Genomic DNA, 144,179 nt, shown 5'->3' with positions numbered 1-144,179 from the left:
AAAATATGACGTTCTGCAATTCACTCAAAAATGTTGGCAAACTGTTGCAAGTGATCCCCTGAAATATTTTTCGGTGGAAACAGATGGGTTTTTATCATCGGAAACAGAATTAGCCCTCGACGTCTGAACAACTTTTTTTGAAAAAATCCCTAAGCCGCGCATTCACAATTTCAGCAGAAATCTGACGTTCTGCAATTCACTCAAAAATGTTGGCAAACTGTTGCAAGTGATCCCCTGAAATGTTTTTTGGTGAAAACAGATGGGTTTTAACACCGGAAACAGAATTTGCCCTCGACGTCTGAACAACTTTTTTGAAAAAAATCCCTAAGCCGCGCGGTCACAATTTCAGCAAAAAATATGACGTTCTGCAATTCACTCAAAAATGGTTCCAAACTGTTGCAAGTGTTCCCCTGAAATGTTTTTCGGTGGAAACAGATGGGTTTTTATCATCGGAAACAGAATTAGCCCTCGACGTCTGAACAACTTTTTTTGAAAAAAAAATCCCTAAGCCGCGCGGTCACAATTTCAGCAAAAATATGACGTTCTGCAATTCACTCAAAAATGGTTCCAAACTGTTGCAAATGCTCCCCTGAAAGGTTTTTCGGTGGAAACAGATGGGTTTTTATCATCGGAAACAGAATTAGCCCTCGACATCTGAACAACTTTTTTTGAAAAAATCCCTAAGCCGCGCGGTCACAATTTCAGCAAAAATATGACGTTCTGCATTTCACTCAAAAATGTTGGCAAACTGTTGCAAGTGATCCCCTGAAATGTTTTTCGGTGGAAACAGATGGGTTTTTATCATCGGAAACAGAATTTGCCCTCGACGTCTGAAAAACTTTTTTTGAAAAAATCCCTAAGCCGCGCGGTCAAAATTTCAGCAAAAATATGAAGTTCTGCAATTCACTCAAAAATGGTTCCAAACTGTTGCACATGCTCCCCTGAAAGGTTTTACGATGGAAACAGATGGGTTTTTATCATCGGAAACAGAATTAGCCCTCGACGTCTGAACAACTTTTTTTGAAAAAATCCCTAAGCCGCGCGGTCACAATTTCAGCAAAAAATATGACGTTCTGCAATTCACTCAGAAATGTTGGCAAACTGTTGCAAGTGATCCCCTGAAATGTTTTTCGGTGGAAACAGATGGGTTTTTATCATCGGAAACAGAATTTGCCCTCAACGTCTGAACAACTTTTTTTGAAAAAATCCCTAAGCCGCGCGGTCACAATTTCAGCAGAAATCTGACGTTCTGCAATTCACTCAAAAATGTTGGCAAACTGTTGCAAGTGATCCCCTAAAATGTTTTTCGGTGGAAACAGATGGGTTTTTATCATCGGAAACAGAATTAGCCCTCGACGTCTGAACAACTTTTTTTGAAAAAAAAATCCCTAAGCCGCGCGGTCACAATTTCAGCAAAAATATGACGTTCTGCAATTCACTCAGAAATGTTGGCAAACTGTTGCAAATGCTCCCCTGAAAGGTTTTCCGGTGTAAACAGATGGGTTTTAACACCGGAAACAGAATTAGCCCTCGACGTCTGAACAAATTTTTTTGAAAAAATCCCTAAGCCGCGGGGTCACAATTTCAGCAAAAATATGAAGTTCTGCAATTCACTCAAAAATGGTTCCAAACTGTTGCACATGCTCCCCTGAAAGGTTTTACGATGGAAACAGATGGGTTTTTATCATCGGAAACAGAATTTGCCCTCGCCGTCTGATCAACTTTTTTTGAAATAATCCGTAAGCCGCGCGGTCACAATTTCAGCAAAAAATATGACGTTCTGAAATTCACTCAAAAATTGTTCCAAACTGTTGCAAGTCTTCCCCTGAAATATTTTTCGGTGGAAACAGATGGGTTTTTATCATCGGAAACAGAATTAGCCCTCGACGTCTGAACAACTTTTTTTGAAAAAATCCCTAAGCCGCGCGGTCACAATTTCAGCAAAAAATATGACGTTCTGCAATTCACTCAAAAATCTTGGCAAACAATTGCAAGTGATCCCCTGAAATGTTTTTCGGTGGAAACAGATGGGTTTTTATCATCGGAAACAGAATTTGCCCTCGACGTCTGAACAACTTTTTTGAAAAAAATCCCTAAGCCGCGCGGTCACAATTTCAGCAAAAATATGACATTCTGCAATTCACTCAAAAATGTTGGCAAACTGTTGCAAGTGATCCCCTGAAATGTTTTTCGGTGAAAACAGATGGGTTTTAACACCGGAAACAGAATTTGCCCTCGACATCTGAACAACTTTTTTTGAAAAAATCCCTAAGCCGCGCGGTCACAATTTCAGCAAAAAATATGACGTTCTGCAATTCACTCAAAAATGTTGGCAAACTGTTGCAAGTGATCCCCTGAAATGTTTTTCGGTGAAAAAAGATGGGTTTTTATCATCGGAAACAGAATTAGCCCTCGACGTCTGAACAACTTTTTTTGAAATAATCCGTAAGCCGCGCGGTCACAATTTCAGCAAAAAATATGACGTTCTGCAATTCACTCAAAAATGGTTCCAAACTGTTGCAAGTGTTCCCCTGAAATATTTTTCGGTGGAAACAAATGGGTTTTTATCATCGGAAACAGAATTAGCCCTCGACGTCTGAACAACTTTTTTTTAAAAAATCCCTAAGCCGCGCGGTCACAATTTCAGCAAAAAATATGACGTTCTGCAATTCACTCAAAAATGTTGGCAAACTGTTGCAAGTGATCCCCTGAAATATTTTTCGGTGGAAACAGATGGGTTTTTATCATCGGAAACAGAATTAGCCCTCGACGTCTGAACAACTTTTTTTGAAAAAATCCCTAAGCCGCGCATTCACAATTTCAGCAGAAATCTGACGTTCTGCAATTCACTCAAAAATGTTGGCAAACTGTTGCAAGTGATCCCCTGAAATGTTTTTCGGTGGAAACAGATGGGTTTTTATCATCGGAAACAGAATTAGCCCTCGACATCTGAACAACTTTTTTTGAAAAAATCCCTAAGCCGCGCGGTCACAATTTCAGCAAAAAATATGACGTTCTGCAATTCACTCAAAAATGTTGGCAAACAATTGCAAGTGATCCCCTGAAATGTTTTTCGGTGGAAACAGATGGGTTTTTATCATCGGAAACAGAATTAGCCCTCGACGTCTGAACAACTTTTTTGAAAAAAATCCCTAAGCCGCGCGGTCACAATTTCAGCAAAAATATGACGTTCTGCAATTCACTCAAAAATGTTGGCAAACTGTTGCAAGTGATCCCCTGAAATGTTTTTTGGTGAAAACAGATGGGTTTTAACACCGGAAACAGAATTTGCCCTCGACATCTGAACAACTTTTTTTGAAAAAATCCCTAAGCCGCGCGGTCACAATTTCAGCAAAAAATATGACGTTCTGCAATTCACTCAAAAATGTTGGCAAACTGTTGCAAGTGATCCCCTGAAATGTTTTTCGGTGAAAAAAGATGGGTTTTTATCATCGGAAACAGAATTAGCCCTCGACGTCTGAACAACTTTTTTTGAAATAATCCGTAAGCCGCGCGGTCACAATTTCAGCAAAAAATATGACGTTCTGCAATTCACTCAAAAATGGTTCCAAACTGTTGCAAGTGTTCCCCTGAAATATTTTTCGGTGGAAACAGATGGGTTTTTATCATCGGAAACAGAATTAGCCCTCGATGTCTGAACAACTTTTTTTAAAAAAATCCCTAAGCCGCGCGGTCACAATTTCAGCAAAAAATATGACATTCTGCAATTCACTCAAAAATGTTGGCAAACTGTTGCAAGTGATCCCCTGAAATATTTTTCGGTGGAAACAGATGGGTTTTTATCATCGGAAACAGAATTAGCCCTCGACGTCTGAACAACTTTTTTTGAAAAAATCCCTAAGCCGCGCATTCACAATTTCAGCAGAAATCTGACGTTCTGCAATTCACTCAAAAATGTTGGCAAACTGTTGCAAGTGATCCCCTGAAATGTTTTTCGGTGGAAACAGATGGGTTTTTATCATCGGAAACAGAATTAGCCCTCGACATCTGAACAACTTTTTTTGAAAAAATCCCTAAGCCGCGCGGTCACAATTTCAGCAAAAATATGACGTTCTGCAATTCACTCAAAAATGGTTCCAAACTGTTGCAAATGCTCCCCTGAAAGGTTTTCCGGTGGAAACAGATGGGTTTTTATCATCGGAAACAGAATTAGCCCTCGACGTCTGAACAACTTTTTTTGAAAAAATCCCTAAGCCGCGCGGTCACAATTTCAGCCAAAATCTGACGTTCTGCAATTCACTCAGAAATGTTGGCAAACTGTTGCAAATGCTCCCCTGAAAGGTTTTTTGGTGAAAACAGATGGGTTTTTATCATCTGAAACATAATTAGCCCTCGACGTCTGAATAACTTTTTCTGAAAAAATCCCTAAGCCGCGCGGTCACAATTTCGGCAAAAATCTGACGATCTGAAATTCACTCAAAAATGTTGGCAAACTGTTGCAAGTGATCCCCTGAAATGTTTTTCGGTGGAAACAGATGGGTTTTTATCATCGGAAACAGAATTAGCCCTCGACGTCTGAACAACTTTTTTTGAAAAAATCCCTAAGCCGCGCGGTCACAATTTCAGCAAAAATATGACGTTCTGCAATTCACTCAAAAATGTTGGCAAACTGTTGCAAATGCTCCCCTGAAAGGTTTTACGATGGAAACAGATGGGTTTTTATCATCGGAAACAGAATTAGCCCTCGACGTCTGAACAACTATTTTTGAAAAAATCCCTAAGCCGCGCGGTCACAATTTCAGCAAAAATATGACGTTCTGCAATTCACTCAAAAATGTTGGCAAACTGTTGCAAGTGATCCCCTGAAATGTTTTTCGGTGGAAACAGATGGGTTTTTATCATCGGAAACAGAATTTGCCCTCAACGTCTGAACAACTTTTTTTGAAAAAATCCCTAAGCCGCGCGGTCACAATTTCAGCAAAAATATGACGTTCTGCAATTCACTCAAAAATGGTTCCAAACTGTTGCAAATGCTCCCCTGAAAGGTTTTTCGGTGGAAACAGATGGGATTTTATCATCGGAAACAGAATTAGCCCTCAACGTCTGAATAACTTTTTCTGAAAAAATCCCTAAACCGTGCGGTCACAATTTCAGCAAAAATCTGACGATCTGCAATTCACTCAAAAATGTTGGCAAACTGTTGCAAATGCTGCCCTGAAAGGTTTTTCGGTGGAAACAGATGGGTTTTTATCATCGGAAACAGAATTAGCCCTCGACATCTGAACAACTTTTTTTGAAAAAATCCCTAAGCCGCGCGGTCACAATTTCAGCAAAAATATGACGTTCTGCAATTCACTCAAAAATGGTTCCAAACTGTTGCAAATGCTCCCCTGAAAGGTTTTCCGGTGGAAACAGATGGGTTTTTATCATCGGAAACAGAATTAGCCCTCGACGTCTGAACAACTTTTTTTGAAAAAATCCCTAAGCCGCGCGGTCACAATTTCAGCCAAAATCTGACGTTCTGCAATTCACTCAGAAATGTTGGCAAACTGTTGCAAATGCTCCCCTGAAAGGTTTTTTGGTGAAAACAGATGGGTTTTTATCATCTGAAACAGAATTAGCCCTCGACGTCTGAATAACTTTTTCTGAAAAAATCCCTAAGCCGCGCGGTCACAATTTCGGCAAAAATCTGACGATCTGCAATTCACTCAAAAATGTTGGCAAACTGTTGCAAATGCTCCCCTGAAAGGTTTTACGATGGAAACAGATGGGTTTTTATCATCGGAAACAGAATTAGCCCTCGACGTCTGAACAACTATTTTTGAAAAAATCCCTAAGCCGCGCGGTCACAATTTCAGCAAAAATATGACGTTCTGCAATTCACTCAAAAATGTTGGCAAACTGTTGCAAGTGATCCCCTGAAATGTTTTTCGGTGGAAACAGATGGGTTTTTATCATCGGAAACAGAATTTGCCCTCAACGTCTGAACAACTTTTTTTGAAAAAATCCCTAAGCCGCGCGGTCACAATTTCAGCAAAAATATGACGTTCTGCAATTCACTCAAAAATGGTTCCAAACTGTTGCAAATGCTCCCCTGAAAGGTTTTTCGGTGGAAACAGATGGGATTTTATCATCGGAAACAGAATTAGCCCTCAACGTCTGAATAACTTTTTCTGAAAAAATCCCTAAACCGTGCGGTCACAATTTCAGCAAAAATCTGACGATCTGCAATTCACTCAAAAATGTTGGCAAACTGTTGCAAATGCTGCCCTGAAAGGTTTTTCGGTGGAAACAGATGGGTTTTTATCATCGGAAACAGAATTAGCCCTCGACATCTGAACAACTTTTTTTGAAAAAATCCCTAAGCCGCGCATTCACAATTTCAGCAGAAATCTGACGTTCTGCAATTCACTCAAAAATGTTGGCAAACTGTTGCAAGTGATCCCCTGAAATGTTTTTCGGTGGAAACAGATGGGTTTTTATCATCGGAAACAGAATTAGCCCTCGACATCTGAACAACTTTTTTTGAAAAAATCCCTAAGCCGCGCGGTCACAATTTCAGCAAAAATATGACGTTCTGCAATTCACTCAAAAATGGTTCCAAACTGTTGCAAATGCTCCCCTGAAAGGTTTTCCGGTGGAAACAGATGGGTTTTTATCATCGGAAACAGAATTAGCCCTCGACGTCTGAACAACTTTTTTTGAAAAAATCCCTAAGCCGCGCGGTCACAATTTCAGCCAAAATCTGACGTTCTGCAATTCACTCAGAAATGTTGGCAAACTGTTGCAAATGCTCCCCTGAAAGGTTTTTTGGTGAAAACAGATGGGTTTTTATCATCTGAAACAGAATTAGCCCTCGACGTCTGAATAACTTTTTCTGAAAAAATCCCTAAGCAGCGCGGTCACAATTTCGGCAAAAATCTGACGATCTGCAATTCACTCAAAAATGTTGGCAAACTGTTGCAAGTGATCCCCTGAAATGTTTTTCGGTGGAAACAGATGGGTTTTTATCATCGGAAACAGAATTAGCCCTCGACGTCTGAACAACTTTTTTTGAAAAAATCCCTAAGCCGCGCGGTCACAATTTCAGCAAAAATATGACGTTCTGCAATTCACTCAAAAATGTTGGCAAACTGTTGCAAATGCTCCCCTGAAAGGTTTTACGATGGAAACAGATGGGTTTTTATCATCGGAAACAGAATTAGCCCTCGACGTCTGAACAACTATTTTTGAAAAAATCCCGAAGCCGCGCGGTCACAATTTCAGCAAAAATATGACGTTCTGCAATTCACTCAAAAATGTTGGCAAACTGTTGCAAGTGATCCCCTGAAATGTTTTTCGGTGGAAACAGATGGGTTTTTATCATCGGAAACAGAATTTGCCCTCAACGTCTGAACAACTTTTTTTGAAAAAATCCCTAAGCCGCGCGGTCACAATTTCAGCAAAAATATGACGTTCTGCAATTCACTCAAAAATGGTTCCAAACTGTTGCAAATGCTCCCCTGAAAGGTTTTTCGGTGGAAACAGATGGGATTTTATCATCGGAAACAGAATTAGCCCTCAACGTCTGAATAACTTTTTCTGAAAAAAATCCCTAAACCGTGCGGTCACAATTTCAGCAAAAATCTGACGATCTGCAATTCACTCAAAAATGTTGGCAAACTGTTGCAAATGCTGCCCTGAAAGGTTTTTCGGTGGAAACAGATGGGTTTTTATCATCGGAAACAGAATTAGCCCTCGACATCTGAACAACTTTTTTTGAAAAAATCCCTAAGCCGCGCGGTCACAATTTCCGCAAAAAATATGACGTTCTGCAGTTCACTCAAAAATGGTTCCAAACTGTTGCAAATGCTCCCCTGAATGGTTTTTCGGTGGAAACAGATGGGTTTTTATCATCGGAATCAGAATTTTTCCTCGACGTCTGAAAAACTTTTTTTGAAAAAATCCCTAAACCGCGCGGTCACAATTTCAGCAAAAATATTAAGTTCTGCAATTCACTCAAAAATGGTTCCAAACTGTTGCACATGCTCCCCTGAAAGGTTTTACGATGGAAACAGATGGGTTTTTATCATCGGAAACAGAATTTGCCCTCGCCGTCTGAACAACTTTTTATGAAATAATCCCTAAGCCGCGCGGTCACAATTTCAGCAAAAAATATGACGTTCTGCAATTCACTCAGAAATGTTGGCAAACTGTTGCAAGTGATCCCCTGAAATGTTTTTCGGTGGAAACAGATGGGTTTTTATCATCGGAAACAGAATTTGCCCTCAACGTCTGAACAACTTTTTTTGAAAAAATCCCTAAGCCGCGCGGTCACAATTTCAGCAGAAATCTGACGTTCTGCAATTCAATCAAAAATGTTGGCAAACTGTTGCAAGTGATCCCCTAAAATGTTTTTCGGTGGAAACAGATGGGTTTTTATCATCGGAAACAGAATTAGCCCTCGACGTCTGAACAACTTTTTTTGAAAAAAAAATCCCGAAGCCGCGCGGTCACAATTTCAGCAAAAATATGACGTTCTGCAATTCACTCAAAAATGGTTCCAAACTGTTGCACATGCTCCCCTGAAAGGTTTTTCGGTGGAAACAGATGGGTTTTTAACATCGGAAACAGAATTAGCCCTCGACATCTGAACAATTTTTTTTGTAAAAATCCCTAAGCCGCGCGGTCACAATTTCAGCAAAAATATGACGTTCTGCAATTCACTCAAAAATGGTTCCAAACTGTTGCAAATGCTCCCCTGAAATGTTTTTCGGTGGAAACAGATGGGTTTTTATCATCGGAAACAGAATTTGCCCTCGACGTCTGAACAACTTTTTTTGAAAAAATCCCTAAGCCGCGGGGTCACAATTTCAGCAAAAATATGAAGTTCTGCAATTCACTCAAAAATGGTTCCAAACTGTTGCACATGCTCCCCTGAAAGGTTTTACGATGGAAACAGATGGGTTTTTATCATCGGAAACAGAATTTGCCCTCGCCGTCTGATCAACTTTTTTTGAAATAATCCGTAAGCCGCGCGGTCACAATTTCAGCAAAAAATATGACGTTCTGCAATTCACTCAAAAATGGTTCCAAACTGTTGCAAGTCTTCCCCTGAAATATTTTTCGGTGGAAACAGATGGGTTTTTTTCATCGGAAACAGAATTAGCCCTCGACGTCTGAACAACTTTTTTTGAAAAAATCCCTAAGCCGCGCATTCACAATTTCAGCAGAAATCTGACGTTCTGCAATTCACTCAAAAATGTTGGCAAACTGTTGCAAGTGATCCCCTGAAATGTTTTTCGGTGGAAACAGATGGGTTTTTATCATCGGAAACAGAATTAGCCCTCGACATCTGAACAACTTTTTTTGAAAAAATCCCTAAGCCGCGCGGTCACAATTTCAGCAAAAATATGACGTTCTGCAATTCACTCAAAAATGGTTCCAAACTGTTGCAAATGCTCCCCTGAAAGGTTTTCCGGTGGAAACAGATGGGTTTTTATCATCGGAAACAGAATTAGCCCTCGACGTCTGAACAACTTTTTTTGAAAAAATCCCTAAGCCGCGCGGTCACAATTTCAGCCAAAATCTGACGTTCTGCAATTCACTCAGAAATGTTGGCAAACTGTTGCAAATGCTCCCCTGAAAGGTTTTTTGGTGAAAACAGATGGGTTTTTATCATCTGAAACAGAATTAGCCCTCGACGTCTGAATAACTTTTTCTGAAAAAATCCCTAAGCCGCGCGGTCACAATTTCGGCAAAAATCTGACGATCTGCAATTCACTCAAAAATGTTGCAAACTGTTGCAAGTGATCCCCTGAAATGTTTTTCGGTGGAAACAGATGGGTTTTTATCATCGGACACAGAATTAGCCCTCGACGTCTGAACAACTTTTTTTGAAAAAATCCCTAAGCCGCGCGGTCACAATTTCAGCAAAAATATGACGTTCTGCAATTCACTCAAAAATGTTGGCAAACTGTTGCAAATGCTCCCCTGAAAGGTTTTACGATGGAAACAGATGGGTTTTTATCATCGGAAACAGAATTAGCCCTCGACGTCTGAACAACTATTTTTGAAAAAATCCCTAAGCCGCGCGGTCACAATTTCAGCAAAAATATAACGTTCTGCAATTCACTCAAAAATGTTGGCAAACTGTTGCAAGTGATCCCCTGAAATGTTTTTCGGTGGAAACAGATGGGTTTTTATCATCGGAAACAGAATTTGCCCTCAACGTCTGAACAACTTTTTTTGAAAAAATCCCTAAGCCGCGCGGTCACAATTTCTGCTAAAAATCTGACGTTCTGCAATCCATTCAAAAATGGTCCCAAACTGTTGCAAAGGATCCCCTGAAAGGTTTTTAGGTGGAAACAAATGGGTTTTTATCATCGGAAACAGAATTAGCCCTCGACGTCTGAACAACGTTTTTTGAAAAAATCCCTAACCCGCGCGGTCACAATTTCTGCTAAAAATCTGACGTTCTGCAATTCACTCAAAAATGTTGGCAAACTGTTGCAAATGCTGCCCTGAAAGGTTTTTCGGTGGAAACAGATGGGTTTTTATCATCGGAAACAGAATTAGCCCTCGACATCTGAACAACTTTTTTTGAAAAAATCCCTAAGCCGCGCGGTCACAATTTCAGCAAAAATATGACATTCTGCAATTCACTCAAAAATGTTGGCAAACTGTTGCAAGTGATCCCCTGAAATGTTTTTCGGTGGAAACAGATGGGTTTTTATCATCGGAAACAGAATTTTTCCTCGACGTCTGAAAAACTTTTTTTGAAAAAATCCCTAAACCGCGCGGTCACAATTTCAGCAAAAATATGAAGTTCTGCAATTCACTCAAAAATGGTTCCAAACTGTTGCAATCGCTCCCCTGAAAGGTTTTACGATGGAAACAGATGGGTTTTTATCATCGGAAACAGAATTTGCCCTCGCCGTCTGAACAACTTTTTTTGAAATAATCCGTAGGCCGCTCGGTCACAATTTCAGCAAAAAATATGACGTTCTGCAATTCACTCAAAAATGGTTCCAAACTGTTGCAAGTGATCCCCTGAAATGTTTTTCGGTGGAAACAGATGGGTTTTTATCATCGGAAACAGAATTAGCCCTCGACGTCTGAACAACTTTTTTTGAAAAAATCCCTAAGCCGCGCGGTCACAATTTCAGCAAAAATATGACGTTCTGCAATTCACTCAAAAATGGTTCCAAACTGTTGCAAATGCTCCCCTGAAAGGTTTTCTGGTGGAAACAGATGGGTTTTTATCATCGGAAACAGAATTAGCCCTCGACGTCTGAACAACTTTTTTTGAAAAAATCCCTAAGCCGCGCGGTCACAATTTCAGCCAAAATCTGACGTTCTGCAATTCACTCAGAAATGTTGGCAAACTGTTGCAAATGCTCCCCTGAAAGGTTTTTTGGTGGAAACAGATGGGTTTTTATCATCTGAAACAGAATTAGCCCTCGACCTCTGAATAACTTTTTCTGAAAAAATCCCTAAGCCGCGCGGTCACAATTTCAGCAAAAATCTGACGATCTGCAATTCACTCAAAAATGTTGGCAAACTGTTGCAAGTGATCCCCTGAAATGTTTTTCGGTGGAAACAGATGGGTTTTTATCATCGGAAACAGAATTAGCCCTCGACGTCTGAACAACTTTTTTTGAAAAAATCCGTAAGCCGCGCGGTCACAATTTCAGCAAAAAATATGACGTTCTGCAATTCACTCAAAAATGTTGGCAAACTGTTGCAAGTGTTCCCCTGAAATATTTTTCGGTGGAAACAGATGGGTTTTTATCATCGGAAACAGAATTAGCCCTCGACGTCTGAACAACTATTTTTGAAAAAATCCCTAACCCGCACGGTCACAATTTCAGCAAAAATATGACGTTCTGCAATTCCCTCAAAAATGTTGGCAAACTGTTGCAAGTGATCCCCTGAAATGTTTTTCGGTGGAAACAGATGGATTTTTATCATCGGAAACAGAATTTGCCCTCAACGTCTGAACAACTTTTTTTGAAAAAATCCCTAAGCCGCGCGGTCACAATTTCAGCAAAAATATGACGTTCTGCAATTCACTCAAAAATGGTTCCAAACTGTTGCAAATGCTCCCCTGAAAGGTTTTTTGGTGGAAACAGATGGGATTTTATCATCGGAAACAGAATTAGCCCTCAACGTCTGCATAACTTTTTCTGAAAAAATCCCTAAGCCGTGCGGTCACAATTTCAGCAAAAATCTGACGATCTGCAATTCACTCAAAAATGTTGGCAAACTGTTGCAAATGCTGCCCTGAAAGGTTTTTCGGTGGAAACAGATGGGTTTTTATCATCGGAAACAGAATTTGCCCTCGACATCTGAACAACTTTTTTTGAAAAAATCCCTAAGCCGCGCGGTCACAATTTCAGCAAAAATATGACGTTCTGCAATTCACTCAAAAATGGTTCCAAACTGTTGCAAATGCTCCCCTGAAAGGTTTTTCGGTGGAAACAGATGGGTTTTTATCATCGGAAACAGAATTAGCCCTCGACATCTAAACAACTTTTTTTGAAAAAATCCCTAAGCCGCGCGGTCACAATTTCAGCAAAAATCTGGCGTTCTGCAATTCACTCAAAAATGTTGGCAAACTGTTGCAAATGCTGCCCTGAAAGGTTTTTCGGTGGAAACAGATGGGTTTTTATCATCGGAAACAGAATTTGCCCTCGACATCTGAACAACTTTTTTTGAAAAAATCCCTAAGCCGCGCGGTCACAATTTCAGCAAAAATATGACATTCTGCAATTCACTCAAAAATGTTGGCAAACTGTTGCAAGTGATCCCCTGAAATGTTTTTCGGTGGAAACAGATGGGTTTTTATCATCGGAAACAGAATTTTTCCTCGACGTCTGAAAAACTTTTTTTGAAAAAATCCCTAAACCGCGCGGTCACAATTTCAGCAAAAATATGACGTTCTGCAATTCACTCAAAAATGGTTCCAAACTGTTGCACATGCTCCCCTGAAAGGTTTTACGATGGAAACAGATGGGTTTTTATCATCGGAAACAGAATTTGCCCTCGCCGTCTGAACAACTTTTTTTGAAATAATCCGTAAGCCGCTCGGTCACAATTTCAGCAAAAAATATGACGTTCTGCAATTCACTCAAAAATGGTTCCAAACTGTTGCAAATGCTCCCCTGAAAGGTTTTCCGGTGGAAACAGATGGGTTTTTATCATTGGAAACAGAATTAGCCCTCGGCGTCTGAACAACTTTTTGTGAAAAAATCCCTAAGCCGCGCGGTCACACTTTCAGCAAAAAATATGACGTTCTGCAATTCACTCAAAAATGTTGGCAAACTGTTGCAAGTGATCCCCTGAAATGTTTTTCGGTGGAAACAGATGGGTTTTTATCATCGGAAACAGAATTAGCCCTCGACGTCTGAACAACTTTTTTTGAAAAAATCCCTAAGCCGCGCATTCACAATTTCAGCAGAAATCTGACGTTCTGCAATTCACTCAAAAATGTTGGCAAACTGTTGCAAGTGATCCCCTGAAATGTTTTTCGGTGGAAACAGATGGGTTTTTATCATCGGAAACAGAATTAGCCCTCGACGTCTGAACAACTTTTTTTGAAAAAATCCCTAAGCCGCGCGGTCACAATTTCAGCAAAAATATGACGTTCTGCAATTCACTCAAAAATGGTTCCAAACTGTTGCAAATGCTCCCCTGAAAGGTTTTCTGGTGGAAACAGATGGGTTTTTATCATCGGAAACAGAATTAGCCCTCGACATCTGAACAACTTTTTTTGAAAAAATCCCTAAGTCGCGCGGTCACAATTTCAGCAAAAAATATGACGTTCTGCAATTCAGTCAAAAATGTTGGTAAACGGTTGCAAGTGATCCCCTGAAATGTTTTTCGGTGGAAACAGATGGGTTTTTATCATCGGAAACAGAATTAGCCCTCGACGTCTGAACAACTTTTTTTGAAAAAATCCCTAAGCCGCGCGGTCACAATTTCAGCCAAAATCTCACGTTCTGCAATTCACTCAGAAATGTTGGCAAACTGTTGCAAATGCTCCCCTGAAAGGTTTTTTGGTGAAAACAGATGGGTTTTTATCATCTGAAACAGAATTAGCCCTCGACCTCTGAATAACTTTTTCTGAAAAAATCCCTAAGCCGCGCGGTCACAATTTCAGCAAAAATCTGACGATCTGCAATTCACTCAAAAATGTTGGCAAACTGTTGCAAGTGATCCCCTGAAATGTTTTTCGGTGGAAACAGATGGGTTTTTATCATCGGAAACAGAATTAGCCCTCGACGTCTGAACAACTTTTTTTGAAAAAATCCGTAAGCCGCGCGGTCACAATTTCAGCAAAAAATATGACGTTCTGCAATTCACTCAAAAATGTTGGCAAACTGTTGCAAGTGTTCCCCTGAAATATTTTTCGGTGGAAACAGATGGGTTTTTATCATCGGAAATAGAATTAGCCCTCGACGTCTGAACAACTGTTTTTGAAAAAATCCCTAAGCCGCACGGTCACAATTTCAGCAAAAATATGACGTTCTGCAATTCACTCAAAAATGGTTCCAAACTGTTGCAAATGCTCCCCTGAAAGGTTTTTTGGTGGAAACAGATGGGATTTTATCATCGGAAACAGAATTAGCCCTCAACGTCTGCATAACTTTTTCGGAAAAAATCCCTAAGCCGTGCGGTCACAATTTCAGCAAAAATCTGACGATCTGCAATTCACTCAAAAATGTTGGCAAACTGTTGCAAATGCTGCCCTGAAAGGTTTTTCGGTGGAAACAGATGGGTTTTTATCATCGGAAACAGAATTTGCCCTCGACATCTGAACAACTTTTTTTGAAAAAATCCCTAAGCCGCGCGGTCACAATTTCAGCAAAAATATGACGTTCTGCAATTCACTCAAAAATGGTTCCAAACTGTTGCAAATGCTCCCCTGAAAGGTTTTTCGGTGGAAACAGATGGGTTTTTATCATCGGAAACAGAATTAGCCCTCGACATCTAAACAACTTTTTTTGAAAAAATCCCTAAGCCGCGCGGTCACAATTTCAGCAAAAATCTGGCGTTCTGCAATTCACTCAAAAATGTTGGCAAACTGTTGCAAATGCTGCCCTGAAAGGTTTTTCGGTGGAAACAGATGGGTTTTTATCATCGGAAACAGAATTAGCCCTCGACATCTGAACAACTTTTTTTGAAAAAATCCCTAAGCCGCGCGGTCACAATTTCAGCAAAAATATGACGTTCTGCAATTCACTCAAAAATGTTGGCAAACTGTTGCAAGTGATCCCCTGAAATGTTTTTCGGTGGAAACAGATGGGTTTTTATCATCGGAAACAGAATTTGCCCTCGACGTCTGAACAACTTTTTTTGAAAAAAATCCCTAAGCCGCGCGTTCACAATTTCAGCCAAAATCTGACATTCTGCAATTCACTCAGAAATGTTGGCAAACTGTTGCAAATGCTCCCCTGAAAGGTTTTTTGGTGAAAACAGATGGGTTTTTATCATCTGAAACAGAATTAGCCCTCGACGTCTGAATAACTTTTTCTGAAAAAATCCCTAAGCCGCGCGGTCACAATTTCAGCAAAAATCTGACGATCTGCAATTCACTCAAAAATGGTTCCAAACTGTTGCAAATGCTCCCCTGAAATGTTTTTCGGTGGAAACAGATGGGTTTTTATCATCGGAAACAGAATTAGCCCTCGACGTCTGAATAACTTTTTCTGAAAAAATCCCTAAGCCGCGCGGTCACAATTTCAGCAAAAATCTGACGATCTGCAATTCACTCAAAAATGGTTCCAAACTGTTGCAAATGCTCCCCTGAAAGGTTTTCCGGTGGAAACAGATGGGTTTTTATCATTGGAAACAGAATTAGCCCTCGACGTCTGAACAACTTTTTTTGAAAAAATCCCTAAGCCGCGCGGTCACACTTTCAGCAAAAAATATGACGTTCTGCAATTCACTCAAAAATGTTGGCAAACTGTTGCAAGTGATCCCCTGAAATGTTTTTCGGTGGAAACAGATGGGTTTTTATCATCGGAAACAGAATTAGCCCTCGACGTCTGAACAACTTTTTTTGAAAAAATCCCTAAGCCGCGCATTCACAATTTCAGCAGAAATCTGACGTTCTGCAATTCACTCAAAAATGTTGGCAAACTGTTGCAAGTGATCCCCTGAAATGTTTTTCGGTGGAAACAGATGGGTTTTTATCATCGGAAACAGAATTAGCCCTCGACGTCTGAACAACTTTTTTTGAAAAAATCCCTAAGCCGCGCGGTCACAATTTCAGCAAAAATATGACGTTCTGCAATTCACTCAAAAATGGTTCCAAACTGTTGCAAATGCTCCCCTGAAAGGTTTTCCGGTGGAAACAGATGGGTTTTTATCATCGGAAACAGAATTAGCCCTCGACATCTGAACAACTTTTTTTGAAAAAATCCCTAAGCCGCGCGGTCACAATTTCAGCAAAAAATATGACGTTCTGCAATTCACTCAAAAATGTTGGTAAACGGTTGCAAGTGATCCCCTGAAATGTTTTTCGGTGGAAACAGATGGGTTTTTATCATCGGAAACAGAATTAGCCCTCGACGTCTGAACAACTTTTTTTGAAAAAATCCCTAAGCCGCGCGGTCACAATTTCAGCCAAAATCTGACGTTCTGCAATTCACTCAGAAATGTTGGCAAACTGTTGCAAATCCTCCCCTGAAAGGTTTTTTGGTGAAAACAGATGGGTTTTTATCATCTGAAACAGAATTAGCACTCGACCTCTGAATAACTTTTTCTGAAAAAATCCCTAAGCCGCGCGGTCACAATTTCAGCAAAAATCTGACGATCTGCAATTCACTCAAAAATGTTGGCAAACTGTTGCAAGTGATCCCCTGAAATGTTTTTCGGTGGAAACAGATGGGTTTTTATCATCGGAAACAGAATTAGCCCTCAACGTCTGCATAACTTTTTCTGAAAAAATCCCTAAGCCGTGCGGTCACAATTTCAGCAAAAATCTGACGATCTGCAATTCACTCAAAAATGTTGGCAAACTGTTGCAAATGCTGCCCTGAAAGGTTTTTCGGTGGAAACAGATGGGTTTTTATCATCGGAAACAGAATTTGCCCTCGACATCTGAACAACTTTTTTTGAAAAAATCCCTAAGCCGCGCGGTCACAATTTCAGCAAAAATATGACGTTCTGCAATTCACTCAAAAATGGTTCCAAACTGTTGCAAATGCTCCCCTGAAAGGTTTTTCGGTGGAAACAGATGGGTTTTTATCATCGGAAACAGAATTAGCCCTCGACATCTAAACAACTTTTTTTGAAAAAATCCCTAAGCCGCGCGGTCACAATTTCAGCAAAAATCTGGCGTTCTGCAATTCACTCAAAAATGTTGGCAAACTGTTGCAAATGCTGCCCTGAAAGGTTTTTCGGTGGAAACAGATGGGTTTTTATCATCGGAAACAGAATTAGCCCTCGACATCTGAACAACTTTTTTTGAAAAAATCCCTAAGCCGCGCGGTCACAATTTCAGCAAAAATATGACGTTCTGCAATTCACTCAAAAATGTTGGCAAACTGTTGCAAGTGATCCCCTGAAATGTTTTTCGGTGGAAACAGATGGGTTTTTATCATCGGAAACAGAATTTGCCCTCGACGTCTGAACAACTTTTTTTGAAAAAAATCCCTAAGCCGCGCGGTCACAATTTCAGCCAAAATCTGACATTCTGCAATTCACTCAGAAATGTTGGCAAACTGTTGCAAATGCTCCCCTGAAAGGTTTTTTGGTGAAAACAGATGGGTTTTTATCATCTGAAACAGAATTAGCCCTCGACGTCTGAATAACTTTTTCTGAAAAAATCCCTAAGCCGCGCGGTCACAATTTCAGCAAAAATCTGACGATCTGCAATTCACTCAAAAATGGTTCCAAACTGTTGCAAATGCTCCCCTGAAATGTTTTTCGGTGGAAACAGATGGGTTTTTATCATCGGAAACAGAATTAGCCCTCGACGTCTGAATAACTTTTTCTGAAAAAATCCCTAAGCCGCGCGGTCACAATTTCAGCAAAAATCTGACGATCTGCAATTCACTCAAAAATGGTTCCAAACTGTTGCAAATGCTCCCCTGAAAGGTTTTCCGGTGGAAACAGATGGGTTTTTATGATTGGAAACAGAATTAGCCCTCGACGTCTGAACAACTTTTTTTGAAAAAATCCCTAAGCCGCGCGGTCACACTTTCAGCAAAAAATATGACGTTCTGCAATTCACTCAAAAATGTTGGCAAACTGTTGCAAGTGATCCCCTGAAATGTTTTTCGGTGGAAACAGATGGGTTTTTATCATCGGAAACAGAATTAGCCCTCGACGTCTGAACAACTTTTTTTGAAAAAATCCCTAAGCCGCGCATTCACAATTTCAGCAGAAATCTGACGTTCTGCAATTCACTCAAAAATGTTGGCAAACTGTTGCAAGTGATCCCCTGAAATGTTTTTCGGTGGAAACAGATGGGTTTTTATCATCGGAAACAGAATTAGCCCTCGACGTCTGAACAACTTTTTTTGAAAAAATCCCTAAGCCGCGCGGTCACAATTTCAGCAAAAATATGACGTTCTGCAATTCACTCAAAAATGGTTCCAAACTGTTGCAAATGCTCCCCTGAAAGGTTTTCCGGTGGAAACAGATGGGATTTTATCATCGGAAACAGAATTAGCCCTCAACGTCTGCATAACTTTTTTTGAAAAAATCCCTAAGCCGCGCGGTCACAATTTCAGCAAAAATATGACGTTCTGCAATTCACTCAAAAATGGTTCCAAACTGTTGCAAATGCTCCCCTAAAAGGTTTTTTGGTGGAAACAGATGGGATTTTATCATCGGAAACAGAATTAGCCCTCAACGTCTGCATAACTTTTTCTGAAAAAATCCCTAAGCCGTGCGGTCACAATTTCAGCAAAAATCTGACGATCTGCAATTCACTCAAAAATGTTGGCAAACTGTTGCAAATGCTGCCCTGAAAGGTTTTTCGGTGGAAACAGATGGGTTTTTATCATCGGAAACAGAATTTGCCCTCGACATCTGAACAACTTTTTTTGAAAAAATCCCTAAGCCGCGCGGTCACAATTTCAGCAAAAATATGACGTTCTGCAATTCACTCAAAAATGGTTCCAAACTGTTGCAAATGCTCCCCTGAAAGGTTTTTCGGTGGAAACAGATGGGTTTTTATCATCGGAAACAGAATTAGCCCTCGACATCTAAACAACTTTTTTTGAAAAAATCCCTAAGCCGCGCGGTCACAATTTCAGCAAAAATCTGGCGTTCTGCAATTCACTCAAAAATGTTGGCAAACTGTTGCAAATGCTGCCCTGAAAGGTTTTTCGGTGGAAACAGATGGGTTTTTATCATCGGAAACAGAATTAGCCCTCGACATCTGAACAACTTTTTTTGAAAAAATCCCTAAGCCGCGCGGTCACAATTTCAGCAAAAATATGACGTTCTGCAATTCACTCAAAAATGTTGGCAAACTGTTGCAAGTGATCCCCTGAAATGTTTTTCGGTGGAAACAGATGGGTTTTTATCATCGGAAACAGAATTTGCCCTCGACGTCTGAACAACTTTTTTTGAAAAAAATCCCTAAGCCGCGCGGTCACAATTTCAGCCAAAATCTGACATTCTGCAATTCACTCAGAAATGTTGGCAAACTGTTGCAAATGCTCCCCTGAAAGGTTTTTTGGTGAAAACAGATGGGTTTTTATCATCTGAAACAGAATTAGCCCTCGACGTCTGAATAACTTTTTCTGAAAAAATCCCTAAGCCGCGCGGTCACAATTTCAGCAAAAATCTGACGATCTGCAATTCACTCAAAAATGGTTCCAAACTGTTGCAAATGCTCCCCTGAAATGTTTTTCGGTGGAAACAGATGGGTTTTTATCATCGGAAACAGAATTAGCCCTCGACGTCTGAATAACTTTTTCTGAAAAAATCCCTAAGCCGCGCGGTCACAATTTCAGCAAAAATCTGACGATCTGCAATTCACTCAAAAATGGTTCCAAACTGTTGCAAATGCTCCCCTGAAAGGTTTTCCGGTGGAAACAGATGGGTTTTTATGATTGGAAACAGAATTAGCCCTCGACGTCTGAACAACTTTTTTTGAAAACATCCCTAAGCCGCGCGGTCACACTTTCAGCAAAAAATATGACGTTCTGCAATTCACTCAAAAATGTTGGCAAACTGTTGCAAGTGATCCCCTGAAATGTTTTTCGGTGGAAACAGATGGGTTTTTATCATCGGAAACAGAATTAGCCCTCGACGTCTGAACAACTTTTTTTGAAAAAATCCCTAAGCCGCGCATTCACAATTTCAGCAGAAATCTGACGTTCTGCAATTCACTCAAAAATGTTGGCAAACTGTTGCAAGTGATCCCCTGAAATGTTTTTCGGTGGAAACAGATGGGTTTTTATCATCGGAAACAGAATTAGCCCTCGACGTCTGAACAACTTTTTTTGAAAAAATCCCTAAGCCGCGCGGTCACAATTTCAGCAAAAATATGACGTTCTGCAATTCACTCAAAAATGGTTCCAAACTGTTGCAAATGCTCCCCTGAAAGGTTTTCCGGTGGAAACAGATGGGTTTTTATCATCGGAAACAGAATTAGCCCTCGACATCTGAACAACTTTTTTTGAAAAAATCCCTAAGCCGCGCGGTCACAATTTCAGCAAAAAATATGACGTTCTGCAATTCACTCAAAAATGTTGGTAAACGGTTGCAAGTGATCCCCTGAAATGTTTTTCGGTGGAAACAGATGGGTTTTTATCATCGGAAACAGAATTAGCCCTCGACGTCTGAACAACTTTTTTTGAAAAAATCCCTAAGCCGCGCGGTCACAATTTCAGCCAAAATCTGACGTTCTGCAATTCACTCAGAAATGTTGGCAAACTGTTGCAAATCCTCCCCTGAAAGGTTTTTTGGTGAAAACAGATGGGTTTTTATCATCTGAAACAGAATTAGCACTCGACCTCTGAATAACTTTTTCTGAAAAAATCCCTAAGCCGCGCGGTCACAATTTCAGCAAAAATCTGACGATCTGCAATTCACTCAAAAATGTTGGCAAACTGTTGCAAGTGATCCCCTGAAATGTTTTTCGGTGGAAACAGATGGGTTTTTATCATCGGAAACAGAATTAGCCCTCGACGTCTGAACAACTTTTTTTGAAAAAATCCGTAAGCCGCGCGGTCACAATTTCAGCAAAAAATATGACGTTCTGCAATTCACTCAAAAATGTTGGCAAACTGTTGCAAGTGTTCCCCTGAAATATTTTTCGGTGGAAACAGATGGGTTTTTATCATCGGAAACAGAATTAGCCCTCGACGTCTGAACAACTATTTTTGAAAAAATCCCTAAGCCGCACGGTCACAATTTCAGCAAAAATATGACGTTCTGCAATTCCCTCAAAAATGTTGGCAAACTGTTGCAAGTGATCCCCTGAAATGTTTTTCGGTGGAAACAGATGGATTTTTATCATCGGAAACAGAATTTGCCCTCAACGTCTGAACAACTTTTTTTGAAAAAATCCATAAGCCGCGCGGTCACAATTTCAGCAAAAATATGACGTTCTGCAATTCACTCAAAAATGGTTCCAAACTGTTGCAAATGCTCCCCTGAAAGGTTTTTTGGTGGAAACAGATGGGATTTTATCATCGGAAACAGAATTAGCCCTCAACGTCTGCATAACTTTTTCTGAAAAAATCCCTAAGCCGTGCGGTCACAATTTCAGCAAAAATATGACGTTCTGCAATTCACTCAAAAATGGTTCCAAACTGTTGCAAATGCTCCCCTGAACGGTTTTTCGGTGGAAACAGATGGGATTTTATCATCGGAAACAGAATTAGCCCTCAACGTCTGCATAACTTTTTATGAAAAAATCCCTAAGCCGTGCGGTCACAATTTCAGCAAAAATCTGACGATCTGCAATTCACTCAAAAATGTTGGCAAACTGTTGCAAATGCTGCCCTGAAACGTTTTTCGGTGGAAACAGATGGGTTTTTATCATCGGAAACAGAATTAGCCCTTCGACGTCTGAACAACTTTTTTTGAAAAAATCCCTAAGCCGCGCGGTCACAATTTCAGCAAAAATATGACGTTCTGCATTTCACTCAAAAATGTTGGCAAACTGTTGCAAGTGATCCCCTGAAATGTTTTTCGGTGGAAACAGATGGGTTTTTATCATCTGAAACAGAATTAGCCCTCGACGTCTGAACAACTTTTTTTGAAAAAATCCCTAAGCCGCGCGGTCACAATTTCAGCCAAAATCTGACGTTCTGCAATTCACTCAGAAATGTTGGCAAACTGTTGCAAATGCTCCCCTGAAAGGTTTTTTGGTGAAAACAGATGGGTTTTTATCATCTGAAACAGAATTAGCCCTCGACGTCTGAATAACTTTTTCTGAAAAAATCCCTAAGCCGCGCGGTCACAATTTCAGCAAAAATCTGACGATCTGCAATTCACTCAAAAATGTTGGCAAACTGTTGCAAGTGATCCCCTGAAATGTTTTTCGGTGGAAACAGATGGGTTTTTATCATCGGAAACAGAATTAGCCCTCGACGTCTGAACAACTTTTTTTGAAAAAATCCGTAAGCCGCGCGGTCACAATTTCAGCAAAAAATATGACGTTCTGCAATTCACTCAAAAATGTTGGCAAACTGTTGCAAGTGTTCCCCTGAAATATTTTTCGGTGGAAACAGATGGGTTTTTATCATCGGAAACAGAATTAGCCCTCAACGTCTGAACAACTATTTTTGAAAAAATCCCTAAGCCGCACGGTCACAATTTCAGCAAAAATATGACGTTATGCAATTCCCTCAAAAATGTTGGCAAACTGTTGCAAGTGATCCCCTGAAATGTTTTTCGGTGGAAACAGATTGATTTTTATCATCGGAAACAGAATTTGCCCTCAACGTCTGAACAACTTTTTTTGAAAAAATCCCTAAGCCGCGCGGTCACAATTTCAGCAAAAATATGACGTTCTGCAATTCACTCAAAAATGGTTCCAAACTGTTGCAAATGCTCCCCTGAAAGGTTTTTTGGTGGAAACAGATGGGATTTTATCATCGGAAACAGAATTAGCCCTCAACGTCTGCATAACTTTTTCTGAAAAAATCCCTAAGCCGTGCGGTCACAATTTCAGCAAAAATCTGACGATCTGCAATTCACTCAAAAATGTTGGCAAACTGTTGCAAATGCTGCCCTGAAAGGTTTTTCGGTGGAAACAGATGGGTTTTTATCATCTGAAACAGAATTAGCCCTCGACGTCTGAATAACTTTTTCTGAAAAAATCCCTAAGCCGCGCGGTCACAATTTCAGCAAAAATCTGACGATCTGCAATTCACTCAAAAATGGTTCCAAACTGTTGCAAATGCTCCCCTGAAATGTTTTTCGGTGGAAACAGATGGGTTTTTATCATCGGAAACAGAATTAGCCCTCGACGTCTGAATAACTTTTTCTGAAAAAATCCCTAAGCCGCGCGGTCACAATTTCAGCAAAAATCTGACGATCTGCAATTCACTCAAAAATGTTGGCAAACTGTTGCAAGTGATCCCCTGAAATGCTTTTCGGTGGAAACAGATGGGTTTTTATCATCGGAAACAGAATTTGCCCTCAACGTCTGAACAACTTTTTTTGAAAAAAATCCCTAAGCCGCGCGGTCACAATTTCAGCAGAAATCTGACGTTCTGCAATTCACTCAAAAATGTTGGCAAACTGTTGCAAGTGATCCCCTAAAATGTTTTTCGGTGGAAACAGATGGGTTTTTATCATCGGAAACAGAATTAGCCCTCGACGTCTGAACAACTTTTTTTGAAAAAAATCCCTAAGCCGCGCGGTCACAATTTCAGCAAAAATATGACGTTCTGCAATTCACTCAAAAATGTTGGCAAACTGTTGCAAATGCTGCCCTGAAAGGTTTTTCGGTGGAAACAGATGGGTTTTTATCATCGGAAACAGAATTAGCCCTCGACGTCTGAACAACTTTTTTTGAAAAAAATCCCTAAGCCGCGCGGTCACAATTTCAGCAAAAATATGACGTTCTGCAATTCACTCAAAAATTTTGGCAAACTGTTGCAAATGCTCCCCTGAAAGGTTTTTCGGTGGAAACAGATGGATTTTTATCATCGGAAACAGAATTTGCCCTCAACGTCTGAACAACTTTTTTTGAAAAAATCCCTAAGCCGCGCGGTCACAATTTCAGCAAAAATATGACGTTCTGCAATTCCCTCAAAAATGTTGGCAAACTGTTGCAAGTGATCCCCTGAAATGTTTTTCGGTGGAAACAGATTGATTTTTATCATCGGAAACAGAATTTGCCCTCAACGTCTGAACAACTTTTTTTGAAAAAATCCCTAAGCCGCGCGGTCACAATTTCAGCAAAAATATGACGTTCTGCAATTCACTCAAAAATGGTTCCAAACTGTTGCAAATGCTCCCCTGAAAGGTTTTTTGGTGGAAACAGATGGGATTTTATCATCGGAAACAGAATTAGCCCTCAACGTCTGCATAACTTTTTCTGAAAAAATCCCTAAGCCGTGCGGTCACAATTTCAGCAAAAATCTGACGATCTGCAATTCACTCAAAAATGTTGGCAAACTGTTGCAAATGCTGCCCTGAAAGGTTTTTCGGTGGAAACAGATGGGTTTTTATCATCTGAAACAGAATTAGCCCTCGACGTCTGAATAACTTTTTCTGAAAAAATCCCTAAGCCGCGCGGTCACAATTTCAGCAAAAATCTGACGATCTGCAATTCACTCAAAAATGGTTCCAAACTGTTGCAAATGCTCCCCTGAAATGTTTTTCGGTGGAAACAGATGGGTTTTTATCATCGGAAACAGAATTAGCCCTCGACGTCTGAATAACTTTTTCTGAAAAAATCCCTAAGCCGCGCGGTCACAATTTCAGCAAAAATCTGACGATCTGCAATTCACTCAAAAATGTTGGCAAACTGTTGCAAGTGATCCCCTGAAATGCTTTTCGGTGGAAACAGATGGGTTTTTATCATCGGAAACAGAATTTGCCCTCAACGTCTGAACAACTTTTTTTGAAAAAAATCCCTAAGCCGCGCGGTCACAATTTCAGCAGAAATCTGACGTTCTGCAATTCACTCAAAAATGTTGGCAAACTGTTGCAAGTGATCCCCTAAAATGTTTTTCGGTGGAAACAGATGGGTTTTTATCATCGGAAACAGAATTAGCCCTCGACGTCTGAACAACTTTTTTTGAAAAAAATCCCTAAGCCGCGCGGTCACAATTTCAGCAAAAATATGACGTTCTGCAATTCACTCAAAAATTTTGGCAAACTGTTGCAAATGCTCCCCTGAAAGGTTTTTCGGTGGAAACAGATGGGATTTTATCATCGGAAACAGAATTAGCCCTCAACGTCTGAACAACTTTTTTTGAAAAAATCCCTAAGCCGCGCGGTCACAATTTCAGCAAAAATATGACGTTCTGCAATTCACTCAAAAATGGTTCCAAACTGTTGCAAATGCTCCCCTGAAAGGTTTTTTGGTGGAAACAGATGGGATTTTATCATCGGAAACAGAATTAGCCCTCAACGTCTGCATAACTTTTTCTGAAAAAATCCCTAAGCCGTGCGGTCACAATTTCAGCAAAAATCTGACGATCTGCAATTCACTCAAAAATGTTGGCAAACTGTTGCAAATGCTGCCCTGAAAGGTTTTTCGGTGGAAACAGATGGGTTTTTATCATCGGAAACAGAATTAGCCCTCGACGTCTGAACAACTTTTTTTGAAAAAAATCCCTAAGCCGCGCGGTCACAATTTCAGCAAAAATATGACGTTCTGCAATTCACTCAAAAATTTTGGCAAACTGTTGCAAATGCTCCCCTGAAAGGTTTTTCGGTGGAAACAGATGGATTTTTATCATCGGAAACAGAATTTGCCCTCAACGTCTGAACAACTTTTTTTGAAAAAATCCCTAAGCCGCGCGGTCACAATTTCAGCAAAAATATGACGTTCTGCAATTCACTCAAAAATGGTTCCAAACTGTTGCAAATGCTCCCCTGAAAGGTTTTTTGGTGGAAACAGATGGGATTTTATCATCGGAAACAGAATTAGCCCTCAACGTCTGCATAACTTTTTCTGAAAAAATCCCTAAGCCGTGCGGTCACAATTTCAGCAAAAATCTGACGATCTGCAATTCACTCAAAAATGTTGGCAAACTGTTGCAAATGCTGCCCTGAAAGGTTTTTCGGTGGAAACAGATGGGTTTTTATCATCTGAAACAGAATTAGCCCTCGACGTCTGAATAACTTTTTCTGAAAAAATCCCTAAGCCGCGCGGTCACAATTTCAGCAAAAATCTGACGATCTGCAATTCACTCAAAAATGGTTCCAAACTGTTGCAAATGCTCCCCTGAAATGTTTTTCGGTGGAAACAGATGGGTTTTTATCATCGGAAACAGAATTAGCCCTCGACGTCTGAATAACTTTTTCTGAAAAAATCCCTAAGCCGCGCGGTCACAATTTCAGCAAAAATCTGACGATCTGCAATTCACTCAAAAATGTTGGCAAACTATTGCAAGTGATCCCCTGAAATGCTTTTCGGTGGAAACAGATGGGTTTTTATCATCGGAAACAGAATTTGCCCTCAACGTCTGAACAACTTTTTTTGAAAAAAATCCCTAAGCCGCGCGGTCACAATTTCAGCAGAAATCTGACGTTCTGCAATTCACTCAAAAATGTTGGCAAACTGTTGCAAGTGATCCCCTAAAATGTTTTTCGGTGGAAACAGATGGGTTTTTATCATCGGAAACAGAATTAGCCCTCGACGTCTGAACAACTTTTTTTGAAAAAAATCCCTAAGCCGCGCGGTCACAATTTCAGCAAAAATATGACGTTCTGCAATTCACTCAAAAATTTTGGCAAACTGTTGCAAATGCTCCCCTGAAAGGTTTTTCGGTGGAAACAGATGGGTTTTTATGATCAGAAACAGAATTTGCCCTCAACGTCTGAACAACTTTTTTTGAAAAAATCCCTAAGCCGCGCGGTCACAATTTCAGCAAAAATCTGACGTTCTGCAATTCACTCAGAAATGTTGGCAAACTGTTGCAAATGCTCCCCTGAAAGGTTTTCCGGTGGAAACAGATGGGTTTTTATCATCGGAAACAGAATTAGCCCTCGACATCTGAACAACTTTTTTTGAAAAAATCCCTAAGCCGCGCGGTCACAATTTCAGCAAAAAATATGACGTTCTGCAATTCACTCAAAAATGTTGGTAAACGGTTGCAAGTGATCCCCTGAAATGTTTTTCGGTGGAAACAGATGGGTTTTTATCATCGGAAACAGAATTAGCCCTCGACGTCTGAACAACTTTTTTTGAAAAAATCCCTAAGCCGCGCGGTCACAATTTCAGCCAAAATCTGACGTTCTGCAATTCACTCAGAAATGTTGGCAAACTGTTGCAAATGCTCCCCTGAAAGGTTTTTTGGTGGAAACAGATGGGTTTTTATCATCGGAAACAGAATTAGCCCTCGACGTCTGAACAACTTTTTTTGAAAAAATCCCTAAGCCGCGCGGTCACAATTTCAGCAAAAATATGACATTCTGCAATTCACTCAAAAATGTTGGCAAACTGTTGCAAATGCTCCCCTGAAAGGTTTTACGATGGAAACAGATGGGTTTTTATCATCGGAAACAGAATTTGCCCTCGACGTCTGAACAACTTTTTTTGAAATAATCCGTAAGCCGCGCGGTCACAATTTCAGCAAAAAATATGACGTTCTGCAATTCACTCAAAAATGTTGGCAAACTGTTGCAAGTGTTCCCCTGAAATATTTTTCGGTGGAAACAGATGGGTTTTTATCATCGGAAACAGAATTAGCCCTCGACGTCTGAACAACTTTTTTTGAAAAAATCCCTAAGCCGCGCGGTCACAATTTCAGCAAAAAATATGACGTTCTGCAATTCACTCAGAAATGTTGGCAAACTGTTGCAAGTGATCCCCTGAAATGTTTTTCGGTGGAAACAGATGGGTTTTTATCATCGGAAACAGAATTTGCCCTCAACGTCTGAACAACATTTTTTGAAAAAATCCCTAAGCCGCGTGGTCACAATTTCAGCAAAAATATGACGTTCTGCAATTCACTCAAAAATGGTTCCAAACTGTTGCAAATGCTCCCCTGAACGGTTTTTCGGTGGAAACAGATGGGATTTTATCATCGGAAACAGAATTAGCCCTCAACGTCTGCATAACTTTTTCTGAAAAAATCCCTAAGCCGTGCGGTCACAATTTCAGCAAAAATCTGACGATCTGCAATTCACTCAAAAATGTTGGCAAACTGTTGCAAATGCTGCCCTGAAACGTTTTTCGGTGGAAACAGATGGGTTTTTATCATCGGAAACAGAATTTGCCCTCGACGTCTGAACAACTTTTTTTGAAATAATCCGTAAGCCGCGCGGTCACAATTTCAGCAAAAAATATGACGTTCTGCAATTCACTCAAAAATGTTGGCAAACTGTTGCAAGTGATCCCCTGAAATGTTTTTCGGTGGAAACAGATGGGTTTTTATCATCGGAAACAGAATTTGCCCTCGACGTCTGAAAAACTTTTTTTGAAAAAATCCCTAAGCCGCGCGGTCAAAATTTCAGCAAAAATATGAAGTTCTGCAATTCACTCAAAAATGGTTCCAAACTGTTGCACATGCTCCCCTGAAAGGTTTTACGATGGAAACAGATGGGTTTTTATCATCGGAAACAGAATTTGCCCTCGCCGTCTGAACAACTTTTTTTGAAATAATCCGTAAGACGCTCGGTCACAATTTCAGCAAAAAATATGACGTTCTGCAATTCACTCAAAAATGGTTCCAAACTGTTGCAAATGCTCCCCTGAAAGGTTTTCCGGTGGAAACAGATGGGTTTTTATCATGGGAAACAGAATTAGCCCTCGACGTCTGAACAACTTTTTTTGAAAAAATCCCTAAGCCGCGCGGTCACAATTTCAGCAAAAAATATGACGTTCTGCAATTCACTCAAAAATGTTGGCAAACTGTTGCAAGTGATCCCCTAAAATGTTTTTCGGTGGAAACAGATGGGTTTTTATCATCAGAAACAGAATTAGCCCTCGACGTCTGAACAACTTTTTTTGAAAAAAAATCCCTAAACCGCGCGGTCACAATTTCAGCAAAAATCTGACGTTCTGCAATTCACTCAGAAATGTTGGCAAACTGTTGCAAATGCTCCCCTGAAAGGTTTTTTGGTGAAAACAGATGGGTTTTTATCATCTGAAACAGAATTAGCCCTCGACGTCTGAACAACTTTTTTTGAAAAAAAATCCCTAAGCCGTGCGGTCACAATTTCAGCAAAAATCTGACGATCTGCAATTCACTCAAAAATGTTGGCAAACTGTTGCAAGTGATCCCCTGAAATGTTTTTCGGTGGAAACAGATGGGTTTTTATCATCGGAAACAGAATTTGCCCTCGACGTCTGAACAACTTTTTTTGAAAAAATCCCTAAGCCGCGCGGTCACAATTTCAGCAGAAATCTAATGTTCTGCAATTCACTCAAAAATGTTGGCAAACTGTTGCAAGTGATCCCCTGAAAGGTTTTTCGGTGGAAACAGATGGGTTTTTATCATCGGAAACAGAATTAGCCCTCGACATCTAAACAACTTTTTTTGAAAAAATCCCTAAGCCGCGCGGTCACAATTTCAGCAAAAATCTGGCGTTCTGCAATTCACTCAAAAATGTTGGCAAACTGTTGCAAATGCTGCCCTGAAAGGTTTTTCGGTGGAAACAGATGGGTTTTTATCATCGGAAACAGAATTAGCCCTCGACATCTGAACAACTTTTTTTGAAAAAATCCCTAAGCCGCGCGGTCACAATTTCAGCAAAAATATGACGTTCTGCAATTCACTCAAAAATGTTGGCAAACTGTTGCAAGTGATCCCCTGAAATGTTTTTCGGTGGAAACAGATGGGTTTTTATCATCGGAAACAGAATTTGCCCTCGACGTCTGAACAACTTTTTTTGGAAAAAATCCCTAAGCCGCGCGGTCACAATTTCAGCAAAAATATGACGTTCTGCAATTCACTCAAAAATTTTGGCAAACTGTTGCAAATGCTCCCCTGAAAGGTTTTTCGGTGGAAACAGATGGGTTTTTATGATCAGAAACAGAATTTGCCCTCAACGTCTGAACAACTTTTTTTGAAAAAATCCCTAAGCCGCGCGGTCACAATTTCAGCAAAAATCTGACGTTCTGCAATTCACTCAGAAATGTTGGCAAACTGTTGCAAATGCTCCCCTGAAAGGTTTTCCGGTGGAAAGAGATGGGTTTTTATCATCGGAAACAGAATTAGCCCTCGACATCTGAACAACTTTTTTTGAAAAAATCCCTAAGCCGCGCGGTCACAATTTCAGCAAAAAATATGACGTTCTGCAATTCACTCAAAAATGTTGGTAAACGGTTGCAAGTGATCCCCTGAAATGTTTTTCGGTGGAAACAGATGGGTTTTTATCATCGGAAACAGAATTAGCCCTCGACGTCTGAACAACTTTTTTTGAAAAAATCCCTAAGCCGCGCGGTCACAATTTCAGCCAAAATCTGACGTTCTGCAATTCACTCAGAAATGTTGGCAAACTGTTGCAAATGCTCCCCTGAAAGGTTTTTTGGTGGAAACAGATGGGTTTTTATCATCGGAAACAGAATTAGCCCTCGACGTCTGAACAACTTTTTTTGAAAAAATCCCTAAGCCGCGCGGTCACAATTTCAGCAAAAATATGACATTCTGCAATTCACTCAAAAATGTTGGCAAACTGTTGCAAATGCTCCCCTGAAAGGTTTTACGATGGAAACAGATGGGTTTTTATCATCGGAAACAGAATTTGCCCTCGACGTCTGAACAACTTTTTTTGAAATAATCCGTAAGCCGCGCGGTCACAATTTCAGCAAAAAATATGACGTTCTGCAATTCACTCAAAAATGTTGGCAAACTGTTGCAAGTGTTCCCCTGAAATATTTTTCGGTGGAAACAGATGGGTTTTTATCATCGGAAACAGAATTAGCCCTCGACGTCTGAACAACTTTTTTTGAAAAAATCCCTAAGCCGCGCGGTCACAATTTCAGCAAAAAATATGACGTTCTGCAATTCACTCAGAAATGTTGGCAAACTGTTGCAAGTGATCCCCTGAAATGTTTTTCGGTGGAAACAGATGGGTTTTTATCATCGGAAACAGAATTTGCCCTCAACGTCTGAACAACATTTTTTGAAAAAATCCCTAAGCCGCGTGGTCACAATTTCAGCAAAAATATGACGTTCTGCAATTCACTCAAAAATGGTTCCAAACTGTTGCAAATGCTCCCCTGAACGGTTTTTCGGTGGAAACAGATGGGATTTTATCATCGGAAACAGAATTAGCCCTCAACGTCTGCATAACTTTTTCTGAAAAAATCCCTAAGCCGTGCGGTCACAATTTCAGCAAAAATCTGACGATCTGCAATTCACTCAAAAATGTTGGCAAACTGTTGCAAATGCTGCCCTGAAACGTTTTTCGGTGGAAACAGATGGGTTTTTATCATCGGAAACAGAATTTGCCCTCGACGTCTGAACAACTTTTTTTGAAATAATCCGTAAGCCGCGCGGTCACAATTTCAGCAAAAAATATGACGTTCTGCAATTCACTCAAAAATGTTGGCAAACTGTTGCAAGTGATCCCCTGAAATGTTTTTCGGTGGAAACAGATGGGTTTTTATCATCGGAAACAGAATTTGCCCTCGACGTCTGAAAAACTTTTTTTGAAAAAATCCCTAAGCCGCGCGGTCAAAATTTCAGCAAAAATATGAAGTTCTGCAATTCACTCAAAAATGGTTCCAAACTGTTGCACATGCTCCCCTGAAAGGTTTTACGATGGAAACAGATGGGTTTTTATCATCGGAAACAGAATTTGCCCTCGCCGTCTGAACAACTTTTTTTGAAATAATCCGTAAGACGCTCGGTCACAATTTCAGCAAAAAATATGACGTTCTGCAATTCACTCAAAAATGGTTCCAAACTGTTGCAAATGCTCCCCTGAAAGGTTTTCCGGTGGAAACAGATGGGTTTTTATCATGGGAAACAGAATTAGCCCTCGACGTCTGAACAACTTTTTTTGAAAAAATCCCTAAGCCGCGCGGTCACAATTTCAGCAAAAAATATGACGTTCTGCAATTCACTCAAAAATGTTGGCAAACTGTTGCAAGTGATCCCCTAAAATGTTTTTCGGTGGAAACAGATGGGTTTTTATCATCGGAAACAGAATTTGCCCTCGACGTCTGAACAACTTTTTTTGAAAAAAAATCCCTAAACCGCGCGGTCACAATTTCAGCAAAAATCTGACGTTCTGCAATTCACTCAGAAATGTTGGCAAACTGTTGCAAATGCTCCCCTGAAAGGTTTTTTGGTGAAAACAGATGGGTTTTTATCATCTGAAACAGAATTAGCCCTCGACGTCTGAACAACTTTTTTTGAAAAAAAATCCCTAAGCCGTGCGGTCACAATTTCAGCAAAAATCTGACGATCTGCAATTCACTCAAAAATGTTGGCAAACTGTTGCAAGTGATCCCCTGAAATGTTTTTCGGTGGAAACAGATGGGTTTTTATCATCGGAAACAGAATTTGCCCTCGACGTCTGAACAACTTTTTTTGAAAAAATCCCTAAGCCGCGCGGTCACAATTTCAGCAGAAATCTAATGTTCTGCAATTCACTCAAAAATGTTGGCAAACTGTTGCAAGTGATCCCCTAAAATGTTTTTCGGTGGAAACAGATGGGTTTTTATCATCGGAAACAGAATTTGCCCTCGACGTCTGAACAACTTTTTTTGAAAAAATCCCTAAGCCGCGCGGTCACAATTTCAGCAAAAATATGACGTTCTGCAATTCACTCAAAAATGGTTCCAAACTGTTGCAAATGCTCCCCTGAAAGGTTTTTCGGTGGAAACAGATGGGTTTTTATCATCGGAAACAGAATTAGCCCTCGACATCTAAACAACTTTTTTTGAAAAAATCCCTAAGCCGCGCGGTCACAATTTCAGCAAAAATCTGGCGTTCTGCAATTCACTCAAAAATGTTGGCAAACTGTTGCAAATGCTGCCCTGAAAGGTTTTTCGGTGGAAACAGATGGGTTTTTATCATCGGAAACAGAATTAGCCCTCGACATCTGAACAACTTTTTTTGAAAAAATCCCTAAGCCGCGCGGTCACAATTTCAGCAAAAATATGACGTTCTGCAATTCACTCAAAAATGTTGGCAAACTGTTGCAAGTGATCCCCTGAAATGTTTTTCGGTGGAAACAGATGGGTTTTTATCATCGGAAACAGAATTTGCCCTCGACGTCTGAACAACTTTTTTTGGAAAAAATCCCTAAGCCGCGCGGTCACAATTTCAGCAAAAATATGAAGTTCTGCAATTCACTCAAAAATGGTTCCAAACTGTTGCACATGCTCCCCTGAAAGGTTTTACGATGGAAACAGATGGGTTTTTATCATCGGAAACAGAATTTGCCCTCGCCGTCTCAACAACTTTTTTTGAAATAATCCGTAAGCCGCTCGGTCACAATTTCAGCAAAAAATATGACGTTCTGCAATTCACTCAAAAATGGTTCCAAACTGTTGCAAATGCTCCCCTGAAAGGTTTTCCGGTGGAAACAGATGGGTTTTTATCATCGGAAACAGAATTAGCCCTCGACGTCTGAACAACTTTTTTTGAAAAAATCCCTAAGCCGCGCGGTCACAATTTCAGCAAAAAATATGACGTTCTGCAATTCACTCAAAAATGTTGGCAAACTGTTGCAAGTGATCCCCTGAAATGCTTTTCGGTGGAAACAGATGGGTTTTTATCATCGGAAACAGAATTTGCCCTCAACGTCTGAACAACTTTTTTTGAAAAAAATCCCTAAGCCGCGCGGTCACAATTTCAGCAGAAATCTGACGTTCTGCAATTCACTCAAAAATGTTGGCAAACTGTTGCAAATGCTCCCCTGAAAGGTTTTTCGGTGGAAACAGATGGGTTTTTATGATCAGAAACAGAATTTGCCCTCAACGTCTGAACAACTTTTTTTGAAAAAATCCCTAAGCCGCGCGGTCACAATTTCAGCAAAAATCTGACGTTCTGCAATTCACTCAGAAATGTTGGCAAACTGTTGCAAATGCTCCCCTGAAAGGTTTTTTGGTGAAAACAGATGGGTTTTTATCATCTGAAACAGAATTAGCCCTCGACGTCTGAACAACTTTTTCTGAAAAAATCCCTAAGCCGCGCGGTCACAATTTCAGCAAAAATATGACATTCTGCAATTCACTCAAAAATGTTGGCAAACTGTTGCAAATGCTCCCCTGAAAGGTTTTACGATGGAAACAGATGGGTTTTTAACATCGGAAACAGAATTTGCCCTCGACGTCTGAATAACTTTTTTTGAAAAAATCCCTAAGCCGCGCGGTCACAATTTCAGCAAAAATATGACGTTCTGCAATTCACTCAAAAATGTTGGCAAACTGTTGCAAATGCTCCCCTGAAAGGTTTTACAATGGAAACAGATGGGTTTTTATCATCGGAAACAGAATTTGCCCTCGACGTCTGAACAACTTTTTTTGAAATAATCCGTAAGCCGCGCGGTCACAATTTCAGCAAAAAATATGACGTTCTGCAATTCACTCAAAAATGGTTCCAAACTGTTGCAAATGCTCCCCTGAAATGTTTTTCGGTGGAAACAGATGGGTTTTTATCATCGGAAACAGAATTAGCCCTCGACGTCTGAACAACTTTTTTTGAAAAAATCCCTAAGCCGCGCGGTCACAATTTCAGCAAAAATATGACGTTCTGCAATATACTCAAAAATGTTGGCAAACTGTTGCAAATGCTCCCCTGAAAGGCTTTACGATGGAAACAGATGGGTTTTTATCATCGGAAACAGAATTTGCCCCCGACGTCTGAAAAACTTTTTTTGAAATAATCCGTAAGCCGCGCGGTCACAATTTCAGCAAAAAATATGACGTTCTGCAATTCACTCAAAAATGTTGGCAAACTGTTGCAAGTGCTCCCCTGAAATATTTTTCGGTGGAAACAGATGGGTTTTTATCATCGGAAACAGAATTAGCCCTCGACGTCTGAACACCTATTTTTGAAAAAATCCCTAAGCCGCGCGGTCAAAATTTCAGCAAAAATATGACGTTCTGCAATTCACTCAAAAATGGTTCCAAACTGTTGCAAATGCTCCCCTGAAAGGCTTTACGATGGAAACAGATGGGTTTTTATCATCAGAAACAGACTTAGCCCTCGACATCTGAACAACTTTTTTTGAAAAAAATCCCTAAGCCGCGCGGTCAAAATTTCAGCAAAAATATGACGATCTGCAATTCACTCAAAAATGTTGGCAAACTGTTGCAAATGCTGCCCTGAAAGGTTTTTCGGTGGAAACAGATGGGTTTTTATCATCGGAAACAGAATTAGCCCTCGACATCTGAACAACTTTTTTTGAAAAAATCCCTAAGCCGCGCGGTCACAATTTCAGCAAAAATATGACGTTCTGCAATTCACTCAAAAATGGTTCCAAACTGTTGCAAATGCTCCCCTGAAAGGTTTTTCGGTGGAAACAGATGGGTTTTTATCATCGGAAACAGAAGTAGCCCTCGACATCTGAACAACTTTTTTTGAAAAAATCCCTAAGCCGCGCGGTCACAATTTCAGCAAAAATATGACGTTCTGCAATTCACTCAAAAATGGTTCCAAACTATTGCAAATGCTCCCCTGAAATGTTTTTCGGTGAAAAAAAATGGGTTTTTATCATCGGAAACAGAATTAGCCCTCGACATCTGAACAACTTTTTTTGAAAAAAACCCTAAGCCGCGCGGTCACAATTTCAGCAAAAATATGACGTTCTGCAATTCACTCAAAAATGGTTCCAAACTGTTGCAAATGCTCCCCTGAATGGTTTTTCGGTGGAAACAGATGAGTTTTTATCATCTGAAGCAGAATTAGCCCTCGACGTCTGAATAACTTTTTCTGAAAAAATCCCTAAGCCGTGCGGTCACAATTTCAGCAAAAAATATGACGTTCTGCAATTCACTCAAAAATGTTGGCAAACTGTTGCAAGTGATTCCCTGAAATGTTTTTCGGTGGAAACAGATGGGTTTTTATCATCGGAAACAGAATTAGCCCTCGACGTCTGAACGTTTTTTGAAAAAACCCCTAAGCCGCGCGGTCACAATTTCAGCAAAAATATGACGTCCTGCAATTCACTCAAAAATGTAGGCAAACTGTTGCAAATGCTCCCCTGAAAGGCTTTTCAGTGGAAACAGATGGGTTTTTATCATCGGAAACAGAATTAGCCCTCGACGTCTGAACAACTTTTTTTGAAAAAATCCCTAAGCCGCGCGGTCACAATTTCAGCAAAAATATGACGTTCTGCAATTCACTCAAAAATGTTGGCAAACTGTTGCAAATGCTCCCCTGAAAGGCTTTACGATGGAAACAGATGGGTTTTTATCATCGGAAACAGAATTTGCCCCCGACGTCTGAACAACTTTTTTTGAAATAATCCGTAAGCCGCTCGGTCACAATTTCAGCAAAAAATATGACGTTCTGCAATTCACTCAAAAATGGTTCCAAACTGTTGCAAATGATCCCCTGAAAGGTTTTCCGGTGGAAACAGATGGGTTTTTATCATCGGAAACAGAATTAGCCCTCGACGTCTGAACAACTTTTTTTGAAAAAATCCCTAAGCCGCGCGGTCACAATTTCAGCAAAAATATGACGTTCTGCAATTCACTCAAAAATGTTGGCAAACTGTTGCAAATGCTCCCCTGAAAGGTTTTACGATGGAAACAGATGGGTTTTTATCATCGGAAACAGAATTTGCCCTCGACGTCTGAACAACTTTTTTTGAAATAATCCGTAAGCCGCGCGGTCACAATTTCAGCAAAAAATATGACGTTCTGCAATTCACTCAAAAATGGTTCCAAACTGTTGCAAATGCTCCCCTGAAATGTTTTTCGGTGGAAACAGATGGGTTTTTATCATCGGAAACAGAATTAGCCCTCGACGTCTGAACAACTTTTTTTGAAAAAATCCCTAAGCCGCGCGGTCACAATTTCAGCAAAAATATGACGTTCTGCAATATACTCAAAAATGTTGGCAAACTGTTGCAAATGCTCCCCTGAAAGGCTTTACGATGGAAACAGATGGGTTTTTATCATCAGAAACAGACTTAGCCCTCGACATCTGAACAACTTTTTTTGAAAAAAATCCCTAAGCCGCGCGGTCAAAATTTCAGCAAAAATATGACGATCTGCAATTCACTCAAAAATGTTGGCAAACTGTTGCAAATGCTGCCCTGAAAGGTTTTTCGGTGGAAACAGATGGGTTTTTATCATCGGAAACAGAATTAGCCCTCGACATCTGAACAACTTTTTTTGAAAAAAATCCCTAAGCCGCGCGGTCAAAATTTCAGCAAAAAATATGACGTTCTGCAATTCACTCTAAAATGGTTCCAAACTGTTGCAAATGCTCCCCTGAAAGGTTTTTCGGTGGAAACAGATGGGTTTTTATCATCGGAAACAGAAGTAGCCCTCGACATCTGAACAACTTTTTTTGAAAAAATCCCTAAGCCGCGCGGTCACAATTTCAGCAAAAATATGACGTTCTGCAATTCACTCAAAAATGGTTCCAAACTGTTGCAAATGCTCCCCTGAATGGTTTTTCGGTGGAAACAGATGAGTTTTTATCATCTGAAACAGAATTAGCCCTCGACGTCTGAATAACTTTTTCTGAAAAAATCCCTAAGCCGTGCGGTCACAATTTCAGCAAAAAATATGACGTTCTGCAATTCACTCAAAAATGTTGGCAAACTGTTGCAAGTGATTCCCTGAAATGTTTTTCGGTGGAAACAGATGGGTTTTTATCATCGGAAACAGAATTAGCCCTCGACGTCTGAACGTTTTTTGAAAAAATCCCTAAGCCGCGCGGTCACAATTTCAGCAAAAATATGACGTTCTGCAATTCACTCAAAAATGTAGGCAAACTGTTGCAAATGCTCCCCTGAAAGGCTTTTCGGTGGAAACAGATGGGTTTTTATCATCGGAAACAGAATTAGCCCTCGACGTCTGAACAACTTTTTTTGAAAAAAATCCCTAAGCCGCGCGGTCAAAATTTCAGCAAAAAATATGACGTTCTGCAATTCACTCAAAAATGGTTCCAAACTGTTGCAAATGCTCCCCTGAAAGGTTTTTCGGTGGAAACAGATGGGTTTTTATCATCGGAAACAGAAGTAGCCCTCGACATCTGAACAACTTTTTTTGAAAAAATCCCTAAGCCGCGCGGTCACAATTTCAGCAAAAATATGACGTTCTGCAATTCACTCAAAAATGGTTCCAAACTATTGCAAATGCTCCCCTGAAATGTTTTTCGGTGAAAAAAAATGGGTTTTTATCATCGGAAACAGAATTAGCCCTCGACATCTGAACAACTTTTTTTGAAAAAAACCCTAAGCCGCGCGGTCACAATTTCAGCAAAAATATGACGTTCTGCAATTCACTCAAAAATGGTTCCAAACTGTTGCAAATGCTCCCCTGAATGGTTTTTCGGTGGAAACAGATGAGTTTTTATCATCTGAAACAGAATTAGCCCTCGACGTCTGAATAACTTTTTCTGAAAAAATCCCTAAGCCGTGCGGTCACAATTTCAGCAAAAAATATGACGTTCTGCAATTCACTCAAAAATGTTGGCAAACTGTTGCAAGTGATTCCCTGAAATGTTTTTCGGTGGAAACAGATGGGTTTTTATCATCGGAAACAGAATTAGCCCTCGACGTCTGAACGTTTTTTGAAAAAATCCCTAAGCCGCGCGGTCACAATTTCAGCAAAAATATGACGTTCTGCAATTCACTCAAAAATGTAGGCAAACTGTTGCAAATGCTCCCCTGAAAGGCTTTTCGGTGGAAACAGATGGGTTTTTATCATCGGAAACAGAATTAGCCCTCGACGTCTGAACAACTTTTTTTGAAAAAATCCCTAAGCCGCGCGGTCACAATTTCAGCAAAAATATGACGTTCTGCAATTCACTCAAAAATGTTGGCAAACTGTTGCAAATGCTCCCCTGAAAGGCTTTACGATGGAAACAGATGGGTTTTTATCATCGGAAACAGAATTTGCCCCCGACGTCTGAACAACTTTTTTTGAAATAATCCGTAAGCCGCTCGGTCACAATTTCAGCAAAAAATATGACGTTCTGCAATTCACTCAAAAATGGTTCCAAACTGTTGCAAATGCTCCCCTGAAAGGTTTTCCGGTGGAAACAGATGGGTTTTTATCATCGGAAACAGAATTAGCCCTCGACGTCTGAACAACTTTTTTTGAAAAAATCCCTAAGCCGCGCGGTCACAATTTCAGCAAAAAATATGACGTTCTGCAATTCACTCAAAAATGTTGGCAAACTGTTGCAAGTGATCCCCTGAAATGTTTTTCGGTGGAAACAGATGGGTTTTTATCATCGGAAACAGAATTAGCCCTCGACGTCTGAACAACTTTTTTTGAAAAAAATCCCTAAGCCGCGCGGTCACAATTTCAGCAAAAATATGACGTTCTGCAATTCACTCAAAAATTTTGGCAAACTGTTGCAAATGCTCCCCTGAAAGGTTTTTCGGTGGAAACAGATGGGTTTTTATGATCAGAAACAGAATTTGCCCTCAACGTCTGAACAACTTTTTTTGAAAAAATCCCTAAGCCGCGCGGTCACAATTTCAGCAAAAATCTGACGTTCTGCAATTCACTCAGAAATGTTGGCAAACTGTTGCAAATGCTCCCCTGAAAGGTTTTTTGGTGAAAACAGATGGGTTTTTATCATCTGAAACAGAATTAGCCCTCGACGTCTGAATAACTTTTTCTGAAAAAATCGCTAAGCCGCGCGGTCACAATTTCAGCAAAAATATGACATTCTGCAATTCACTCAAAAATGTTGGCAAACTGTTGCAAATGGCTCCCCTGAAAGGTTTTACGATGGAAACAGATGGGTTTTTATCATCGGAAACAGAATTTGCCCTCGACGTCTGAACAACTTTTTTTGAAAAAATCCCTAAGCCGCGCGGTCACAATTTCAGCAAAAATCTGACGTTCTGCAATTCACTCAAAAATGTTGGCAAACTGTTGCAAGTGATCCCCTAAAATGTTTTTCGGTGGAAACAGATGGGTTTTTATCATCGGAAACAGAATTTGCCCTCGACGTCTGAACAACTTTTTTTGAAAAAATCCCTAAGCCGCGCGGTCACAATTTCAGCAAAAATATGACGTTCTGCAATTCACTCAAAAATGGTTCCAAACTGTTGCAAATGCTCCCCTGAAAGGTTTTTCGGTGGAAACAGATGGGTTTTTATCATCGGAAACAGAATTAGCCCTCGACATCTAAGCAACTGTTTTTGAAAAAATCCCTAAGCCGCGCGGTCACAATTTCAGCAAAAATATGACGTTCTGCAATTCACTCAAAAATGTTGGCAAACTGTTGCAAATGCTCCCCTGAAAGGTTTTTTGGTGAAAACAGATGGGTTTTTATCATCTGAAACAGAATTAGCCCTCGACGTCTGAATAACTTTTTTTGAAAAAATCCCTAAGCCGCGCGGTCACAATTTCAGCAAAAATATGACGTTCTGCAATTCACTCAAAAATGTTGGCAAACTGTTGCAAATGCTCCCCTGAAAGGTTTTACGATGGAAACAGATGGGTTTTTATCATCGGAAACAGAATTTGCCCTCGACGTCTGAACAACTTTTTTTGAAATAATCCGTAAGCCGCGCGGTCACAATTTCAGCAAAAAATATGACGTTCTGCAATTCACTCAAAAATGTTGGCAAACTGTTGCAAGTGCTCCCCTGAAATATTTTTCGGTGGAAACAGATGGGTTTTTATCATCGGAAACAGAATTAGCCCTCGACGTCTGAACACCTATTTTTGAAAAAATCCCTAAGCCGCGCGGTCAAAATTTCAGCAAAAATATGACGTTCTGCAATTCTCTCAAAAATGGTTCCAAACTGTTGCAAATGCTCCCCTGAAAGGCTTTACAATGGAAACAGATGGGTTTTTATCATCAGAAACAGACTTAGCCCTCGACATCTGAACAACTTTTTTTGAAAAAAATCCCTAAGCCGCGCGGTCAAAATTTCAGCAAAAATATGACGTTCTGCAATTCACTCAAAAATGTGTCCAAACTGTTGCAAATGCTCCCCTGAAAGGTTTTTCGGTGGAAACAGATGGGTTTTTATCATCGGAAACAGAATTAGCCCTCGACATCTGAACAACTTTTTTTGAAAAAATCCCTAAGCCGCGCGGTCACAATTTCAGCAAAAATATGACGTTCTGCAATTCACTCAAAAATGGTTCCAAACTGTTGCAAATGCTCCCCTGAAAGGTTTTTCGGTGGAAACAGATAGGTTTTTATCATCGGAAACAGAAGTAGCCCTCGACATCTGAACAACTTTTTTTGAAAAAATCCCTAAGCCGCGCGGTCACAATTTCAGCAAAAATATGACGTTCTGCAATTCACTCAAAAATGGTTCCAAACTGTTGCAAATGCTCCCCTGAAAGGTTTTTCGGTGGAAACAGATAGGTTTTTATCATCGGAAACAGAAGTAGCCCTCGACATCTGAACAACTTTTTTTGAAAAAATCCCTAAGCCGCGCGGTCACAATTTCAGCAAAAATATGACGTTCTGCAATTCACTCAAAAATGGTTCCAAACTATTGCAAATGCTCCCCTGAAAGGTTTTTCGGTGGAAACAGATGGGTTTTTATCATCGGAAACAGAATTAGCCCTCGACATCTGAACAACTTTTTTTGAAAAAATCCCTAAGCCGCGCGGTCACAATTTCAGCAAAAATATGACGTTCTGCAATTCACTCAAAAATGGTTCCAAACTGTTGCAAATGCTCCCCTGAAAGGTTTTTCGGTGGAAACAGATAGGTTTTTATCATCGGAAACAGAAGTAGCCCTCGACATCTGAACAACTTTTTTTGAAAAAATCCCTAAGCCGCGCGGTCACAATTTCAGCAAAAATATGACGTTCTGCAATTCACTCAAAAATGGTTCCAAACTATTGCAAATGCTCCCCTGAATGGTTTTTCGGTGGAAACAGATGAGTTTTTATCATCTGAAACAGAATTAGCCCTCGACGTCTGAATAACTTTTTCTGAAAAAATCCCTAAGCCGTGCGGTCACAATTTCAGCAAAAAATATGACGTTCTGCAATTCACTCAAAAATGTTGGCAAACTGTTGCAAGTGATTCCCTGAAATGTTTTTCGGTGGAAACAGATGGGTTTTTATCATCGGAAACAGAATTAGCCCTCGACGTCTGAACAACTTTTTTTGAAAAAATCCCTAAGCCGCGCGGTCACAATTTCAGCAAAAATATGACGTTCTGCAATTCACTCAAAAATGTAGGCAAACTGTTGCAAATGCTCCCCTGAAAGGCTTTTCGGTGGAAACAGATGGGTTTTTATCATCGGAAACAGAATTAGCCCTCGACGTCTGAACACCTATTTTTGAAAAAATCCCTAAGCCGCGCGGTCAAAATTTCAGCAAAAATATGACGTTCTGCAATTCACTCAAAAATGGTTCCAAACTGTTGCAAATGCTCCCCTGAAAGGTTTTTCGGTGGAAACAGATGGGTTTTTATCATCGGAAACAGAATTAGCCCTCGACGTCTGAACAACTTTTTTTGAAAAAATCCCTAAGCCGCGCGGTCACAATTTCAGCAAAAATATGACGTTCTGCAATTCACTCAAAAATGTTGGCAAACTGTTGCAAGTGTTCCCCTGAAATATTTTTCGGTGGAAACAGATGGGTTTTTATCATCGGAAACAGAATTAGCCCTCGACGTCTGAAAACCTATTTTTGAAAAAATCCCTAAGCCGCGCGGTCACAATTTCAGCAAAAATATGACGTTCTGCAATTCACTCAAAAATGTTGGCAAACTGTTGCAAATGCTCCCCTGAAAGGTTTTACGATGGAAACAGATGGGTTTTTATCATCGGAAACAGAATTTGCCCTCGACGTCTGAACAACTTTTTTTTAAATAATCCCTAAGCCGCGCGGTCACAATTTAAGCAGAAATCTGACGTTCTGCAATTCACTCAAAAATGTTGGCAAACTGTTGCAAATGATCCCCTAAAATGTTTTTTGATGGAAACAGATGGGTTTTTATCATCGGAAACAGAATTTGCCCTCGACGTCTGAACAACTTTTTTTGAAAAAATCCCTAAGCCGCGCGGTCACAATTTCAGCAAAAATATGACGTTCTGCAATTCACTCAAAAATGGTTCCAAACTGTTGCAAATGCTCCCCTGAAAGGTTTTTCGGTGGAAACAGATGGGTTTTTATCATCGGAAACAGAATTAGCCGTCGACATCTGAACAACTTTTTTTGAAAAAATCCCTAAGCCGCGCGGTCACAATTTTCAGCAAAAATATGACGTTCTGCAATTCACTCAAAAATGTTGGCAAACTGTTGCAAGTGATCCCCTGAAATGTTTTTCGGTGGAAACAGATGGGTTTTAACACCGGAAACAGAATTTGCCCTCGACGTCTGAACAACTTTTTTTGAAAAATTCCGTAAGCCGCGCGGTCACAATTTCAGCAAAAATATGACGTTCTGCAATTCATTCAAAAATAGTTCCAAACTGTTGCAAATGCTCCCCTGAAAGGTTTTTCGGTGGAAACAGATGGGTTTTTATCATCGGAAACAGAATTAGCCCTCGACGTCTGAATAACTTTTTCTGACAAAATCCCTAAGCCGCGCGGTCACAATTTTCAGCAAAAATATGACGTTCTGCAATTCACTCAAAAATGTTGGCAAACTGTTGCAAGTGATCCCCTGAAAGGTTTTTCGGTGGAAACAGATGGGTTTTTATCATCGGAAACAGAATTAGCCCTCAACGTCTGAACAACGTTTTTTGAAAAAATCACTAAGCCACGCGGTCACAATTTCAGCAGAAATCTGACGTTCTGCAATTCACTCAAAAATGGTGCCAAACTGTTGCAAACTATCCCCTGAAATGTTTTTCGGTGAAAACAGATGGGTTTTTATCATCGGAAACAGAATTCGCCCTCGACATCTGAACAACGTTTTCTGAAAAAATCCCTAAGCCGCGCGGTCACAATTTCAGCAAAGACTCTCCTCCCTGGAAGAGAGGGGAGTGGTTGTGGGCGGGAGACCGAGCTCCGCCCCTGGTAGGGGGCATTAGCCCCCTCCCCTCCTACCTGGCTGGTGCCCACGCCCACCGGAGGTGGCCAACCAGGTGCCTCCGGGGGGCGTGTGTAGCAGCTTAATGCTGTGGTGCTAGCTCCGCCGCCTCCTCATTCATCGTCGTCCCTCAGCGAGTCATCAGCTAGGAGTCATCTCAGTTATCACAGGGAAGAGCCACGAGGTTTGGAGTCGGGGGAGGGGTCTGTGTGTGTGGAGGCTTCCTGGTTCCTGGCTTGCCTTTTAACTTTAAAAACCCAGGCAGCCAGTTTTGCCTTCCGGGTAAAAACCTACATTTAACCTTCTATTCCCCCCCACACACACCTGGTGCTTGATTTGTTTGTGCAGCCTGAGTGCAAATTAACCTTTCTTAAGCTGCAGCTTGTTCCCCTGCCCAGCACGTGCCCCCAGCGAGGTCTGAGTGTGAGTGCGGCTCCGTCTTTCTTTCTTCCTCGTATCCTCGCTTTCCTTACCCTGCCTCTGCCTTGGTGGCAGTGCCTTTTTATTTAATTTCTGGCCAGGGTGCTTGTACGTTTTCCCCTCTATTGCCCTTACCTGTCCAATTGCATGGCTGGTCTGGGTGACTGAGTGGGTTTGCCTTACATTTTAATTTGTTGGCCAGGGTGCTGGTGCATTTCCCCCCTCCATTGTCCTTGAGAGCTCAGTTGGTTAGAGCATGGCACTGATAATGCCTAGGTTGCAAGTTCAACCCCTGTTTGGGACAGCTGAATATTTCTGCATTGCTTGGGTTGGACTAGATGATCCTCAGGGTTCCCTTTCCTGTTCCTCTCTAATTTTAAGTCGTGTGTGTGTGTGTGTGTGCTTGCAGCATGTGTTTGTGCCTGCTGTTTATTATGCCTGCCGTTTATTTATTTATTACTCTTCTAGTGTGGGTTTAATTTACCCAGCCATCCCTTCCATTGGTAGCACTTGAAGTGGGAGCCCCCTGAAAAATTTTAAAGGCTGCCGGGGCTTGGAATAGACTGCGCTTAAACCTCACCCCTCTTGGTTTCTCTAAGCCACACCCCCCCCCTTCGCTTGATGTTTGGGGGAAGAAATAAGGCAGGGCTTGGGGTGGACAACTCAGGGTTTCTGATCAGGGAACCATTCCTCAGCACTCCATGTCTATACGTTTAAAACCTTTGAAGGTGTGCCTTTGCCTGGTTCTTGTCATTGGCTTCACTTGCCAGTACAGGCTCCCTAAAGAAAACCACTTTTACACAACAACAACAACAAAAGTTTTCGGCTTATTGTACCTTACTGAAAAGTCCAGGTTAACCCACGGTTTATATTTCCATTTCTTTTCGGCTCACTGTAAAGATAGATCGATAGATAGATAGATAGATAGATATAGATAGATAGATAGATAGATAGATAGATAGATAGATAGATTCTTTATTGTCATTACACTAGTGCAACATTGCACAAGTGCAACGAAATTGGATGCCATCCCTTAAAAACAACAAAAGCAAAACAACAGCAACAACCAAACAAACCACCTTCCAACCACACCCACACCCACACCCATCAAACTCCCAGGTCTCACTATCGAGTTACAGCTATTTTCCTTTTCTTCAAAAACTTCCTTGCCCAGCATGTTCATTTTACTCCCCCCACCCCTCCTCCCTCCCAACTCCCCCCCACGCTTTCCTTCTCCTCCCCCCACCGGTCCTCCCTCCCTCCCCCCACCCTTTCAGGAGATACATGGGGGTCTTTGGAGTTCCCTTTGCTTCCGTCCCTCCCCCCCCCCCATTTCAGGAGATACATCGGGGTCTTTGGAGTTCCCTTTGCTTCTTGCCAGTCATCACAGTTGCCAGACAGGTTTTTCAACTCTCTGCCAGTTCAGCAGCTCTAGTTGCATTGTCAGTTTAACTATCCAGCAGTTTGACCAATTGCAGTCTTTTGTCTGTTTAAGTACCCTTATTTCAATCAACTGGTATTGAGCCGACCTTGTGGGCAAAGATTTATTTTTATTTGTTTGGCAAAGTTTCCTTTGTTTCAAAGAAGTTTCCCCAGCAGTGGGATATTAAGAGCAACCCCACCCCTCCTTTTCCGAGGGCCGCTGGTGTGGGCCTGGAATCTTATTGATTTCCTTTTCTCTTAATTTGGCTGCAGCTTCTGAGCATCTCCTTGTAAGCAGTTATTTTCAATTCTGTTTGATTACTTGGCAATGCTTTGTGCCTAGATTTGCCTATCATTTAAAAGGGGCAACTCTTATTATAGGCAATTATCTTCTAATTCTGTCTGACTGCAGTTGGGGTTGCTCTGTGTATGGTATTGTTCCTTGGAGCCAGGTGCTAATATGTAGTTGAGCGCTGCTGCTTGAACTCTTGCTGGGTGGTGATTTAATAAATATAAATAAATAAATACAAGCAGTGCAGTTAAGTGACGTATAGCTTGTTCATTTTGTCAGCAGTTATGCAGAGCAACTGATAATAGTAATTCCTACTCATAGCTATAAATCCATTGGCTATTAATTGAGATACTATCGATTAATAATTAATCCCTCAGCAGTGCTCTGAACTTTATTGATGCACAATAATTGTATACTAGCATTTAATTACAGTTAAGTTATTAATCAAGTGGTGATATTAATACTAATTAAAAAATAACAACAATAATAAAATAAAGTAATAAAATAAAATAAATTTGAAATATAAATAAATAATAATTAATAATAACAATAAATAATTATAATTATAAAAAATAAAATATAAAATAATAATTAATATTAAAAATATAAATAACTAAATAAAAATTAAATAAAATAATATTAATAATAATAATAAGTGACAAAATAAATAGTAGGCGCTTTTTACTAGTGCACAGAGCAACTCATGGCACCCAAGTGGAAGCGCACGGGTGCAGTGCCAGCACACACTGCAGCTGTCAACCGTCATAATAATAAACCCAAACCCATTTCGCAGTTCCTTAATGCCTTCAGATCATTCATTGTTGACTATGAACAGCGCTTTCTCTTAGCTATTCTTTAGTTCTATTTGCCTTGCGTTTCTTACTTCCTTGTTTCGCAAACCAGTGGCCAGCCTTTAAACTACCCAGGTGCAGGCCCAAGCCCTCAGACAGGAACGGCGGCTGTGCAAACTAGGTCTCAGGCTTGCTCGCCAACTTTGAGAACTGCACCAGGGCGCCTGCATGGAGACTGCCGGCCCGTATCAATAACCCGGTTGCTTCCAGTTCTTCTAGTTCTTTGCAGAATAAGCAGCCCAGGGTCCAGCTTCCAGAATCAGGCACCTCATCAGCCAGTGATGATGAGTCAGAATGGCTTACGCCCTTTCTGGGGAGGCCGCCGCTATTAGCATCTGGCAGTTAGCCCGTATGTCGAGAAGAAGCCATCAAAGGTGTATCGCACTGGAAAGTTGGGCCTTAGAAAGGATTTAAAACGTAAGGTGTGCTGGTAATTCAATAAAGGGCAATGCCAAAGGCAGTCTTGTAAGTACCCGCACGAGTGTGAGAGATGTGCGGGGGCTCACCCAGCCACAGCGTGTTACAAAGGGAAGCGGCCCTTTTGGGGAGGTCAGGGCTTCCACCACTCTAGTTCCAGACGAGCCCCCACAGCAGGGAACCATCGATAAAGTCCTTCTGGGTCTAGCATTTTCTCCAATTCAGCTTTCTCCTCTCCTCAACCTCTTGTCTATCCATCCGGACGGAAGTGCAGCATCCTATCTTTGGAAGGGTTTCTCAGAGGGTTGCAGAATCCCAGTAGTGGCTCCTTAACCGCGAAGGACTCTCCTAATCAGAAGTCAGTAAGGGGAAGGACGCTCGCCTCACCCAACGGGTAGCTACAAAATGTATCATTCCATAACACCTCATACAGGAATTATTTATTTATTTATTTATTTATTTATTTTTCCTGGGTAACCTGCCTTTTTCTCCCAGATCAACTACAAGAGCAAGACCACAGCTTTAACAAAATGACAGCCCAAACAGGAAGACACATGGGAGCAATGGTACTGCTTTGAAGTGTTCCAGATCCATTTCCTGTTCTCCCAATTAGTAGGGCAGCTGTGGGCAAAATTGCAAAGAAGTACAATAATGATTTAGTCCTTAGTCCTATAATCTAGTAAGCCTTTAAGCCCAACAGTCGAAATCGCATAATTTCAATGCTTTAACTATATTAGGGAACATGTATAGTTAGTAAACAAATTGCTAGTTTGGCGAGAAATAACACTTCACTGAAGTGGATAACGCTTTGGCCAAGAGCTCACCTTTGGCAATCTTCTAGAACATGTTGCATATGTAGCAGTTCTTTCTAGCTTGAGTGAAACTCAAACCTGACATTTACAGTACCAGATAGAAGTGTTCTGGAATGTCCTGGCTGTGTCTGGAATGTCCTGGCTGTGTCTGTAGTACAACAGTTTTGGGAAATCTGTAGGAGAGCATCCCACCAATCTCTTGTCATACTAACAACCGTGTTATCAGCTAACAATCAAAAGTGCTAAAATTTTAGCTACATTGGCAACAGGATGTTGGCTAGAAGCAACTGGTTTTCTGAAGCTAAAACTTACAATTTTGTTCTAGGAGTTAAAGATAAAGGTAAAGGTACCCCTGCCCGAACGGGCCAGTCTTGACAGACTCTGGGGTTTGTGCGCCCATCTCACATCTATAGGCCGGGGGCCAGCGCTGTCCGGAGACACTTCCGGGTCACGTGGCCAGCGTGACAAAAGCTGCATCTGGCGAGCCAGCGCAGCACACGGAACGCCGTTTACCTTCCCGCTGGTAAGCGGTACCTATTTATCTACTTGCACCCGGGGGTGCTTTCGAACTGCTAGGTTGGCAGGCGCTGGGACCGAGCAGCGGGAGCGCACCCCGCCGCGGGGATTCGAACCGCCGACCTTTCGATCGGCAAGCCCTAGGCGCTGAGGCTTTTACCCACAGCGCCACCCGCGTCCCTGTTCTAGGAGTTACTTGATCACAATATAGAACTATTTGTTTATTCATTATGAGTTTTACACATGATGAAAACGTATACTCAAGCAGATATTTTATAATCACTATACTATACTATGATACAGTGCATAATGAACATCCACATTCAACTAGTCTATGTGCCAGCCCCCTTCAGATTCAGCACAGAGAGACCAAGTGACTCAGAAACAAATCAGAAGTTTAAAAGTCAGGATACAAAATGAGGCTTGGGGCCTATGTGCATATCTAACCTTAAAAATAAAATAAAATAACAAAAACAAACAAACAAACAAACCGCACCACAGGGTAAGACTCCCAAAATCAGTTAAGACAGACCTTGAGATCTGGATCACGTTTCTGCAACGCTTCAATGTAGTCTCCTTATGGCAGGAAATCCTCAACCTGTCCTCAAATTGCCAGGTTCACTGATGCCGCTGGGTCCTTGGGCTTCAGTTTATTCTTTAGGGGACGCTGGGGTGCTCAACAATGGCCAGCAGAGGAGCAAGGCGAAGCTATCATGTGGGATCTCACTTTTCTGGAGTTTTTTCCCCCTTAGTTGTGGCTGTTCACATTTGGACTGAGGAGTTCCAGAATCGCCAGGTGTGCTTCAGATCTGAAAACCAGGCAGTGGTCAACATACTGGCTAAACAGTCATCGCGTTCCAAGAGGGTGTTGTGCCTACTCCAATCATTCGTCCTCCAGTGCCTCGCTTCTGAGCATTAGCTCCCAGGGCTCAGCCACTGCCAGAACCCGTTACGGAGCACCTGTGGAACCTTGGAGACGTGAAGTGATTAAGGGAGTATTAGCATCTGTTGCACCCTCTACGCTTAGATCATATAAGAAGGTCTGGTGTGATTTCATGGGGTTCAGGTACCTGGAGCACAGCTGTTGCCCGAACCCTTTCCGGAGCACCTGTGGAACGTTGGAGACGCAAAGTGATTAAGGGAGTATTAGCGTCTGTCGCACCCTCCACCCTCAGGTCTTACGAGAAGGCCTGGTGCGATTTCTTGGGCTTCAGGTTTGGATCTCCGGGGCTTTCTGCTAGCGCGCCTCCCACCACCGATGACGTTTTTGCAATACCTTTCACACCATGATCACCTAGGGCGCGCACCTAAAACATTAAAAATACATGGAGCCGCCATTAGCTTCTTTGCTAAGGCCACGTTCTCCTCCGATCCATGCAGTGACTTCCTGGTCCGTAGAGCTATCGAAGGCTGGGGCAGGTTACAACCCCCTAGGGTTCAGGGCAGTAAGCCAATTTCTTATGGGTTGCTCTCTCAAATACGCAAAAAACTCCGGTCAATTTGTTGGTCCCGGTTTGAGGCCCGCCTCTTTTCTGCGGCATATGCCATCGCCTTTTTTGCCACCCTAAGAGTGGGCGAGGTCGTAGTCGAAGGTAGTGCGAATGGTGTGATGCGGGGCCTCCTTATGGAAGATGTACAGCTGTCTGAGGCGAGCATGTTGGTACGGATACGACAATCCAAAACTGATCAGGTCAGTAGGGGTGTCCTTCTAAAACTCACAGCGTCCGGGGGGCAGGGCCCTTGTCCGGTAAAGGACACCAGGCAGTATCTTTGCCTCAGACCACCTGGTCAGGGTCCGCTTCTGATACACGAAGACGGGTCCCCCTTACTGAGAGACCAATTCACCAGGGTACTCCGCAAAGCTATTGATGCTTGCGGTTTAGCTTCCCGGGCTTATGCCGCCCACTCCTTTAGGATCGGTGCTGCCTCAACTGCCGCGCGCCTGGGCTTGCCTGCGGGCAAGATTAAAGAAATGGGCCGATGGAAATCCAATGCTTATAAGGGTTATATACTCTAGTTTGCGCTCCGCTACACTGAATCTACTTACCCGCTTTCTCCTTTCTTTCGTTCTCAGCTGTTTCCGGGGGCACCGTGTGGATTTGCGGCCACAGTATTGTTCATTGGGCCCACGTTCGGGCTGTCAGCAGCGGCCTTACCCATCATCTTGGTTTGCCTCCTGGGATACGAGTTGCCTGGTTGTCGCGACGCGGCATGCGGTGGGAAGAGCTTATGCCATTGCTGATTGACAGAGTTGCCATGTTTGGCCCTCCTGACATCCTTATCATTCACTTGGGAGAGAATGACCTGGCCAATAGGAGAAGCGGGGATTTGTTGTGGTGCATAAAAAGAGACTTGGAGTCGATTGCGGCCTTGTGCCCTGGAACAATGGTGTTCTGGTCCTCCTTCTTGAAAAGAATTGCCTGGCGCGGTGCGCAGAACTGTATGGCCATTGAAAAAAACTGGAAACTCCTGAACCGGGCGGTAGCCCATTGTGTGCGCTTTATTTATGGCCGAGTCATTTATCATGACCGTATCTGGATCGGCGACCAAGCCATGTACCAGAATGACGGAATTCATCTAAGGGACATTGGGAATGATATTTGGTTGGACAGTGTCATTAGCAGCATTAGGGATTGGTTGCAGCTGTGAGGGTATTGGCGGTGAGCCCCTTTGCAGCTCGGGTGGCGGTTAGGCATTGGATTCATGTGTTGTGCTGTGTCAAGGGCTAGGTGTGGCCATCGCCTATGCTATCTACCGTGGGTTATTCCGTTAAAGGAATCTGGCGGTCGTGTATTCCGTCCGAAGCCTGCTTGGCGGGAGGCCATGGCACAACCCTCGGTAACATCAGGGGGTGAGCCTATAGTTGGATGAGCATCAACAGGCTCCACCTACTGTTGAATAAACCCACCACCTATAGTCATCCAATGCCTAAGCCAATACCTTTTCACTGCTGTAATCAATAAAGTTGTGGCCTTTTCTTGCCCATTAACCTTATATCACGTGTCCTTGTGTATTTATTTCACATAGCGGGGTCGGGCCCTCGATCCACAATAGATTTTCTAACGGTAAAACCTCTGTTTTATGCGCATGTGACAACAAATCAATAGAATCCCTTCGTCATATCTTGTTTAATTGTCCTTTATATATTGTTCCCCGATCAAGGATTCTGAGTTCAATCATTTTGGAAACTGTTGCTAAACCGCCTGAATTACATCTAGCCTATCTACTCCAGGACATTGACTCTTATAGAACATTAGAGGTTGCAAGATTCCTGAATTCTGTTCTTTCATATAAAAGACTTCACGGAATGCTGCATGACTATTAAAATCTAGTAAACTCTATCCACCATCTTTATATTCAAGGCCACAATATGGTACATCCAGAGACTGTATGTAATGTGAAGGAGATTATGCGTTGAAATATTTTAGTTGATATTTTAGAATGTAAAATGCTATTTTATTTACTGATTGGTTTTACCTAGTGGGCTTATAGCCAAATAAAGTATTATGTAATACAGCCTTCTCCATGGCTTCTGGAGAACCAACTGCCTCTCCAGTCCAATGGTGTAGGGAACACACCAGATAGGAGGATATCAAGAGAAGGCAGGGCCACTATCTGGGGAGGAACCTTCAGCATTTCACAGTTTGATGAGGGCACTCCCTCTTCTGAGATCCTGGAAGCTCATGTGACGGCGAGCGAAAAGGAGCATTTTGAGGCTCATTGACCAGACAACTTGAAATTGTGGCCTTGGGAAAGGCTTGAACCCTGCAATCCAATTTTGATCTGGGTATCTGTGGATGATGTGTTTGCAGATCAGTGCCGTGTAGGACCACTTAGGTACTTCCTTGAAAACAACCTACTATATTAATGTAACTTTCTTTTTTCAAACAATTGGTAGGTACTGACAGAATTTTGTAGGGCTGTGAATTGGGCAGCGCATTCTAGATTGTAATCTCACAATTCTAGACACACCACTCCCTAGAAATCAAAGCAATTGTATTGATAAGAGGAGTGTTGGGGGGTTGCTATTTTGACTTATAAAATATGAGCAGTAGGGGATTTCTTGAGATGCAGGATTTCTTGAGATATGTTTAGCCTGGAGAAGAGGAGGTTAACGGGTGATATGATAGCCATGTTCAAATATATAAAAGGATGTCACATAGAGGAGGGAGAAAGGTTGTTTTCTGCTGCTCCAGAGAAGCGGACACGGAGCAATGGATCCAAACTACAAGAAAGAAGATTCCACCTAAACATTAGGAAGAACTTCCTGACAGTAAGAGCTGTTCGACAGTGGAATTTGCTGTCAAGGAGTGTGGTGGAGTCTCCTTCTTTGGAGGTCTTTAACCAGAGGCTTGACAACCATTTGTCAGGAGTGCTCTGATGGTGTTTCCTGCTTGGCAGGGGGTTGGACTCGATGGCCCTTGTGGTCTCTTCCAACTCTATGATTCTATGTTGAATTCATTGGGTATTTGCTGTACTTCTAAGGGCAATTCCAATGTCCCCTGTTACACTTTCCCTGCTGCATGACGTGGGACAAGCATGTTTCACCATTGCCCTCCATGTGATGGGACTGAATGGTTTGAAGGGGAGCATACTTGACTTATGGAGGCTCCCCACACAGTTTAGAATGCTGTGTGATCAAGGTCCTAAATTGTGCAAGCAGCCTCCTTGCTGTAGGTGTTCAGCCCCACAACATGAGAAGCATGACTGCGAAGGGACAGAGGGGATGGGAGGAAGCAAAGTTCTGGCCTCCTCCTTCCCTGTCCCATGTGACGGGAAGACTATGAATAGGGCTCTAAATTCTGTAGTGATCCTGACTGTGAGAGAGAGAGAGAGAGAGAGAGAGAGGAATTCTCTCTCATCAACACAGTTATACCAACTCATTATAGTGAAGATCCTTAAAAACTTTAACCAAATCATGCCTTTCTAAGGTTTCGGAGACACTTGATTCTGAAAAAAAAAAAACCCTATTGTTTAAATCTACCATATGCAAAAACAGAGTCAGCATCTTGGATTACTGGACAGAATAGCTTGAAGTTTGCAAAAATAGCCATCCATCCAGTTCAGTGCTATGGAGACTTGCAAATAATGATGTAAGAACCAAATTAAATTAAGAAGGAACACACACACACCCCATTTGCATTTATTTATTGCTCTCTACAGTGCATTTATCTTTCAGTTTGGTACTCTCGGCTCCCTTGTGAGCACTTTGAAATACTGTTCAAATTAAAATACGGGCTTGCTTTCAACACATGGGAGATGGCTCTCATTCTAAAAGCAACAGCTAGAAATTTCTCTAGCATGGTAGTGAGGGCAAGGTTCAGCAGTTCAGGAGACAACAGCATCCAATTGTATTTCACTGTTCATGTTGTGAATGCTAAGGATCTGTTCTCTGAAGCACACAAACCTTTTATTTCTGTAGGGTGCAGGCTAAACGTGGAGCTTGGGATTCAACACTAATAAATGGAGTCAAAACTGTCGTGACAGCAACTTCTGGTGCACTGGAAAAATCCATTCCGCATTACAATGGGAGTAGACAGTAGGGTTTGCATTTGCCCTACACGCTTGCTCTTGTGTAAGACTAAGTAACAAGTTAAAGCAGTTGAAATGGAAATTAAACTAGCTCACATTAAACAAAATCAATTTAATTCTGTTTTGTTTCTAACACACACGTAACCTGCAAATTAAGTGAGGGCCCTTGTTCTTGCAGACACCAATCTTCCCCATTTCACAAAATCCTGTTTTCTGCTATTGAGATGTGGAGCAGGCTTAGGGAAGCTGTGGTCACCCCACAGGTTGCTGGACTCTATCTGCCATCATCCCTGATCATTGTCTACGCTAGCCGGGGCTGATGGGAGCAACACATCCCCTACCATGGATGTACAACCATCCTGGTCAATTATCTCAACATTCTGATCACAGTTAGCCGGCTTCCAGTTTCTGTTTTGGTCACTTTTCATGTCTAAAATTGGTCCATGTAAAATATTCTTGTGTCACATTTAGGACTTAGATACAGTGTGTAAAAAGCCTGGATGTTCCGCCCTAAATCTTTCTGTTCACACTTTGGTTACGCCATGCCATGGCTGAGAGATCCAAGAGGTAACTCAGCCACCAGGATCCGATCAAGGCAGTCTACTCCATGCCCAGCACAAACTGCAGGCATTCTGGAAGCAGACTGGAAGGATCCCAAGTCTTCCTGTGAAAGAGTCACAAGGTAAAGTAGTCCTGCCCCCGAACATTGTGGCTCAGCTGCAGAATGCGGCACTCTTAGATGTAGTGGTCTTCATCTTGATGGTTCGTGAGCAAGGACCACTGGTCTGCTTCATTCTCTAGGAAATTCCCCAAGTGTCTTGGCCGTATGTCTGATGTCAAGGAACAAAGAGATACTTGACTGATATCATCCCGAGCAGCTGGTCGGGGAAGGTCTCGTCTCCTATCGTCCATTCCGATGTGGACACTGACTTGGGAAGGAGTCAGTGGCTTCATGCAGCCTTGAGCCTGTGCTTCGTATCTTTCCATGTCGGTTTTTTTGTAGCTAAGGAAAGACAAAACACAGAATTCCAAATGTCAGAGGCTCACGCAGAGAAATGGCAGTTGTGCTTGTCAATGGCTATGCCTTTTTTTAAAAAGGGGACATCTATATTGAAATGGAACAAGGATTAGCTTTGCTTTCTTTCTTTACAGAGTACAAAAAAGCTCTCCCCCGTAAGAATATGATAAACCACGCTGGGGTTACATTGGAAGGATGCAGACTGATGCACCACTCGCAAGTGGTGAGCTAGGATATAGAATCATAGAATCATAGAATCATAGAGTTGGAAGAGACCACAAGGGCCATCGAGTCCAACCCCCTGCCAAGCAGGAAACACCATCAGAGCACTCCTGACATATGGTTGTCAAGCCTCTGCTTAAAGACCTCCAAAGAAGGAGACTCCACCACACTCCTTGGCAGCAAATTCCACTGTCGAACAGCTCTTACTGTTAGGAAGTTCTTCCTAATGTTTAGGTGGAATCTTCTTTCTTGTAGTTTGGATCCATTGCTCCGTGTCCGCTTCTCTGGAGCAGCAGAAAACAACCTTTCTCCCTCCTCTATGTGACATCCTTTTATATATTTGAACATGGCTATCATATCACCCCTTAACCTCCTCTTCTCCAGGCTAAACATGCCCAGCTCCCTTAGCCGTTCCTCATAAGGCATCGTTTCCAGGCCTTTGACCATTTTGGTTGCCCTCCTCTGGACACGTTCCAGTTTGTCAGTGTCCTTCTTGAAATGTGGTGCCCAGAACTGGACACAGTACTCCAGGTGTGGTCTGACCAGAGCAGAATACAGTGGCACTATTACTTCCCTTGATCTAGATGCTATACTCCTATTGATGCAGCCCAGAATTGCATTGGCTTTTTTAGCTGCCGCGTCACACTGTTGGCTCATGTCAAGTTTGTGGTCAACCAAGACTCCTAGATCCTTTTCACATGTACTGCTCTCAAGCCAGGTGTCACCCATCTTGTATTTGTGCCTCTCATTTTTTTTTGCCCAAGTGCAATACTTTACATTTCTCCCTGTTAAAATTCATCTTGTTTATTTTTGCCCAGTTCTCTAATCTGTCAAGGTCGTTTTGAAGTGTGATCCTGTCCTCTGGGGTGTTAGCCACCCCTCCCAGTTTGGTGTCATCTGCAAATTTGATCAGGATGCCCTTGAGTCCATCATCCAAGTCGTTGATAAAGATGTTGAATATGATGCTTGACTTTGGCTGATAAACTTACATGATGAGTGGGGGGGGGATTTTAATGCTATTGGTTTAAATTTATTTCTTTTATTATTTATCACCTAGGGAACCTAAACACCCTGCAAAACCATTTCCCGTTCCCAGGGAGATGACGTTGCAGGCTAGGAGCAAGCCCTCCCTGCGCCACTGGATGCTTCTTGGCCGCATCACCTTTAGGTCGCCCAATTCGGACGGTCCGGGGGCATGGCGTGGGCTATTTAAACTGCCCGCGGCTGAGGACTCGCCCCTGTTTTTTCTCCCTACTCGGCCAGTTCTCCCTCCCTCCCTTAGGTTAGGCTCTTTATTTCTTGTCCTTGCTATGGACCTTGGTTGCCCAGGGGGCCTGGTAGGAATTTTTCCACTTGGCAAATTGGCACCGGCCATTTGGTTTTTTCACCTACCTCGTAGCAAATCGTCACAACTTTGTGAGGTTTGGCGGTTAGGCATTGGAGTATTCGGTTGGAGGTGAGGGGAGGTAGTGGCCATCACCTACCCCTCCTAATTCAAGGGTATTCCATTAAAGGAATCGGGGGGCGTGGTCTCTATCTGAAGCCCCAGACAGGGGGCTAGGGCCATGGCACGACCCCTAGCGGTGACCCTGGGAGAGTCCCTAGTTGATATGCACCAGCAGGGCTCCCCCTACTGGTGGTTAACCCTTCCAAGACTCCCTGTGGAAGGGCAGGAGTCAGATATAGTTGTTTGGTTTACAATGCCTACGCTATTACTGCTCACATTCTGTAACCAACAAAGCTGTGGCCTTTTTCACCCATTAACCAAAAATACTGTTTCATGTGTCTTTATTCCACTTCCTAGGGGGGTTTAGGGACGCCGGTGGCACTGTGGGTTAAACCACAGAGCCTAGGGCTTGCCAATCAGAAGGTCAGCGGTTCGAATCCCTGCGACGGGGTGAGCTCCCGTTGCTCGGTCCCTGCTCCTGCCAACCTAACAGTTCGAAAGCACATCAAAGTGCAAGTAGATAAATAGGTACCGCTCCAGCGGGAAGGTAAACGGCGTTTCCGTGCGCTGCTCTGGTTCGCCAGAAGCGGCTTCGTCATGCTGGCCACATGACCGACTGGACCTAATGGTCAGGGGTCCCTTGACCTTTACCTAGGAGGGTTTGGGACCTTGCCACATATCTTTTTGGCTTGGTTATTTAGCTTAACATGCTATTATTTTCTGCTTTATACACGCCGCGACTATTATTTTGCTTTGGACCCAGTGATCGATATTCATTATGCATTGTTTGCATTGCTCCATGTTATTGTTAATAAAAATTATCTTATATAAAAAGGGACCGTAATTTATTTTACAGGGGGCTGTATAATAATCAATATAGTCAATAGAAATGTAAACTAAAGCATTAGTATGTATTGTTTTTGCAGTGATGAAGTGCCTGGCCAGGTGGATTGAAGTTCCTGCCATACGGATTTACAATGCTGCTCAACTCTGCCCAAAGTGGTCTGCTAGGCCAGGATCCAGGGATGTTCTGGAGAGATAATGATGGTAGCAACTGCAGTGCTCTTCTCAGGACGGGAACGAGTGCTGTTGCCTGTCCCCAACCCATCTGTCCCTACTGCCTGCCCCTCTTTCCCTGGTAAACTACTGTATTTTTTGCTCTATAAGACGCACCAGACCACAACACTCATCTAGTTTTTGGAGGAGGAAAACAGGAAAAAAGTATTCTGAAACTCAGAAGCCAGAACAGCAAGAGGGATCGCTGCGCAGTGAAAGCAGCGATCCCTCTTGCTGTTCTGGCTTCTGGGATAGCTCCGCAGCCTGCATTCGCTCCATAAGATGCACACACATTTCCCCTTACTTTTTAGGAGGGAAAAAGTGAGTCTTATAGAGCAAAAAATACGGTAATTTTGTAGAGTTCGGCAGGGTGCTTTGCGCCATTTCGTTCAGGACCTCCTCAAACCTGGTGCCAGCCCCACCCATCACCAATGGCTTAGAACTCTTCACCTTTAGAGAAGCTACATATAAAGTTCTGTTTAGGTACACTTAGAACACACAAGTTGGCTGTAGCTCTCAACGCCATGAGAAAATCAATGGGAAGACCTACCATTTTAGCTGCAGGGAAGAGAGCAGAACAGACACAGAAGATGCCGCCATTGCCGCTGATCCCATCCATGGTTGTAGCACAATCCCAAGAGGCAGAAATACTCCTAATACAAACACACATATGTGACGTTAACATATGAGAGTGCTGGAGGTGAAATAGTTAAACAGGTTACCCAATCAGAACCCGGGGGGGTGGAGTCAGAGGGACTATAAAACCAGCTTTGGGAGGGGTGGAAGGGAGGAGTTGTTGGGAGTTGGGTGGTTGGTTGGAATGCGAGTGAATTGGGATAGAGTCTGTGGGAAGGTTGAGTTAGTGTAGCGAAATAAGCTGGGTCAGGAACAGTTAGGGGCTAGGAAGACAAGTAAATATCTGAGAGCTGGTTTAGTGAGTGAGAGCAGGTAGCGGAAGTTATAGGTCTGGATAGGCACCCCATGATTGTAATGGATCGATACTGTTTATGAAACCACATGCTTGTTAAACTGCAATAAATAAACAGAAATTTATGTTCCAATTTAACCCTGACTGGACTCAGTATTGTCCCAGGCAGGGCCTGGGTGGTGGCAGTGAGAAATAAAGTGGTGGCACAGGGATCAATAGACAGTGAAACGTCCGGGAACCTTGTGTGATCGCCACAACGTATGCTCACATAGAACCTCTTTGTTCACACATATATAACTATAAATAATTCATAGAATCATAGAATCATAGAATCATAGAGTTGGAAGAGACCACAAGGGCCATCGAGTCCAACCCCCTGCCAAGCAGGAAACACCATCAGAGCACTCCTGACATATGGTTGTCAAGCCTCTGCTTAAAGACCTCCAAAGTAGGAGACTCCACCACACTCCTTGGCAGCAAATTCCACTGTCGAACAGCTCTTACTGTCAGGAAGTTCTTCCTAATGTTTAGGTGGAATCTTCTTTCTTGTAGTTTGGATCCATTGCTCCGTGTCCGCTTCTCTGGAGCAGCAGAAAACAACCTTTCTCCCTCCTCTATGTGACATCCTTTTATATATTTGAACATGGCTATCATATCACCCCTTAACCTCCTCTTCTGCAGGCTAAACATGCCCAGCTCCCTTAGCCGTTCCTCATAAGGCATCGTTTCCAGGCCTTTGACCATTTTGGTTGCCCTCTGGACACGTTAATTGTAAGCCAAGTCAATTTAACAGTTAAACGGAACCCCTCGCCAGCTCTCTGCCTTCTCAAAACTAAGTTCCAGTTTGAAAGGAGACGCACTCTCCACACAAACTACTTGCCCGTCTTCTGCTTGACACACTCCAGGAAAACTCAGCTTAGAGCAGAAAGCTCTAAAAAGGTTGGGATGAGGCTGTTACAGAGGGTCTCAAAAGATGGAGATGGGCAAAGCGGCCTGTCTTTCTTCCCAAATTGCACAGCAACAAGAGGGAGATGCGGAGATGTAAGTTACCTCGCTTCCACATATCTCCCTACAACCCCTGCCGCCATTTTCGGACAGTCCTGCTTCCCATTGATAAGAGATTATGGACATAAAGTCACCATGAGATAGATTATGTTACCTTCCGTGAGTAGGCTACAGAATCCCAGTTTCGCTACTTTTAAGCTATCAACCAAACAGCTTCCTCTCCTACTCGCCCTCCACCACCCCAGATGTCTGAAAACCATCGTGACTAATTAAAATTATCAGTAGGATTGCAATAACACTTGTAGTTCAACGTTGAATTTGGGGTAGGGTATAATGGAGATTTTAAAGATTTTGATTAATAGACAAAATGATCCACAAAGGGGAGGAGGGAAGTTCAAGAGATTCTTTGGAATTCTCTTTTTATGTTGATTGTTTGATAATTGTTTTTAAATTGTTAAAATCTGAATATATATATATGAGAAAACAATCGTAACAGTAGCTTACCTGCAGCTATAGGTATGCCAAGGAGGTTGTATATTAAGGCCAGGATGAGATTTATTCGTATCCTTTTCACTGTTCTCTTGGACAGGCGGATACTTGTGACAACATCCATTAAGTCGTTCTGCACCAAAAAGAATCAGGGACACATTTTTTTCCCCTAAAAAGCTAACACATTCCCAAACTTCTGAACATGTCCCAGGAAACACACACACACACACACACCCCGCACCACCATGCTCTTTTACGGAAAGTCAGCTCACACGAATAAGAACCACATCTGCGGCTTCGATGGCAACATCTGTGCCCGTTCCAATCGCAATGCCAACATCAGCCCTTGCCAAAGCCGGAGAGTCGTTGACTCCATCTCCCACCATGGCAACTCTCTTCCCTGCTGTTTGGAGTTCCTGGACTTTGGCTACTTTGTGAGATGGGAGAACCTCAGCAAAGACTTTTCTGATCCCAACCTATATGCAGAAAGATGCTTTCTGTTAGTATGAATTACACAACTCGTTCAGCACAAAGGTCCATGTCTGTTTCACTCTTGTGAATGCACAGAAAAACACCCCTTTTAGACCACCAGTGTTCCCAGGTTGTCGCTATTTGCAGGTAGGATTCAATCTCGTACCAGCAAATTTGGGTTGCGCGATTGAAGTTGAGTCGGGGTTGTTGCACAACTAACCTACTCCGCCCCTCCAGCAGACTTTTTTTGCAGTAAGAAAAGGGACAAGAAAAGTGTGGGATAATAACTGCTTGGTGCAACATGGTCTAAGCTTCTCACAAACCAATCAGAACGAATGCTGAAGCAGATTTAAGCTTCATGCAAAATCATCATCATCATTATCAAGATAAATGTTCAACAGATGTCTGTAAGTGACCCGGAAAACATACCTGAGTTGCAATTGCTTTGGCAGTTTTCCTGTTATCTCCTGTAATAAGCACCACATCCACTCCCATATTTTGCAGTATGTGCACAGCTAGAGCTGCCTCTGGCTTGACTGTGTCTGCTATCGCAATCATGCCACAAAGTGAGCCTGCAGACGAAAAGAAGAAGAAGAAGAGTTTGGATTTGCTATCCCGCTTTATCACTACCCAAAGGAGTCTCAAAGCGGCTAACATTCTCCTTTCCCCTCCTCCCCCACAACAAACACTCTGTGAGGTGAGTGGGGCTGAGAGACTTCAGAGAAGTGTGACTAGCCCAAGATCACCCAGCAGCTGCATGTGGAGGAGCGGAGACGCGAACCTGGTTCCCCAGATTACAAGTCTATCACTCTTAACCACTACACCACACTGGCTCTTGTATATCCACAAGACTCTTGTATATTCAGCCAGCCAAAACCACTTATTCCTCTCAATTTTCATCTCCAGCTCTGGACCTGAGAGACACCCCACTGGTGCTGCTTTGGCCATCCTGGTCTTGCAGCACCTCCACCCTCTCCTCCCCACAACATGCGACGTATCGAGCTGGATGCCACTTGGCCAGGCGGCGAAAATGTGTCTAAATGCATAGAGTACCATCTATGGCCACCAGTATAGCCGTATGTCCTTTCATTTCGTGGCCGGTCATTGCCTCGTGAACATCCCTGGAGATATGTAAGCCGTTCCGTCTCATCCACTCCCGGTTCCCGATCAACACAGAGTAAGTCACAGGGGCTGCTGCATCTGCCAGGCACAGAAATTGGACGGCATGAAAACTTAACAGTGCAAAAGGGTTCCAAGATTACAGGGAAGGACTAATCTGAGAACAGCATGTTGTCCCACGTTATCTGTTGTAATAGGCGCCAGACACAACTCTCCCCCGTTGTAGGAGCGGCGAGAGCTAGGACTGACTGACTGACAATACAGCAGTTACCTTGTGCCTATCAAACTTTGCTAGCATACACTTAAGACATTTGGAAAATTATAACATGCGGAAGACAGATTTGTAGGGCATCTTTTCACAGACTGACAGAATCAAAAACACACAGATGCCATGTTTTTAAGGCAGTGGGGGAAAACAAACACACACACACACCCCATTCCCCAAACTTCTTTGATGAGACATGCAAGTCACCAAATCCCTACAAAGAGGCTTGTTTTCACCACGTCTGCTCTCTTATCCAATTTTGATGCCAGCAAATGTGGAGAAGGTATAAAGAGCAGGCCCCGCAGAGTGAAAGGGTGGGGAAGACATCATCTGCTGTCCGAACTAGACTTTAAATGTCAAAGCAAAAACCCTATCAGCATAAATCAGATTGCCTGACCAAAACTGACTCAAATGTCAGTTTTTAGCCTGGATTTCTTGGGATCTCCCAACAGTTTACAAATAGCAGTCAACAGCTTCTATATATACATACACACATAAATGCATCATCTTATTTGTATGCAGCCTCTCTACAGTTCAAACCATGCTCAAGGCAACTCAGAACATGATAAAAAATACATAACTACAACATAACGAAAGTAAAAAAAAAAAGGTAAAGGACCCCTAACAGTTAAGTCCAGTCGCAGACGACTCTGGGGTTGTGGAGCTCATCTCACTCTATAGGCCGAGGGAGCCGACGTCTGTACGCAGACAGTTTTTCTGGGTCATGTGGCCAGCATGACTAAGCCACTTCTGGCAAAACCAGAGCAGTGCAAGGAAACGCCGTTTACCTTCCCGCCAGAGAGGTACCTATTTATCTACTTGCACTTTGACGTGCTTTTGAACTGCTAGGTCGGCAGGAGCAGGGATCGAGCAACGGGAGCTCACCCCGTCGCGGGGATTCGAACCGCCGACCTTCCGATCGGCAAGTCCTAGGCTCAGAGGTTTAACCCACAGCGCCACCCGCGTCTGCATACTTCTGAGTAGGCATGCATATATAATTGCTCTGTCGGAGGTAGACCCTGAGAGGCATATGACTTAAAGGTAAAAAGAAAATGCACACATCAAAAAGTAACCAGCAGAATAAATGTTGCCCTGTCTTGAGATTACACCACAGCGCCACCCGCGTCCCTTATAACAAAAGTAGTCGTATGCAATAAATAAAACATTACAAAACACAATACTAAACGGAACAATTTCCGCAGAAATCACAACAAAATCTAAAATAAAGATACAAAAAACCCCCAGAAACAACAGCCCCCCCCAAACAACCCCCCAACTTAAATGTCTGTTCAGCATCTGCAGCTTCTGTAGCTGGAGTCTGCCAGGACCCTGCCTTCCCAGGCCAGGTGGAAAAGGCCTACAAGGCAAGGGTGCAGGTCTTCCAGGGCTCACAGCCAAGAAGTACAAGGAACCCGACAAGATGGAAATGAGTTAAAACTATAAAATCGGCCTGTGATGGAGAACCTGTGGTCCTTCAGATGTTTTTGGACACCAGCTTCCATCAGCCCCAGTGGACAGCATGGATAATGGTCAGGGATTGCTGAAGTCAAAAGGGGATTGACAGATTTTTGCTTCCTCCAGTCTCTCCTGCCCACCTATTCTCTCCCTAGACAGTTCAAGCTGGAGCATTTCTGCACAATGGACGAGGCAGAATAAGGAAGAAATTTCTGGGACAAACCACACTGCTCAGTTATGGGGCATATGCAAGCTGGAAACAATCTGATTTGGTACAAGACAGTTTCTGACATTTCTAAATACAGTGGTACCTCGAGTTACAAACGCTTCATTACAAATGCTTCAGGTTACAAACTCCGCTAACCTGGAAGAGTTACCTCAAGCTGAGAACTTTGCCCCAGGATGAGAACGGAAATTGTGTGCCAGCGGCGCAGCAGCAGCAAGAGGCCCCATTAGCGAAAGCACGCCTCTAGTTAAGAACGGTTTCAGGTTAAGAACGGACCTCCAGAACGAATTAAGTTCGTAACTAGAGGTACCACTGTATTGTATTTAGAAAAGTCAGCTGTGCTTTTGTGGTCTATAATTCAGATTAGGGCTACCCTACCTACCTACTAATAATTGATTCTTATGCATTTCCTAGTAGTAGGATGCTACCCTAAGAAGCTTGATTAAGAATGCAGCGAAGTCTACATTTTTGCTGAAGTTTCCTAAACACCAGTACTTGTAATTATGACAAGGTGGTCACTCAAAATCCTAATGCTTCCTTGTCTCTTCTGCAATTCAACATTTCCCAGAGGCCAGTATCAACCAGAAGAAAGATGTTTTGCCTAGTCTTAAAATTTTGCACACAAAGCAGCTTAATGATTGCATTTATTATGTGCAACTAGGAACGTGGTCAAGATAAACACCCAATTGTCAGATCTTATCGGTTGAGGAACCATTCATTTAGCAACCTGCGGCTGTACCGATAGCTGCAATCTTACTTACCTTCCAGTTTGGGGATCAGGGCCTCTGAGTCTGGATCTGTGGCGCCTCTGCCAATGTCCCCAAGGTGAGGATTTGGATGGCTCAATAGCTGCTCCGTCTCACCCATCACGACTTCAATACTGCCAACGTTACAGCTTATTCCACACCCAGGGACTGCCTGAAAATCTTTGCAGTAGCCGAGGATCTCTCTGCCCAGCTCCTGCAAAATAAGGACAGTGGTACCTCTAGTTCCATTCTGCTCTTGTTACAGACTTTCTTTATTTTATTTTTTTAATAAATGAATTTTATTAGTATTTTTCCACACAACAACAACAACACGAAAGATATAAAAAAATAACAATACACAACACACAAAAATCAACATTCGAAAACTAAAAAAAAACAACAACAAAAAACCCAAATCCATATCTTACAAGTTAATATTATAAACAACAACAAGACATTGACTTCCACCAATCCCACAGCACCTCCTTTATCTCTCATTGTGTCTTCCTGTTTTCTTTATCCTCTCTATCCTAACATCTAGAGATAAATCCTTCTTCTTTCATATCCTTTCACTTCACAAGGTTATTCCAGACTCAGCCAGATTTCTGCCCTTGAACCTTGACTTTTGAGGTATTCATTTAGGCACTCCCATTCTTTTTTTACTTCACTTTTTGGTTTTGTCTTATTGTATCTGTCAATTTGGCTAATTCTAAGTATTCTGAGAGCTTACATAGCCACTCTCTCCTAGTGGGTAACTGATTCCCTTTCCAGTACTTAGCCACCAGGATTCTTGCTGCAGACGTTGCGTATAAGAAAAAAATAGTTTTGTCTTTTGGAATATTGTCATTTAAAATTCCTAAAAGGAGTGCCTCTGGCCTTTTACTATATGATATTCTTAATATTTTCTTTACTTCTTCGTGGATCATGCTCCAAAATTTCCCAATTTCGGGGCATGTCCACCACATATGGTAGAAGGTTCCTTTTTGTATCTTGCATCTCCAGCACTTATTATTATATGTTTTATTCATTTTTGCAAGCCTTTCTGGTGCCAGGTACGGACTTTCAGCTTACGAACGCAACAAAGTAAAGTCTTCCGGGTTCACCACGCGCGCATGTGCAGAAGCAATCTGCGTGCTTCGTACATGCGCAGAAGCACTCGATTGCACTGCACACATGCGCGGAAGAGGTGCTGTAGTTGCGAACTTTTTGGGGTGCGAACAGCACCCCGAAATGGATTACGTCCGCAACCAGAGGTACCACTGTTGTTTTAAATGATACTGGGAAGAAGCGGAAAGTTACACAAGCGGAAAGACATTCAAATTCTCTGTGCCAGTGTCCTGAGGACAAGGGCTCCCATAACTCTCCCCAATATCTGAAAATTGGTGACGTAACTTAAGATTCTCAGTACCATCAAACATAAACAATCCAAACTGTCCCAAATGTATGAGATATGAACCAGGCTGAGGGCCTTCTTGGTAGTGGCACCGGCCCTGTGGAGGGCCCTCCCATCAGACGTCAAGGAGATGAGTAACTATGTAACCTTTACAATAAGGTTACCAGATGTCACCGTTTCCCGGGAACAGTCCCCAGATTTACAAATCAGTCCCCATACAAAATCCATTGAAGTTGAAAAGTGTCCCCAGATTCATTGGAAAAAAATCTGGTAACCTTACTTTAGAAGACACCTGAAGGCAGCCCTGTATAGGGAAGCTTTTTAATGTTTTAATATTTTTTTAGATATGTTGGAAGCTGCCCAGAGTGGCTGGGGCAACCCAGAAGGGCGGGGTATAACGAACGAACAAACAAAATCATCATCATCATCATTACATTGCCAGTTACAGGATCTAACAATGACAAAAGTCTGTTGCATGCAAATGCAGAACTTCCCCTCAAAGCAGAGATTACTAAGTGTCAACTAGAGGTAAAAAGGTAAAGGACCCCTGGATGGTGAAGTCCAGTCAAAATTGACTATGGGGTGCAGCAATCATCTTGCTTTTCAGGCCGTGGAAGCCAGTGTTTTTCCATAGATAGCTTTCCAGGTCATGTGGCCAGCATGACTAAACTGCTTTTGACGCAACAGAATGCTGTGATGAGTGCCAGAGCACACAGAAACGCCGTTTACCTTCCCGCCACAGTGGTACCTATTTATCTACTTGCACTGGTGTGCTTTCGAAGTGCTAGGTTGGTAGGAGCTGGGACAGAGCAACAGGAGATCACCCCTGTTGTGTGGATTCAAACTGCTGACCTTACAATCGGCCACCCCAGGAGGTTCAGTGGTTTAGATCATAGTGTCATACCTCTTTGCAGTACTTAGTGACAGCCATTCCTAAGGGATGTTCGCTGCTGGCTTCTGCAGTGCCCACAACAGCAAGCACCTTCTTCAGAGACAAAGTAGCCCCTGCATCTCCTAGTAAGAGGACCCTCATGACTCTAGGAACTCCGTAAGTGATGGTCCCCGTTTTATCAAACATTACAGTCTGTACCTGCAAGAAATAAAGACACAGGTAGATTTTATTTGTATGCTGACCATAACACAAAGTTCCCTGGGTAGTTTGCAATAAAAGATTAACAAAGATATAGAATTTAATCTAGAAACATACAATCAAAATTACCGTATTTTTCGCCCTATAGGACGCACTTTCCCCCCTCCAAAAATGGAGGGCAAATGTGTGTGCGTCCTATTGGGGAAATGCCGGCTTTAGGAAGCTCTGCAACTTCGCGCCGGTCTCCCGAGGGCTGCACAGAGCTGCCTGCATTCCAAAGCCTAAGGCGCGCTGAAGAGCACGCCCGGGCTTCGCACAGCTCTCCGCAAGCCTGGGGAGACCGGCACAACTTCCCACTGGGCTCCCTAGGCTTGCGGATAGCAGGCTGTTCTCAGGGCTGGGGTTCAGGGAAGCTCGGGCTTCCCCTGCGCCATCCCCGCGCCTGGGGGGGAAATAAAAAAAAAAATTCTTTATTTCCCCCCAAAAAAACTAGGTGCGTCCTATGGAGTGGTGCACCCTATGGGGCGAAAAATACGGTAAATAAATACAAGAACACAGCCCTAAAACACAGGGGCTTACTTCTGTGTCGACATCTATAGGACTGCACTGTAAATCTATCAATATTTGTTTCAAAAAGCAGCAAAAAGAGTTATGGCAGCAGGTGTGAGTTAGCAATGACAATATTAACCTTGTGTGCCATTTCCAGGGGTTTCCCACCTTTGATGAGAATACCGTTCTGGGCGGCAACTCCAGTGCCCACCATCACCGCGGTTGGGGTGGCCAGACCCAAGGAACAAGGGCACGCGATGCACAGGACTGTGATGGAGGTCTGAAAGGCGAAGCGCAGGACGACTTCAGTTTTCGAGACGTGCTTACTGTGATGCTAGGAGGGAAGCAAGAAGAGTTTGCTCACAAGGGAAATCTAGGGATATTAAAAAGAGAGTATGCATTAACAACATACAGCCGTGGCTGAAAACCAGCAAGTGCACACACTTACTGCTGTCTGTACTGACAGATCACTATATTAATGCTTGAAAATTTAATCCCTTTATTGATTACTACACATAGGGGAACCAAGTCTAGGCGTCTCCCTACATAACAACAGCTTTCACCACCCTTTGGAATGAGTTCAAATGCTCAGTTCATAGTTAGAAAGTATTCCTTATTTACTTTTAAGGCTTTCTGGGAAATGATATATAATGAACTGAAAAAGGTATTTAAATATACTTTCCCGAAGAAACCAGAGGCCTTCCTCCTAGGCATTGCTGGCCAATCAGTGTCAAAGAAGGATAGAATTTTCTTTATGTACGCTACAGCAGCAGCAAGAATTCTCATCGCAAAGCATTGGAAGACACAAGACCTACCCACCTTGGAAGAATGGCAGATGCAACTAATAGACTATATGGAGATGGCGGAAATGACTGGCAGAATCCGAGACCAGGGAGAAGAGTTGGTGGAAGAAGACTGGAGGAAATTTAAAATTTATTTGCAGAAACACTGTAAAATTTTTGAATGCTGATGACATTGAAATGAATTGAAGGGGCTCTAGCAACAAGGTAAAAAGTATGAGGGGATTAATAAACTAATAGAATATGAATTTGCTGAACCAAATTTAAAAGGGATACAAAAATGGGAGACGTGAGGAAGTCAGGAAAATAAGTTAACTAAAGTGGAGAGATTAAGAAAGAGGGAAATTTTGTTTTTCTTTTATATGTGTTTTTTCTTTTCTTTTTCTTTTTTGTGTTAAATGTTTGTATTTTTGTATTTTGTATTTTTGTACTCTTGTATTTTGTATCTGTTTTGCTTTTTTTCTAAACTTTTCTACTGATAAAACCTAATAAAATATTATATATATATAAAAAGAAAGTATTCCTTATTTCTGATATTTAGATCTCCTTGTTTCCTCTTTGCCTTCAATTTCAGTTGCTCTGGGAAACAGCTGCTCTTCTTTTTTATGTTGGCCTTTCAGGTATTTGAAGACCATGCTTCCCCCAAGTAATGCATGTCTAATCTAAACACGCCTAATCCTTACAGCTTTTCCACATTATATCTTATCTAGTGTGTTTGCTTGCTGTCCTTGGCAGCCCAAGTTAGATCATAGGCTGGTGGTGACTAGCCCTGGGTTTCGGCACAAACTATTTGGCCATGGCTAATCATTTTCAAATGATCCACACTGCAAAAATAATCAATTCTTTGCCAGCCCTGTCCCAATGGGGCAGAGAAGCATACATTCAACACACTCCAGAGTGACTTAACTTCAGATTACACACTTAAGGGAAAAAAATCCTGTCTGCTGTGATTTGTGAATATAAGCAAAGCTTCTAAATAACAATACATCATAATAAATCAGTATATAGTACTTACAGTGAAGTATTTCAGCACAATATCAAAGTGTACAAATCCGATTACAATCCAGGCCACCAGAGTTGCAACGGAAATGATGACTATAAAAGGGACAAAATATCCACTAAATCTGTCCGCCAGCTGCTGGATGGGTGCCTATAAATTGAGAAGATACATTTATATTTATGCAGGACAGAACAGCTGCATGAACTCCACTATTAAGCCTTTTACAAATACTGTACAGTAGTACCTTGGTTGTCAAACGCCTTGGTACTCATCCCATTTGACTCCGGAACGCCGCAAACCCGGAAGTTTGTGTTCCGGTTTGCAAACTTTTTTGGAAGCTGAACGTCCGAGGCAGCTTCCAATTGAGTGCAGGAAGCTCCTGCAGCCAATCGGAAGCCGCGCCTTGGTTGTCAAACATCTTCGGAAGTCGAACGGACTTCCGGAACGGATTCCGTTCGACAACCAAGGTATAGATACTGTATGCCTGCTTTATAGGGGCACCTTCCTCTGACAAAATCTCCCACTATCCAGTCCTCAGATTAATGACAAGAAGAGCAGTCACTAGTTAATCAAAGGCTACCCTTGCTGTGTTTTCAAATGATCCCTGCAAGAGCTCCTTCCATCCTGCCATTGCCATCAGCTAGACTGGGGGACAAAACAGAGAAGCCTCACAATGATGGAACTCCCTCTCTCAGAGACAATCTCTCTTTCTCTGCTGCCTTTATACAGGCACTGAAGGGTCATCAATTCAGGCTTTCCCCCCTAAAAGACGCTGCGGTTTTACCTGGGACATCTTCCAACGTGTTTTAAAGCCTAGCTGGTTTTAAGTAGTATTATGCTGGTTTGGTTTAGGGCTTTAATTGGGACTGGTACAGCGGACGCTCGGGTTGCAAACGTGATCCGTGCAGGAGGCACGTTCACAACCCACAGCGTTCGCAACCCGCAGCGCCACGTCTGTGCATGCGCAGGTTGCGATTTGGTCTTCTGTGCATGCGCAAAGCGCAATTTAGTGTTTTGGCGCATGTGCGAGCACCAAAACCCGGAAGTAACCCGAAAACGCGCAACCTGAAGTGTCTGTAACCCGAGGTATGACTGTACCATGATTTTGTTTGGTCTGCTTGGTATTGCGTGATTTATTTATTTTTTGCAATTCTTTCCCCATTATTTGATTTTTTTAATTCTTGTATTTCAATACTGAATTTAATACTGTACGGAAGGAAATAGGGGTGCCTGGCTTAACTCACGAGACTGCCCCATTATATAAAACGGGGCTTGCAGAAATAAAATAAAGAGAGGAGGTACACTCGTGGACGTAAAAAGAAATGAAAACCCCACCCCACAATCTACTGCTATTTATTTTAGGTGGGGATGCAGAAGGGAGGGAGGAGAAAGCCTATCAGGAGGTTCACAGCAGGCATGAGGAGGACTCAGCAACCTCTACCTATGTGCCCCTCTTGCCCTAAATATTTGAACCCACCACTATTACTTCATCCATTATTGAGGCAAACCTGGGTTTAAATAAATGGGTCAGCTGCCTAAGACGTTTGGCTCCAAGGCAGCATCTTCAGGTGCCAGGCAAAAACCTTTCTCTTCAACCAGGCTAAGTTTGGCTGAGTAACATTTTAGGGCTATTAAATGGGTTTGTGTGTTGGGGGAGGTGTAATCGGTTTGTTTTTATTACGTATTTTGTATTCCTGTTTTGTATTTTTCTCTTGTGAATTGCCCTGGGATCTTTGGCTGAAGGGCAGTATACAAAATTAATAGTAATAGTGGCAAAACAACAACAGCAACAGCAACAACTACAGGAAAAGAGAGTTTTCCCAGACAAAGTATTTCCTCACGAAGCGTAGTGCCACAGCCCGTACACCTGTATTATATAATAAATTTTTATTTATTTATTTATTTATACCCCGCCCATCTGGCTGAGTTTCCCCAGCCTCTCTGGGCGGCTCCCAATCAAGTATTAAAAACAATACAGCGTTAAATATTAAAAACTTCCCTGAACAGGGCTGCCTTCAGATGTCTTTTAAAGATAGCTACTGATTTCCTTCTGAAGGGTTCCACAGGGCGGGTGCCACTACCAAGAAGGCCCTCTGCCTGGTTCCCTGTAACCTCACTTCTCACAGCGAGGGAACCACCAGAAGGCCCTCGGCGCTGGATCTCAGTGTCCGGGCTGAACGATGGGGGTGGAGACACTCCTTCAGGTATACACCTGTACTGAATAACAGTGGAAGCAGGAGTCCCATTGCACGGAGGGGGGGCACTCCATGTTTCCCACATTTTAATATCAATGGGAGATGAGCCAGTGCTAGAGAGGGGAGAACCATTGTAGTCACTGGTTCAAGAAACCAGCTATTGGGGAAGGTTGAGTAGGAAAGAAGGAAGACATTCATTTTTCCAGCTGCTTTGAAAAATGTAGCTTCTCATCCCAGAAGCACAGGCCTAGGGGAAAGTCTCATATATCTCCCCAAGTACATAATGTTTGTACAAAAGAAAATAACTAGGATGGAGAAAGGCCTTTAAACCAACAGGATTTACATCCAAATGGATACATCCCAGTCGGGAGTGTGACAAGAGTGCAGCAGCAAAACCAAATAAAGGAGAGTCCAAAGGTCACCTGGGTGTGGAGGAGGAAAAACTTGCATGGGGTAATATTTCAGACAGTAGCAGGCGAGAGAAGGGTTAGAAGAGAGGGAGGAGTAGAGGCCAGTGAGAGGTCCTCAATTCAAAAGCAGCAATTGCACATGAATCTTCCATTGTACGTTCATAAGGCTCGGCTGAAATCTCCTGTTTCCCTGATTTCCCAGGTGTTTTTTTGGCTTTTTCACATTCTTACCTCAGAGGCAGGTACTCACGACCCCAGCAATTGCACTACAGTGGTACCTCGGGTTAAGTACTTAATTCGTTCCGGAGGTCTGTTCCTAACCTGAAACTGTTCTTAACCTGAAGCACCACTTTAGCTAATGGGGCCTCCCGCTGCCGCTGCGCCGCAGGAGCACGATTTGTGTTCTCATCCTGAAGCAAAGTTCTTAACCCGAGGTACTATTTCTGGGTTAGCGGAGTGTGTAACCTGAAGCGTATGTAACCCGAGGTACCACTGTACATGCTGTTTCATAGAACTACAGATTTGGAGGAGACCTTGTAGTGCAATGCAGATGGCTTCCTTGAAGATGGCTTCAAGTAAGATGAGAGAGGTTCAGGAACCAGGTAAGCAGCCAGATGGAAGAGAGATGGACCTATGTCCTCTGGGAGAGATTTTGGGAGTATGGGCTGAGGATCTACAAAAAGCTTTGGGTGGCAGTATATGGGAAGCTTTTGGAGCAAACAGCCATGATAGAACTTCTGGAGTCTACATAACATGATAGCACTTCTGGAGACCACATAACACCGGTCTTAAAAGACCTACATTGGCTCCCAGTACGTTTCCGAGAACAATTCAAAGTGTTGGTGTTGACCTTCAAAGCCCTAAACGGCCTCGGCCCAGTAGACCTGAAGGAGCGTCTCCACCCCCATCGTCCAGCCCAGACACTGAGGTCCAGCGCCGAGGGCCTTATGGCAGTTCACTCACTGTGAGAAGTGAGGGCCTTCTTGGTAGTGGCACCTGCCCTGTGGAACAGCCTCCCACCAGATGTCAAAGAGATAAACAACTACCGTTTAGAAGACATCTGTTCAGGGAAGTTTTTAATGTGTGACATTCTAATGTATTTTTAATCTTTGTTGGAAGCCGCCCAGAGTGGCTGGGGAAACCCAGCCAGATGGGCAGGGTACAAATAATAAATTATTATTATTATTATTATTACTATTATTTAAACCCTTGTTAGATTCCACCCCTCCAATACCCAATACAGATGTCAAATGCCACAACGAAAACACTGATTCAAGGCAGCTCCCCCCCAAAAAAAAACAACCCCACTTCAAATGAGCATGCTTTACCTTTGACATCTGAGCTTCTTCTACCAGTTTTACAATTTGTGCCAAGGTGGTATCAGAGCCAACGTGAGTTGCTTTCACAAGCACAGAGCCATGTGCGTTGAGGGAGCCTGCAATTACTGTGCTGCCAGGTTTCTTGATGACAGGCATGGCTTCTCCTACAAGAATGAAGCAAAATCAACCAACAGCTTCTTCTAGCTTCTCCCTCGCGCAGAAAGCAGTACAATGTCACATGGCACATAGCTCAACTCTGGAATTCTCTCCTGCCAAGAAGTAGTGATAGCCATTACCTCTAATGGCTTCAAAAGAGGTTTAGACAAATCCAGACGGGATAAGGCTATCAATGGCGACGAGTCACAATGGCTATGTTATACCTCCAGTGTTGAAAGCAGCATCCCCCTGAATAGCATGTGCAAGGAATCACAGGTAAGGAGAGTGCTGCTATGCTCAGGTCCGGCTCATGTATACCTGAAGGAGCATCTCCACCTCCATCGTTCTGCCCGGACACTGAGTTCCAGCACTGAGGGCCTTCTGGCAGTTCCCTCACTGCAAGAAGTGAGGTTACAGGGAACCAGGCAGAGTGCCTTCTCAGTAGCGGCACCCGCCCTGTGGAACGCCCTCCCACCAAATGTCAAAGGAAAAAACAACTACCAGACTTTTAGGAGACATCTGAAGGAAGCCCTGTTCAGGGAAGTTTTTAATATTTGATGTTTCATAGTGTCTTTAATATTCTGTTGGGAGCTGCCCAGAGCGGCTGCGGAGGCCTGGCCAGATGGGCGGAGTATAAGTAGTAGTAGTAGTAGTAATAATAATAATAATTATTATTATTATTATTATTATCATCATCATCATCAAAAAAATTTATTAATTTTCCAAAACAAACAAACAAACAATCTATTTATAATCAAACCATTCTTAATAACATTGTTAAGTGACTTCCTCAAATCCCCCTGGTTGAATTTCATTGTATGTCATTTTAACAGTTTTCCAAAATCAATTTTCTCAAAAAATTAACTTGGTCACCTAACATCTTTCATTCTTTCTAATTTAGCTTTAAACGTCTTAATTCCTATCCTTACATATTTAAATCCTAAGCCTATCTAATATTTGCAAGCTTTTCCAGTTACATTATCTTAACATATTTAGCTAAGTACTCTTTAAATTTCATCCATTCTTGCAGGTACTCCTCTTCCTTCTGGTCGCCGACTCTTCCAGTCAGGTCGGCTAGCTCCCAAAAGTCCATCATCTTCATCTGCCAATCTTCCGTTATTATTATTATTATTATTATTATTATTATTATTATTATTATTATTATTAGCTTTCCACAGCCATCTGGTTGGCCAATGTGAGAACAAGATACTGGGCTGGATAGGTCACTGGCATGGATCTTTTTTTGTTCTCATGATCTGCAGAGAACCATCCAATTTTGATAAGCATGTGGATGGATGCACCAATAACTGATGTCTCTGGAAAATGCCTGCCTTACACCTGTGACTCTACTTCTTCTAAGAGGGAACACCTCTTTGTTCCCTGAAAAACCTGCTGTGCCTGAACGCTTAGATCAAGATCTACCAGAAGCAAAATAAGATTTAAAATTCATGCTACCAACCAGAGAAGCACTGGACACTCGTATCTGCCTGTTAGGCTGCAACTATATCCTACTAGCTGGGGAAAGTGAAAGAAGAATTGTTGTAAGCAAATAATTCCACTGGGATTACTGTAATTAAGAAGGCTTCATATATCGGTGTTTGGAACAGAGAAGCTGTTATTGGTTCTCTGCACTAATTATTGCACTAATGAAGCACCACGGATCATAAAGCGACTCCAGCCCTCAAGGGATGGAAATATTTAAGACTGCAGCTCTAAAACTAATTGCAAGCATTTGCAAACATTTATGTGGGAATTAGTTCCTTTGTTCTTCCTAATAACAAAGAAATGTTGTGCATCTTGCACCTTCACACCATCTACTCATGAACAGATACATGATCTATGATCTATTTTGTCTCTCTCCCGATGCACCTGCACAGCATTAATTCTTTGTTCCACAGACCAAGCCCATGCAAAGCTCAGTCCCTGGGAACCTGCTATTGTTCAATTAAGAATGCAAAAGTTACCAGTGATGAGGGATTCGTCTGCCATAGAGCTGCCTTCAACCACTTTTCCATCAACTGGAAATTTCCCACCGGGTACCACCTTTACGATGTCTCCTCGCTGAACCAGTTCAACAGGTACTTGTTCCTCCCTGTAGGTGAGATCTCATAGTTAAGAAAAAGGGGCTCCAATTTAGCCATACCACTGAAATGAGAGAAACTCTACTACAGTGGTGCCTCGCAAGACGAAAAGAATCCGTTCTGTGATTCTCTTCGTCTACCGGTTTTTTCGTCTTGCGAAGCAAGCCCATTGATGGATTAGTGCTATTAGCGGCTTTTAGCGGCTTTTAGCGGCTTATCGGATTAGCTGATAAGCGGTTTAGCAGCTTAGAAAAAGGGGGGAAAGGGAAAAAAACCCCGCAGGAACTCGCAAGACATTTTTGTCTTGTGAAGCAAGCCCATAGGAAATTCGTTTTGCGAAGCACCTCCAAAACGGAAAACTCTTTCGTCTAACGAGTGTTCCGTCTTGCGAGGCATTCGTCTTGCGGGGCACCACTGTATCTGAAAAGCAGCAGGCACATAGCAGTACAGAAACACACATGGAGAAATAAACAAACCCAGTGTAGTAAGGAGATGCAAATGGACTTTGCACTGGAATTCAAAGACAAATTCGGAGTGTAAATTGCGGTCTAAAATCTGCTACACCTGCCTCTGTCTCATTGCAAACACACACACCTACCTCTCTCCCCCCTCAAATTGAAGTCCAACTAATACCATGGCAGAGTGAGGATTTCTGGACACTATGCATCTAAGACTCAACCCTGATCGTATTCCATCTCTTCCAATACAAATAAACCTCCTGAATACCACATAGAGGTTTCATTTATGCATTTATAAGCCCACTCCAATATATAAAACCAACTGAATGCAATGAAAAAGCACACGAAAAGCGTTACAGCAAATGCAGCACTGTCCCCTAAAAGCCAGTTACATCCATCACAGCTTATTTACCTCTGAACTGGATTTGTGAAATCTCAGAAGACTACATCGTATCGTAAGAAAAACGGGAAAGAATTACTACTGGCATACCTGATGACACAGTTGTCAGCTCCAAGTGTCACTACAACAGCTTCTGTAGCTTGAAGAGAGATTAATTTGGCAAGTGCTGCTGATGTTTTACTCTATGACACAGAGATAGACAACGGTGATTGGAAGGCATGATACATTTACTCAGTTCCCCACTGAATTTCACTTATGCTAAAACTCAAAATATGCTCCATTGCCCATTTTCCCCCATTAAATATTGCATGCCACAGCACCCGTCACTCAAGATACATGGGGAACCCATTTAGCACCTGAAGTACAGCATTATGTAGATGGCTTAGCGCTGTATGGGCTGGGAGCCAAGTGTACGTTTGCTTTTGAAAGATAAACATGCCCAGTTATCTATGGGTACTGGTGTACTTCTTGAGTTTTATTGCTGTAACATTTTGGCCTTTTGTTCCCTGCTCTAGAATCCAAACAAAAACATAGGAATCAGGACAGTGGGCCATGTAGTCCAACATCCTGTTCTCTCAGTCACCAACCAGACAGCTGTGGGAAATCCGCAAGCAGGATCTGAGGGGACTGCGACTGCCTCCCAGAGTTCTTTGCTCCTCTGCCTCCATCATGTGATGAAGGATGGTACCAAACCCATCCAGGTCATCAGCAACCTATCACATCTACCATTCAGTGTGGTGTAGTGGTTAGGAGCGGTAGACTCGTAATCTGATGAACCGGGTTCGCGTCTCCGCTCCTCCACATGCAGCTGCTGGGTGACCTTGGGCCAGTCACACTTCTCTGAAGTCTCTCAGCCCCACTCACCTCACAGAGTGTTTGTTGTGGGGGAGGAAGGGAAAGGAGAATGTTAGCCAGTTTGAGACTCCTTCGGGTAGTGATAAAGCGGGATATCAAATCCAAACTCCTCTTCTTCATGCAAGACCAATTGTTCCTTCTGTACTAACTCCCACATGTGACCAAGGCAGTTGCTTAAACTTAACGTTCACTCTTGTAAATTACTAATACAGGCAGAATTAACCTGGGGAAGTTGTGAACTCCTCAACTCGGTTTCCAAAGAAAGGCTAGAGGGGGATCTTTCAGCGTTATGCTTCTATCCTCAAAGCACAGAATCAGAATGGATATTCTGTGGGGTCCCAAAGGTGCTCACTGGGTGAGGGTGGAACTGCTACACTAGAGATTGCGATCTACTCCCAGAATAATAAAACTGGCAGTGATCTTTTTTTTTTGCCAGGGGGGAGGGATTCCCAAAGTTGTTGAGCTTTTTTGGGGTGGAGTGCCCAGAGGTCTTGTACACAGTACTGTATCGTTCAAACACTATGCCACTGACTCAGGGATTTGTGGCGGCGGCAGCAGAAGCAACAATGGGACATAGCGCCGGGGACAGAGCAATGCGTGATCGATCAGGACCACACAGGCAATCACTTTTCTGAATCCCGCAGTCGACCGGTTGAACATGTCTGCACTAGTGCAACTGTACCATGCTGACCTCGCTGTGCCTCACCCTCTCTCTCCCTCCCAGCAAGCCACAGCGACCCATCTGTTGGGAAGCTAGCATGGTGGTGCCACCTCACTCAGCACATTGCTTCTGGTAGCGTCCCCTCTAGGAATGATTCTTAATATACATTACCTTTGCTATGTGCTCCAGCCACCGCCCAAGAGATATGAACACAAACAGCATTGGAGGGGTGTCGAAAAAGGTGATGGGGCTTTGCTCGGCCTTTTCACCTATGGCAACCATCAGAATGACACATGAGTAGATGTAGGCGACAGACGTGGCCAGCACTATCAGGACGTCCATATTGGCCATCCTGTGCTTAAGGGACTTGTAGGCTTGGACGTAGAAGTACCATCCGCCGAAGAACTGTCAAAAGAAAACCACCTATTTTTGTAACACTTTTGCTGGCTTGATGAAGCCTTTCGTCCACTGTGTAAATATCCAGTTATGTAATGGGAGATTAAAAAGAAAGGAAATATTCTTGAAATGTACCTGAACCAAAGTGCAAAGGAGAAAGAAAAGAAGGTTGAGAATAGATAATCCAGGGATCACATTTTGCTCCAGAGCCATTGATCCGTGCTGCTGACCATCAGGTATTAGCATGTAAATCATTAAGATCAAGACAGGGATACCAAATACCAGGCTGCATAAGAACGATTTCCTCCATCTGAAAAGGCAGGGAATCCACAGCATTAGGGTCTTCAAATCTCCTTGGTAACTAAATAGGCAAATATTGCACAAGGCCTGCTTCTGCTGATAGCAGTGCCAGCTGATGAACCACTGAACCCCAAATATAGATTTCTGATTCCACGTTTCAGCTCAAGGCATTCATATACTTAGCTACACTTATGTAAAACAAAGACAATCAAAAGTAATGTGAAACGTTTGCACCCACAAAAAATTGAACACTCACAATTTTCAAAATAAAAAAATTCCTTCCTGTAGCACCTTAAAGACCAACTAAGTTAGTTCTTGGTATGAGCTTTCGTGTGCATGCACACTTCTTCAGATACACTGAAACAGAAGTTGCCAGATCCTTCTATATAATGAGAAGGTGGGGAGGGGTATTACTCAGAAGGGTGGTGGGAATGGGAGATTGGCAGATAGCTGAGATGAGCCTGTTGACGACTCTTAACGACTGCAATAGGTCTTGCAGGAAAAGGCAAGGGGTGAGAAGGTGAGAAATGGCTTAGTCATGTATAATGAGATAAGAATCCAATGTCTTTGTTCATACCAGGTCTCTCCATTGTTTTAAGTTTGGTAATGAGTTGTAATTCAGCAGCTTCTCTTTCCAGTCTATTTCTGAAATTCCTTTGTAGTAAAACAGCTACTTTGAGATCTTGTATAGAATGTCCTGGGAGATTGAAGTGTTCTCCTACTGGTTTCTCTGTTTTGTGATTCAGTCACACAAATACCTACATACCACAGATATTCAGTTACCTGCATTGGGAATTATTGTGTTGCCATCCATATCTATCAACCACACCCTTTCATATATGTAGCTATACTTACTGTCGGATCTCCTCTTTGTGATCCAAGTTATGATCCTTTGGATCCCTTTTAGACAAAGATGCTTGAAAACCAATCCCCTTTACAAAAAAAGAAAGAAATAGTATAAAAATAAATATGAAATAAAAATAGCTCAAATGAAGTACTGCTGGTTACATAACACTAAAACAGTGCTCTATTATTTTTCAAGCTTTCCAAATCTGGGTTTTCAGATTTTAGAACCATTTCCCGATACGTAGCTCTGATTTGTATAGACTTTTCAAAATCTAAAAACAGCTGGTTTTGCTATTATTTCACTAGTATCAAATGTTAACTGGAACCGAAATAAAAGGAAAATTGGAGAAAACAAACACTAATTGGATCCAATTATATCCAATTATGCATTTTATCATCATTCCTAAAAATATATCTGAACCAACCAGAACTTTAATGGTTTTTGAATATTTACTTCTTCACAGACAAGGGAACCTTATCCAAAAATCTATACAACACAGTTGTAAGAAAACCCTAGACTTCCACAGGAAAACTCAGGGGCATAATTTAAATGGAATCGTGTATGGGACAAAATACTGAGCGAAAGAGCTTCTGCCCATAAAAAGGAAAATTATTTTAAACTAATACATAGATGGTACATGACTCCTCACATCCTTTGTAAAATTACAGGTGAGCAGTCCATTGTGCTAGATGGGAATTAGAGAGTCAGGAACCTTCTTCCATATGTGGTGGTCCTGTGAAAAAATAAATGAGTTTTCAAAAAGGGTATTCTATGAAATGGGACTAATAACGGGACTATGTCTAGATCAAAAAACGGCATTACATTATGTATCTTTCCCCCAACCCCCCAATAAAATTTATATACCACTTGATTGTAAAAGGAAACCTCAAAGCAGAAAAGAAAATTTCAAAAGACTACAATTGGCTACCGCCGTCCATGCATGGACTTCTTTGGAGGATTCCATAAGGCAGCTTTGAAAAGAAGATAGATATTAAATAATAACAGTTGACAGGAAATGCCGTGTACTTTGAAAATGCAACATGACTGATCCTCTTAATTTTGCTTGTTATTCTTGTAAGTTTTCTATTTTGTTGATACGTGCATGTCAAAAATAAAACTACACTAAAAACTATCAAATATCACCAGTACGCTACCACCTTAATTATTTCAAACAACACAATACAGGAATTTAGTACTACTGTCCCTCGTTTTTGTATTTCTTCTTCTGTTTTCATTTTAATCTCATCACTTAAATTTTCCCTATAAAGTGGCTTCACACAGCTTCTATCCACAGACCGATTCAAAATTTAAAATATTATTCCTTTATTATTTTTAGAATTCCACAGTAAACAAGGAAACCAACATGCCAGAAAAGTCTACCTTTTAAAAAACAAATTCTATCCTTGAAGAACATTATTGTTCTCCCATGATCCTGAATGATTCTCCTGACTGTGCTTCACCGTACAGACTTCTTTGTTATCCTCATTTTTCCTACAGTAGCTACAGAACTGGGGTTGATCATCTGGGGGACAGAAGGCGGGCAGGTGTGGAGGATTCCCTGGTCCTGAATGGGGTAACTGTGCCCCTGAAGGACCAGGTGCGCAGCCTGGGAGTCATTTTGGACTCACAGCTGTCCATGGAGGCACAGGTCAAATCTGTGTCCAGGGCAGCTGTTCACCAGCTCCATCTGGTACGTAGGCTGAGACCCTATCTGCCTGCGGACTGTCTCGCGAGAGTGGTGCATGCTCTGGTTATCTCCCGCTTGGACTACTGCAATGCACTCTACGTGGGGCTACCTTTGAAGGTGACTCGGAAACTACAACTAATCCAGAATGCGGCAGCTAGACTGGTGACTGGGAGCGGCCGCCGAGACCATATAACACCGGTCTTGAAAGACCTGCATTGGCTCCCAGTACGTTTCCGAGCACAATTCAAAGTGTTGGTGCTGACCTTTAAAGCCCTAAACGGCCTCGGTCCAGTATACCTGAAGGAGCGTCTCCACCCCCATCATTCTGCCCGGACGCTGAGGTCCAGCGCCGAGGGCCTTCTGGCGGTTCCCTCATTGCGAGAAGCGAAGCTACAGGGAACCAGGCAGAGGGCCTTCTCGGTAGTGGCGCCCGCCCTGTGGAACACCCTTCCAGCAGATGTCAAGGCGATAAACAACTACCTGACATTCAGGAGACATCTTAAGGCAGCCCTGTTCAGGGAAGTTTTTAACGTGTGATATTTTATTGTATTTTTGGTTTTTATGGAAGCCGCCCAGAGTGGCTGGGGAGGCCCAGCCAGATGGGCGGGGTATAAATAATAAATTATTATTATTATTATTATCCTTAAATTTTAAAGAATTCAGACTTTTTGCTAAGCTACCAATCTGCAACTTGCGTTGGGCTTCCTATAAAGCTCTACTCTGAGCAACCATTACAGTAAACTTCAATGTGCTATAAGACAAGATCTCAAGAAGCACTTTCATAAATTGACGCTTTGCTTTACAGGAGTTTGAGGAATGTTCAACATCATTCCTGTAATCATTTTCACATTTGTTTTGCAGCCTGCTATTTCCCTGAGAAAGGACGATAGCCTGCAGCCATGTGTCTAGTGTGGAAGTTTACTAACCAGTAAACACAACTAGCAGCCTGGCTGGCAGAAAACTTGTAACGCCCACCTTATTGATACTGACCCCTAGCTCCTGCGGCAATGGCAAATGCAGTTGGGCATTTAAAAAAATAATAATAAATAACAAAATGTTTTAATAGCTTACCTCAATAATCTTTATAACATCTCGAGGACCAACAACTTCCGGGTCAAAGCGGATGTGAGCTTTGGAAGTAGCCAGCACCACAGATGCATAAAGAATGCCAGGCGTTTTGGTAAGTTTGGATTCAATGTTATGAACACATGAAGCACAGGTCATCCCTAGGACCTGAAAGAGAACTGCAGTTAGTGTTAACATGGGAAGTTGCCTTATAAACCACCAGATCATTGGTCCACCTAGTCTAGGTACAGCTAACATGGTGCCCTTCAGATGCTGTGGATTCCTTTTTTATCTTTTTTCTTTTAATCTTTATTGATTTAAAATACAGTGGTGCCTCGCAAGACGAAAAGAATCCGTTCTGTGATTCTCTTCGTCTAGTGGTTTCTTCGTCTTGCGAAGCAAGCCCATTGACGGATTAGCGGATTAGCACTATCAGCGCTATTAGCGGCTATTAGCGGCTTTTAGCGGCTTTTAGCGGCTTATATGCTGATCGGATCAGCTGATAAGCAGCTTAGAAAAAGGGGGGGGATGAAAGAAAACCAGCAGGAACTCGCAAGACATTGTCGTCTTGCGAAGCAAGCCCATAGGAAATTCGTTTTGCGAAGCACCTCCAAAACGGAAAACTCTTTCGTCTAGTGAGTTTTCCGTCCTGCGAGGCATTCGTCTTGCGGGGCACCACTGTACAAACATAAAAGATCATTTACAGCGGAAACAAAGAAAAGAAAGAAAGAAAAGGAAGGATGCGAAGAAAAGGGGGGGGAGTATACAAAAAGAAAATACATCAGCTCAAATAACAGGTGAATAAAAGTTATGGATGTAAAACTTCCAATCGTTCTCATTATACTGTCATTGTTTTCTCGCACAGCTTTATGTTATTTCATATTATTTTCATATAATCCAAAAAGATATCTGTTACACTTTTTTACTTACAGGTATCATTCAAGTTCTGCTAGTATAATATTATTTGTACAATATAATCTTAAATATTCTTTAAATATTCTCCATTCTCCATATACTTTCTGATCTGAACATGGAACAATGGGAAAGATTATGGAGGGTAGATATGAAATTTACAGCATGTTATAAAAGGTAAAGGTACCCCTGCCCGAACGGGCCAGTCTTGACAGACTCTGGGGTTTGTGCGCCCATCTCACATCTATTGGCCGGGGGCCAGCGCTGTCCGGAGACACTTCCGGGTCACGTGGCCAGCGTGACAAAGCTGCATCTGGCGAGCCAGCGCAGCACACGGAACGCCGTTTACCTTCCCGCTGGTAAGCGGTACCTATTTATCTACTTGCACCCGGGGGTGCTTTCGAACTGCTAGGTTGGCAGGCGCTGGGACCGAACGACGGGAGCGCACCCCGCCGCGGGGATTCGAACTGCCGACCTTTCGATCGGCAAGCCCTAGGCGCTGAGGCTTTAACCCACAGCGCCACCCGCGTTCCCCACAGCATGTTATAATCTTAGGGAAAACACCAGATGGCACCATACCCCTTTAAAACTTGCTAAAATGTACAAAAGCAGATCACCAACTTGCAGGAGATGCAAAAAAGATACAGGGTCATACTATCATATGTGGTGGACCTGTGTAGTTATCCGTGAATCTTGGAACAATATCTACAATGAATTCAAGAAATTATTCAAACTTACTTTTAAAAAAAGACCAGAGATTTTTTCTGTTAGGTATCTTACCGACAGAAATTAAAAAATATATAAGACCATTGTTCATGTATGCAATCATGGCAGCTAGAATACTTGTGGCGAGAAACTGGAAAAGCAAAATATCACCGATAACAGAGTGGCAAACACTTATGATAGAGTACTTGCAACTAGTAAAATGGACAGGAAGAGTTAGAGGAGTTCCAAGTCAAAAAGATGTTGTGGATTCCAATTCCCATCAACTCCAGCCAGAATATCCAACGATCAGGAAGCAGAAACTGCTCAAAACGTGAAGCTGCTGCAGTGGAGGCAAATATCAATCAAGATGCCAACTTTCTGACCACACAAAAGGCCTCTAGCAACAGAACACCCAATGAGAACAAGGCTGAGATGTGTTAGAGGCAGGGAAAAGGTTCGGTCAAACAAGCCTACACTTTGTGAATCTCACCTTAAGATCTATATTGCCATCTGCACCAGGATAGTCTTGCATGATTGACGCTCCAAAACCGAGGTTCTCAATCAGCTGAGCTATTTCAAGGGGCTGAATTCTGTCCGGCTTATATTTGACTTCAACTTTCCCTGCCATCAAGGCAACGAGGACAGAAACTATTCCTGTAGTGAGAGAACTGCATTCACGCATTTGGGTTTCTCTTCATGAAAACCAGATGAAATTGTGCTTACTGTATTAGTTATGTATTTTGGTTAGGAATTTGGATTTTCCAGATTGTTAACAACTTCCGAGATCTGTGAATAGTAAGCCATCTATAAATGGACTAAATAATAATAATAATAATAATTTACGAGTCACCCACAACCAATGAGAGCAGTATGCAATTCTTACTATTAAACAGATGTTTTTATTATTCAACTCAGGCTACTATTTTAGACCCCTTTACTTGGAAGCATGCCCATCTGAAATAAAATGGTCCTCACTTCAAAGAATATATATTTATGAAGGAGGCTAAGCAATGTATAAATGAGACTAACATATTTTTCGCCCTATAGGACGCACTTTTCCCCCTCCAAAAATGAAGGGGAAATGTGTGTGCATCCTATGGGGCGGATGCAGGCTTTCGCTGAAGCCTGGAGAGCGAGAGGCGTCGGTGCACACCGACCGCTCTTGCTCTCCAGGCTTCAGGAAGCTATCCGCAAGCCTTGCAAGCCCGCGGGAGTTCCTGCTGGGCTTGCAAGGCTTGTGGATAGCACCCTGTTCTGGGGGCTGGGGTCGAGGGGAAGCTCGGGCTTCCCCCGCCCCAGCCCCGTGGCTGGGGGGGGAATAATTCCCCCCCAAAAAAAAAACTAGGTGCGGCCTATGGGCCAGTACGCCCTATAGGGCGAAAAATACGGTATATTTTCTCCAGTAGAATGAGATAGTCCCATTCGCGAGCAGGATACTAATCCACCTCCTACGGTCCCAGGTCTGCAGCAAACAATCCAGATTGCAGCAGCAGTTGAAAGCCACTGGCTCAACACACCCGAAGGCGATACCAAAACAACCAATATACTGCATAGTGCATTAGCTATTTTACCATCTTCTTTTTGCAGATTCTTCTCGATGCTTGATACACACGATGCACAAGTCATGCCTGTGACCTGCATGAAACATTTATCGGTTTTTCCTGTTGTGGATGCCTTTGGAGGGTCATTACACAAGTTCCTTTTCTGTGGCAAAACGTCTCCGCATGGCAACTCTGAAAGAGTTTCACTTCTCAGAGAAGCAGAGGCCAGCATGCTGGTCTCCATACTTCCAACAGTAGTAGGTCTCCCGTTGGTGGTATCTTGAATAAGAACATCAGAAATTGCATTCATATGAGCAACAGCACAACTACAGCAACCATGGAACTCTTTTACTGATATACAGTGTTGACCCAACATGCTACACTTTCATTTACAGGTTTGGGATTTTCTCCTAGGCTGCGCCTATGTATTGTATTCCAAATCTTAAAAGGATTAAGGCCAAGCACATCAGGGTGTTTCGTGATTCCAAAGACAAGCAGTGAAACAGCTACTGCGGACTAGGCAGAACTCCAGAGAAACGCTGCTTATAACTTATAAACTAAACTGCAGTATGCTTAAGCAAGACAGTACACAGGTTGTACAGTTTGTTGATCAGTAGGGATGGGGGAGAAATTCAATTCAGTTCACATTTAAAGGTGAATCTACATAATTTGCACTTTCCAAAAGACTAAGTGAACCTAAACACACCCATCCCAGAAATTTGAGTTTCTCCAAATTTTGCAGTGCAGTTCTCTAGTCACGTAATGAGACCTGGGGGGGGGGGTGGGTAGGGCAATACAGTATACAATTTATTATTATTAAATGTATATAAAATGCATATATTAAGGAAAAGTGTGCATAATATGCACACATTAGTAACAATAACATATAAAATGCATTTTTTTATTTCTAAAAATAAATATTAGAAAAACAAGCTTTGCAAAAATGTCCATATTGAGCCAAATTCCATACAAAAGTATATACCAGTGGTACCTCGGGTTAAGTACTTAATTCGTTCTGGAGGTCTGTTCTTAACCTGAAACTGTTCTTAACCTGAAGCACCACTTTAGCTAATGGGGTCTCCCACTGCCGCTGCGCCGCCGGAGCACGATTTCTGTTCTCATCCTGAAGCAAAGTTCTTAACCTGAAGCATTATTTCTGGGTTAGCGGAGTCTGCAACCTGAAGCGTATGTAACCCGAGGTACCACTGTACTAGAGACATTCACACTAAGCTGCTAATGAATGAGTTGTGGTTTTTAATTGCAAACTGGTGTGGATATGTGGATAACTCAATTTCGGATTTTGAAAAATGTGAAACTGAGAGAAACCCAAAATCGACACTTTTGCCCATCCCTAGATGCTAGTACTGTTATGGAGGTGACAAGATCCTTTCCAATGAGGACGTCTCCATTACAGAAAAACTGATTTGTACCTGTTAAGACAGAAGCATCAAATCCCATGTCTTCTATAGCAGATCTGAGTTCTTCAGAGTTGGTTACCATCAAACTGTAGTGTATAATTGCAGTGCCTTCAGCTAAAGACACAGATATATGTCCGACTCCTTTTCTTTGTGATATGGCGCTCTCAATGGATTTTACACAGGAATTGCAAGTCATTCCATCAATCCTGATCACAGTTGTACAAGATTCACTTTGCAGGACTACGTGAGGAGGGTTGCTAGAGATACAAGGCAAAGACGATGGCGTGCTTAAGGTCAGCGGTCCATTATGGTCCTCAACTTCACTGGAAAAGGAGACTTTAAAGTTACCAGGGGGAAGGGCTTCGATAGCTTGCTGCAGTGAGGATGGAGTGATCAGATTCTGGTCAAACCACACAAGAGCATTTTTCTGTTCCAATGACACTTTAATACGCTGGACACCAGGCAGGTCCGAGACTGAACTTTCAATGATGTTGATGCAAGATTTGCAGTGCATCCCTTCCACATTGAGCTCTACAACAGACACACTCGTCCCATTGTTTTCTATTGTCTCTCTGTCAGCAGGTATTCTTATATTTATCTGCTGTAAACGTTCTGCGTCAATCAAGCCAAGTTTCAACGGGGCTTGTTTATGCTTTATAGTGCTTTCATATCCCAGGCTGTCTATGCTATTTTTTAATTCATCAGGCTTAATGATAGATGGATGATAAGCAATGATGGCTTCCTGGCTGCTGAGGGTCACTCTGATCTTCTTCACCCCATGTAGTTTCCCAATCTTTTCTTCAATGGCGCTAACACAAGACTGACAGGTCATGCCTTCTATTTTGATCTTAACTAAATCTTCATCGGTCTGTTGCCCTGAAGACTGCGTTGTATCTGCAACGCTGGCATCAAATCCCATTTCCTTGATTTCTTGGCAGATCTGATGGGGACTGATTTCCAGTTCCAAATACTTGACCACAGCATTACTTTCCTTAAGAGACACCTTGATGTTTACAATTCCTTTTACCTTGGATATTCTGCCTTCTATGGAATGTACACAGGCTTGGCAAGTCATACCCAAAATACTGACGGTAATAGCATTCACTTGAGAATGAGGAGGGGGTAAGCGGTCCAAGTCATCCACAAAGCTAGTGTTGTCAAATGCAAACTTTTGCTTCATTGCTGATGCCGATATGTGGGCAGGCGAAGTGTGCCCAGGGACAGCCTGAAATTTACAGAGAAAACAAAAGAAGAAATAATGTACTGTGGTGTTTACTTTGACGTATACAGTCAAACCTCGGTTCCGGAAGCCCACCAGCAATTCTCTTCTAGGAGGACATTTAGTCCTTAGCCTAACAAACTAACACAGCCAAGGTATAAGTCCTGATCACTTTTGTTAACCGTTCTTGCCACTGTCGTCTGGATTTCAACTGTAAGGAATTTGACTTAAATCATACTCCAAGTAAACACACTGAAATCAATGGATTAAAGTTAATCATAACTACCTTATTTACCGTATTTTTTGCTCTATAGGACGCACTTTTCCCCCTTCAAAAATGAAGGGGAAATGTGGGTGTGTCCTATGGGGCAAATGCAGGCTTTCACTGAAGCCTGGAGAGCGAGAGGGGTCAGTGTGCACCGACCCCTCTCGCTCTCCAGGCTTCAGGAGAGCCCCAGCGCCAGCCCCACAAGGTCAGGGGACAGAGGGAGGCGGAACACCACCATCCCGCTGTCTCCCGAAGTGGTTTGGAGGCTGACGGCGGGGAGAAGAGCGCTTCTCCCCGCTGCCTGCCCCACCACTCCGGGGACAGCAGGGAGACGCAGCGCGACTCCCTGCTGTCTCCAGACCTCATCTCAAGGCGGGCGGCGGGGAGAAGAGCGCTTCTCCCCGCTGCCTGCCCCACCACTCCGGGGACAGCAGGGAGACGCAGCGCGACTCCCTGCTGTCTCCAGACCTGATCTCAAGGCGGGCGGCGGGGAGAAGAGCGCTTCTCCCCGCTGCATGCCCCACAAGCGCCTGGGGGGGGAAATAATTTTTTTTATTTCCCCCCAAAAAAACTTGATGCGTCCTATGGGCCGGTGCGTCCTATGGGGCGAAAAATACGGTACGCAAATTTATTGAGCCATCAAATCTAATGCACACCTCAATTCTCAAAACCTTGAAACCAAAAAAGTACCGTATTTTTCACTCTATAACACGCACCCGACCATAACATGCACGTAGTTTTTAGAGGAGGAATATCTGTCGGCATGCCACCTGTAGGCATTCCCTCCATAACACACACAGACATTTCCCCTTCCTTTTTAGGAGGAAAAAAGTAGTGCAAAAAATACGGTATTTGCTAGTGAATGTAAATGCGCCATCAAATCTAATGCTCACCTAATTTTTGTGACATAATTTGGCCAAAAAAGGTGTGCATGACATCCGAGTAAAAACAGTAACCCAAATCCATTTATTTCAATGGGTGTACTCTATGGCTTAGGTGGATACAACCCATAATGTCTTTTTCTTTCCAAACCTTCCTTTCATTTAAAAAATATTTTTAAAAATGAACAAGTAAACACCCTTATAATTGCTGTCCAATTGCAACAAGTGACCTACCAAGGTACTACACCATTTAAAATCAACAGCATACACACCTCAACAGGTGTGTTTACAGCCAGGTAAACCTATCACATTTTTCCTATCTTTAGTTACGTTAAATTCTTTTATCTGTTCTAAACATTCTGAATTCTTACGTCATTCCATGCCAACTTGATAGCCTTTCTTGAATTTTGACACTGCCATCCTGCAGCAATGACTCAGCATTCGCTGCTGGATCCCGAGTTTCCCAAGATTTAAATGTATACCCACAAAGTTAAATATTTAAACATTTATTTTTTCTAAAGTTACAGTCTTAAGCAAGCTAACCAGGAAGTTCCACTGAACTCACTGAGTAAACATGCTGAGACATGGGCTGTATGTCTCCCAATTTTTATTATATTATTCAAATTAGGCTCTGCTCTTAGTATCTTTACAAGCAGTGGCGTAGCATGGGGTGCAGGGGGGGCCGACCGCACTGGGCGCAACATCTGGGGGGGGGCGCTCGCACTCACAGCTCTCTGCCCCTACCTGGCTCACTCTTTCTCTCTCACTGCAGTGCTGGCTGTGCGAATCCGATCCGAGCCGCTGGGTTGCCGCCCACTGTGGAGGGGGTGGGTGCCAGGCGTGCGGTGCGGAGAGAGAGCGAGGGACTATCTGGGGGAGGGACAGTGCAGCGGCCGCCCAGCGCAGCGCTGAGCGCGGGAGAGAACCACACCAGACCAGACCAGGCAGCAGCAAGAAGAAGCTGGCAGCGGTGGCAGGTTAGGGGTTAGGGGGCGCAAATTACTTGCCTTGCCCCGGGTTAGGGGGCACAAATTACTTGCCTTGCCCTGGGTTAGGGGGCGCAAATTACTTGCCTTGCCCCGGGTGCTGACAACCCACGCTACGCCACTGTTTACAAGTCTTCTTGTTCTCAGAGAATACTAAACAAGACACATTACAAACACAGTTTTAAGAGAAACACAGTCACCGCTTAACAAGTTGAATCAGAAAACTCTTATATCCAGACCTTGCCTGAGAGAAGTTGGGTAGTAACCCCTTTTCCCACAAATTCTCTTTTGCTCCTAAGCATAGATGATTCCCTCATGCCTTAGAGAAAATGTCAGTAACTAGTAGACACCACCCCATACCTTGCCCCTATTTGCAACCTCTGTCTGCCATTGCGAACAAAGGTGAACAGCATAGGACCCTGGATTCTGCCCAGTTGCACAAAAATGCACCGTGTTGTGTCTTGTGTCTTGTCAGAAAGCAGTTTCTATTCATCCTCTTCACTTCTAGTTTGCTGCCACCCTGCACCACAATTATTAGGATTAAGCCCAAACCAGGGTTTGTGGGTTTTGCACTCCAAAGAGAAATGGTTTGTTTCTTGCTTACTAAATATGGCTTGAGTGAAACAGACCACTGATGTGGACGAAGCACTAAACTAGGGGTGGTGGTTTGTTTATCCCCAGCGCAAACGAGGAGTAGTAAAGTGCATGGTTTATAGAAGGGATGTCCAACAGGTCGATCGGGATCTGCTTGTAGATGCCCGGGAGGCTTTGGTAGATCGTGGTCGCTAGCTGGGTCCCTTTCCTTAGCTTTGGTAAAACACCTTAGCGCCCCTTGCCCTGCCCTCCATTGTTGAACGATTCGCAGAACGGAAGATAGTTTACTCAGTGAGGCTGTTTGTTTCCCCAGTGATCTGTTGGCAAGTGGCTGTTCGCTTGAGCTTAGGCTTGAATTCTCAGAAATCAGGGCTTTCCTCCTTAAAAAAAGCTCAAGAATGCTGACCTGAACCCCCCAAAAGGGGGTAGATCACTGCCAGTTTTTAATACTGCGAGTAGATCGCAGTCTCTAGCGTGTTGGCTGCCCCTGGTTTACAGCTTACCATGAGATGTGAATGCAGCCTCTGTCTCTGAACTCTGCTAACTATTTTTCTATAGGGAAACTGGACTGAGCCTGTTAACACGAATTGTATGCGTTGGGCTATCAAAAGCTCAAAAGGTTTACAAGGTATATTAAACAGCTTCTAGCACAATCCTAACCATATCTGCTCAGAAGTTCTACTGAATTCAATGGGGCTCGCTCCAAGGTCAGTGAGGCTAGGACTGCAGACTTAAGAAATACAGAACAGCAAGAATTTGCACGCCACATGTTGGTAAATCTGACTCGATGCATGTCAGCCTTCAACATATGTAGCATGGTTCTTGTTCATCATACAATTTTGAAAACAGCACATCCAAAAAGCTAGGTTTCAACAACATAATCCAGATACTGTACTACTTAAGTGTGAACAAAGCACAATCGTATGTCTGTTTACTCTGAACTAAGGCTACAATCCTAATCTCACTTACCTGGTAGTAAGCTGTACAGAATATGTGAAATAACTATCTGTGGCACGACAAAAGCTTTTACGCCTTATCTCAATGGCACATGTGTATTATAAATTAACCTGCAGGAAACTAACTTGCTTTGGCAAATGATCTTTTTACAAACTGAGTGGTATCATTTAAATTTAAGATTGTTTCAAGTTGGGTTTCTCTGTCACAAATCACAGAAAATATCTGCACTTAAGATATACAAAACTAAAAAAGGACCTCTATTTAAAGTATGACCCAAAGTACTCGTCAGATCATTAATTGGTCTATAAATTGCTTAAATGTCTGCAGCCTGTTTGTTAAGAACTATTGCTAGAATCGGTTTTCAATAAGCAGCTTATCTATAATTATGATAGTTTCCCTTTCCAAGCAATTACTATTATTTTCAACTATTATGCTGCCCACAAATTGATGTCCAACGGTAGCTACTAAAGCAAACAATTTATAAACCATTGATGGATGGAGATTATTTACCTCTTTAGGTACTTTGCTTTCAAAAAGGGGTACATTTTACTTCCTGGCGGACAAAGAAAAAGGATTATGGTAACTAATGATGTAGTCTCCAATTTACTTCCAGCTAAGTGGACATAGGACTGGAGCTTTAATTTCTCACAAAAACTCCCCACCCATCCAAAAGTTTTAGTTCGCATCCCCTCTATCTTATTAAACTGACCTGTCTGTCAGTGCTGTCTACCACCTCTGTCAAGACACTGTAGGGAATATCCTCCGCTTTCTGAGACAGACTTCTAGTTTTCACAAGGCCTCCTGGCCTGCAATGCTCATCGTCTTCCAGCGCGGAAAGCTTTTGGGAAGACTGCTGTTTGCAGAAGCGCACCAGAGTAATGTTTTTGTGGCTTAAAGTTGCAAGGGAAGATTGGCCCTCTCTCAAAGACATCTCTTTTGTTTTATTTTCCATTACCATAGGAGGCTTTGTACACTGGAAAAGCCAAATGGGAAAGAAGTGCTATCTGGTTTGCTGCTGCCACAATCCCTCTCCTACCATCTCTATACCAAGATAGCAAAATCTGTATTGCTAGAGAGCTAGATTACCTCCTCCTCGTCTTTTCAGTAACCTGTAGCAGTGGGCTGTGCTTGGCTTTATACATCTCTAAACGGGTTTACATATTCCCCACCCATTGTCAGCCTTGGCATGCAATGACAAACGGCACTGGGTGCTGTTATAATTGTTTGCACACGGCTCTCCGGTGTCCTCAGTCAAGGCTGCCTTTCACAAGCTTGTCAAATATGGCCTGTGTGAGGCAACCCAGTGTATAATTAACTCTGCCATCCAAGCTTTCATCCTTCTTCAATCAACCGCTTGCTCAAAACACTGAGAATCCATTTACAGACAACACATTTTTAAAACATGGGAAGGAGGGTGGGCTTTGTTATTCGAGAGCAGCGCTAAGGAGAACACACCAAAAACAGCAGCTCCTAGGCCTGCTGCCAAACCCAGAAGAATAGAAAATGTTTCGCTGAAAACAAGGACTCTTCTACATGTATTCTGCTGAAGCCACCAACTCTGTGGCTGGCTGGAATAATAAATACATCATTACAGCCAGCGATGGATTTACATATAAGCTAAACAAGCTATAGCTTAGGGCCCCACTCTCTTGGGGCCCCCCAAAAAAATTAAAGAAAAAACTGGATATACATTTCCAAAATATAAGATAAAAAACAAATAAAATAAAACCTACATACAGCAACAGTGTTTTGTGTTGTGTAGGCTCCTATTTGTTATGTGCAAATGGATTTAGATGCCTATTAGGTCCATAAATTACCATATAGCACATATTCAGCACAAAAAACAGCGACAATTTTTTGTTGACAAAGGACAGCTGGACATATAAAGGTCCGCATTACCTTTAGTAGCTTAGGGCCTCATCAAACCTAAATCCGGCCCTGATTACAGCCAAATTCAGCAGTCACTGCCGACCGTGTTGGTGATACATCCAGATCTAATGTGTTAGATCATCAGGTAAAAAACCACATTACAGATCACAACTCTGTGTCAGCCGATACGGTTCCATTTTGCTCTTTTCCTTCTCAAAAACAGTTCCTGTCTCAGCAGCATCTGAACTCTGCTACCCTGACTTCCAAATTCCGACCTGACTGTCTTGCTAGCCTTGCCCTGCGGTAGCAAAATTCCTTTCAATAGGCAAGGGAAGCAGAAGTCGTGTACACCCCATTATTATTTTCCCCCTCCCTCGGGCAGACAATCGCTTTTTAATGCCCTCTACTACTTTCTTTTGGGGCTAGGCATGGCGCCAAGGGACGCGGGTGGCACTGTGGTGTAAACCACTGAGCCTTGGGCTTGCCGATCAGAAGGTCGGAGGTTCGAATCCCCGCAACGGGGTGAGCTCCCGTTGTTCGGTCCCAGCTCCTGCCAACCTAGCAGTTCAAAAGCACGTCAAAGTGCAAGTAGATAAATAGGTGCCACTCCGGCGGGAAGGTAAACGGCGTTTCCGTGTGCTGCTCTGGTTTCACCAGAAGTGGCTTAGTCATGCTGGCCACATGACCCGGGAGCTGTCTGTGGACAAACGCTGGCTCCTTCGGCCAATAAAGCAAGATGAGCGCCGCAACCCCAGAGTCGTTCGCGACTGGACTTAACTGTCAGGGGTCACCTTTACCTTTATGGTGTCAAGGGTCTTTAGAACACCTAAACTCCTTTCCCTCTCCCATCACAGCACCCCTGCAAGGTTGGCTAGATTGGGAGATGGGAAAAGTGACTAGAGCAAGGTTACCCATTAAGATTTGTGGCTGAACAGGGATTTGAACCCAACTTTCCACGCTGGCAGGATGCCAGTAGCGGAGACAAACCATACTGAATGTAGTAACAACAACCCACCCTTCTACAACCTAAAACACTTCCAGACATAACTGCAAGCAACACTAATGCCTATTATACCACAAATGAAGTTGGTTGAACTTGAGGGCTCCTCCCCATTTCTAACCTCTCGGTTCCTCTCAATGCGAAAACATCTTAAAATGCCCTAAACAAAAGAACTGCAATCTGAACCTGAGGCTCAATAATAAAAGTGGAGGAGGGAGAATTGCTTAACACGGCACACACAAAGGGAACAGGATCAGGTGTGTTCATATGTTACAGGAGACAATTGAGGGAAGATGAGAAGCTTCTCCTCTAGGAGCACATTTAATCCTCTGAAAACCCTCACTAGGCTGAGTCACAGGTTTGGCGGGCTTTTATCAGCGCCTCAGTTCCTGCTTTTGCATAGAGAAATGCTGGTTAGGGAGCACAAATGAGTGGAGAGGGGCTACGCTTTGGGGCTGCCCAGCATAGACGGCCATCTTGGGCCTCACCCACCATTTTGGCCTTCCCAGAGCCAGCATGCAGTGCTTGGAAGATTAGCAGGAAGAGAATGTGGCCTCCTGGATCAAAAAGATTCCCATCTCTGGTTCAGAAGATGGTGGTTATAAAATAAACAAAAACCAATGCACCTCTGGGCAACTTGGGTTGCCAGCCAAGAAGCATGGTCAGCTACATGGTCGCAAGACGAATTCCTCGCAAGACAAAAAACTCGCTAGACGAAAGGGTTTTTTGAGCTGCTTCGCAAGACAATTTTCCCTATTGGCTTGCTTCGCAAGACGGAAACGTCTTGCAAGTTTGTTTCCTTTTTCTTAACACCGTTAATACAGTTGCGACTTGACTTCAAGGAGCAACTCATAGAACGCGGTGTGGTAGCCTTTTTTGAGGTTTTTTAAGACTTTGGTGATTTTTGAAGCTTTTCCAAAACTTTCCCGACACCGTGCTTCGCAAGACGAAAAAAATCGCAAGACGACAAAACTCACGGAACAAATTAATTTCGTCTTGCGAGGCACCACTGTAGTTCATTATGTTTTAATCCAGAGGAACGGCTGAGCAAAAAGTCTGTTGCAGCAAAAGCAGCATCTTGGGACCCCTCAGAGGGTGCATTCACGCTATACATTAAAAGAACTATTATCCCACTTCAAACAGTCAAAGAGTGCGTTAAGGCTGAGTTGTTAGCCCCCCCCCCCCCATTCCCCTCACAGAGCTCCAGTTCCCCCGAGTTCCCAGTGAAGAGGCATTGGTTGTTAAACCACTCAGGGAATTGTAGCTCTCAGAAGGGAATAGGGCTCACCTAACTCTCAGTCACGAAATTAAAAGACGCCTGCTTCTTGGGAGGAAAGCAATGACAAACCTAGACAGCATCTTAAAAAGTGGAGATATCACCTTGCCAACAAAGGTCCGTATAGCTAAAGCTATGGTTTTCCCAGCAGTGATGTATGGAAGTGAGAGCAGGACCACAAAGAAGGCTGATCGCCGAAGAATTGATGCTTTTGAATTCTGGTGCTGGAGGAGACTCTTGAGAGTCCCATGGACTGCAAGAAGATCAAACACATCCATTCTAAAGGAAATCAGCCCTGAGTGCTCACTGGAAGGAGAGATCCTGAAACTGAGGCTCCAATACTTTGGCCACCTCATGAGAAGAGAAGACTCCCTGGAAAAGACCCTGATGTTGGGAAAGATGGAGGGCACAAGGAGAAGGGGACGACAGAGGACGAGATGGTTGGACAGTGTTCTCGAAGCTACCAGCATGAGTTTGACCAAACTGTGGGAGGCAGTGGAAGACAGGAGGGCCTGGCGTGCTCCGGTCCATGGGGTCACGAAGAGTCGGACACAACTAAACAACAACAACAACAACTCTCAGCACCCTTAACTACAGCTCCCATGATTCTTTGGAGGAAGCCTTTGACTGTTTATAAAGTTTGCAGGGTCCGCATGCAAAACTAAGCCATGGTTTACATAAATCAAGGCTTCTAAACCAGTTTCAGACCAAGTTTGGTCACTGAGCCAGGTTCAGAGGATCAAATAAACCATGGTGCATTGTTTCTCAACCTTGGGCCTCCAGCTATTTTTGGACTACAACTCCCATCATCCCTGAACACTGGTCCTGCTAGCTATGGATGATGGGAGTTGTAGTCCAAAAACAGCTAGAGGCCCAAGGATGAGAAACACTGGTAGAGTTTGGTGGGTTTGTTCTTTTTTTAAGTACAAAACTAGCAAACATTATTTAGTTTTTTTTCTTTCCAAGCAAGATAGAACCAAGAGTAAAAACAGAGAGGTGGAGCAATCCACCACCGTTAAGTTATGCCAGAGGGAGGCTTGGATTTGCAGAGGTGTTCTTCCGCTCAGTTCTGCCAGGCTCCTGCCACCTGGAGACAGTGTAGAACTTCCCTTTCCACCCACCACATGTGGACATGGAAGTGCTGCCAGCAGAAGATCCCTTGGCAGGATGTTCCGGTACAGGCTGAGCTGACCTGAATTCATTGGATTCTGTCATCCCAGTTCCACTGGCCTCATGCAACTGCACTGGTGCTGATCCTGGCTCAAAAGTGCTACCAGCTGCAGGCTGGCACAGCAACTATCATGCCCCTCTAAATCTTCTGCCATGCATGCTGCTTCATCTTTTTTTCTGTTTTCATACTGCCGTATCCCAGAGGCTCTCAACAAGTTACAACACATTCAGAAAATGAAACCAGAATCAGACTAGATTAGCGTTAAATCCCCTTTCCTATCAATCCTGCCCAAAGATCCAGTCCCAAATAAATTATAATTTAGAATAATGTTCGGGAAACATTCTAGCTCCACTGTGCTACAGCTGCATTAAAACTAGGTATGTTAAATTGAAACGGATCTTTGCTCATTCTGATATGAAACTGACTTGAGCCAAACTTCCCAGACTTGTGTGAAGATTAGAACAGTTCTCACACTCCCTGGGTGTTCTGATGCACACATATGCAAAAGTGACACAGACTGGAAATATATTTATTCCTTCCTCACCAAGGACCGTACAGAGAAAAACAAATAATTCAGTAAAGAAACCAATTTGTTCATCCCTAATTAATATGTGTGTCACAATTCTGGCTCTTACAACTCTAGCACTCAATAATGTTTGTATATGCATTTGTAGGAGGCGGCATAATACATCGCTCACTTGACCCCTTTTCTCACAACCCACCCAATATTACACACTCAACATCATGTAACCCGCTGGAGAGATAATATGCAAGAGTATTGCATGAGGGAGCCCTGAGTTTAAATTCCCACTGAGCAATTTGGGGTCAGTCATTGCCACGCACAACTTACCTTCCCTCAAATGAGGAGAAAAGTGCAATAACCCCACTAACGTTGCCTGAGATTCTTGAAGGAAAAGCAGAATACTGGGATTCAACAGAATAAATTACAATTCTTTCCTCACTATATTCTCTTGGGTCCAATCTAAACAGGATGACATAATACATTTATATACATTTTGTTATTAAAGTCACTTCCTCGCAGTATTGTCTTGGCCCAATCATACACTGATACACATTTTTGTAATGTTAAGTCATGAACATATACAGTGGTACCTCTGGTTACGTACTTAATTCGTTCCGGAGGTCCGTTCTTAACCTGAAACTGTTCTTAACCTGAAGCACCACTTTAGCTAATGGGGCTTCCTGCTGCCGCCGCACGATTTCTGTTCTCACCCTGAAGCAAAGTTCTTAACCTGAGGTGATATTTCTGGGTTAGCATGAGTCTGTAACCTGAAGTGTATGTAACCTGAAGCGTATGTAACCTGAGGTACCACTGTATTTCCTTGTGCCAGTCTGTTCTTGACCAACACAATCACTGTAGCTGAAATCCTCAAAGTAACTACTTTTGAGCCCAATCCTATGCATGTTTACTCATAAAGAAGTCCCACTGAGCTTAAGGAGACTTACTGCCAAATAACTACTTAGAATTGCAAAGTTAATTACCTCTTAGGTGCCACAGCTTGTTCACGATACAATATACAATCAATGTGCTATGCAAAACATCTTACAAATGTAGTCTATAAATAGGTAAACGTACCGTGCATGTCAGCAGTCTAAAGCTTCTCTTGTCTGACATATTTCTATGCATTCCAGAAGCAGGCCACTCACCCTTCTATAGTTCCACTACTGCCGCATGCATATGAAGGGACAACAAAAGCCCACAACTCTACAACCAGTAATTAAAGGCCACATGATGGTCATATGAATCTACTTGTGCCCAGTTAATCTATTACTTACCAATAGGTTTACTGGATGAAATTGACTGCATACATTTCTCATGACTAAATAAAATATTTCACGTGCCAGCACTTAGTTCCACAGAGACAGCTTTTCCTAGGTTTCCTTTGTGCCTACAACTGCCCCTTTGAAGGGGGGTGGTTCAAATCCACCCAGGGGTGGCTGTGGATTCCTACATTGGAAGGATTGGACTAGGTGTTTTTCTGAAAGTAAAGCCTATTTATATAAACAGACAGACAGCAGCTGCCTTATATTATCTGTAAGGCGGGGGGGGGGGGGAGCTGCTAGGACTGATAGCAACAGTTGGGTGGGGAAGGATGTGCTTTAGTGATATGATATGTAGAAGTGCCTCAGCAAACCCAAGCAAAGACGTGATCCTGCGCAGCTTCAAGTGGGAAAAGAGAAGCCTGTGAGCAAGTTTCTTCATTCAGGCTCACTGAGACTCCCCCACATAGCACAAAACCGTGGCTTAGTGTTACATGTGAAGGTAAAGGTAAAGGTACCCCTGCCCGTACAGGCCAGTCTTGCCAGACTCTGGGGTTTGTGCGCTCATCTCACTCTATAGGCCGGGGGCCAGCGCTGTCCGGAGACACTTCCGGGTCACGTGGCCAGCGTGACAAGCTGCATCTGGCGAGCCAGCGCAGCACACGGAACGCCGTTTACCTTCCCGCTGGTAAGCGGTCCCTATTTATCTACTTGCACCCGGAGGTGCTTTCGAACTGCTAGGTTGGCAGGCGCTGGGACAAACGACGGGAGCGCACCCCGCCGTGGGGATTCGAACCGCTGACCATGCGATCGGCAAGTCCTAGGCGCTGAGGTTTTACCCACAGCGCCACCCGCGTCCCTTTACATGTGAAAGAGACCTTTAAAAACAAAACAAAACAGGTCCCCTAATTTGAACACAACACTAAGTCAGAATTCTGATACCATTCCGGGGTGAACACCTTAAATAGTTTGAATAATCTTTTTATACATAATTTAACAGGTGGAGTCCTCTTTATTGCTTTCTCATTTCTTTTTCTTTCTTCTGACTTTTATTGTCCTTATTTCTTTATTAAGTTCTGGGAGAAAGTATAACTATGACTGTGCAGAAAAAGTTAAAAATTTCAGAGGAAAATATTCTTTTCAACGACATACCTAAAGCAATATGGAATTTGACAACTGAACAACGTAAATGGATTCCTTGTGCCCTTATTATGACCAAAAGACTGGCATTGCTGCGCTGGAAAGATTAAATGTACAGCTCCATTTAATCAATGGCTTGACTATATGATTACACTTGCAACTTATGAATGGATTGCTTACAAACACAGACTTTGCATGGACAAGTATAATGATATTTGGAATGCATTAATACAAAATATAGGTTTAAAATAAACATATATGCATTTGTTTAATAACAATGCCTATGTATTAGATAAGTATATACTGTAAGTACATATGTACATAATACAATATTAGTTAAGTACAATTGTACATATGTATATGTATATAAGTATATATTTTATTTCTCCCCCCTTTTCTTTTCTTTTCTTTTCTTTTGTTGTTCAACTGAACTGTTCTTTAAAAAAATAATTGAAAATAACCACTCAGCAAATTTAAGTTGTAAATACAGTTGTTGTAAGAAAACACTATACCACGAACAGGCAGTTCATTTATATCTCACAACAATGCAAAACTAAAAAAGGACACATTTGTATAGAAATATACTAAGAAAAAGTACAATTTCTGAGAGCAAGCTCTATTTTTATTACTATACTGTACTATATTCTGTTGTGGTGGCACAATATGTACACACCCAGTTCTACAGAAGGCAATTTGAGATAGCTATACATCTCAAGTTACAAAAACAGAACTGTCTTTATTCCTTCTTGCACTTTCCAAGTGACACCACAAGCGGTCAGATGAGGAACCTTCAGCTAAAACCTCTCTGCTGCCTATCTTCCCTCTTTAATTAGGAGCATAGGAGTCCCTCAACACCTCAGAGACCATCCCCTGAACTTTCTTCCTAATGGACCCTGAGCAGAGTACAGTGGTATCTCGGGTTAAGTACCGTATTTTTCGTCCCATAGGACGCTCCGTCCCATAGGACGCACCTAGTTTTTTTGGGGGGGGAAATAAAGGAATTTCCCCCCCTTTATTTCCCCCCCCCCAAAGGAGGTCGGGGAAACCGAACCAGGTCGTGAAACAGCGGGATGGCGGCGCTGCGCCTCCCTGCTGTCCCCCGAGCTTGTGGGGCTGGCCGATGTCTGCCCGGCGCGAGGGGCGCTCTGCTTCAGGGCGCCCCTCGCGCTGGGCAGCAGGCTGCTATCCGCAGCATGGGGAGCCTTGCGGGGAACTCCTGCAAGGCTCCCCACGCTGCGGATGTCTGCCGGGCGCAGGGGGCGCTCTGCTGCAGGGCGCCCCTCGCGCTGGGTGGCAGGCTGCTATCTGCAGCCTAGACAGCCCTGCGGGACCTCCCACAGGGCTGCCTAGGCTGCGGATGTCTTCCTGAAGCCTGGAGAGCGAGAGGGGTCGGTGCGCACCGACCCCTCTCGCTCTCCAAGCTTCAGCGAAAGCCTGCATTCGCCCCATAGGACGCACACACATTTCCCCTTCATTTTTGGAGGGGAAAAAGTGCGTCCTATAGGGCGAAAAATACGGTACTTAATTTGTTCTGGAGGTCCGTTCTTAACCTGAAACTGTTCTTAACCTGAAGCACCACTTTAGCTAATAGGGCCTCCCGCGGCCGCCACACCGCCAGAGCACGATTTCTGTTCTCATCCTGAAGCAAAGTTCTTAAGCTGAGGTACTATTTATGGGTTAGCGGAGTCTGTAACCTGAAGCATCTGTAACCAAGTTACCACTTTACTGATTTTTGCAATCCAGCTGGGCTATAAAAGTTATCCTAAAGGAAAGTTGGCCCTTTTTCTCATGGAAATGTGATTCAAATACGTCGTTTTGTTTAGCAACGAATAATAAATCAAAGAATTTTTGAAAACAACATTTTACCATTATCAAAAGCCCAAAGGAAATCTGCAAGAGATGTCCTTACCTTCCAAATCCTTCTCAACCTTGCCCCATCTTATCTCTCTTATATCAAAATACATCCTTTCCTGTGAGCTTTCATCCTTGAGCTGCACCACTCAAAACTGTCTGTAGGTCTCCAACTGCCACAAAAGGTTCCATCCTCCCCTCTCGTTGCTAAAACTACCCCCAAAACACCCCCATATGACTAAGTCCCTCCTGAAAAGCTTTAAGTTTCCAGGAAACCTTTGGGAAAACCAATACATTATTGTAATTAAGTCAAAATGTGTTATTGACACAATTGCCTATTTCCCCCCTGTTCATTCCTATTTCATTCCCAACAATCCCCTTTCCTTCGTTTCCCCAAATCTACTGTGAGCCACTTGGGAGAGGGGACTGTCAAGGCCAGGTTTCCTCAACCTCGGCTCTCCAGATGTTTTGAGAATACAATTCTCATCATCCCTGACCACTGGTCCTGCTAGCTAGGGATCATGGGAGTTGTAGGCCAAAAACACCTGGAAGGCTGAGGTTGAGGAAGCCTGGTCAAACCTGTTCTTTGTAAAGTTCATGTACTGTGCTTCAACAGTGCTATTTAAATAGCTAAAATGGTATATAATTCACAAAATAAAACGGGGGGGACGACGACGTGTCCTCTCTCCCAAAATTCTAAAGCTTAGTCAAAATATGGAAATTAGGTCCAACAAGGCTTAAAATCATTTGTGTCATTTCGCCTTTAATTCATGTACAAGGGATAAATTTAAGGATGCCTGTGTTATCTCTTCTTCTCCAAAGTTCAAAGAACGGCAGCCAGCAACGGGCATCTTTTGTGTATATCCTGAAAACTACACATTGCTTCCTTAACTTATCTGCCCCCCGCCCCCGTTCGACCCTCTTTCGTATCCAAAAGGATCTGTGGGTCAATTGCAAGTGCGCAAAATGGTCACTGCCTGTACCCAAAAGGTTATTTTGATACTATACTATGCTACACTAAAATGTTGAAATAATAAATGATAGTAATAATTTATTATTTATATCCCACCCATCTGGCTGGGTTTCCCCAGCTACTCGGGGCGGCTCCCAACAGAATATTAAAAACATGATAAAACATCAAACATTAAAAACTTCCCTAAACAGGGTTGCCTTCAGATGTCTTCTAAAAGTCAGATAGTTGTTTATTTCCTTGACATCTGATGGGAGGGAGATCCACAGGGCGGGTGCCACTACATAGAAAGACCTGTCTGGTTAAATGTTTCTTTTCTTGTCCTTGAATCTTCCAGCCACACTTGCCATCTGCTCCTGCTACACCAGTGTAGTGTGCCACACAGCCTTTGAGAACCACTGCACTACACTGCCTACAGATTGCATTAAAATATTTATCTTAGACATTTACATTAAGGTTAGCTACGGTGTGAACTTCAAAAGCAATCCTTAAACTGTACAGTACTGCAGAAAGTCAGCAGCCATTGTTTTCTTCTAGAAAAAAAAGTGTAGCCTTGAGTACCCCCAGGGGAAAAAAAGCACTGGTCAGTGTTCTCACTAAGATTGCTTTACAAAACAAAGGATCCTTTTAAGTGTCATTAATCATTACTCTTCTAATTTCAGCTCCACTTCCGTTTCCCATCCCCGAAAAGAAAATTATGACCCAACAAATCACAAAACCCTGGGGAAACAAACAAGAGAGAACAGTAAGATAACAAGATTTATCATGTAGTAGATAGGTAGCCGTGTTGGTCTGCCATAGTAAAAAAAAAAAAAAAAATCCTTCCAGTAGCACCTTAAAGACCAACTATGTTGGTCTTTAAGGTGCTACTGGAAGGATTTTTTTTTTTTTTAAGATTTATCATGTGGGTTCAGTGGCGAAGCCTATAGATAAATAACCCAGCCTCTCCTTGATCTTAGCCCCTGAGTCAGTATAGCAATCCCTGGCTCCGGTAGCAACCCTCCAATACCCAATTTCTTTGTGTCACATTTGTAAAAGTCCATTTCCAAATATAAAGCCAATATATTTCACCCCTGATTACTTTCCCGGCTTTAAACCTACCCAGTTAAGTTTTAAGTGGAAACTTTAACAGGTTCGCACTTCAATCTAGACTTCCTTCCAAAGGCACCTGGTATGGGGGGGAATTTAGACGGGAAAAAATTAATCCGATGTAAACATGCTTATTATAGAGCTGGCTCCGTCGCCTCCAATGGCAGACTCAGCTCCCCGCCTCCTAACATTACCCTTTAAATTTTAGCATCCTTCGCAGATTGGCGAATCAAAGCCAGCCATTGGCTGCCTTTCCTTCCGAGCTCTCATTGGCTCCTCGGTACGCTAGTAGGGAGCTCCGATTGGCCTCCTCTCGCCTTAACCTCCGGATGTCGTTGGAACTACAATTGCCATCACCCCTGCCCGCCGACCGCTTTCGCCGGGGCTGATGGGAATTGTAGTCTAATGGGGCTTAATGAGGTTATGCCTCACACTCTAAAAAATGCCCGTAGAGCTATGAAAATGCAGATGCGCGCAGACAGAGATATACAGCTTCCATTAGAGCCATAAAATAAAATTAAACACCCGCATTTCATCCGAATGTGGGCATTTACGGGCAGAGGGAAGACACTTCACCGTCCCTAACACCGCCTCTCTGCCGCGGGAACCTATTTGCCGCCGGGCATTAGCGAGCGGCGCTCACTTTAAATGGCCGTTGCTCCCTGAGGTAAAACATGAAGGACGACGGGATTGGGAGAGGCGGGGAGAAGGAGCTCGACTTCCGGTTCCGGAACCTGAGGGCGGCTTCCGCGATGGCGCCTTTCCCGGCCGGGCCGCTTCTCAGGTGAGAGCTGCTCTCTCTTTTCCCCTCTTCCCGCAGCCTCGGCGCGTCGCTGCTGCCGCTTCCCGAGGGACGAATGTGTGAGGGACATTTCCCCTTGCCAAAGGCCCGAGGAGGGGGGCGGGAGGCGGAGAACCAGTCGCTCTCCCCTGCGGCGGACTCTGCGGGGCGGGGAGGACGCCATGGCGACGCCTGAGGTATCGCGTTGGAAGGGACCCTGAGGGCCATCTAGTCCAGCCCCCTGCAGTGCAGGAAGGTCAGCTAAAGCATCCAGGGCAGGCGGCCATCCAACCTCTGCTTTAAAACTTCCCAAGGGAGGAGAGGAAACAACTGGCGAAGGGGTCTGGCCCACTGCCCAGCAGCTGCTTACCTGGTTCCTGAACCTCTCTCATCTTACTTGAAGCCATCTTCAAGTAAGCCAGCTGCATTGCACTACAAGGTCTCCTCCAAATCTGTAGTTCTATGAAACAGCATGTACAGTGGTACCTCGGGTTAGATACGCTTCAGGTTACATACGCTTCAGGTTACATACGCTTCAGGTTACACACTGCACTAACCCAGAAATAGTACCTCGGGTTAAGAACTTTGCTTCAGGATGAGAACAGAAATTGTGCTCTGGCGGCACAGCAGTAGCAGGAGGTCCCATTAGCTAAAGTGGTGCTTCAGGTTAAGAACAGTTTCAGGTTAAGAACAGACCTCCAGAATGAATTAAGTACTTAAACCGAGGTACCACTGTATTGTCTAATTGTTAGTCAGCCAGACTCCATCAGGGCAGAGCGAGCAGCAGGCAGCAGCTTGTCCTGGCGGTGGCGCGGGCTCTCTGATTTAAAGAGACTTTGCATTGCCTGAACAGCTCCAGCTGTGCTGCGGCCAATCAATGAGCTGCGCAGCGGCGTCCATCACTACGGTCCAGAGGAGTCAGACGCCTTACGGTGGCTTTGGGGGCCTTATATTCCAGGGAGGCCTTATTATTGGGGAGATCTTATTTTCAGGGGATGTCTTACTTTCAGGGAAACGGTATTGCTACCAGAAAATTATTCCTGATGTTGAGTCAGAACATCTTTCTTCTAACTGGAAGCCATTGGTCCTCCGGCAGAGCAGAAAACAAGCTTGCTCCATGTGACAGCCCTTGAGATGTTTGAAGATGTCTATCCTATCTCCCCTTTCCCAGGAGAAACATACCCATCTCCCTCAACCGTTCCTCATAAGGCTTGGTTTCCAGACCCCTTGATCCTGCTAGTTTCTGTTTGCCACTGAGCAGCTACTTAGAGTCACAAGGCTCTGTTTACATTCCAGAGACAGTCCAGGCTGTTGGAAGTCTCACGGGAATGGGAGACGGATGTGACGTTACTGGTTTCCTGTTCCTTTGTTGTTCAGTTGCTCTCTGCTTTCATAGAGGAAGGATGTATATTTCTTTGCTGCCTGCGTCGTAAGAAATAAAGCATAGCGATGTAGCCATAAATCTCATCACTTCTGCTGCTTTGATTCTCTGCTGAATGGGAATGTGTCTGAGGCCTCATCAAAGGCTCAGGTCGTTAATTATTCGTCAGGAAGGCGATTCCGGCCAAGCAGAGATCCCGACAGATCCATCTTGGTCGATGACGTACCAGGAGAAAACAAAAAGGGACAATGGAAATGGTACCCAGGAAGGGGTTCTTTAGTTTTGTTCTTGTTGGCATCTGCCTGACTGACAATCTGTGGAGGAACACACTTTTTTTTTGGGGGGGGGTGAAGTTAAATCTTTGGAGAGTTACAGCGCCTGCTGTGGCTGTAGACACTGATACGGGAGATAGATGTTTTCTTGCAGCTGGGGCAGAGGAAGGCGGCCAGTGGAGCTGATGCACATGCACCATGGTGTTTCTTCTCTGCTCTCCTCCAAGCGGTCATTCCTTCTCTGGTCACTGGTGTGAATACACAACCTGTCACTTGGCACTGTGATCATCTGCAAGGGATTTCCCACACAGCAGGGTTAAATTTGCCAGCTTTTGTGTTTTTACAACACACAGTTGTTCTGCCAAACAGTTTATACAATAATTATTAAAGTTAGGTACTGCCCTTCGCCTGTGGTTCACTGCAGAAAAATGCAAAATGGGAATACAAAATACATAATAAAGCAGAAACAAAAACAAACCAATAACTGCCATCCCACACACATTTAAAAAGCCATAGAATGTTAATCCTGCAGGAGGTTGGACTAAAAAGCCCTTGGGGTTCCTTCCAACTCTGCAATATTATGATTCTCAGCCATGCCCATCACTGCTGGGGGGTCGTCCTCTCTTCTTCATTTATGTCCAGTCCAGCTCTTCTTTCCCTTTTCTGACCAGTCCAGAGCTCCCGCTCCTTCTTGCTGAAATCACTGTTCAGTTGCCTGTGTGCATTATATACATCTGCACACTTCTGGATTTGGTTTGCCTGCTTTGTATTAAGACTTTGCCTGCCATTCTGATGGGAAGAGAAATCCCTGTCAAAATGAAGGCAGATAATTTTCAGCTTGTTTGTTTCTTCTCCTCCCCACCACCCACTTGCCACCATAAAAAGTTGATGGGCAGGTAGGAGAGATTTCTGAGCTGAATGTATCCAAAGCATGAATGGGAAGCAAACTAGTTTGTACAGTTGCCAGACTCCTCCATTTCCCTTCAGTCTGGGCTTCATCCATGTCGATAGGGTTGCCATAACAAAAAACAATTACCGCATTTTTTGCTCTATAAGACTCAAATTTTCCCTCCTAAAAAGGGGAAATGTGTGTGCGTCTTATGGGGCGAATGCAGGCTGCGCAGCTATCCCAGAAGCCAGAACAGTAAGAGGGATTGCTGCTTTCACTGCACAGCGATCCCTCTTGCTGTTCTGGCTTCTGAGATTCAGAATATTTTTTTTCTTATTTTCCTCCTCTAAAAACTAGGTGCATCTTATGGCCAGGTGTGTCTTATGGAGCAAAAAATACGGTACCTGTTTTCATATGGAAACAAACACTGGCTTTCCTTGCTGAACTTCTTTATAGTTTTCAGAATTGTCACTATAATTCCACTTCCCTCTCTTTCTTATTTCAGATTGCTGTACTCATTGGCTTTCCCTGCCTTGTTACTAAGTGGATTTTTATGTGTCTGTCTGCTCCTGCTCCTGTTTGGTTTACGGCTATGGCTCCAGCAAAGGAAAAAACAACAAATTCCATCAGGGCGAGATGGGAAAAGGCCACTTGTGGTTGCATTTTTTCACCCATACTGCAATGCAGGGGGAGGAGGTGAGAGAGTATTGTGGTGTGCTATAAAAGCACTACAGAAAAAGTAAGTATGCATTTCACTTTTCGTGCAGTGATGTTTGTTTATTGCATTAATCCCTCATTTCCTGAAAGCCATGGTTGCATTCACATATTATGCTAAACCATGGTTAGCGCTGCCTTTACCACTTCACTAATTAGGACTGATGGGAGTTGTAGCCGAAAACATTTGGAGGACACCAGGTTCGCAAAGGCTGGTTTAACTCTATGTGGATGAGCTATAACAAGCAAACTGCAAATCATAGTTTATGCAGCTGGCATGTTAAACTACAACTGTTTGTTTAAATGAAATATCCCAGGTTTGAACACAATACTAAGTTAGGATTCTTTAAAAGTGAAGTCATCAGAAGTCCTCTTCCCAGTTGCAGGGGAAAGCGGAGTGCATGAGCCTAAAACATAATTGGGGTTTATTCAAGTTCATCCATAGTAATAAACCATGGTTTAGTGTTACATGTGCTTGTGGCCAATGAAAATGACAAGCTGGGTTGACTAGCTAATACTCCTCAGTTAAAATCAGTTTTCCCTTGCAGCTACTGTTTGCTTTTCATTTTTTATTTTCTTACACCTGTATTGCATCTTTGGTCTGGTGTCCTTAAATATGCGTGTATATATAAAATAAAAAGGTAAAGGTAAAGGTACCCCTGCCCGAACGGGCCAGTCTTGACAGACTCTGGGGTTTGTGCGCCCATCTCACTCAAGAGGCCGGGGGCCAGCGCTGTCCGGAGACACTTCCGGGTCACGTGGCCAGCGTGACAAAGCTGCATCTAAAATACTTGCTCACAAATCAGCAACAAGCCTGCTTGGGTATTGTGCCTGCCTTATTTTTTATATGTATTTACAGCATATTTATACAACTCTTTTAAACTTGTGTGCTTTATTTTATTTTTGACATAGTCTCTTTTTTTAATTGATTTTTAATTTCAAGTAACAAAACATATGCATCCAAGGAAAACAGAGCTTAGTAGTTGTACAGAAAAGAAAGATAAATAGTGGCAGATGGTTGTAGTTTTAGACATTCCAAGAAAGGCAATCAAATTAAAGCGTCTTCCCATAAATGGACTCTTTTACTGAGTGTAAAATTAAGATGATTTGCAGATTATAAATTACATTTCATTTTTCAGGTACAAGGATGTGTCCTATGTTGTCTACACTGGTGATGCTGGTGTCACAGCTGAAAATATCCTTGAAGGTGCTTACAGACGATTCAACATCAGATTAAATCAACCTGTGAAATTTGTGTTTTTGAGAAGGCGCTATCTTGTAGAAGCTTCCCTTTACCCACATTTTACACTGCTGGGTCAGAGCTTTGGATCTGTATTTCTTGGCTGGGAAGCTCTTGTGAACTGTGTTCCTGATGTCTACATTGACTCCATGGGTTATGCTTTCACACTTCCTCTTTTTAAATATTTAGGAGGTTGTCGGATAGGCTGTTATGTTCATTATCCTACAATCAGCACTGACATGCTTTCTGTGGTTAGGAACCAGAATGCTCGATTTAATAATGCAGCCGTCATCACAAGAAACCCCCTATTGAGTAAATTGAAACTCACATATTATTATATTTTTGCTTCTATATATGGCTTAGTTGGTTCTTGCAGTGACATTGTCATGGTTAATTCTACATGGACTTTCAATCACATCCTTTCCCTTTGGAGATGCAGTGATCGCACCAGTGTTGTGTATCCACCTTGTGACGTTCAGACATTCTTGGATATTCCTCTACGTGAGGAAAAGAGCGCTGTAGAGCAAACTATTGTTTCTGTAAGCCAGTTCAGGCCAGAAAAAGACCATCGTCTGCAGATCAGAGCCTTTGCGAAATTGCTGGAAAAGACTGCAGGGCAGGAGCTGCTGCCCAAACTCATTCTGATTGGTGGCTGTCGTAACCAAGAAGATGAGCAGCGTGTAAATGGACTTAAAAAGCTCTGCCAAGAGTTGGGCATTGAAAAAAGGGTAGAATTCAAAGTTAACATTCCATTTGAAGAGCTGAAGCAACATCTGGCACATGCGACCATTGGACTTCACACCATGTGGAATGAACACTTTGGGATTGGTAAGTGGAGCTATATATAGTCAGCTGTATCATCTCTTTAGCTCCTGGTGTTGAAACTCAAGTGCTTTATTGCTGTTTTCATCTGTTCTTCCATCAAACTGATACTGTGTTTAGCTACTTCCATGTTGTGCATTCTTGGGAGCTGTAAATTTGGAAGGGATCCAACCTAGTATTATCTCTTTTCCTTATTGCACATCACACCCTAAAAAATATCCCAACATAATGCCTGACCAGCATATTGAATGTTAAACTTAATGGAGAGAAATTCTACAAACTCATTTGGCTGTTTGTTCCAGTGCTGAACTCTCACAGGAACGACTTTTATCTTTTCCCAGGTTACAATCATGGCTTTTTCATCTATTTTTTTGTTCATTGTAAGGGAAATCAGTTGCTCTCTTCCCCCTCCCTGTACCCCTTTTCAAAATTTGAAAACTGTCAGCATAAGCTGTAAGCTCAAGAGGAATTCACTATCATCACTGAATGCAGATGCTGAGAGAAATCCTACTTACATGTCTAATCTTCCCAATGAGCCAGCCGAGGGAGATGTTACAAGTAGCCTCTTTTCCACAAAACTGTGTGTGCACATCATGATACGGTTTTGCATATCCCTGTGACAATCATTCTGACAGCCACTTTTGCTGGATCATTTTTTTGGGATCTATTTTGATGTAGAATGCAAACAGGTCACCATTTCCATTTTGTACACATTACGGTTTTGAACCAATGTCATAGTACTTCTTCTACCAAGAAATTGTGCTCTTAACAGAAGCGGTTGGTGATTCCACTTCTTGTACTATCTCATACTCCTGGAAAAGATTTTCAGGGACCCTCCCTTTGCAGTTCCCAAAATCTGCTTCCCCTCTGTTCTGTAACAGTGTGAGGAGTACCTTTTTCTATGAGTGGGATCTCACGATCCAGCTTATTTTGTGTGGTGTAGTGGTTAAGAGTGGTGGACTTGTAATCTGGTGAACCGGGTTCACTTCCCCGCTCCTCCACATGCAGCTGCTGGGTGACCTTGGGCTAGTCACACTTCTCTGAAGTCTCTCAGCCCCACTCACCTCACAGTGTTGTGGGGGAGGAAGGGAAAGGAGAATGTGAGCCGCTTTGAGACTCCTTAGGTTAGTGTTAAAGCGGGTTATCAAATCCAAACTCTTCTTCTTCTTCATACTTTTAGAGTGACACTGAAATCCTAATTAAGGTGAGAACTGTAATTAAAAATAGCTTGTTTTGTCTCATATAGGAATTGTTGAATGTATGGCAGCTGGCACAATTATCCTTGCTCACAACTCTGGAGGCCCCAAGCTGGATATTGTGGTGCCCTATGAAGGAAATATTACTGGATTTCTAGCAGAAAATGAAGACGACTATGCAGATACTATGGCCTATATATTTTCATTGCCTCCTACAAAAAGGCTAGAAATCAGACAAACCGCTCGTCAGTCAGTGAAGAGATTTGCAGAACAAGAATTTGAGGAAACATTCCTATTATCTGTGGAACAATTATTTAAATAAACTTTTGTAAATAGATACCTGGACATAAGTCGTTATGTATATACAGTTGCTGTATTTCTATTGTACAATAAAGGGTATCTTATTCCTGTCTGACAGTCTGACAGAGTATGCTCCCAAACTTACACATAGACACAAGCAGATATGAAACGATACATAATATGCTTAAGGATCTAGTAGCTGGGCTGAATAATCATATTACAAAATATATACAGCAGCTTCCAGTGGTGACAACTCAGTCCTAGCTTCTTAAAAGAGCAAGCTGTTTAATCTTAAAATGAATTTGTGGCATCAAGTGTTGAATCTACATTTGTCCCAGATTATTTTTCCCATAACTTATTTCTAAAGAGTTTCTTCCCATTTCAATGATCTGCTTGGCATAATAAATACAGAGTCATGAAAAGGCTGTCCTTGGAGGACTCAGTGGATTCTGAACATCAACCAGAATTGTATGCTATCTGAAGTTGTGAAGTAGTGTACAATGAAAATGATCCTGGAAAGTCAAATTATATATATAGTCTAGGCTCTACTTCAGTATAGGGACAGAAGCTCACAAAACTGAATTCTCTATACAGAAAACCCTCACATTAGATAAAAGCTAGGTGGGTAACCTTTGGCCATGGCCAGGGATGATGGGAGTTGTAGTTCAGCAGCATCTGGAGGGCTAGAGGTTTCCCACAGCTGCCTTAACATGGAGTTTAGTGTCAATTACATTTTTTGGGAGGGACATTTAATCACGAATTGGAAGCATGCAAGGGAAATAGCCATGGTGACATTCCCTTAAAAAAAGCACCACTCTATTCTTAGGCTATGCTGCAAGGTCTCTAGCTGAGTAAGACTTGTGGGGGAAAGATTAATAAAGTGCTTCCATATCAAGACATTGACTTGTTCTGGGCTGCAAATCCCTAATGATGTTTTTATATATAAGTAACATAATGTGCAACTGGAGAATGAGGAACTAAATGTTGTAAAGATAATGTCAAAATGAAGAAAGGCAAAGAACCAGTCATGTAAAGTTAGTTAAACTGAACTGCCTTGCACTACCTGGACCGTACCCTCTCACCTCTGTAATTATGGTCCCAAATAGTTGTTGATAAGCCTAGAAATAGATAACCATTTCTTAAAACATATTCCACTAGCTACCAGTCATTCTTAAGGAACTATTCCCCAAGAGAGTGTTAACTGATTGTTCCTTCCTGTTTGTCTTTAGTCAGGTTACCATCCTCTTCCAAACTTTCAATGGATTTAATGTTACCATTGGATACTGCTTCTTTTTTCAGTTCATCTGTGTCTTCTCTTTCAATTGGGGCTTTTATAATCTCCTCTTGAAGAGATGTTACTACTTTTTCCAGGGATTCTACCAGTTCATCCCTCAATTCATCCTCAGATTCTTCAAAGTTACTGCGTTAACAGATTAAATTAATAGGATAAAACAGCTGTTAACTTATGATTCTTGATCAAGTTATCATAATGTTGAATTTCTAAACTGGCCAATATTTATCAAAAAAAAATTTTTTTTGAAAAAGAGCTGGTTTATGTGTTAATGGGGCCCTACACAGTTGCCTTGTGAGGATACAGAGTTCCCATCTCACCAGCTTTAAGGCATCAGCAGGACTGTCTGAAAGTGCTATTTGTTTAAGCCAGGGGCGACTAAGATTTTTTGGCTGAAGGGAGACCTATTAGTAGGAGTCAGCAAAGAGCAGTATGAAAGTATTTGCTGTTCCTCCTGTTTTTCATCCTTCAATGCTGGTTCACACAATGTTGAGACTGAGAGCCAAGTATTCAGTTCTGGAGTTTTAGCTTCACCAAGCTTGCTAGTCAACCTATTTTTACTAAATTATCAGTTTGCCCACTGTCAGTACAGTGGTACCCCACAAGACGAATGCCTCACGAGACGAAAAACTCGCAAAACGAAAGGTTTTTTCGTTTTCGAGTTGCCTCGCAAGACGAATTTCCCTATGGGCTTGCTTCGCAAAACGAAGCTTGCCCCGGGGACAGCGGGTCTTCTCTTTTGAAGCAAGGGGCGGCGGGGAGAAGCGATCTTCTCCCCGCAGCCCCAGGTCCGGGGACAGCGGGAAGCGCTTCCCGCTGCCCCCGGACCTCTTTTGAAGCAAGGGGCTGCGGGGAGATCGCTTCTCCCGGTGCTCCGAAGCGGGGGGGGCGGGAACACCTGCCCCAGCCGCCGGGCTTCGTAGCGCTGCTGCGAAGCCGGGCGGGGGGCGGGAACACCTGCCCCAGCCACCCCGCTTCGGAACGCTGCTCCGAAGCGGGGTGGGGGGCGGGAACACCTGCCCCAGCCGCCGGGCTTCGTAGCGCTGCTGCGAAGTCGGGGTGGGGGGCGGGAACACCTGCCCCAGCCGCCGGGCTTCATAGCGCTGCTGCGAAGCCGGGCGGGGGGGCGGGAACACCTGCCCCAGCCGCCGGGCTTCAGAGCGCTGCTGCGAAGCCGGGCGGGGGGGCGGGAACACCTTCTGAAGGCGGGCGGGGGGCGAAAGTCTTTGTCCCCCCTGCCTGCCTTCCCAGGGGCTTTTAAATCGCCCCGGACAGCGGAGAAGTCCTCCGCTGTCCGGGGCGATTTTAAAATGCCGCCCGCCAGCATTTTAAGATCGCCCGGACAGCGGAGAAGTCCTCCGCTGTCCCGGGGTTTTTTAAAATGCTGGGGGTGGGAAGAAAAGCCCTTGTCCCCCCCCCTCCCAGCCTTCAGAAGAGGTCCGGGGACAGTCTTTCAAGTCTGGTCTGAAGGCGGTTTCCCTAGGAACGCATTAATTGATTTTCAATGCATTCCTATGGGAAACCGTGCATCACAAGACGAAAAAACCGCAAGACGAAGAGACTTGCGGAACGAATTAATTTCGTCTTGCGAGGCACCACTGTACTTTATATTACACATGAGCTAAAGTGTAAGTTAGACACCTTTCAAAGCAAACAGCATCCTAGTTTTAAGCAATTACACTAATTTATCTAGACAGAACTATGCTATTAAATTGGTGAGGTTGCCGATTCTCCCCATTCCATATATTTGTCACCAATCTAAAGGTTTCAACAGCTCAAAAATACTGTTGCTTAAGAGTCTTTTATGATACGCTGATACTGTCAAAGCAGCAAAGGACAACTTACGTATCATCGTCATCAGATCTTGGATCAAGCCTTTCTTCATCCACTTCAACAGCAGCATCCACTTCTGATTCAGAACTCGCTTCTGAATCAGCTTCATCATTTTTTGGAGAGCATGGGGTTACTGTCTCCTCTGAAGCAGAAAATATTTTGGTTGGTTTTATTGTGTTTTAAAGATTGTAAGCCACTTTGAATTTACAGCAAGGATGATAGCTATTTGGTTTATGCCCGGTGCTAATCTAATCTAAATATATGGGGCCAGTTCACATGAGGTAGCCCACAGAGAACTGCCTTCCAATAATAATAATAATAACAACAACAACAACAACTTATTATTTATACCCCGCCCATCTGGCTGGGTTTCCCCAGCCACTCTTGGCGGCTTCCAAAAGAATATTAAAATATTGTGATACATCAAACATTAAAAGCTTCCCTAAACAGGGCTGCCTTCAGATGTCTTCTAAAAGTCTGGTAGTTGTTGTTCTCTTTGACATCTGGTGGGAGGGCGTTCCACAGGGAGGGCGCCACTACCGAGAAGGCCCTCTGCCTGGTTCCCTGTAACTTGGCTTCTCGCAGTGAGGGAACCGCCAGAAGGGCCTCGGTGCTGGACCTCAGTGTCCGGGTAGAACGATGGGGGTGGAGACGCTCCTTCAGATATACTGGACCGAGGCCGTTTAGGGCTTTAAAGGTCAGCACCAACACTTTGAATTGTGCTCGGAAACGTACTGGGAGCCAATGTAGGTCTTTCAAGACCGGTGTTATATGGTCTCCAAATGTGAGGCTGCTTCCAAATTCACAATTTTGCATACCTTGGATAAAGACACTCTCTCTGTTTGTGTGAAGTGGTACTTCCAGGTGGGTTAGTGGACAAGTAGTCACTATTACTAGCCTGATAGAGGTGGCCCCTTGCTCAGACCAAGGATTCAATGAGACCACCTTTTTTAATATGCAGGACACCAGACCTCATATAAGCTCAGTGAGGAATAATTCTGCTTGAAACACTGTGAACCGAGCCTTCTGCTGGAATTGAAAAATATATAAGACTCTACAGCAGGCTTCCTCAACCTCGGCCCTCCAGATGTTTTTGGCCTACAACTCCCATGATCCCTAGCTAGCAGGACCAGTGAACAGGAATTATGGGAATTGCAGTCTCAAAACATCTAGAGGGCCAAGGTTGAGGAAGCCTGCTCTACAGCATTCTCATAAGGTCCTGGATAGGCATTATTAAGTTTGGAATTACTAGACGATCTTTCACATCGTTTCATTACCGTGAAGCTTCTTAACTTTCCAATTTATCCTGCAAGCGATAATTGGTTGTATAAGATATTTGGGCACAATTTTACTGTAGGCAACTGTGACATTAACATATATGAGAGAGTGCTGGAGCGGAAATAGTTAAATAGGTTGCACAGACAGGACCCGGGGGGTGGGCCTATAAAACTAGTTGTGGAAGGAGTTCATTGGGAGTTGTGGTGGGTAGTTGGTTGGATTTCGTGGGTTGGCTGGTTGGGAAAGGCAGTTGGTTAATAGAGAGACAGGGCAGTGGATTCTTGAGTGTGGGGAGATAGAAGAGGCAGAGGAAAATAAGACTAAGAAAGTAAAGAGCAACAATGTTTGGAATGCTGTAAAAGTTTAGTTTGTGTCTGAAATAAAATACACTCTTCTTTATTAATTGAAAAGCTAACTGAGACTGAAGTGGTTTTACCAGGGAGGACCTGGTTGGTGGCAGCGGATTAGTGGTGTACAGGTCAATAGTCCATGAAACGACTGGGGGCTCCGTATGAACGCCACAGCAACTTTCCCCATTTACTTCAAGCATATATGTTGTCTTTATATCATGGTATGTTAAAAATATCATGACTGATTGTTTTAAAACCATCCTCCTGTTGTTTTCTTTATGCTCAGTATTGTGTACTGAGGTATGAACATTACACAGATACTGTCTGTTTTAGGGCAGTTCAAGCTTCCCCCCTCAATCTGTGTGCTTGTTGTGCATAGGTTAAGTGCACTGATATATTCAGTAGCTGCATGCAATGTCAAATAAATCTCAGATGTGACAATCAAGTAGCAAAATATGTAAGTAGCAACTTACTGTGTTCTTCGGCTTGGCACAAAGTGTCACTGGAGCATTCTGCTTCAGCTAGCATGTTCATCAGTGTCCCAGGTGATTCTTGGCTCCATTTTCTCCTGTTTTCAGAGAATTCTGGAGGCATCAAGCTAACCTGGCCCACTGAGAAATAATAATACATATTTGTTCACTCACTCTGCATTAGCAAGGTTTTCATGTAAAACTAGCCCCACTGCATTTCACCTCCAAATGTCAAGAACTTTCTGCCTTTTGCTTCCTCTCTTGCTCCTGTACAATGGTACCTCGGGTTACAGACGCTTCAGGTTACAGACTCCGCTAACCCAGAAATGGTACCTCGGGTTAAGAACTTTGCTTCAGGATGAGAACAGAAATTGTGCAGCAGCAGCAGCAGCAGGCCCCATTAGCTAAAGTGGTGCTTCAGGTTAAGAACAGTTTCAGGTTAAGAACGGACCTCCAGAACGAATTAAGTTCTTAACCCGAGGTACGACTGTAATCATAATTCATCCTTCTACAAAGGTGCTTTCATTTGCCGACACTTTTGCTCAGGCAACAGCACTATGGAACATTTTTTCCAAAGACAAAATATTTGAAGGACAGGAAGATGACAGTGTAAAGTATTTCTAAACTAAGACAAAACAAGTCTTAGGGGCCTCTGGTGGGTTAGGAGGTTCACGAACCATTTCGGAAAACAGCTGAATGGATGATGACTATAGAGATAGGGAGGGAACAGAGCAGGGGTTGCAGACCTTTTCAGACAAAACGTAGAATTAAAATAGCTCTGAGCAAGCACACTAGGCTAGGAATGGTCAGGAAACCGCCTGCTCATAGTCTAGCTTAGCACTCACAAGTACCGTATTTTTTGCTCTATAAGACTCATTTTTTCCCTCCTAAAAAGTAAGGGGAAATGTGTGTGCGTCTTATGGAGCCAATGCAGGCTGCGCAGCTATCCCAGAAGCCAGAACAGCAAGAGGGATTGCTGCTTTCGCTGCGCAGCAATCCCTCTTGTTGTTCTGGCTTCTGAGATTCAGAATATTTTTTTTCTTGTTTTCCTCCTCCAAAAACTAGGTGCGTCTTGTGGTCTGGTACGTCTTATAGAGCAAAAAATACGGTGATTTTTTAGGGATGCCTCTCTTACACTTTGCGAACTATGGAAATAATATTTCAGGTCACAGTACAGCACCCTTCTGAAATGCCCACTGTATTTCACATGTAAAAGAACCAAGTGGAGTCAGTAACACTGAGAAAATGATTCCCAAGAGATTACCTGCTTCATCCATGGTAGTGGATGTAGAGGAAATATCTGCATTTTCTAGAAGATTCAGAAGAGTCTGTGGGACTGATGTTTGCCAGTGTTTTCTGTTTACTATGGCATCATCTTCATTGTCACCACCTAAGGGAAAAGAGATTACCTTCAATTGCTTTTAAATCTGAATGGATAAAAATCTGGTGTTAATTATGAGACACAAAGGTCCATCGGTTGATTTTTCAGCACATATATTGTAATGCAGTTATGCATGGAACCCATTCTTGTTATATACCGATTACATATTATCACTGGCCTAACAAAACTAAAACAAAAAAACTGAGCTGATCAGGTGCATGGTGACAAGACAGTCTCATTGTATGCCCAAAACAAAAACAGACAAAAGTTATACAAATAAGCTCTAAGAAATACAAGTTTACATAATATGAGCAACAGAAAGAACATGAAGGAATGTAACTGAAAATGAATACAGTGGTGCCTCGCAAGACGAAAAGAATCCATTCCGCGAGTCTCTTCGTCTTGCGGTTTTTTCGTCTTGCGAAGCAAGTCCATTAGCGGCTTAGTGGATTGGCGCTATTAGCGGCTTAGCGGGCCAGCTGATAAGCGGCTTAGCGGCTTAGCGGATCAGCTGTTAAGCGGCTTATCGGATCAGCTGATAAGCGGCTTATCGGATCAGCTGATAAGCGGCTTAGGATCAGCTGATAAGCGGCTTAGCAGCTTGGGGAAAAGGGGGGGGGGACCCCGCAGGAACTCACAAGACATTTTCGTCTTGCGAAGCAATCCCATAGGAAATTCGTTTTGCGAAGCACCTCCAAAACGGAAAACCCTTTCGTCTAGCGGGTTTTCCGTCTTGCGAGGCATTCGTCTTGCGGGGCACCACTGTAATGGGAACAGCACACCAAAAAGTCTAGCAGTTTAGAGAAGCACACCTGTTTCCCAACACTGTAATTCTAGTAGTGCTTTGTCTATATGATCATCACAGATGTTTGTCAGTTTTTTCTTAAGGTTTTCTCCATCTTCAAAAGTTAGGGCTTCGTTAAGTTTATCACATTCCTAAAATCAAAAGAAACAATGCACATCGAGAACTTACTCAATTCATGCACATAGCCCCACATGTAGCAGTAAACCACGGTCAAAAATAAATTACGGCTTTATGAATGAGGAGTGTGCTTCTCCACGGTATTCAATCACTTATCTCAGCTCTCTTTGAGCATAACAAACTATGAGGCTTAGCTTGTTTTTCTCCAGCCAAAACATTTTCTAGGCTAACCTGGTGTAACATATAACAATAGCCCATACCTCTTTCTCTTTCTGGAAATCTGAAACACCATCTTTCAGATCAATCTGAAACTTTACACCTCCCTGAAGAAAATAAAACAGAGTTACCAACTATCACAGACATATTTTAAAGAATTCTCATGCCATCATCTGAAATACAGGCAGAGGAGAGTATGATGACGCTGATTATCATTCCTCCGGTCCAAGGGAAGGCAGCAATCCACTCATGTGCTTTCAGTTTTTCCTCTCCCTTCCCCAGTATGGGATTTTGTGGAAGAGTAGATTAGGAAAGAAGATAGGAAAAGGCAGCATATATTTACCTGAAATGGCCATCACATGCATGATCATCACTGGCTGACATAGTCACCTGAAACCTCATTTTCAGAGCTACCAGTATACAAAGACAGGACAAAAGGAAGAGAAGAATATTATCTTTAACCTTTGCTTTGAGTTTTCTTTCAAGGAAATTTTCCTCCTGCCAGTTATGTACTCCAATTTGTCTCAGGTTTTGCTCAAGATCCTTGAAAGACAAAAAAAAAAAAAAAATTAACAGGCACAGTTACTTCCAGTCAAAAATGAAGTATGTATGCTCTTATTAAATGTTGATAAAGCACAGTCAACCATGTTAAAAACTGTGACCTTTTCCCATTGATGTAAACACTTCAGCTATAACATTGTACCATACAGAGGTGCTAATACCTGAACTGGTTCATCTTGTCCTCCAGGAATAATATAATTATAAGTAGGTTGGTTCTCAGTCTTTCCCTGTTTCACAATATATGTTTTGTCCTTTATACTTTTATTCTCCTTTAAAACAAGAATATATTAAATTAAAAATCAAAAGAAATAGTGACACATGTGTAGAATTGCTAGTGCATGCAGTGAGAACTTTGGATCCTAGACACTATTTGCTCTCACACCCAAAACTCTTGTCAGTCCTATTGACCACTAAAGGGGCAGAATTGATTTCAACTGCTAAAATCCTCCCACTACAATAGTCTAAATAGAAGGATAAACAACTTCAGCATAATTACTATCAGTTTGCCACATCTTGGAAAGGGAGGTGTGAGAAAGCTCTAGTAAAGGTTTGGTGCAGTGAAATTTACCTCTAGAGATTCTGCTTTACGTCTAATTTCATTTACTTCACTGTGGTACTGCTGACGAATCTTCTTCAGCTGTTTCAGGTATTCCTGTTAAACATTATCAGATTTTTAAAAAATGTGTACCCACTTTAGAAGCAACATGCTGTATCAGTAATATGTACGTTAACAGCAAATTTTTATGCATGTCCATTCAGGAATTCCATTGTGTTCAGGAGAGCTTATATGATGTGTAAAGGACTTTAGCAAATATCAGTACACACCCACACACCCACTACTATGTGTATCTGAAGAAGTGTGCATGCACACGAAAGCTCATACCAAGAACTAACTTAGTTGGTCTTTAAGGTGCTACTGGAAGGAATTTTTTTATTTTGACTATGGCAGACCAACACGGCTACCTATCTGTAACACACTACTATGAATATTTTACGCCTTTCTTAAACAGAAGCTTCCAAAGCATGACGGCACACTACTTTGGGAACTAAATGACCTTTCACTTGCATGAAGTGGTCTGCTCAATAATAATAATAAATTTATCTCAGTAGCTGCCAAACTGATAGGTGGCATATTAAATAAACAAAGGCCAAAGCCTTTGAGAACACCTACAATAAGTAAAAGAGCAATCCAAACTCCTGGCAGCAAAGGAGCTTGATAGAATAGTGGAGTTGCTGCTGGAGCTCTGCCACTCATGCCAGTTTGCCGGGTGTGGGGGGAGAAAACTTCAGTGGAGAGTCCTAGATCAGGCCTACTACAACAACTTACTGGTAGCTGGGCTGGCTACCTTGGCCAGCCCAGCTCTGCCCCTTCCCCACCCTCTCCCTGTTCCCAAAATGTCCCATATTGGGGCTTTAGGCCAGCTTCTGCCGGGACCGCCGGGACCACATAACACCAGTCCTGAGAGATCTGCATTGGCTCCCAGTACGTTTCTGAGCACAATTCAAAGTGTTGGTGCTGACCTTTAAAGCCCTAAGTGGCCTCGGTCCTGTATACCCATCGTTCAGCGCCGAGAGCCTTCTGGCAGTTCCCTCATTGCGAAAAGTGAGGCTACTGGGAACCAGACAGAGGGCCTTCTCGGTAGTGGCACCCACCCTATGGAACACCCTCCCTTCAGATGTCAAGGAAATAAGAGGTTATCCTATTTTTAAAAGACATCTGAAGGCAGCCCTGTTTAGGGAAGTTTTTAATATTTAATGCTATATTGTTTTTAACATGTGATTGAGAGCTGCCCAGAGTGGCTGGGGAGACTCAGCCAGATGGGCGGGTTATAAATAATAAATTATTATTATTATTATTATTATTATTATTATTATTATTATTATTATTATTATTATTATTATTATTATTCTGCCAGTGAGAATGCTGCCATTAGTATTCTGCCATTAGTATTCTGCCATTAGTATTCTGCCAGTGAGAATGCTGCCATTCAGACCACATGTAGTTTAAGCAGGTGTAGTTGGGAGCTCTGTGATGACACACCTGGGCAAGCTGAGTAGAGGGGGCACCTCATCCAACCCAGCACGGTGGATCACAGATATGGATTGCTCTACCCCACACAAGACCCCAAAAGCTAAGACTAGAAGATATAGCACTAGTTCTAGGCAATCCACCATTAATTGCCAGTGCTGATGGCTCCAAAATGGCTCCAAAATGTGTAACTACTTCTGCCCTAACAAATACGGTAGTGCTTAAAAGCAACACCACCTGTTTTCCCATACTAAAAAGAATGCCTGTACTATGGTTTTGCAGTAGCAGATTTACATGGATCTATGCATAATAATAAGACTCTATGTAGTGATGTAGTGAGATAATGATGTATGGAAGTGAGAGCTGGACCATAAAGAAGGCTGATTGCCGAAGAATTGATGCTTTTGAGTTATGGTGCTGGAGGAGACTCTTGAGAGTCCCATGGACTGCAAGAAGATCAAACCTCTCCATTCTGAAGGAAATCAGCCCTGAGTGCTCACTGGAAGGACAGATCCTGAAGCTGAGGCTCCAATACTGTGGCCACCTCATGAGAAGAGAAGATTCCCTGGAAAAGACCCTGATGTTGGGAAAGATGGAGGGCACAAGGAGAAGGGGACGACAGAGGATGAGATGGTTGGACAGCGTTCTCGAAGCTACCAGCATGAGTTTGACCAAACTGCGGGAGGCAGTGGAAGACAGGAGTGCCTGGTGTGCTCTGGTCCATGGGGTCACGAAGAGTCGGACATGACTAAATGACTAAACAACAACAACGACAAGACTCTATGATTCCTAGCCCAAGGGAGCACTAACATTGCTCTTTCTTACCTGTTCTTTCATTTTATTTTTTTGAGCAAGAGCTCTCAACTGCTCTTCCTTCATCTCCTGATTCTGCATTTGAAAATACTGCCGGTCAGCAGAAGATGGGCGCAATCCCTATATGCAAAATAATGGAAACATACAAAATGTAAACATTTCTGAACCCACCCCAATGAATGGAAAAGTAAAATGTAGTTGGAGGTTTTTTCCATGCTAGTGGATTTTTAAATATCCCTCTATTTGCCCATTGCTTATCGGTTTCAGTTTGTTATTCTATCTTATTGGAAAAAATGCTTACAAGCTGCTTCTCTACTTTTATCTTGTACTGCTGGGCATTGTATCGTCTCTGAAGATATTCCGCAGGCCTGTGAAGAAACAGGAACATCAGCGAAAATCTGAAGCTGGATTCCAAGTTTTATTAGCAAACTGTACTGAATACAAAAACTATAGATTAAAAGGTTAAATTGGAAGTCTAACCTTTTCACACTGCTTCTCTATTTTTCAGTCATAAATGGTCTAGCAATCCCATACTCTCCCCACCTGAAGCTGAATAATCATCAACCACATATATGCCCACAGGATCAATACCATCTGAGGGATGGGCACTGTTATAGGTGACACGTTTTGTTTTGCACTTGTAAGAAATTTATCTTTTAGCATCTCAGCACTTATATTTTGAAACTCCATGTCTACTGATACCAGATAGGCACTGTACTTTTTTCGGCACCTGCTAAAAACATTTTTGTTTAGGCAAGTCTGTCTAGACTAGTCGGTGCTGATATGTGTTTTAATCTGGTTTTGGCTTGTTGCTGATTTTTTTTTTATGTTTTAAATATTTTTGTAACTTTTTAAAACTGATCGTGTGTTTTTTTTGCCAACCGCTTTGAAGTTTTACTACAACTGAATGGTATATAAATGTCATGCAATAAATAAAATAAATGTTGCTGCCACAACATACGTTGCAGACAAACCTGCTCGTATTCAGTATCACTTCAGAATTTCAAATTTGAACATGAACTTGAAATCAATGGGCTTTAGCTTACCTAATTTGGTGTGGAATCAAACTAAAAGCAAGCAAGCAAACAAACAAAATCTTGCCAATTCTTACACAGTCAAGAATACCCATGTCAAAATCATGAGATGTATCAATACAGTGGTGCCCCGCAAGACGAATGCCTCGCAAGACGGAAAACTCGCTAGACGAAAGAGTTTTCCGTTTTGGAGGTGCTTCGCAAAACAAATCTCCTATGGGCTTGCTTCGCAAGACGAAAATGTCTTGTGAGTTCCTGCGGGTCCCCCCCCTTTTTCTAAGCCGCTAAGCCGCTTATCAGCTGATCCGATAAGCCGCTAAAAGCTGCTAAAAGCCGCTAATCGTGCTAATCTGCTAATCCGTCAATGGGCTTGCTTCGCAAGACGAAAAAACCGCTAGACGAAGAGAATCACAGAACGGATTCTTTTCATCTTGCGAGGCACCACTATATTCAAGAAGAAAAAAACCCTACCAGTGAGGTGGTGGTGGTGGTGGTTTTTGTCCTTTCTGCTTATAATACTCTTCCAATCTTTCGCTGATACAAGGATCATCACCCTGCTCAAAGGGCCTTTTCTGCAAGTTTTCAAGTTTCATATAATAATGGCCATAGTGTCCCCTCATTCTGGCAGCTTCTGAGTTCCCACACATCTTCAACCGAGGACCCCAGGGCTGGAAACATCATACATATTAAAATGATGAAGGCAAGAAATCCACTGACTCTGAAGTTATCCTTTTGCTAAATCATATTGTTAAAGCACATCACTTCCTGGGTCTAGTGATGAGCACCCAATTGTATTCTTTTCCACACTCTCCAACATTTCTCTGAAGAAAATAGGACGTCCTATTCCATAATAATAATTTCACTATTTATACCCCACCCATTTGACTGGGTTGCCCCAGTCACTCTGGGCGGCTTCCAACATATATAAAAACATAATAAAACATTAAACATTTAAAAAACTTCCGCATACAGGGCTGCCTTCAAACGGCTCAGGGGTCAGATAACTCCATACCCTTCTACGTTTCTCTGATGAAAATAGGGATGTCCTAAGGAAAAACGGGACATTCCGGGATCAAATCAGAAACTAGGACAACTTCTGTAAATCCGGGACTGTCCCTGGAAAATAAGGGCACTTGGAGGGTCTGCCATTCTTGAAATTGAAGAAGTTTGGTCCTGATCAGTGTCTGGACACAAGACCACTGAGGACTTCATTCAAGATTCAATCTTTCTGATGAGAATCGGGGTATAAACATAAAATAGCAAGCATATTCCATTTCCCATTCTTCTGCTTGTGCTGCATCTTATGCTTTCTCTCCCCCCCCAAAAAAAATTATTCATTTTATGCCACAAATAAAGAACACAAACAGAAAAACAAACAATACAAACCAATTCTTGTCATATCCTTATTTTTCTAAACATTGTTAAGTGGTCTTCCCCAAGTCCCCCCTATCTGATTTTCATTTTACTTCATCTTTAGCAGTTTACATATATCATAGTTTCTAGCCATCTTTTTTTTAATCACAATTTAAATAACTTCACATTTTATCGCTTACCAATAATATTATTTTAAAATACACTGTCTTCTACTTCTAACCCTCAGCCTATATCCACTTCCAAAGCTATTCAAAGATTTAAATATTAACATATTTTTTCAAATATTCCTTAAACTTCTTCCAGTCTCTTCTCTCTGGTCTCGGAGTCTCCTGGTCAGTTCGGCAAGTTCCATATAGTCCAGCACCTTATGCTTTCTCTGTGCACACAGCATTCTGCTAAACAATATTTATGACTCCTATCAATTCATCTCATGTGAACCCATTAACTCCTTTGGCCTGCTGATGCCCTAAACAACTGAACACCACAAGTGCCTAATCATTCTCCCTACCCCACTGGTGCAATCCCATGCCTTCCTCTTGACCTAACTTCAAGAAGAAAAGTGAGCAATTTGCAAGTGCTCATGGACGTTTTATGTTAGTTGTGTGATCTGGATCAAGAGTGATCAACAGCAAAGCGTGGCTTGCACATCCCTTTAAAGAGGTACAGACTTAAGGTCAAACTAGAGACAGAACATAGCTTTGAATCTGCTACTTAGTTTTTTTAAAAATAAAAAGGTGAGAATCCTAACAGCAGCTAAGAGGGACCATTATATAGATTAGGGCCTCAGAATGGCTTTTCGGTTTTTAAAAAATACAAGGGCAGAATGAGGAAAAGAATTCCAGAATCAGATTCAAAGACACTTTATACCACACATCTAGTTTGACCCTAATTTGCCTATTTGTCAAACACTGTTAAATTAGTCAGTTCAGGAATAATAGACCTGTGGCCTTCCAGATGGTGTTGAATTCCAGCTCCCATCAGCCCCAGCAGCATGACCAATATTTAGGGATAATGGGTACTGGAGTTCAGCAACACCTGGAGGGTCACTCATCCCTGAATTAGTGCCATCTACTGGGTGGCACTGTGGGTTAAACCACAGAGCCTAGGACTTGCCGATCAGAAGGTCGGCGGTTCGAATCCCCGCGACGGAGTGAGCTCCTGTTGCTCGGTCCCTGCTCCTGCCCACCTAGCAGTTCGAAAGCATGTCAAAGTGCGAGTAGATAAATAGGTACCACTCTGGCAGGAAGGTAAATAGTGTTTCCATGCGCTGCTCTGTACGCCGGCTCCCTCGGTCAATAAAGCGAGATGAGCACCCGCAACCCCAGAGTCGGCCATGACTGGACCTAATGGTCAGGGGTCACCTTTACCTTTACCTTTACTGCTGCAAAGTGAAAGCACATGACAAATAAAGAACTCTATTAAATAATTACTGTACTTTTCCATATATAAGACGCCCCCATTTTTAAGACACCCCCTCTTTTGGGGGACTCAAATGGGGGGGAGATGTATCCGTGTATAAGACACCCCCTAATTTTGACATTAATTTTTAGTCTTATACACGGGAAAATATGATAAATACCAAGAGAACTTTAATTATTATTATTATTAATTATTATTATTATTATTATTATTACCTGATTAATAGGATCCTGGGGCCTTGAAGGAGATTTCCATTCATTTTCATACATTATGTGTTGTTTTCTGGAAAGCATCTCCAACTTGATTTTGGGTGAATGACGATCATGGATTCTTGATTTCTGAACTTCAGGAGCTCCTTTGATAATTAAATTAAATAAGGTTTTGATAATTATTTCCAGTATCATACTCCTATGCCCCTCCCCTTCAAAACCCCAGAATGACCAGCAGCATACACTGAGTTGGGAATCCTGTTTGGCACCAAATGTGCAGTTCGGCTCCAATTAAATATGCTCCAAAATGTGAGCACTCAGGTAATGAGAATTACTCCTGAACAATGCTTACTGAAGTACCTACCACCATCTATTTCTATTGATCTAAAACATTCTTCTAGTTCCAGTGAGAAGGGAACTGACATTACCTGGCTCAGTCTACCTCATCAGGGAAAAGGTGTAGTGTTTGCTTCTGTGGTTTGTGCACAATGCACTGGCAATACATAGGCTCACCTTTTACTAGAAGATGCATAAAATTAATGCTACCTTATAACAGCAAAGTTTCTTGGACTGGAAAGAGAAGCTGCTGAATTGCAACTCATTACCAAACTCAAAACCATGGAGAGACCTGGTTTGAACAAAGACATTGGATTCTTATCCCATTATACATGACTAAGCCATTTCTCACCTCACCCCTTGCCTTTTCCTGTAAGACCTATTACAGTCGTTAAGAGTCGTCAACAGGCTCATCTCAGCTATCTGCCAATCTCCCATTCCCACCACCCTTCTGAGTAATACCCCTCCCCACCTTCTCACTATATAGAACAGGGGTCTGCAACCTTTAAGACAAAAAGAGCCACTTGGACCCGTTTCCAAAGGGGAAAAAAACTGGGAGCCGCAAAACTCGTCATTATAAAAATAACTTTTTTCTCACTTTTTTATTATTTCTTTGTTTGACCCCTCAGAATTACTCCTCCTCATAGAAATAAACGTTAAATTAACAAGTTACCTTTTTTGTGTGTGTATTCTTCACTCCCCTTCAAAACAGTGACCAGCGTACATGCCCCCTTTCAATGCAGTGACCAGTGTACATGCCACTTACAATGTAGCGGGCGGGCGAGTGGGAAGGTGACGTCGGGACGGTGCGTGAATAACGCACGCACCGCCCCAGCGCCCGCCACAGTGGGGAGTATCGGGGCGCACAATGCGCCTTCTCCCCTCGCTAGTATCCACCCCGGAGCCGCGGCAAAGGTGTAAAAGAGCCACATGCGGCTCTGGAGCCGCGGGTTGCAGACCCCTGATATAGAAGGATCTGGCAACTTCTGTTTCAGTGTATCTGAAGAAGTGTGCATGCACACGAAAGCTCATACCAAGAACTAACTTAGTTGGTCTTTAAGGTGCTACTGGAAGGAATTTTTTTATTATAACAGCAAAGTAATAATTCTACCCATGCTTTACACTTTAGATGACAGAATCGGAGTCCTGAATTTATTTGAGTGCAATGCTTATAAACAATATATAAACTAAAGTTTCACTCTCTTGGGGAGAAAACTACACCTGACTAAAGCAGTTCTGTGATTTTAAGAGCTATACCATTATATCCCAGCTCAATCATTGCAGGAGTGTTGCTGCTGATCATTCCCCCAAGCTGGCAAGGCTAATTTGACAACAACAGGAAACCAAGCTTTTAGTGTCACCAGCCCAGTTCTGTGGAATACTCTGCCAACAGAGATTCAGCAGGCCTCTTCTGTTTCAATTTTTAAATGCCTGCTGAAAACTTTCCGATTCCGTCGGCTTATACAGGCAATTAAGAATACATACTACCACAGTAGTTAACTGATTTTATCTTTTTATATGGTTTTTATTTTATGGTTTTATGTAGTTGTTCTGAACCACTTTGATATGTTGCTTATTAATTAGTGTTATATAAATATTTCTATAAATACATAATTAAAATACCTGTTGATCCTACTGCTTACTTACAGCACCAGCAGAATGGGGCCACCACCTCAAAAGCACAACTCTTAAACTAGAGCCCTATTCAGTAACACGCATCTGCTCAATAGTTTTGATGCCACTGTGTCCCCAAGGGGAAGGAGCATGCAAATTCGTTATACAGCATCTTCACTGAAATTTGACTAATTATCTCAGTACGCATTTAAAACAAATTTCTCTCTCTCTCTTAAGCATTATGCTTTCATTTATATATTAGCATATATAAAGCTTAGTGAGCAACAGCTTGCCTGATGGCAGTGAATCTAGTGACCGTTTTCTGTGAATGACGGTGTGGCTGAATTCTTCCTCCATGATCTAAAAGCAAATATAACAGATTACACACACATGCATATCTATCTATCTATCTATCTATCTATCTATCTATCTATCTTTGCTACATCTTCGCTAAGTGGTGATTCACTAGTGTCCCAATGCACCCAAAGCTGCTTGCTCATTCTGATAATTCAAGGCAAGAGGGAACAAGCATCTTGCCTTTATCTAAAAGAGTGTCTTCCTCAATATCAACTATTTTGGAGAATGACCTGGTGGTGGTGGTGGTGGTGCTGCTGGGTGCTGCCCAGTTGGCACTACCCCATGACAGGCCCTTTTCGGTGGTGGTTCCCCATTTGTTTAATGTCCTCCTTGGTGAGGTGTTTCTTTCTCCCTCGTTATTAACCTTCAGAAAGCATTCAGAAACATTTCTGTTCACCTGGGCATTTGATGGCTCAGAGATACCATTCCCAGCAACTATTTAAAAATATTCTTCATTGTTTGGAAATATATTTTTATTTTTAATCACCCTGTTTTACTACTTTGATGTTCGCCACGCTGGCGAATAAATTCCTTTAATAAATTCAGTTAATAAATACATTTTCCTGCGGAAAGCAAGCATTAGCAGCAATTGATGTCAGACAATCCCACTCCTCAAATGTAAATTCTATACATTCACCTTAAATGGGACTACCATGTGCAAAGTGAAAAGGAGTGTGAAAATTACCAGGGAAGGGTTTTCTCATTTGTTTGGATTGTCTGCAGCCACAGCAGACACTCACCTCAGGGGGCAGAAAATTCTTTATTTGTTTCTCCAAAAAGGGCTTTTTCAAAATGGAGTTGATAGAAGGGCGATCTCTTGGAGATGTTTTAAACAGCTGGGATACTAATGTTCTTAGTTCATATGAATACTTCATAGATACTGGTGTGAAATAGCCTCTGCAGATCTTCAGCACAAGTTGAGGCAAACTCTTGCCTTCAAACTGAAATATTAAAATACAGCCATAAATAGTAGCTGCCAAGTGAAATGTGACGTTTAAATAAAAATGTTGACTCAGCATCTTTTCTGGGGGAAATATCACCATGTGGCCCAGGAAAAACCCCCTCAGATCTATAATATCCTTCCTAAGCTGTCTAAGATTTAGAAGCAATGAAAGTTACAATACTAACTGCTGCCTTTGAAAAGTTCCACTTGAAAAATGTTCATTCTTAGTAAATATTATATTAAACGATTTACAAATAGTCTGCTAATGTACTTACAGGGTGCTTTAAAGTACAGAGTTCATATAATACACAGCCAAGGGACCATATATCTCTGTAAAAGAAAGAAATCACAGCATGGGGTGGGGAAACATTGTAAAACAAGAATATCCATCTCAACTATGCAGTCAATAAACTATTATACAATTCACAAAATTTATGGTCACATCCTAGGTTCCAAATTAAGCAGCTTTCTTAATAATGAGGATAGAGATATAAAGGATGACAGAGAAGTTGCATAAAAGAGAAATAGAACAGTTAAGCTTCTAAATACATAGTCAACCTCACAGAGAGAGAGAGAGAGAGAGAGAGAGAGAGAAATCTCAGTATTACTTGCAATATGTAAGGATCACCCATGATGTTTAGTAGATTCCGTGTTTTCAGGACAATGAATGCCTGTTGGGGTGGTGAGAGGATCCTTCAATCATATGAGCTGGCAAACCTCTAAGAGCAAAGGTTTCTCACATTTGGGACATGGCATGTCCAACATGTAAGCAAGGAGTGCCTGGGGAGACAGGCCATTGGAAGGCAGAGGCAAAACCTACAAGTAAGAGATTTACTATCCACTCCTGAAAAAAGGCCTCCTTATGGGGCAATTCCAGTTGTCTAGCAGGAGGATCGCCAAAGAATTGATGCTTTTGAATTCTGGTGCTGGAGGAGACTCTTGAGAGTCCCATAAACTGCAAGAAGATCAAACCTCTCCATTCTGAAGGAAATCAGCCCTGAGTGCTCACTGGAAGGACAGATCCTGAAGCTGAGGCTCCCATACTTTGGCCACCTCATGAGAAGAGAAGACTCCCTGGAAAAGACCCTGATGTTGGGAAAGATGGAGGGCACAAGGAGAAGGGGACGACAGAGGACGAGATGGTGGGACAGTGTTCTTGAAGCTACCAGCATGAGTCTGACCAAACTGCGGGAGGCAGTGGAAGACAGGAGTGCCTGGCGTGCTCTGGTCCAGGGGGTCACGAAGAGTGGGACACGACTAAACGACTAAACGACAACAACAAGCAGGAGGATGGAAAAGGTATGGTGCTATCACAGAATCACAGAGCTGGAAGGGACCACAAGGGTCTCCTAGTCCAACCCCTGCAAGGCAGGAATCTTTTTGCCCAACATGGGGCTCAAACCCAGGACAACACTGAATTCCTCGCATGATATGGTTCAGATATGTGCGTCAGAAATATTCAGACTCACGTTTTGTTGTTATACGGCTTGTTCTCACAGATTTCAGGTGACAAGTAATATGGTGTTCCTACACAGGTCCGAGCAAATTCCATGGTACTAAAGGAGAGCAACGTTGAAAAATAATGGTTTTGACCAATAAGTTTGTTATATATAGGGAAATTGGGGTGGGGGAAGCAACTATACATGCCTACATCAATTCATCATTTGGGGACTCCAGGAACAAATTAGAACACTACTTATACATTTCAACATGCAACAGAAAATCTGTATTCCAAGCAACAGTAACATAGGAACCCTCAAATAAACCAGGATCAAAAAATGTGATTTAAGATCAGTTTGCTTAATAATCTGTTAGACTAAACCATTGTTTCCCTAGTTTAGATATAAGAGGAAACTGCAGTTTATTCAAAACTGAATTTGGAAGCTTTTAATTTGCTACCCTTATTTATTTATTTTTTACATTTATATACCACCTTTATCTTCCAAAGAACCATGGTGAACATGGTTATTGCCCTCAAATAAATGGTGCTTGATGCAACCTCTTCTCTTCATTTATTGTAAACCACTTTGAGGTTTTTTACAATCAAGTGGTGCATGCATTTTATGAATAAAAATACAGTAAGGATAAATGATTGTTTAGAGTTAGCATCAGAATAAGGCCAGTCTACATCCCACTCTCTAAACAATTCACTATCTAAAACAAACTAATCCTTTTCAGACATAGCACAGAAAGAACAATATTGAGAGTCCATAAAATAATGCTTACTTGCTCAGCATTCTCGCAATCCCAAAGTCTCCAAGTTTTGCTATCACTCCATTATTGCTGAGGAAAATGTTCTGCAATCCATAAAAGTGATGATTTATATACCGCTTAATCACAGCTGACTCTAAGCAGCGTACAAGTATGAAAATAACGACTGTTTAAAACTGCAAGATCAGAATTCGGTTAAAATGCTGCTGAAATAAAGGCTTCAGTAGGCACTGGAAGTTCAACAAGGAGGGTGTTTGTCAGCTGGAAGGGAGTTCCATAAAAATGGAATCCACCATACTTTATAAGTCAAAACGTGGCAGCCAGTGCAGTCAGCCTGGAGTGGTGTTATATGCTCAATCTGGCTGCTGAATTCTGCACCAGCTGAAGTTTCTGAACTATCTTCATGTATAATGTACTGTAGTAATCTAATCTAGAGTTTACCAGAGCATAGACAACAGGCATTAGGCTATCCCTATCCAGATAGGGGCACAGCTAGGCCACCAGTTGAAGCTGATGGAAGGTGCGCTGTGCCACTGCGGTCACCTGAGCCTCAAGTGACAGCAATGGATCCCTGTCCAAGAACAGTTGTAGTTGACATACCAACCGCAACTGGGAAAAGGCACTCCCCCTTTGACTTACCTGTGCTTTTACATCTCTGTGCAGAATCTTCCTGTCATGTATATGCTTCAGTCCTAAGGAGATTTGCACAAACCAACTCAAGATCTATAGGCAAAGATAAAATGTGAATACCCCATAAACCACCACCACTGTGATTTCTACTGGGGGCGAGGGGACTTCCTTTAAAAGGTACACATGACAGTAAAAAAAATTGAATTTAATATTGTATACAGTAGATATCAGAAAAAAATAAGATATACATCTCTTCGTCAAAAAGCAGGAAATAGGGATTCCAACCTCACTCTTGACATATAACCTGGACACAACTATCTATTCTACAAGGTCAGAACATACATTTAGACATCTAGCTAATAGAATATTTGGGATTAGAGTCAAACAACTTCCTAACCACTCACCCAGAGTAGCAGGCACACTTCATACTCTCTGTAGTTCTAAGTAAGCCCAGTCCATGATAGGTCCATCTGTTCCAGCGCCCTCAACTTAAATCCAAAATTTGAACCCAGGACCTCAGTTTGAGGCCAGCTTTTTAAAGGAGAGCAGGGAACATGTGATTCTCTGGATGTTATTGGATCTCCCTCTCATCCCTGATCACTCTGCCAGAGGCACAAATTATTATGGCACTGATGACTTGGTGAAGGGACGCGGGTGGCTCTGTGGGTTAAACCACAGAGCCTAGGACTTGCCAATCAGAAGGTTGGCGGTTCGAGCTCCCGTGGCTCGGTCCCTGCTCCTGCCAACCTAGCAGTTCAAAAGAACGTCAAAGTGCAAGTAGATAAATAGGTACCACTCCAGCGGGAATGTAAACGGCGTTTCCGTGCGCTGCTCTGGTTCGCCAGAAGCAGCTTTGTCATGCTGGCCACATGACCCGGAAGCTGTACGCCAGCTCCCTCGGCCAATAAAGCGAGATGAGCTCCGCAACCCCAGAGTCGGTCACAACTGGACCTAATGGTCAGGGGTCCCTTTACCTTTACCTTAATGACTTGGTAAATAAAAGAAAATGAAAGGCAGGATGCCAATCTCCTCGCTATCCTTTTTTCTGTGATAAATAATTGAATGGAAGAATGTAAAGAAAGGCAGTTCTTCAAAATGCAAACTTACCTTGTCCTCATCAAATAACACTCCACGCTGCAAAATTATCCTCTTCATAAGGTCACCTCCATCACAATATTCCATAATAATATATAACTTATTTTCCTCTGTAATAAAAGTATATTAGGCTTATGAACAAACTTTGTATTTACAAATACAGCAATTAACTGCTTTCATGGCAACTGGTATAGCAAACTTAACCAAAGCAATAAATCAGTGTGTTGTTTTTTTAAAAAAATCTTGCCACCATCACTATTTTAAAAAATGCTTAAAGTCATTTAAAGTTTAATGTTTGTACATGGTTCCTTCTATGAGCAGTGCAGTCAGGTAATAGTGATTTCAACTAAAGACCCCAAATTCTTGGGCTCGCAACACCGAGACACATATTCCATGCCAAACAGATTAAGATCTGGCTATCTCCAATATACTGATGTTACAGATTTCCCACCTCTTGACCCCCACCCTACACTAGGTATACACAGCATTAGGGTAACTAGAAGCAAAGGAAATATGTAGTGATCCTGTGTCTTTCAAACATGTGCAAGGAGCAACTGTTCATGGTTCTGCATAAAAAGCTAAACCACCTAAAATTAAAGGCACAAACGGTCCACTGTGAGATTGTTAATTTTCCACCACTGGGATGGAAATAATTTATTTAAATACCTTCCGATTACCCCTCTTCTACACAACTATTAAAGGTACACAATCCCTGTCCTCTTTTGCATCTGCTCACCCTGAGAGTTTTAACAAACAAACAAACAAAGCCATAGAAAATGAGACCTTGAAAGGCAGTGTAGAAAGCTACTATATTAGGGTGCTTCATCTTGGACAGAACAGCGACTTCTTTCTGAGAGGATTCTTTTTCTTTTCTTGGCATCTAAATTGGTTGAGAAACAAGGAAGGAGAAGCATGTGATTATTACTGTCACTTTCCCAGATGAAATTTAGAGACTTTATTTATATAGTATTGAATATTTAAATATCTACTTTTTTATTTTGTTTTGAACACATGTATACATAAAGATGGATAAATATAAAACCATTCCAAAACTAACTATATTTAATTCCCTATGTCATGAATCATGAGTGTAGATGATATACATAACATCACTCTAAAAGGTAAGCGCATTTGGGACAGGTGGGAGTGGAGATTATTTACCTTCGTTAAATTGACTTCCTTGATAACACATGGTTGATTGTTATCCTTTCCTTTAGCCAAGAATACTTTGCCAAAAGATCCTTCTCCAATCATTTTAATCACTTCATACTCATCCATGTTGTGGATTTAGAGAAATGTCTGTAAAACAAAAATATTTAAGTGATAGATACTTAATACAGTATCTGTTTACGAACTTAATCCGTTCCGGAAATCTGTTCTTAAACCAAAACAGTTCTTAAACTGAGGTGTGCTTTCCCTAATGAGGCCTCCCGCTGCCGCTGCCCTTCCACCGTTCGGATTCCGTTCTTAGACTGAGGTAAAGTTCTCAAACTAAGACACTATTTCCGGTTTTGCAGAGTTCGTAAACCAAATAGTTTCAAAAGTTTGTCCCACAAAGATTAAAAAATGTTGATTAGGTACAATCCGAAACATTAAGAGGATATTCACACACCTACTCCATTAGAAGTGAAACGATGAAACTTATAGATTTGGGGAGAATTGCCTTTATTAAAGATTATCATCACATTGACTGTGGGAGCTACACCTACTGCATATGTGAAAGAAATATACTTCTGATTCACAAATGGCATGCAGAAGACCCCTTCTCATCCGGTCTGCTGTGAAACACACACACATCCTGTATTCCAGCCTTTGTAAATCTGGTGTTTGGGACTAAAACTCTAGCTGGGGACTGAGGATAGTTGTAGTCTAAAACATCTGGAGGCACCAAGTTGGCAAAAGGCTGCTTTATTCCATATAATACTTAATTAAACTGGAATAAAATGAAAAGCGCATGATGCTGCTTGTGGTCCCAGGGTAGTACTGACATGTTCTATTTTTAGATAGAACACTCTTCTGTTTAAAGGCTTCCTCTAATTCAGTGTTCCCCAAACTTGGGACATCAGCTATTTTTGGACTACAAGCCCCATCATCCCTAGCTATCAAGACCAGTGGGCAGGGATGATGAGAACTGTAGTCCAAAACTAGCTGGCGACCCAAGTTTGAGAAAAACTGCTCTAATTCAAAGGACAGTCTGGTTTAAAGATAAACATCTCTAAGAACAGACAGCTAGAGTCCTGAAGTTGCACCTGAACAGAAGATTGGTCAGATACTTCCAAACAATGGTGAGCTGTATTTTATTTCTGTTTCAATTACAGCAATTATTTCTACCATACATATTATTGTGTGCCCACAAATGATATGCAAACCGGCATCCTCTTTCTCTGATGATGCATTCATTTTTCTTTGGGTCAATGTGTAAGTGGACACTCTATAACCCACAGCACAGGTTTGCAGTCACCTCGCTGAAATCTAAGCAGGTCTGTCAGGTACTTGTTTGGATGGGAGGCGCTGCCTTCAATTCCACAAAGTGGAAAAGGCTGGCTATAAAAATGTACTAAATAACACATACAGGTGAAACTCGAAAAATTAGAGTATCGTGGAAAAGTTCATTTATTTCAGTAATTCAACTTAAAAGGTGGAATTAATATATTAGTCTGACATGCAAAGCGAGATATGTCAAGCCTTTATTTGTTATAATTGTGATGATTATGGCGTACAGCTGATGAAAACCCCAAATTAACAATCGCAGAAAATTAGAATATTAAATGAAATCAGCAAAACAAGGACTGCAAATAGAACAATATTGGACCTCTGAGAAGTAGAAGCAGGCATATGTACATCACAATTATAATTCACCTTTCAAGTTGAATTACTGAAATAAATGAACTTTTCCATGATATTCTAATTTTTCGAGTTTCACCTGTATAATAAAAATGTGCAGAAACAATTAAGTTTTACTCAGAGCAGACCTGCTGAAATGAATAGGCCTCAGTTAGTCATGTTCATTCATTTCAGCGGATCTCCTCCTGAGTAAAAAATAGTTTGATGACCACCCCAGGGAGAACAAAGATCCATTTGCCACCAGAGTCATTCAAGATCCCCTTCACCCCCAATAATTCAAGTATTCTTCTCAAATAATAGGCCACTTTTTCATGCGGCAGTTCTCAAAGTGGGAATTTGCACCTCCGGATGTATCAATGGTTATCAGCAGCACTTTTTTTTCTGGGGACACAGACCCCTAAACATTTTGTGAATCTCAGTTTGGCTTCATTTAGGGGCAGTACTTCACTATGAGTAGGAAAATGAGAGTATCCCTAAACTTTTTTTTTTTTTTAAGGAAAAAAAAAGCACTGGTTTTCAGACTTTGAGAAGCTGATCTCCCTGGATAGTTGAAATAACGAAACGAGTTCCAACAGGATTTTGAATAACTCTGCAATTCTGAGTTACAGATAGGTAGCCGTGTTGGTCTGCCATAGTCAAAATAAAAAAAAATTCCTTCCAGTAGCACCTTAAAGACCAACTAAGTTAGTTCTTGAAATGAGCTTTCGTGTGCATGCACACGTGTGTATCTGAAGAAGTGTGCATGCACACGAAAGCTCATACCAAGAACTAACTTAGTTGGTCTTTAAGGTGCTACTGGAAGGAATTTTTTTATTTCTGCAATTTTGAATAACTGTGCAATCAGTTTTTTTGTGAGCGCTTCAATTTTTTCACGGCGCTCCTTTCTCTTCCTCAGCCCTTCACCCGTCGATCTTCGCAGCACAAAAAAGGCAAGATTAAAAAAACACAAAATGCATAGTGGAAACCAAGCATATAGGATAGAAGGCAGTGCAACCCACCACCCCCCCCCCGCCGCCCACGACGCCGTTGCTTTAACGGAGGCGAACCCACAAGCGGGGAAAGGGGGTGGCGGTTGAGGGAAGGCGACCCTCCGTTTCCCACGGGCGGGTTACCCGGGGAGCCGGCTTCCGAGTCCGGACGTCGGGGGTTGTCTCCAAAGCGGGGCGCCCGGACGCCATGGGGTGGGCGGTGGGTGGGGCTAAGCGCGTCTCCCTCCTCGCTCGTGAAGGGAGCAGGCCCTCTCCTCCTCCTCCCCCCCGCCCTCCGCGTTGCCAAGGCGACGGAGGGAAGAAAGACGCGCGAGCCGGTTCCGCAAACGGCCGCTCTGTGGCGGCCTCGGCCGGCCCGTGAGGGAAGGTCTCCTGCGCAGCAGGGAGGGCGGCGAAGGGGGGTCGCTGCCACCTACACGACACACACACACAAACAAACACCCCGTTATTGTACTGAAGGAAGGTGAGGGCAGGTGACCTCACCTAGGCCCGAAGTCGTCACACACCCCCCCCCCACCAAAGCAGGCTCAAAGCTTCTCAAAATCATTTTCTCAGCAGCTAAGCATCAGAAACATTCCCGCTTGCTGGACTGGCAGAATCCGAGATTTGGGAGAAGAAGAGATAATGGAAGAGGGCTGGAAAAAATTTAAAGACTATCTGCAAAAACAGTACAAGCTGTATGAATGTTAGGAAATTGCATGATTGAAAAGAACATGGTACCAGCAACTTAGCAGAAAGATATACAGTGGTGCCCCGCAAGACGAACGCCTCGCAAGACGGAAAACCCGCTAGACGAAAGGGTTTTCCGTTTTGGAGGCGCTTCGCAAGACGAATTTCCCTATGGGCTTGCTTCGCAAGACGAAAGCCCATAGGGAAATCTCTGGGACAGCCGGACTTCAAGGGAATCCCTTGGCCCCCCGCCGGACTTCCCGAAGCTCTTTTGAAGTCCGGTGGGGGGAGAAGGGCTTTTCTTCCCACCCCCAGCCTTCAGAACAGCCTTCTGAAGGCTGGCGGTGGGAAGAAAAGCCTTTCTCCCCCCGCCTGCCTACAGAAGAGGTTCGAGGAAAGAGGCGAAGGAGCGCTGCCCCTTCACCTCTGTCCCCTGAGCTTGCCGTTCTCCCCCCGGCCTGCCTTCAGAAGAGGTCCGGGGACAGACTGTCCCCGGACCTGGTCTGAAGGCAGTCTCCATAGGAACGCATTGATTGATTTTCAGTGCATTCCTATGGGAAACCGTGCATCGCAAGACAAAAAACTCGCGAGATGAAGAGACTTGCGGAACGAATTAATTTCGTCTTGCGAGGCACCACTGTATGAGACTAAGTGATGTTTAAGAAAAAGAAGGAATTTGAAGTAATATTATGTTTGAACTATACCGATAAGTATTGGACAAAAATTATTTGAAGTTTGAGACATAATATTTGAGAAGTACAAATTAAGAACTGGAACAAGGTAATAAATTGCTGTTTATAACTTTAATATTGAGAATGCAGGGAAGGGAGATGTGAGGAAGTCCAGTAGGTATGGACAAATGTGAACAGTTATGATGTTTTTTATGTTAAATTTATGTTTTTGTTTATGTATGTTTTTCTTTGTTTGTTATCTGTTTGGTGAAGGGATTTTATGTTTGGTGATTTTTCTTTATTTGAAATTTGCAATAAAAAATATAAAAAAAAAAAGAAACATTCCGCTTGCTGTAACTAAAAAGATTGCAGCAAGGTAGAGAACAGAGCCCATTGTCTTCCCAGGCCTTTCTCAGAACCACATTGCAACTTGCTTTCTCTCCGGGAACCAGGCCAAAGCACAAGAATGAAACAACGGGAACACCCTGAAAACCCCCTCACCCCCTTTCCTGCCAAGAGTCCACAATAGTCCCAAGACAGCTTTCTGTACATGCTCAGGAACCTCAACATGGGGCAGGACTCCTGAGGGAGGAGAAAGGAGGAGGGAACTGGAAAGGGGTATATATGCTTGTGCACAGGACTGTGAACTTCATGCATGCTTTTTGTGACTTATCACACTTGCTCCTTCTACCAGTTCATGGATGGTAGAAATAAAAGCCTTTTCTCCGAAACTATTCCTTGAGTGTCTGTTGACTCCCACTTCCCTTTCCCAGGCGCAATATTTTTCCCACCCGAGGGCAAAGCCTCATAAGGCTACAGTACACCCCAGAGGACAGGATCACACTTCAAAACGACCTTGACAGATTAGAGAACTGGGCCAAAACAAACAAGATGAATTTTAACAGGGAGAAATGTAAAGTATTGCACTTGGGCAAAAAAAAAAAAAGAGAGAGGCAGAAATACAAGATGGGGGACACTTGGCTTGAGGGCAGTACATGTGAAAAGGATCTAGGAGTCTTGGTTGACCACAAACTTGACCTGAGCCAACAGTGTGACGCGGCAGCTAAAAAAGCCAATGCAATTCTGGGCTGCATCAATAGGAGTATAGCATCTAGATCAAGGGAAGTAATAGTGCCACTGTATTCTGCTCTGGTCAGACCACACCTGGAGTACTGTGTCCAGTTCTGGGCACCACAGTTCAAGAAGGACACTGACAAACTGGAACGTGTCCAGAGGAGGGCAACCAAAATGGTCAAAGGCCTGGAAACGATGCCTTATGAGGAACGGCTAAGGGAGCTGGGCATGTTTAGCCTGGAGAAGAGGAGGTTAAGGGGTGATATGATAGCCATGTTCAAATATATAAAAGGATGTCATATAGAGGAGGGAGAAAGGTTGTTTGCTGCTGCTCCAGAGAAGCGGACACGGAGCAATGGATCCAAACTACAAGAAAGAAGATTCCACCTAAACATTAGGAAGAACTTCCTGACAGTAAGAGCTGTTCAACAGTGGAATTTGCTGCCAAGGAGTGTGGTGGAGTCTCCTACTTTGGAGGTCTTTAAGCAGAGGCTTGACAACCATATGTCAGGAGTGCTCTGATGGTGTTTCCTGCTTGGCAGGGGGTTGGACTTGATGGCCCTTGTGGTCTCTTCCAACTCTATGATTCTATGATTCTATGAAGTCTTTAAGTCGCGTCCGACTCTTCTGTGACCCCATGGACCACAGCTGTCAACATTCCCCTTTTCTTCGAGGAATCCTATTCGGAATAAGGGGATTTCCCTTTAAAAAAGGGAAATGTTGACAGCTATGCCATGGGCCAGAGCATGCCTGGCACTCCTGTCCATACCTGTCAACCTTCCCTTTTTTTGTGTGAAATTCCCTTATTCCAGCGCCAGTTCCCGCTGCTATCCCGGATTGTTAGATATCCCATAGACGGTCTCTGGGACAGGCGAGGCTGCTGATCCCTTCTTTTCAAAGTTGACAGCTATGCTCCTGTCTTCCACTGTCTCCTGCAGTTTGGGTCAAACTCATGTTTGTAGCTTCGACAACATTGTCCAACCATCTCGTCCTCTGTCGTCCCCTTCTCCTTGTGCCCTCCATCTTTCCCAACATCAGGGTCTTTTCCAGGGAGTCTTCTCTTCTCATGAGGTGGCTAAAGTATTGGAGCCTCAGCTTCACGATCTGTCCTTCCAGTGAGCACTCAGGGCTGATTTCCTTCAGAATTGATCGGTTTGATCTTCTTGCAGTCCATGGGACTCTCAAGAGTCTCCTCCAGCACCATAATTCAAAAGCATCAATTGTTCGGCGATCAGCCTTCTTTATGGTCCACTCTCACTTCCATACATCACTACAGGGTCAGATTTAAGGTGCTGCTTTTGACCTTTAAAGCCCTTCACGGCCTAGGACCCTCGTACCTACGGGACCGCCTCGCCTGGTATGCCCCACGGAGAGCCTCAAGGTCCACAAATAACAACACCCTAGTGGTCCCAGGCCCTAAGGAAGTTAGATTGGCTTCAACCAGAGCCAGGGCCTTTTCAGCACTGGCCCCAACTTGGTGGAATGCTCTGTCTCATGAGACCAGGGCCCTGCAGGATCTGATTTCTTTCCGCAGGGCCTGTAAGACAGAGTTGTTCCGCCTGGCCTTTGGCTTGGAGCCAATTTGATTCCCTCCCCCCCATTTTCTTTTTTCTTTTCCTTCTCCTGCAATGAGGCTACATTTTAATATTTTAATGTTCCATTATTTTAATGTTGTATTTTATTTTTGTTTTTAAGTTGTAATCATTCATCTTGTTTTTATTATTGCTTGTAAGCCGCTCTGAGCCCGGCCTTGGCTGGGGAGGGCGGGGTATAAATAAAAAATTATTATTATTATTATTACTGGGGAAACCATAGCTTTAACTATACAGTGGTACCTCTGGATACGAACGGGATCCGTTCCGGAGCCCCGTTCGTATCCTGAAGCAAACGCAACTCGCGTCTGCACATATCGCCGCTTCCACGCATGATGTCATTTTTACCATCTGTGCATGCGCAAGCGGCGAAACCCGGAAGTAACACGTTCCATTACGGGTCGCAGCGGAGCGCAACCTGAAAGCACTCAACCTGAAACAACTTCAACCTGAGGTATGAATGTATGGGCCTTTGCCAGCAAGGTGATGTCTCTGCTTTTTAAGATGCTGTCTAGGTTTGTCATCGCTTTGCTCCCAAGAAGCAGGCGTCTTTTAATTTGGTGACTGCTGTCACCATCTGCAGTGATCATGGAGCCCAATAAAATAAAATTTCTCATGGCAAGAATAAATATTGACACACACCCCTACTACACCTGTTGAGACAATATTGGCCGCTTCTATCGACTTCATGGCAGAGGGGGAATCGACATTCCTTTAAACTGTGTGACACTTTTGACATGTTAACTAGCCCTTTGAGATAATTCAAGGCACACCAGGGCGAGTAAAAAAGCACACAGGACCCAGCTCCTGAGAACCTAGCATGCTTGACATTCCCCAACTTTTGAGGGCTCAATCTCCTCAGCGTCGGATTTAGGGTGATAAGAACAGCTTCCCTGCACAGGGCACCAAGCCAGGAGGGTGAATAACAACAAAAACACCAACAGCATCTATATGAATCAACTAAGATCCATTAAAAAGCAAATGTACCAAAAGGAATTATTGTGAAAATACGAAATATTTAGGGTGCGTGTGCAAATTATGTTCTTGCTTATCATTCCAGCAAAGTTTTGGACATACAGGAACATGCCTTTTAGGATGTATAGGCATAATAACTTTCTTGAACAGACCAACAGGGCAAGCAGATGCATGTGTGCTTTGAAGTAAGCCTCACTGAGGTTAGCTTAGGCACAGGTACATGTGAACAGAACGGGAGTTTGAAATTAATATTTATCCTTCCATCGGTCTAGTTCTCAAATAAATTTCAGTTCCAGTGGGACCTCTCCCAAGAACTTAGTAAAAAAAGGTGGTAGAGTGGATGGTGTTCAACTAAATTTTATGCAGAGTTGTTTCATTGAAAGTAATGGACCTAACTTAGTCATGTTCCTTAATTTTACTAGGTCCGCTCTGAGTAAAACTTGGTTGAATACCACCCAGTGTTCTTGGCACCTTAAGAAATAAAATATTGTGGTTCGAGGACCCAATCCCCACTTAGTGGAAGGAAGACACACGGACACGTAATATAAGGTTAATGGGCAAGAAAAGGCCACAACTTTATTGATTACAGCAAGTGAAAAGGTATTGGCTTAGGCATTGGATCATGTCACCCCTCGGAGAGGGGTGAGTCTAATAGGGGGATTTATTCACCAGTAGGTGGAGCCTGTTGATGCTAATCCAACTATAAGCTCTCCCCTGATGTCACCGAGGGTCGTGCCATGGCCCCCCGCCACACAGGAATCGGACAGGATCCACAACCGCCGGATTCCTTTAACGGAATACTCCAAAATTGAAGGCGTAGGCAATGGCCACACCTAGCCCTTCCACACACCACAAACACATTCCAATGCCTAACCTACCCACCAATACCACAAAAGTTGTGATGGTTGCTACGAGGTAGGCAAAAAAACCACAAAGCCTAATGCCAAATGGAAAAATTCCTACCAGGCCCCCTGGACAACCAGGGCGACCAACCTAAGGTCCATAGCAAGGCCAAGAGAGAAACTGAAACCCTGAGCTCTAAGGGAGTGGAGGGCGGGTGACTCGCGACGGGACGGCAGAAAGTGAGGCCGCGTGGCTGGCGCAGCAGCAAGTTAAGCTGCCGTCCATGCCCCCTCCAAGCCGCCTGGTTGGGCGCTTGCCCGTGGGCGTGGTGCGCCAGCCAGGTGAGTGGGTAGCAGGGGGCTAACGCACCCTGCTTGAGGCGGAGATCGGATCCCACCCACAA

The 144,179-nt window shown here is 42.8% G+C and overlaps 3 protein-coding genes across 11 annotated transcripts; 1 reads left to right on the top strand and 2 right to left on the bottom strand.

The window, feature by feature from the left end:
* Positions 1-54,512: 54,512 nt before the first annotated feature.
* ATP7B (ATPase copper transporting beta) lies at positions 54,513-104,334 on the bottom strand. Of its 8 annotated transcripts, none has more exons than XM_082216319.1 (23): positions 104,171-104,334; positions 98,177-98,308; positions 92,720-92,983; positions 87,118-88,330; positions 85,718-85,966; positions 84,637-84,800; positions 82,536-82,697; positions 79,786-79,862; positions 78,766-78,940; positions 78,406-78,639; positions 76,809-76,900; positions 75,744-75,871; positions 73,633-73,787; positions 69,715-69,849; positions 68,039-68,233; positions 67,165-67,350; positions 64,883-65,081; positions 62,110-62,256; positions 61,486-61,628; positions 60,858-61,061; positions 60,601-60,718; positions 58,714-58,816; positions 54,513-55,423 (listed from the first exon to the last, which is right to left on the bottom strand). In XM_082216319.1, the coding sequence occupies exons 3-23, from the start codon at positions 92,966-92,968 to the stop codon at positions 55,156-55,158; spliced, it is 4,596 nt and encodes a 1,531-aa protein (XP_082072445.1). In that variant the 5' UTR covers positions 92,969-92,983; positions 98,177-98,308; positions 104,171-104,334; the 3' UTR covers positions 54,513-55,155. The 8 variants fall into 8 exon arrangements, with proteins under 8 accessions (XP_082072445.1, XP_082072446.1, XP_082072444.1 ...); XM_082216320.1 differs by lacking the exon at positions 104,171-104,334 and adding an exon at positions 99,124-99,237; XM_082216318.1 differs by lacking the exon at positions 104,171-104,334 and adding an exon at positions 98,924-99,067.
* A 298-nt stretch (positions 104,335-104,632) lies between these two features.
* On the top strand, positions 104,633-111,864 carry ALG11 (ALG11 alpha-1,2-mannosyltransferase). The gene is made up of 4 exons (XM_082216396.1): positions 104,633-104,942; positions 107,987-108,220; positions 109,335-110,263; positions 111,504-111,864. Exons 1-4 carry the CDS (start codon positions 104,833-104,835, stop codon positions 111,773-111,775), a joined length of 1,545 nt encoding a protein of 514 aa, XP_082072522.1. The 5' UTR covers positions 104,633-104,832; the 3' UTR covers positions 111,776-111,864.
* A 655-nt stretch (positions 111,865-112,519) lies between these two features.
* Positions 112,520-138,233, bottom strand: NEK5 (NIMA related kinase 5). 2 transcript variants are annotated; one of them, XM_082216351.1, is made up of 23 exons: positions 138,076-138,233; positions 135,281-135,418; positions 134,903-134,999; positions 134,132-134,229; positions 133,034-133,117; positions 132,410-132,480; positions 131,653-131,739; positions 130,459-130,513; positions 129,981-130,181; positions 129,177-129,243; positions 126,940-127,079; positions 124,403-124,599; positions 123,199-123,265; positions 122,910-123,017; positions 120,624-120,707; positions 120,217-120,324; positions 119,957-120,037; positions 119,539-119,601; positions 119,169-119,292; positions 118,240-118,365; positions 116,979-117,116; positions 114,890-115,019; positions 112,520-113,173 (listed from the first exon to the last, which is right to left on the bottom strand). In XM_082216351.1, the coding sequence occupies exons 2-23, from the start codon at positions 135,395-135,397 to the stop codon at positions 112,951-112,953; spliced, it is 2,466 nt and encodes an 821-aa protein (XP_082072477.1). In that variant the 5' UTR covers positions 135,398-135,418; positions 138,076-138,233; the 3' UTR covers positions 112,520-112,950. The 2 variants fall into 2 exon arrangements, with proteins under 2 accessions (XP_082072477.1, XP_082072478.1); XM_082216352.1 differs by lacking the exons at positions 134,903-134,999; positions 135,281-135,418; positions 138,076-138,233 and having other exon boundaries at positions 133,034-133,086.
* Between the last annotated feature and the right edge of the window lie 5,946 nt (positions 138,234-144,179).

This window comes from Podarcis vaucheri (assembly GCF_965113315.1).
Source record: "Podarcis vaucheri genome assembly, chromosome: 3".
Lineage (NCBI taxonomy): Eukaryota > Metazoa > Chordata > Lepidosauria > Squamata > Lacertidae > Podarcis > Podarcis vaucheri.
Note: the sequence above shows the minus strand (reverse complement) of the source record. Positions and strands in the feature narration are given on the sequence as shown.

Coding starts and splice junctions, on each gene's coding strand:
- NEK5 (XM_082216351.1), bottom strand. CDS start 135,397: ATGGATGAGTATGAAGTGATTAAAATGATTGGAGAAGGATCTTTTGGC. Junction 130,182..130,458: donor TCTGTACTTTAAAGCACCCT/GTAAGTACATTA, acceptor TTAATATTTCAG/TTTGAAGGCAAGAGTTTGCC. Junction 127,080..129,176: donor ACTAGATTCACTGCCATCAG/GCAAGCTGTTGC, acceptor TAATTATCAAAG/GAGCTCCTGAAGTTCAGAAA.
- ALG11 (XM_082216396.1), top strand. CDS start 104,833: ATGAAGGACGACGGGATTGGGAGAGGCGGGGAGAAGGAGCTCGACTTC. Junction 104,943..107,986: donor CCGGCCGGGCCGCTTCTCAG/GTGAGAGCTGCT, acceptor TTCTTATTTCAG/ATTGCTGTACTCATTGGCTT. Junction 110,264..111,503: donor GAATGAACACTTTGGGATTG/GTAAGTGGAGCT, acceptor TGTCTCATATAG/GAATTGTTGAATGTATGGCA.
- ATP7B (XM_082216319.1), bottom strand. CDS start 92,968: ATGGTAATGGAAAATAAAACAAAAGAGATGTCTTTGAGAGAGGGCCAA. Junction 85,967..87,117: donor TGATGCTTCTGTCTTAACAG/GTACAAATCAGT, acceptor TTCTTATTCAAG/ATACCACCAACGGGAGACCT. Junction 62,257..64,882: donor CCTGATCCCCAAACTGGAAG/GTAAGTAAGATT, acceptor TGTGCCTGGCAG/ATGCAGCAGCCCCTGTGACT.